Genomic DNA, 121,340 nt, shown 5'->3' on the forward strand with positions numbered 1-121,340 from the left:
AAATAAGCATATGAATTGTTATGAATTATTATTTTATGGTTGAACTCAATAAAAAACTTGAACTCTATTTTTCTTGTTGGATAGATATATGACTTGAACACACCGAATCCCCATATCTTGATTGAAGACTCACTTGTGAAGAAACAGTTGACCCGGCAACGACGCAGCCCCGATAGGTTTACTCCTTCCAAAAATGCGTTGCCATTTCTGAGGTTCACGAATGCTCCCGACGTGCTTCCTGATGACCTGCCGCTGTCGGAGGTAACCAAACGACCGGACCAGGATGACGTTGACGTCATGAAGTTGTGGATCCAAGTCGGCTTGAAGAGGGGCCACAAGAACATATCTCAGGGCAAACCAAAATATAAGCCGGAAGAAGAAACCATAGCGCCTTCAACGGAACTTGGACAGATGGCTATCAACCAGAAGACCTTCTTCTACAACATGTGGCACGAGGACGGTTGGTTGTCTAATCAGGTATTAATGTGTGTTAGTAATTTTTAAAATAAGTCTTGTTTTGCAGCTCACTTCGTGACAGATGTGTCACAGAGTCAATTCACTTCGTGACAAATGTGTCACGGAGTCAATTCACTCTGTGACACATGTGTCACGGACTGAGGTTTTTAGTGCTTATGTTTATCTTTTGTCGTGCAGCATGTGGACGTCGCGATGTACTACCTCCGGAAGAAGAAAAAAGCGGGTTTGTTATGTCACTCCTTCACCATCATGTCCACGGTCTTCTTTAAGTATCTCCGACATACTTACACTCAGTTCAATGCTTGCCAAGATACGGGTTTATTCTTAAAGAAGAAACTGAAAAAATGTGTCGTCGACCACATTACCGAAGAGTCTGGAGCAGAGCAACTGATGGACCCATGGGACGGGGTCGATGATGTCTTCATCCCTGTCATAGTGGCGGGCACTGGTATCTTCTTGTTGTCAACGTGCGTTCAAGGTGTATAACGGTGTACGACTCCGTGAGTTCCACCGGTGGACACCAAACGGTTGTGGACACGGAAGTCATAAACTTGGCCACCATTTTGCCATATGTTCTGCATGTCGCCGGCGTTCTACTCTCCAATGAAGAAATATTCAAGGTCGTCCACTACGATCAAATGCCACAACAAGACAATGGGTAAATATTTTAATTCTTAATTTTACATTCTTAATGACACATTTTAATTAAAGCATGCGTTTTTTGTTCCTTCAGAAATGATTGTGGCATGTTTATGATCAAGACTGCCGAGTTTTTGGCGCACGACCTTCCATTGTCTGATTTGAAACAGGATGACATGCTCATGTATCGACAGAAGATGACCACCGAATTATACCGACACGGAGCGCTAAAACTACACACGCGTGGAAATGTCAATGTTGAGGCTACTTAAAATTATGTGTTTATGATTGTACGTATGTGTTTATAACTGTATATATGTGTGTTTAAAACTTTATGTATTGTCTTGACATCAATTTCTTAGTTTAGAATTTTATGTATTGTTTCGAAATTAATTTATGTGTCACAAAGTGACCTCATTTCGTGACAGTTGTGTTTTATAAACCATTCTTAACAATAAACTCAATATCACGGACTGAGATCACTTCGTGACACATGAGGTGAAATATAACAATTCCAATATCACATTACACAGGCGAGTCCAACAAAAGTCAAACCAAATCAAATGTAATTTCATTTTTTAAACCATTAAATACATATTCGACTCATTTGAACAATAACACAATACCTATGTGTTGAATATTTCTTGAAACGTGCGGCTTCCGACGTGTTGACGAACTGCAATCACTCGACTCCATCGTGATTGTATCAACATTAATTGTTATTTAATTATGAAAGAATAGAATAAAAAACATCAACAGCATGGTAAAATTGTTATTTCCAGTTCGTGACACTAGTGTCACGAACTGGATTCACTTCGTGACACCCTGGAAAAATCGGGAATTCAACAAATTAAAAACACCATTTTGACAAACAAATCACACTCAAACACAATGGAACCTATTTCAACATGAATCAAAACAATTAAACATGTTCTTGTATGTTAAAGATAGGAAGAACTTACCAAAATTTGTTTGAAGAATTTTGGATCTATGATTTGAACGAAGATGAGCTTGGATCTTTAATATTGAACAACCACTTTTGATTTTCAGAAAACAAATTTCGAGCTTGGGTTTTAGATAATTTTATCATTATTACATTGAGAGTTGGGTTTCAAATGGGTCAGAGGAAGAAGAAGAGATTTCGGCGACAACGTGTGCAGATTCCGACGAGGAAGAAGAAGAAAAACGTTGGGTTTCAAATGGGTTTCAGAGGAAGAAGAAGGAAAAACAAAAAATATCATCTCAGTTTTGTTGGACATGATGAAGAAGAAGGAAAACAAATGGGTCTCAATTTTTTAACGTGAGAAATTGAGTTGAGAATATGGTTGGGGGTAGTTGGGTCAACATTTATTTCTCTCACTAAGCTTTGATATTACTTTTGTCAATTTTTTGGTTTTGGGCTAAATATGGTAAGTGACATTGAGATGGTATTATTTGTGTCAATTCCCCATTAATTTTTTGTAGGTAGAAATTTGGTCCCACTCTTTGACCATAATAATAAAACCTCAAGAGATATTAACACTCTCTCTCAATCTTTAAAAAAAAAAAAAAAAAAAAAAAAAAAAAAAAAAAAAAAAAAAAAAGCATCAGATATTTAGAACGTAAGGTAAGTAATAAAAAGATTACACCAGAGGTAAGTGAAAATATCCAAGTCCAAATTAGACTTGTATACGCTGATTAATTTAAAAAAAAAAAAAAAAAAAAAAAAAAAAAAAAAAACACACACACACACACACATTTAGAAATGAGAACGCTGATAATTAATTTCGCGTATACATATACTGTCCTTTTGTTTGTATTTTGTATAGTATGGTTCGACTATTATATATTATATAGTAATTGAAATATATACCCTTGCTCTCTCTTTGTTGCTAATGAAAACAATTATAATAGTGATCAATTTTAAGTTCACAAAGACAATAGAATAGGCAAAAGCTAAGGGCGTGTTTGGTACGTAATTGGGAACGTGTTTTCCACTTTTGTAATTTGCATTTTGTTTTACGATAAAGTAAAAGCGTGTTTGTTTTACAACTTAAAAAAATTATTTGAAAAACTTTTCAAGTTGTATTTCACTTTTGTGTATTATTTTCAAAAACAGCTTTTATCTGTTTTACGTTTTTTCCACTCACTTTTCTCTCTCTCTCTCTCTCTCTCTCTCTCTCTCTCTCTCTCTCTTCAGTGGAATATTTTACGTGTATTCAGAAATGAGCTGAGCTGTAAGAACATCATTTTCTTGATTCAAGTTTACAATAAATATATACATGAAAATGAAATAATAAATGTAAGAATTATATACTTATTTAATTCGCTATGTTAGAGATTTATTCTCGTTAATACGATTTCTCAAATAATACTTGCGAGACACATAGTGTAGTGAAGACTTATTATGTGTGTCGCTAGAAGTCCTCGGTGTCGCTTTTCCGCTAACTTCGAGTTCGTGGCTAATTGGGGAAAACCTAAATATCACTATCTCAATACGAAACTCAGATTGTAATGAGGATGGTGGGTTGTTTATGTCGACCATGAGAAGACCAGGAGAATTGGAGTTAGATTTAAAAAAACTGGGAAATGGGAGAAATTTTTTGGGCTTAAAAATCAGGATAAAAAAATAAAAATTTGGGGCTAAAAAATTTTTGGTCTGAAAAGTTGGGCCGGAGCAGGGCCAAGGCATCCTCAGGGATGCACCTGGGTCCGCCACCGGATGAGATCGTTTCTTGTGCTTCTTTATTACAGGGAGTTGGGTCTTCAGTCTTCGTCACTTAAACAAGACAAAGAAACTATGAACTATCGAGGCACGGAGAGTTTTCTTCTGACACTCAACATTAGCCCGAGTATTAATGTGAGGTGGAGAGTCTAGATTCTTTTCTTTGTATTTTATTGACTGATGAAGAGAGAATTTTGAGAAATTTTTTTTGTGGAATTTTTTCTTTGAAATTGTTTCCTCGTATGCAAGTGGTGTATTTATAGGAAGCTTTGGGTTTCGGGTCGTACGGAAAATTTGGGCCAACATGCTCTGAAGGGGTCTTGGTCACACAGATGGGTGTTTTCGTGGCCGAAAGGGCTGCCTTGTATAAGGTTTCGGCCACTTTGTGCATCATTTTGGCCACGTTGTGCATAATCTTGGGTACTTTGGAACCATAATTTGACTACTTCGAAACGAAATTTGGCTACTTATGGTTCATAATGCCCCGAGAGCACAAATTGGTTACTTCAAAGTTGTAGCTCAGCTAGTATGAGGCCAAGTTCGGCTACTTTGGAGCCGTAATTGTGATACTTTTAAGCGAAATTTAGCTATTTCAAGTCCATAATTTGGCTACATTAGAGGCATATATCGGCTATGAGAGCACAAATCTGCTACTTCGGGGCTCATTTCAGTTACTTTGAAGCCCTGACTCGACTACTACAAGACTAAATTTGGCTACTTTGGAGCCTAATTTAGTTACTTTAGAGCCTAATTTTGTTACTTTTGAGCCAAATTCGGCTTTGGGAGAACACATGGATTACCCATAATTCGGCTACTTCATAGTCAAATTCGGCAAGAGAACACATCAGCTACTTTAGAGCCGTAATTCGAGTACATCAAGGTCAAACTCGGCTACTTTAGAACATGATCCAACTAATTTGGGGTACAAATCAGCTACTCCAAAGGTGCAAATTGGCTACTTCGCACACAGCTCGACTACTTGAGACACGATTTGCCACTTCAGAAGCTCATTTCAACTTCCTTAGTATATCTGGTTCATGTGTTTTTTTCTTTTCAATGTCGTGTTGTCGCAAAAAAAAAATGATGACATAGCAATCATATCCCATTGAAATTTACTCGTTTCATCTTTTATTCATCATGTTTTTTTTCTCTAAGTTCTTCAATTTTAAATAAAAATAGTCAAAAAGATTTACTAAAATTAAGTTTATGTAAATACGCATTCCTTAAAAGTTAAAACTAGTATATATCTATTTCCGACAATGATTAACCATTACATATAGTTTTCTAGAAACAATATATAAAGAATACACGAAAATATAACATAATCAAAACCGAATTGACCAAGACCAAAATTTAATTAAACGAAGTAGTAGATACTACCTTATAGTATATTCCAAGGGAATGAATAGTAGGAGTAGGACGGAGAAAGGTAGATTTTGCACAAGGAAAAGAACCAAAAGATTACTTTAATACGTCTCTCTTCTCTCAGTCACACAATAATTGCAATAAAAGCTTGAAACGTTCTCTCTCTAAAAACCCTCCTCCAATGGACGACTCTGACTCTCCGACGAAGAAAAGACAAACTCCGAGAGTCCTCAAAGTCCTCGAAGCTCTCAAGCAAGCCTCTCGCGACCTCCGATTCCGCCCGAGTTTTCCTGACTCAGACGATCCCGACTCGTCCGCCATTAAAGCTCTGTTGGAGCTCGAGACCGGCTCAGAAACCTTCCTCTCAACCGACCCCAGCCTCTCTGTGCTCTCATCACTCCTCAGCCGCCTCAAGGACCTCGCTCACGCGCTCCAGAAGTCACGCGCCAAGTACGGACTCGTTCCGTTCCTGACTCGCCGAGTCTCGACTCGCTCGATCTCCATCGTCGCCGAGTCGATCGAGACCGAGCTTCAGGCGTGGATCGATCGCCAGACTATCGAAGGCCTGGTCGGAGAGTTAGGACTGGGATTGCGAGACGAGAAGCTCGAAAGCGAGGACGAGTTGATCGGTCTACTGACTCGGTTCGAGGACCGAGTCAACGACGGGTTCGATCGCGAGCTACAAGACCTGATTCTCAAATCGAAGATCTTCGCTCTGTTCGAGTCCGTCCTCTGCGATTCGAACCGCTCCGAGAGGATCAGAGAGCACTGCGCTTACGTCATCGGAGCTCTGATTCAGTTCAACAAGGACGTCTTCGTCGGAGAAGCTCTCATCGGACCGACGATCAATGTACTGGTGACAATGTCCACCAAGTGTTCGATGAAAGTCCTCTCCGATCTGATCCGCTCAATCAAGTCCCCGATCGTTGACCAGCTCGAATCCAACGGCGAGATCGCGAGGATCGCCGGGTTTCTGAACAGTCCGGACCTAGAAAAGCAGGTCCTAGGGTTCGAGTGCGCGCTCGATATAGGCTACTTCGGACGCAAGGAAGCCATCGACGCTCTGCTTGAGGAAGGTCTCGTCGAACGGCTCGTCGGACTCCAACGGTCGGATCTCGGCGGAGGCTTGGTCGTCGTCGACGATCAGAGGACGACGAAGAGTAGAGAGAATCTGCCGTTCGAGAGGTGTGTGGCGAGATTCGCGGTGAGCTTGGAGGTCGGAGAAGGATTGAGGAAGAGAGAGAAAAGGTCGTTTAAGCAACAGATTCTGGGGAGAGTGAGAGAGGCTTGTGACTCTGAAGCAGAATCTTCCACCATTGTAGCTGAGGTCTTGTGGGGTTCTTCGCCCTAGAAGAAACACATTTGGTGTATCAATTGTTTATTTGTCTGTTTTCATAATTTTGTTAGATGTATATTACAATAGAAAATTATAAGAAAATGCGTTATTCATGTAAATTATTCTTTTTTTTTTTCTTTTTTTTTTTTGCTGAGTGTAAATTATTGGGAAATTGCCGGATCTACTACTCATTTCAGTAGTTTGGACCAAAATATAGAGTTTCTTGTTTTGGACACTTTTAGTAGTTGCTTAAGTGAGCAAGTACATATTTGCCCTTCTTCTTCATTCTTCACGTTATCTTCTTCTTCTTCTCTCCTCACCCGCGCGACATTGGAGAGCAAACAGAGCAAGGAAAAAAAAAATTCCAGACCACATCATCCAAGCTCTCTTCCCGGTCGGCCACCCAAAATCATCACCGCCACCTTTCCTCGCCTTCCTTCTTCTTTTCCTATTCCCGCGCGCCACCACCGAGTCTCCTCCATCGCGCGACTCACAGCCACCGATCCTCCACCGCGCGCGCCGGCCGAGAGAAGGGAGAACGCTGCTGCCGCCGAGGCCCAGCTTGGACGCGCACCTCGACCACTCCGATCATCTTCTCCTTGCTTAGCTCTCTCGCGTGGATCGCTGCCAAGGAACGAGCCCAGGCGCGCGACCACCGAGTCTCCTCGAGCGCTTGACCGCCGTGAAGTGTGCGCCGCCGCGAGCTAGGAGAAACGCCGGGAGGGAGAGAGAGCTTGTAGAGGAGGCTGGATTTCAGGAACATAGAGAGGTGATGAGATTTCTTCAGATTGGAATACATGTTGATTAGGGTTAGGTTTTGATTTGGGGGTTTTGGTTGTGAACGTGTTTTGATGATTTTAGTTGAAGATTTGAATTGCCTTCGGTGATGATTCTTCTGGTTATGGGTCTGTTCTTGGTTTTGGACGAGTGTTGTTTTGGATTGGGTCTTGGCCGTGAGCTTGGTTTGCTTGTGTGTTTTTGGCCGTGAGCTAAGGTTGGCCGTGAGCTTGGTTTGCTTGTTTTTGGCCGTGTTTTACGTTTTGGCCGTGTGGTTCTTTTGGCTGGGAATTCTGAAATGTGTTGTTGTTGATGTTGTTGTTTAGTGTCTTGTGATAGAAAATCTGAGCCTCGGGAGTTCTTTGTGTTTTAGTTGATGAATCGCTTAGTTTGATTTGATGATTGATTAGGAAAATGGATTTGGGAGTTGATATTTTAATCGAGATTTGATATTTCGTTCGGGCTCGGGTTTCTGTTAGTTATATTTTTGTATGGGTCGTATGAGATTTCAACTATTGTCATTTATGTTTAGGAATCAAAGACGTAAAAAATACATAAATTACTGAAATTGTAACATATAATTAGTCATTCATCCATTATTGAAATACACTCCAAGTTTCAAAAAGACATATAATTAGTCATTAAACTATAATAACTGAAATTAGTTCCAAAAACACATACAACTATAAAAATTCATCCATTCTTCTCGGACAAAGGAACTGGACTGTTGCATGTAGTCCGATTGTGACCAACTTCTCCACATCGCGAACACTTCCTAAGAATAGGCTATTCCCCTTGAGAATGTATCCGTCTCTTCTTCGGTCTACCGACTACACGTGATCTGTATGTCGGAGGCTTGTCTCTCATTTATACAAAAAATATGTTCACTCTCATACCTGAATAAGAAAATTCAAAAATCAGAATAACTTTAGATTGATATGTATAATTGTAATAAAAACTGTGATAAATTGTAGACTTATAAGTCTACAGTTAACAACAATTGTAGATATCGACGTCTAGAGTTGTAGTAACTGTAGACTTATAATATCTACAATGAGACTATTTGTATATATGTATATCTACAATTACACCAATTGTAGATATACATGTCTACAATTCTTGTAATTGTAGACATATAGGTCTACACCTTCAGCTGTTGTAGACTTATAGTCTACAACTGTTGAAAGTGTAGACCTATATGTCTACAATTACAAGAATTGTAGACATGTATATCTACAATTACAATAACGACGTATGACGGGGACAATCTACAATTTTAGAGATTGTAGACATGTATATCTACAATTCAAGAACGCGAAAAAAACTCAAATGTCCAAAAACATGAAGAACAACACACAAACAAACCCAGCAACAAACAACACAGAGACGGCGGGTAATGGCACCAACAAACCCAGAACGACACAGACTCGAGAAGGATTCTCCAATTGGTTGAAATCGCTGAAGCTCTTGGTTCGAGATCGGTCGCCGGATCACCGGATCAACGCCGGATCGCCGCCATGAACAGCGTCGTGATTTAGAAACAAAGCCATGTGCTGAATCTCAACAAGGTTCATCCTCATGTGCTCACGCGCTCGAGCTCGTCGGTGGTGAGCGAGGACGACCAACATAAAAAGGTAAGCTTTTTTTGTATGTCAAAATGAACGAGAGAGAAAAACAGATGAGAGAGAGAGAGAGAGAGAGAGCTGTGAGAGGTGAGAGCTTTTTTGGCTTTATGAGCAAGTTTTGGATTAAAATGAACAAAATTAAAGGGCAAAGAGGGTAACAAAGATTTATCTCTCCTCAGATTGGTAGTATAATTGTCCAAAAACATGTACCACAACATTTTGGTCCAAACTTTCCAACTCACTACTAGTTGTGGCCATTTCCCTAAATTATTCATTTGTATCCGAATATTATGGGATCTATATATTTTGGATTCCTTTCAGCGAGACAAAGTTCTGAGCAGCAAAATTTGAGCGAGGCGAAATTAGACCTTTTAAATTTACTATTCATTATTTAATTAAAGGAAAAGAGGAGACTATAAATAATAATCAGAAATGTTACAGTTTTCTTCTTCTTTTTTTTTTCCACACAAAATGTTACAATTCAAGTGTAATGTATATATGAGTTTTGACACACACACAAAAAATAATAAATAAAGCGGGAGCTTTCCGAGGGAACCGGCCAGATTCCGGCCGGGATTCGCTGAATCGGAGCTCACCGGGACGAAACGTGAAGAAACCGTTATCGTGTCATGAACCCAATAGGAATCCGGCTGTTTTCCGTTTTCTTTTGCCTTCATTTGCTCAAATCTCCCCCTTGTATCGTGATTTCCGTCAACTTGACTGCACTTCCCGGTGGATTCCGGTCGTCACTGTCTACGTTTGTAAAAAAACCGAGGTTTTCGAGAGGTATGAGTCTAGGGTTTCGGAGATTTGGGGATTTTTTAATCCTAGATATGACGATGAATTGATTAATTTGATGAGAAATTCATGATTATTATCATGATTATGTTGAATTTAAATTAATTTGGTGATGATTGTGATGTTGATCATGTTTATGTTGAATTAAACTTAATTTGATGATGAATTGATGATTGTGATCATGTTTATGTTGAATTAAAATTAATTTGATTATGAATTATGGTGTTCGGTTCTTCATTCACAAGTGACGAGAGACACATCACGTATAATTAATTACTAAGTAGTGTGTTTTATATTTTGTCGTATGTGTTGTAATCAAGATTTGACTTTATGGTATTTTATGTTGAATTATATCTTAGTTTGAACTTTGTGTTTTATATTTTGTCGTACGTGTTGTAATCAAGGTTTGACTTTACGGTACTTTATGTTGAATTTTATCTTGGTTTGAATTTTGTGTTTTATATTTTTTTCGTACGTGTTTGTAATCTAAGTAATTTAATTTTGCAAAATATGAAAAAATGTTTATTATTGCCAAATATTTGTCTGAATACACATCGGGTTCCTACATTTTTGTCGATTTCTTTTACGGTAAACAGTTTCTTATCGGTACCGGTTTCTTTTTTTGTTTGAATCTCCATCGGTTTCCACTCGAATAAGCTGTTTTCCCCTAAAATTGAAGTCCGCTACGATAACGGTAACGGTAAAGTGATCCTTGTTTCTTGTTTCCGATCAATCATAGAAAAAATAAAAAGCTGTCTTAACTTTTGTAGAAAAAAAAAATTAATAATCATGTCTCACTTTTTTTTTTTAATAATAAATTGGCGGTAAGGTGACCAATGGTTTTTTATTTTAATTATTTATCGTTGTTTGTGCGCGTGTCAGTGTATCCGTGGCTGGAACCAAGTTGGTATATCTCTATATTCTCACGGCATGAAAAGTGGACACATATTTGTGCACCAAAAACGATAAAGTCGTTTGTGAAATGTCATACTCATACCAAGTGAGTGATAATGACTTACTCTCGAAAGCCTTACACGTAACTTACTCCCCAGTCAGTTAAGCCGCCAAGCCCTTGGTGAGCAAGTTTCGATTCGGCCGCCAAGCCCTTGGTGAGCAAGTTTCGATTCGGCTTTTCTTATTCATCAAACTTATATTGTGTTTGTCAACGAATCTGTGTTCCTTCCTACGATTAATCAATTTCTATTTGCTGCCAAGAAACTTTCACTAGAAACGAGACAACTCACTAATTCATTCGCCTCAAGAAACGTCATCTATTAATAATTTACCTTCACAAATACCATGTTGATTTCCTGAAAAAAAAAAAAAAAAAAAAAAAAAACAAAAAGAAGCTGATGAGCGAAACAATCAGAGCGCAAACAGAGAAACTTAAAGAGAGATTCATGCACGTACAAAAAATAAATATAAATTATTTTAAAATAATATATAATGAGAATATAGCAAACTAAAACTCGGGAAAAAAAAAATGAGTGCGTAATTCATGGATGAGAACGAACCAAAAATATTATGATATTCAAAATCGATCTTCAAACCTGATTTTGATATTATTCATATCGAAATTAAATTGGTAGATTTGAATTTCATGAGGGACTAGCTCTTCCTTAAGTCAAGGTGAAAGGGGCAAATAGAACGTCTCGAAGAAATTGCAATGTAATTCATCAAAGTGAAATGTACAAGGTTCGAGTTTCGAGGAACCGAGATCAATATGTATGACGAAGGTTGGCTCACCTGTTATTCAGGATCGAAAAGTGGCATAATATATTGCTCTCCCAGAAGGTCAATGGAACCTAGATCTTCTACATTCTTGCTTCCACAAAGACGATGTCAAACCCATTTGTAAAATTCAAATGGCACTTATACAGTGTCAAAGGGTTGTATTACACTAAAGACGGCGAGTATACAGCTAAAAGTGGTCAAGCCCGGCCTAACTCTAAAGCAAGTGAAGCAATTGTTTAGAGCCTCACAATTTTAAAAGAAGCTTTAAATTGGATCAAAGAAATAGTGAGGGAGGCAATGGAGGTTGAAACCGATTGTTTTGTCGTGGTATTTACCATATGAAGTGAAGGTCGAATGGTGTCTCTATTTAGTTATTACTCGTCATGGAGCCTAGAGTGATGACATCTGATTTTTTATTGTCTCTCTACTAGCTTTGTCAATTGGACTGCGAACTTCTCACGACATTTCTTCAGGTCTAGTCGATCAGTGGAACTCTTTGGCTGAGTTATCATTTTTATTATTAGCTGATTTAGCTTAAGCTAGATGCAATGATTTTTATTATAATAGTAAAATGTATACATTTCAAACCATGTTTTTTTCCCTTTTCCAAACAAACAAATTTCACTGTATGATATATAAATCGTTAGTAACTAAAACAAATGTCTCTCTAGAGTCGTACAGTTTATAACATGCATACAAGAGAATATCAAACATACGTATAAATTTATTAGCTGGAATTGCTTGCCACGGAAGATAGATCTTCAAAATTGTTAATTGATGTAAATAGTTCTTGTAATAAAAATTTATTTGCCTTTTAAAACATCGAGAATCTCAGAATATAGCCTTTACCTATTAAAAAAAGAAAACAAATGGACGGCAAGGCAAAATATTATGTTGATTGATAATGAGAGTACTACGGTAAACTTCGCTGCAAATATGACCACGCACAACAAATACATCTCAACAACTTCAATACCAAATTTCAACTCAACAATTTATTAGCACCAAATAGGATTTCTTGACCCTATTATCTATCCTAACTTCATGAAGCTTTTAGGAAGTATTGAACAATAACTAACACTTGTATTTTTAGGAGAGAAAAAAGAAAAAGAAAAAAAGATAGAGAGAGAAGTCTCACCGAGTCGCTGTACACTTAATTGCCTCATTTCATACAAAACCTCCAGCACAAAAAAAATGGTCAATTCTCATCTGGGTCCACAAAACTTGATCCGAAACTCCAAGATTAAGAAAACACATAAATTTCTTTTATTCGGGGTATAGATTATGCCTCTCATAAGCTCTCCTTCTCGTCGTCGTTCTCGTTTTTTCTTCTCCGAGAAAGGAATTTGAAGATTGTAAAAGCAGCGACCAGAGCAATGTGTAAGTGCTCGGAGCTACTCGTTTTCACGCTGATCTGGCCCATCTTCCGGGTGTTTATGTTCGCATTGACGGCCAATCTCCAGTTTCGGCTCAGTCGAAACTCGGACTGGAAATTTCCACCCAAAACCATCTCCTTGTTGAAGGACAAAAGGGTCATTGCCACGCTGACCGAGTCGTTCCTGACCGGATAGTCTCTTCCCCTCAAAGTAACTTCAAAGTTCCCACCATAAGCCACTTTCCCTTGACCCCCAACTCGACCGGCATTGACCATAAATTTCAGTCTTTTCCCGACCGAAACCGTGTCTTCGATCTGGGCACCAAAGAAACACTTGTTCCCGAGAGAGATCAACGAGACCCCATAGTCGGCAGTGTTGTGCCACAGATTCTTCAGCTTCGTGTCGCTGTGAAGTGTGCACATCAAGTCTTTTCCGGCGGACTGAACGTCGAGCCCGACGGAGTACGTGGCTTTTCCGGGTCCCGAATACAACGCGGAACACTCGGAGTTGATGGTGAAACCCTGTTTGTCTTTGCTCATCTGCCCGGTGATCGAGGCCGTGACGTCCTTGCTTATAGCCTTGGCCGTTTCGACGCTTATTCCGTCGAAACCAACGTCGTGATCCCATCCTTGAGGGTCGAGAGTCGGTCTCACGAGCCACTGATCGCTCAAAACCATGCCGCGGTATCTGTGGACTGGAAAATTCGAGTCGAAGCTCAGAGGGATTGCCATATCCGGTAGCGAAACATCTTCCGGAGATGGTTCTTCCTCGTTGTCGGGACCATCGCCGCCCGAATCGTCTTTTCCCTTGGAAAGCCTGATCTCGCTCTGCCTACGATACTCCTCCTTGAGCTGCTTCTTCAAGTAAAGAGTCTCTCTGTAGTCTAGCTCGTCGAGGTATTCGTTTCTCTGTGATTTAGAGAGTCTGCCGAACTGGGATTTCGAAAGAATCCGGATCGGAGGTAGTTGATCGTATTCTTCTTCTTCCTCTAATTCCGACTTCGAGAAGAAGCTTTCGTCGATTTCGTTGTCGGCACCGCCGGAATTCGTTGCTTGACGATGCCGAAGAAGGGTTGAGAGAAGGTGGGGAAGCGAAGGGAGCCGAGCCGCATTAGCGGGTCCCAGTTCAATGCTCTCTTGCAATTTCAAGAGGACATTGACATCACCGAGAACTTTAGTGCATATGCATAGCAGCAAGAATTGAGATTTCCAAACCTGTCCATTGGGAAGAATTTTATCTCCCGCGGAATTTCTCTTGCACTGAGGATGATTCTCGACTAAAAGCACGGGGTTTTCGAGCTTCGTGTCGGAGACTGCCTGGTGTATATGATGCTGCACTAAATCCGTGCAATGTGCCACGTAAGACTCGTAATTGACGGGAAGAGCCGAGGAAGAATGAGTCATGACGAGGATTGTGTTGAACCAAATGGCCGGACCGAATGTTTCGCTAACAAGTTTCAACAGAGGGGAGTCACTATAACCCACGCCAAAAAGGTCGAGACGGTCAAAGTACAAAACGATATCAGGCGGGGATTTTTTTATGAACTTCTTGACCGAGAGCAGAATCTTCTTATTTCTTTTGAGATTACGTGCGGATGGAGGCAAAAGACCGGGGGTATCGATGAAGGTTATCGTAAGCCCGTCGATAGATCCCACGATCTCCTGAACCCGATTTGTAGCTGGTCGAAATGCATTCGTCGTCGTTTTAGTCTGTTCGAAAACTGAATTTATCGTGGCACTTTTGCCGACCCCGGTTTTCCCGAGAACGAGTATTCTGATGGAGAATTCCGATTCGGGTGCGCTGGACGACTCTTGTTGTGCCATTGAAGCTCGGACTCTGTCGCTCCTACGCTTTATTCTTTTCAGATCAGATTCCTCGGCTCGTATCAGCGTAGCGAGGTGAATTCGATATGAAACTTTTGCAACCAGAAGGTTGTTCTCTGGTAGTCCAAGCCGCCGGAGGAGGCGCAAAAACTTTAATTGAAGCTCCTCAATCTTCACTAGCGGGTCTGTCTTTTTTCGGTTCGAATCCTGATGCGAATTGTCAGAATGATCATACAAAACCTGTTGCGCAGAGGTTTGTGGATCTTGTTCCTGATTATCATCGGGCGAGCATGATAATGCCTGATGAACAGGGACTGACACCAAAGCGGATCGGCCAGCTTCACCTGATATACACGAAAAATGATTATCCAGAGTTTCCTTCCTGGTTGCGTTGCGGACTTGAAGATCTTTTTATATATAAAGTTAATCTAATAGGTCAAACTCCTTATTGTCAATAAGAAACAGAAACAATTCTACTGAATGTTGCTTATGGAATGTTACAAGCATATCTTTCCTCATTTCAATAAAGAATCTAAATCTAATCATCGCAACCTAGTACAAAACAAAAAATAACTTGATAATGGAATTTGATTCCCAATCAAAGTTATTGGAATTAGAAAAGAAAACTGTTTCAATATAAACTCCTAATGTGACTTGGAATCTCTTACACTAATATATAACTTATAAAAAAAAATATTGAAAATATTAATTAAGGCACAGACTTTTGCTGAACATATCAAGTTTAATAAGAACCCTGTTGTAACTTGATCTCATATTCAATGCAATAATATCATAAGAAAGAAGATGTATCAAGTGTAGAGAATTAGTGCTCTAATGAATACACCAAAATATACATATTGATCTTAATATTTCGGGCATATGTCAAAACAGGTCAAAACCGGTGTCAATGCAAAACAAAGGGGGTTATTAGAAACGAAAAAAGTCGATACCTTGGTCATCGCAGTCTTCATCAAGAGGTTCCTCATTAAAAAAAGCTTCACCACCAGATAACGGTCGAGATGATACTACCGACTTGGATACGATCTGAGAAAAAACCCAATCTCTGATGCCCTTCATTCTTCTTCTGCCAAAACGCTTACAAATGAGAGCACTATTCCTGAACTACAAAACAAATGTACCTATTATCAAAGCACAAAAATATCAACAAGAAAGCTAATCTTTCTGTAGCTGAATTTCAAATAAGAGTTGGGAACCAAAAAAAAAAAAAATTGAAAGTTTCTCTGATAAGTAAAAGGGAATTCCATATTTCAATTATCGTAACAATCTAAATGCAAAAATCTGAAATAAAACCCTCAAATTATGCTCTAAAAATCTCAAATGTACAAATCAAATACGAATTACGTCCTAACCGCATTATAATTATACAATCTGAAACCGAAACATCAAATAACAAATGAATATTAAATAACGAAAGTACCATAAAAGCACAATTTTTTCACTAATTACGCTAAGAATAATCTTTTAGCATTAGTCCTATGCTATATCTTTCTGAATTTTAGTGTCTATATATACATATATAAATAAATTGCAGATACAAATACAAAATAGAGGAATTACCTAATGACGAAAGGACTAAGCGGGTTTAGCTCCAAAATTTCGACTATAACAAGCAGTGAAAGATACGAACTATCACTAAATCCTCCAAAGAAAGTAGACCACCTCCAAAACCCTAACACGGGAGATATTACTGGGAATCTGAAGAACACGGACTCTAATCCGAAACCCAAATCGTTAATTGAGAGAAACACGGTTCCAAGTCGTTCAGAAATTTGAGCACCGATGTGTAATCTAAGAGCGACGAAACTGTAATGTTCTCATATAGAGAGAGAGACGAAGAAGCAGAGAAGTGTAGACGAAGAAGAATGAGAAGAGATAAGACAGACGAGAAACACAACAAAAAATAGATATGTATATAAAAATTTAAAACTAAAAAAGGAAAATAAAATAAAGTAATAAAGAATCGTGCGTGTTTCTGAGTGGTATCTCGTGTATTGAAGACCACGGTAATCTTGGCGGTTGTCTTGCCACGTGGTGGAATGGGAGTGTGCGCTAAATACTTGTCGATCGGGAAATGAACATTATGGCCCTTTTTTTTTCTTTTTTTTTTTTTAGGAATAAACAGTTATGTTCTATTCTAAGTTTAGAACATAATACAGACCAATCAATACTCATCTAAAATCAATTTTGTAATAGTGTTCGCTACTACCTAAAAATATTGATTAAATATTTATATTTTGAGATTCAAAGAAATACATATTTTTCGTAACACTAATCTTGAAAGTTTAATGATCGAAAGAACTACGATCAATAAGTTTAAATTTTATGTAAACTGTGGTGGGTAGAGTGATAATCGGACCGGTGTTCGAGCAAAGATAATAAATAAAAGCGATGCAATATATTTGTAAGTTATTTGATAGCGCCTTTCTCATAATATATCAAACTGTTTATTTGATAAATAAATTTTTACCCTCCTTTTTCACTTTTCTTTTCTTTGTTTATCTACTTTTCTCTTACTACGGTTCCTTCCCATTAAACTTCCCATTCCCACTTTTTGTGAAAAAAACGCAGCCAACAAAAAATTAGGGATCTCCTTTGTCGTTCACAACCCACAGCAATGAACTCGTCTCCATCGTCGTGACTAGACATGAGGAGAATCCACTTCTCTCCCCTGACCTGGAATACGTTGAGTGGGGTTGAGGAGGATCCACCACGATCACTAACTTGTCTCCGATCACGGCGTAAAAGTTGGGAAGCTCCTCCGCTGAAATCTTCCCGTCGTGATCGGCGTCGAAGAACTGGAAGGCCTCTCTCAGCTCCGAGTCCTCTGTCGTCGAGGCAATCGATCCGGCGACTCAGCTCACCAATGCGCGACCCTGAAATCGCCCGCCACCACTATCGCCGACCTCGCTTAGCATCGCCACGACGAGGCCTACGTCGTCACAGCTGCTGAGCCAGCTGAGCAGCAACTCTAGATGTCGCTTTCTTCGTCCATGAGCCGAAATAGCTCGCGGGGTTTGACTGCAGGGGAGATGTCGGAGAGGTCCCCGAAGGTCTTTAGAAGGACGTTCTGCAGCATGACAGAACCGAGAACCGATCCCAGACTTGAGGTCGGACGTCAAAGAGGAGGACGATGACGTGCCAGAGTCGAACGACGGCGGATGGGATTTCGGCAGAGATTCCTCGGAGCCGTCTTTCTTTTTTCATTTGAAGAGACGTTTGGGGCTGAGAATTATGGATTTGGGGCTCATATTAACGAGCTTCATGTTGATAATTTTAGAGATAGAAATGGAATGAATAAAATAACTAAGAAGAAGAAGAAGAGGGGGATGTATTGTGAATTGTTGTGAGGAAGAAGATATGTAAAATTATATTTAGAGAGAAGACGTCGCACACAATGTAAATGCAATGTGTTCGACAACTTGGTCTGATGCAGATAATGGATAATAAAATAGACAGTGCGTAAAGTAAATGACACACAATATGTTTACCCAGTTCGGTGCAACATCACCTACATTGGAGGCTCTAAGTCAGTGAAAATGATTTCACTATCAAGTAGTCAATAGTACAAGCAATGGACTTATATGAACAACGCCGGAATCAATGCCCTAGAACTATTACTACAAGTGATAACCAAAACAGGGACTCCCCTGAATTTGAGACCCCTCTCAATTCCACTATTCAAGCACGCTCTAATGCTTGGTCATCTTCATTATCAACGCACGTGAAGACTTCAATCACGCAATCACAAATCTCAATCTCACAGACACTCGGACTTCTGGAATAGTGTTTGGAGAATTACACCACTCTTATCAAAACAAATAGTCTCCCAGTCCGTCAGTCGTGCACGTCTAGGGGGTAGCACTCAGTTTTATAGCAGTCATACAAGTCTGGAAGTCAATCTAGGTTTTCCTTGCCCATAAACGCGTGAAGATCATCAAGGAAAGTCTTCAGCGATAAGATCTGGCAAAACAGGAAACTTGATAGAATTACAGTCTGCGCACAAAGAGAAAGACGTCTCTACAAATCTTGAAGCATGTTGTCCGACATCTTTCCTTAACAACTTGCAGTAAAAAATAAGCCAACACATAACGTAACAACAATCTCCCCATTTGGCTATTTTTTTAGGCAAGCACTTCTAGAGCAGTTCTTAGTCAGATAAATTCTCAGTCAAAATAAATGACATGATAGACTACCTCTCCCCCTGATTGCCACAAAAACATACCAAAGGCAAGGATAAACCAAAACAAGGGAAGGAAAATATCTGAAAAAGCACACGAAAACTGAAGCAAACAGAAGATAATCACCACAATCAACATAGTCTGAATACACATACCGAAGAGGAGAGCAGAGGCTGATCACAAAGAGAAGCCAATGAGTGTATCAACTAGAGCATAAACAACTAAAGGTGACCAAATATTCAGATAGTACAGACCAAATAAAGAGAGCCTTTAGAAAGTATGAGTCCCGGCAGAACCTTCATCATCGTCATCTTCATCTTCCTCTACACCACTATCGACCACATCTTCATCCTCGTCCTCATCTTCATCTTCATTCTCTTCATCTTCTGGAGCAGGCTGAGCAGTCTATGCCGCCTGTGAGGTAAAAGCACCATCAGTACAAGGAAGTGTTAGGAATATTGCCCACTATAAGATGATGATTACTAAATAAGATAAAAAGTTACTTTATTAACATCATATGATTAGTGGGTTGAGGTCTGATAACATTCAGAATTAATAACAACTAACATCCATAGTCTCCGTATCAAACTGAATCGCATGCTGGGCATCCGAGATTGGGCGGTGAACTAAAACTTGGTCGATGACTGATATCTTCCTGGAAAGCCTTATCTAAAGTCATTTATGTGGGACACAAGTGAAGGTTGATCACTTAGTGGAAGCATTTTGCACTTGTGGTAAGTGTACGACCCGGAAAGACCTTGCTTGTAGATGTGTCGTTTAAGAACCGTTACGACACACTAGCCAGGGTCACAAATGATGGTCACAGTGACGCTTGATCTTAATCCTGAAGTGATCATGGACTTCTAGGTCGTGTTACCGGGTTCTTTAATTCATCACGTTAAAGGCCAATGAAGGTCTAATAAATGGATGTTTTGGGAACTCGGGATATGATTGTAGAAGAAAGTGGTTTACATATATAGAATCCAACCTTCCTGAAAGAAGGTTAATGTTCTCTCACGTAAGGGTTGATTCCAGAATCGATTGATTGTGCACACTTTCGAAGTTGGCTTGCGTTCGGTTGAATCTTACGCTGGGGAAGCAACGATGCGTAACGAGAAAGGTATAACGGAACAAATTGACCTATCTCGATACGGGCAAAACCTGGAGGGTCATGATCACGTACTTATAATCTCACTTGCTGTAATAGTGATTGACAGCATTAAATTCCAAAAAGGGTATTTTGGGAATTAAATAAATATTTATAGTAAAGCTGTTTATTTATTGCTAGATCAAGCAAATAAACTTATTATTTATTGTTGGACAAGTAAATAAGTGTTTAATGGGCTTAAATCTATTGGGCCTTGAAAAAGCAAAAAAAAATCGCCTACCCCTACGGTGTTGGACGTTTTTTGCACTAGTGTGGTAGCCAATATTTGTATGTTTTTCTGTTCCTAAAATATAAGAGAATAAATAGGAGATATATTTTCCTATATTCTCTTCTAATACTTAGGCTAAATATTAGGAGGATATTTAGGAGAATATCTAGGAGAATATAATTTCCTAGATTTTCTCAACAGAAAATATTTTATACTGTTGTATAAAATAAAATCCTAGATATTGATCTAATGGATGAGAAGAAAAATATGATTTACTTGTTGAGATCCAAGGGCTGAGATTTAATCCACTAGTGTGAACACAATAAAATGAAATAATATCTTTTAGAATATTCTGGATTATTCTATAAAGATACCTTTTAAATTGCTATAAATAGAGGCTGATGTGAAGCAAAATTGAACCTAGCCAAACAGCTAAAAACGCCCACACCTTCTCCCTTGTGACCGTGAGCTTTTTTCTCATTCCTCCCCTCGGAATTGCTTCAATTCCATTCTTAGAAATAAGAGAGAAAGATTGGAAACACCCCGTTTCCAAATCTAGTAAGATATAATGATGCCCCCTCTTTTGTCTTATCCTCCTCGGAGATTACGTTTCGCAAGACTTTGGTGTCATCACATCGAGTCCTTGAAGGATGAGTTCCAGATCTGATCGTGTGGAGGCTTGTACGTTCAAGACGAAGACGGATTGTGAAAGTTTTCGGTTCGTGAGCCAAAAACTGTAAGTTTTCTTAAACTCGTCTTTTATCTGATATGGTTGCTTGATGAAGTTTCTTATGATTAATTACTTAAGTAATCTAGATCTAGTTTAATAACCATGTTAATAATTAGCTCTTGTTAGCGTAATTATTCTTTTCCGCATTTAGTTGGTTATTTAAGGTGCATTAATCACCAACAGGAAGATGAGTCATCTCCTTAATAAGACCCTCACAAACAGCTTTCCGACGAGTAGAAGTCTCAATGATCTCCGTGAGAGCAGAGACTTCCTGAATAAGAGCCTTGAGAATGTCACTCTGCATAGTCTCGGAAAGAACATCAACCTTCAAAATTTCACCAGCAGCGAAAGATGTCACGACAGAAGGCCTGACAAGATCACGAGCATGTTTCCCTTCAACCAGCTTGTGATTGAAAGTCAGTTCACTCGGAGCCTTTCCAACAACATCATCAGTACGCATGACGTCCTTCTTTTGAGCCAAAAGAAAAAGAGCCAAAATAATTCCACAGATCAATGATGGGAAGCCAATGGGAAGCTTCACAGCAAAATACTTGGCTTGTTTGATGAAATGCTAAAAAAAATAAACACTCCAAAATCAAATGAAGCATGTGTACCTATCTGATAAATGAGACAAGCCAAATCAGCCTTGATGTTAGAGCCGTGAGAGGAAGGGGCCCAATTTGCAACACCAATCCTATATAGTACGGAGTACTTGGCAAAGAGATCAGAAGAAGGTAATGAACCTTTCTTTGGCCAAGTTTCCTTCTCGTCATTTGAGAGCCCTTTGGCCACAACATCCATGGAAGCTAGACGATCAGCATTAATAATCTTCCCACGACCCAAGAAGTCGTTGATCACCGAGGGAGAGACATCAAATTAGTGCCCACACACATGAACCTTTCTAAACTCTGGATAATGCAGTTGATCAATAGAGGCAGACAAGTTCACAATAAACTCCTTCACCAACTTGGGATAGTAAGGACCAATTCCTGTGACAATCTTGAGCAACTGTGCATCGTTCAGTAGCTCCATAATCACATCAAACTTCAGAGCCTCTTTGGAAAACTCTTTCTCAGGAAACACAGTCCTATGAAACACATACCTCCACTTCATCACACGATCTTCTTCGTGGAAGGAGACATTGTCCAGATGGGCAGGATGAACACCCTTAGGAAGCTTTTGGGCTCCAACAGTTTTTGAATTAGCCAAGGACAAGCTCTCAGGACGAGCTACCTCTTCTTCTTCCTCAATATCGTCCAGGATGTTAGCGACTTCTTCAACATTCCTTTGTCTCAGCTTCTTCTTGTTCAAACCCTTCTTCACATGCTTTCTTTTCTTCTTCTTCTCAGGATTCTTGGTCTTCACAAACTCATTCTCTGTCACATGACATCATCATCTTCTTCTTCTTCTTCTTCTTCTTCTTCTTCTTTCTTCTTCTTCTTCTTCTTCTTCTTCTTCTTCTTCTTCTTCTTCTTCTTCTTCTTCTTCTTCTTCTTCTTCTTTCCTTTTGGCATAAAGGATGCCAAAACTTCATCATCGCCAGCATCTTTCCTCTTTCCAGAGGTCTTTTAAGAAGGTCTCTCAGTCTTAGAGACAACCTTATCAGCAATACCGGCAACAAATTATTCTGCTATGTCCATAGCTGTATCACTAGGAGGCATACTCACTTCCTCGGTTTCCCTGACAGGCTCATTGATAGGCACGACAGATTCATGGACATCTTGTGCAACATCTTTCTCACCGACCGGATTGGAAGCAACAACATTATGAGATAGACCAAGAAATCCACTGATAGCATCAGCATGTAGGGGATCATAGGAAACAAGTAGAGATCCCAAGTTGTCAAAATCACTCTCTACACTATCTTCATTCATTGTACTAGGTTATGGGTTTTCATCAATCACATCAACATTCCTAACTTCCTTCTCTTTCTCAATCACCACGGGGAGTAGGGACATAACTAGAAATACCTTGAATCCACACATGAGGGGTTTCAATTGGAGAAACTGAATCTTGTTCTTTGGAAGGAACATCTTCATCGTTGTGATCAGAAACAGTGACTTCATCACTCTCTTCCTTTTCAGCAGACGATTCACTGGAAGATATAGACCCAAATGATATCTTGGATTGACAAGACAGCCTTCCTTGGAGCAATCATCACACTCTTCTTCTTGGCAAGAATATTTTCTCTTGTAGGGAGAGTCTTCTCAAGGCCAAGAGATTACTCAAGCCCAAACAATAGAGGCTAACTTACAGTGCGCTAAGCCTGAGAGAGATGGCTAACTTTAGGATTGGCTTGATACGGAGCGCACACACCAACAAAGTAAGCATTATCTGGACGATTGACAATGAGATATAAAAGGCTTCCAATAATACTTATGTATATGCTTTGATCAACAGATTCACAAAGATCATCTTTAGTACTTTTACCATGAGTGGCAGCGGGAGTGCGTTTGTGAGAAGATTTTTCAAGGCCAAACTTCTTCACAATGTTCTTGGGATACTTACTTTGAGATATAAAAATACCATCATCATCTGTTTGATCATTTCTCTGTAGTTGACTGGATTCTTCGTCCGAGTACGTATCCCATCTTCAACATCATCAATGACCTCTTGAACAGGATGATTTTTATGAATTCTTGTAGAAGGAGCACGTCTTTAAGGCAAAGCTTCAGTTTCCTTGTCAGGGCATGACTTATCAAAAGGAGAATCGTCTTCAGATACAATGTCGTTTGACTTATCAGCAACATCTATCCTGAAATCTGAGCTACTGGGTATAGCTTCATCATCATCATCATCATCAATACTCATGGAAACATCAAGGGAATCATTAACAACAACATTTATGGATTCCATCATAGATTTAGTGCGCTTATTATAGACACGATAAGCACAACTGTTTCTAGAGTAGCCAAAAAATATACCTTCGTCATTCTTTGGATCAAACTTCCGACGAGGATCACGATCAGCCAAAATATAGAAAACAGTGCCAAAGACATAAAAATATTTAACGTTTGGCTTCCTCCCCCTCCATATCTCATAATGAGTTACAGTAGTGCATGGGCGAATGGTAACGCGGTTGTGAATATGGCAAACGCTATTGAGATCTTCAACCCAAAAGTGTAGATGAATGTCTTTGGCAAGCATCATTACCCTCGCCATTTCCTAAAGAGTACGATTCTTTCTTTCTACAATCACATTCTGTTGTGGAGTAATAGGAGCAGAAAGTTCATGAGCAATGCCCTCTGGAGAAGTCATCTACACTAAAAAAACATATACTTCTTTTCACCGAGACTTTCAATCTACATAGGACCCATCAAGTCCATGTGTAAGAGCTCTAGGACACGTGAGGTGGTGAGATGTTGCACCATCTTGTGAGACTTCTTAACATGTTTTCCTATCTGACAGTCACCACATATTTTTCCTTCAACAATCTTAATGTCAGGGAGCCCAACAATAGCGCCTTTTCAGAAACAATCTTGTTCATGCTTCTAAGGTTTAGATGATCAAGCTTTTGGTGCCGTAGTTTAGCTTCATCAACTTGTGGATGAGACAGGTTGTGACAAATGATTCTTTGCTTGGAGACCACACGTAACAGTTGTCTTGAGATTTGATTCCTTTCATAAGTTCATCATGTTACTTGTTAATCACAACACACTTATCACGAGTAAAGTTAACAGACAGATTCATATCACAAATTTGACTAATACTTATGAGATTAGCAGTAAGACATTCAACCAACAAAGCTTCTGTCAAGCAAGATAAGCCAGGATAGTTAAGCTGACATTTACCAATAATCTTGGCCTTGACCCCATCACCAAAAGTGACATAACAATTTGAGTAAGGCTTTATGTGTTGGAATCGATCTAGGGTTTAAGAAAAAGTTTAACGCTTCGGTAAGCGGCGGAATTTTAAAAATTTTCTTTTACAAGTAAAAACAGTTTTTACTAACCTAGACAAGAGCAAGCACATGTAAATAAAAACTATTATGAGCATAGAAGTTTACTAACCTTTTTAGACGCTTGAACGTTGAGAAGCTTTTGGAAAAGGTTGCAACGGTCGTCTCCCCTCGCAGCACGTCTCTCTTCCTTCCTCGGCAACTCGAGCAACCACGAAAGTTTCTATCACTAAATCACTCGAGAGAAAAGGAATTAGTGTGTGGACACTTTTAAACACTACAACTTAAGAACGAGTCTTGAAGTCGCAGAGCTAAACTCTAGGTCAAGTGAGGACCTAGGTGCCAAAACAATAAAACGAATTTGAATAGAGAGAGAGAGAGAGGATCGGCCAAGTTCTAGAGAGAGAGTCTCTCAAATCTCTTAAACTTGGATGAATGAAATGTGAGGAATGAGGCTCCTATTTATAAGAGAGGTCTCACCTTCAATAAGGTAGTTTCCTCTTCTATAGAATATCACATATTCATGAGCAAATATTGCCTCATTCCCACTTAAGTCACACGGCCAAGGCAGCCTTCTAGAAGGCTTGGATTTGTTTCCTTTTTTGTTCCTTGCCTTGCCTTGACTCTACTTGGCCGAAATTCCTAATACCTTGTATAGGAAATTTGTTTCCTCTTTTTCTTTTGGCAAGTATCTTGATACATTTATGCACAAAAAATTCTCTCTTTCTCTTGGGTATTTGGGCGCCTATTTCACATCTAGAAGGAGCTTCTAGAAGCTTCTTCATTTGTTCATGACAACATGAAAAAGGCCTATTAAGAATTTTCAATAAAATTCTTATGAAATGAAATTAATCCACAAGGCCCAATAAATCTAATTTTGGCCGAGTGATGTATGTCATCAAATGACCATGTCAAAAAATTTATTGACATTCATTTCATCCTATGTCTCAAAAAAGACAAAAATACCCTTTTGACAATTTTCGTTCTTGTTTTGACTTAGCTTCTAGTTTAACTAATCGTACTCTAATGACTTGTGGTAGTGACCTCATGGATCCAAATGAACAAAGCTTGAGCTAGCATACTTGGACTAAAAATTTCACAAACCTTTTCCAAGTTCTAGCTTAATATCAACCGATTCCACTAAAGAGTTGACACTGAAATCTCTCGGTTCAAATGAATATATTTTCTACTCAAGAATTCAACTTAATTGTGATGAGTGGATCCACTGAATATTATCCGTGTTTACCCTTCATGAATATCATTAGCAAGATGGGATTTAGAAAATTACCATTTTACCCTTCTAGCTGTTATTTCCTCAACTCCTTTGTCGCTTGTGAATAAGTTAGAAACAATGTATTGACGAGGAGCTAAATAGTCACATTGATTCATCCAAAAGAGTCATGACTCAATTTGGATACTGGACAGTTCATTTATTCACATTCCAAGGAACAAAGCATGAGGTGATATACATTGCATTTCAGCAATCTTGTACATGAATTCCATATCTATGAGAACTTCACAAAGTTACTCATGACATTCTCACAACTTAGTATTTCACCAATAGGCCTTGTTCGGAATCACATAGTGAGTCCGAACTCTGACTTTCTCAAATGAGAATACGTAAGGTGTGAAATGGCATGTCTCATTTCAGGATTAAGGTAAGCACGATGCAATTCATACGTAGTGACTTCGAGACATAAGAGGTTAAATGGTTTGTTCTTATCTTGTCTCTAGAAGTGCACTGGTCAATTCAGTACATTCGGAAGATACCTAGAAGAACTATAGAGTCTCCAACTCTCAATTCCTCATAACCAGACATCATAGATTCTTCTAACAATCATACTGAGGTCAATAGTCATTTGACCCTTAGGTTGCGAATATATCGTTTTAAGCAAACTACGAAGAGTTTGTTCATGCAAATCTACATTTGTCTCTTCGTAAGTTGTTAAGTTTGTTTATGGACTAAAGACTAATGTTTTATCATAAAGCTTCAAACAAACAAGAAAGAATGAACGTTTCAACTTTATTAATGAATAAGCAATTACAACCAAGAGTCTTCATGAGACTTTATTACATCAAATGTACAAAATAAAGACTACAACTCTTCTTGTGGGCACCATTGACAATATTATGTTGGATAGAAAGCTCTTAACTCCTGTCATGTGTCGAGATCACCCACTATCAAAATACCAGTCATCTCCAGTAGAGGCATGAAGAGATGTGTAAGCAATGTTAGCCCTGTAAGAGGTCTTTACTCTCAAAACCTGTTATGGTTGAGATTTACGATGAATCTGTCTTTGGGAGAATTGATGCTGATGAAAACTCTTCCTATAAAGACGATAGAAAAAAGGACGTATATGGCCACGACATCCGCAATAGTGATAGACCCAACGAGGTCTATTGACGAGAGACCTCGTTGATCTATTATGCTGCTGCTGAAACTCATTTTGATGTTTGTCAGAGACAGATGTCTGAGTCATGTTGTGAGACATCTGGGAAGCCTTCTTCTGAGGAATGAAAGTAGTCTTGAAATGGATGCACCATGAGTATACCCTAGGCCCTTCATATTCTTGGTGGGTTTGCTAGCAGTGAGAATTTTGTCCAAGCAATCGGTGCTTGAATTCAACATTTTGACAGATTTGGTCATCTATTCAAGCTCACTATTTAGCCGGCTCACTTCGTGCTTTAGCTCAACAATGGTCTCCAAGAGCCTAGTTTTATCCTCAGTGAGAGTAAGAATTAGATCATTTTACTTATCCAGTACCTGAGATTCTTCAACCTACTTAGTATACGACACACTATAAGCATCATTAAGAGTATCATCAGAGAGTTCATAATTATTAAGAGTAGAAGTATGAATCATAGAAGAACCAGCAGCATCAGTATGAACATCAGGAGTATGATTAGAAATAGAGGCAGTAAAGCAACAAAATTGCTTATCTGGTCCAAGTCACTCTCATCAGCTTCATCATCGGAAAGAGTGACATTGTACCCTCTCTTTTGTTTCTTCAAGAAATTTGTGTTGGAATAGATCTAGGGTTAAGAAAAGTTTAACGCTTCTTCAAGCAGCGGAATTTAAAAATTTCTTTAAACAAGTAAAAACGATTTTTTACTAACCTAGACAAAGAGCAATTACATGTTATTTTAAATTAAAACTATTGAAGAGCAATTACTCGTTTACTAACATTTACGTAGCTTGATCATTGAGAAGCTTGTGGAGGTTGAATCGCTCGTCTCCTCACGTAGCTCGCCTTTCTTCGTTCTTCGGGAATTCGAGTAACCACGAAAGTTTTTATCACAAGAATCACTCGAGGTAAGAAGGATTTAGTGTGTGGGCACTTTTAAACACGACGACTCAAGAACAAGTCTTAGAGTCGAAGAGCTAAAACAAAACGCTAGGTCAAATGTGGACCTAGGTGTCAAAAACAAAAATGAAAAGGGTTAGGGAGAGAGAGAGATGGGCGGCCACAAAATCTAGAGAGAGAAGCTCTCAATCTCTCAAATTGTGTGTTGTGACTTGTGAATGAGGTGGGGTATTTATAGGAGGAGCATTACCTTCAAAAGGTAGTTTCCTCTTTTCTACAGAATATCACATATTCATGAGCAAATCTTCATTTCTTCTTTCTATACCTTATGGACGTCCAACTCAATGCCATCAAGGCCTTGGATTTGTTTCCTCATTTGATTGCTTCTCTCTTGGCCGAAATCCCCTTACTTCTAGAAGAAAATTTGTTTCCTTTTTTCTTTTGGAAAGTATCTTCATACATTAATGCACAAAATAAACTCTCTTTCTTCTATGATGGTGCAAGAAATTAAGGGTTCTAGAACATGTTTCTAGATGCTTCTTCATTTGTTCATGACAACATAAGAAAAGCCCATTAAGAATTTTCAAGTAAAATTCCATGAAATGAAATTAATCCTCAAGGCCCAAATTCTTTAAGTTGGCCGTGTGGATCAATTCATTGTCATCATATGACAATGTCAAAAAACTTATTTATTGACATTCATACCATCCCATGTCCAAAAGGACAAAATTACCCTTTAGACAATTTTCGTAAAACTTGTCTTGTTCTTGTTCTGACTTAGCTTCTAGTTTAACTAATCGTACTCTAATGACTTGTGGTAGTGACCTCATGGATCCAAATGAACAAAGCTTGAGCTAGCATACTTGGACTAAAAAGTTCACAAACCTTTTCCAAGTTCTAGCTTAATGTCAACCGATTCCACTAAAGAGTTGACTCTGAAATCTCTCGGTTCAAATGAATATATTTTCTACTCAAGAATTCAACTTAATTGTGATGAGTGGATCCACTGAATATTATCTGTGTTTACCCTTCATGAATATCATTAGCAAGATGGGATTTAGAAAATTACCATTTTACCCTTCTAGCTGTTATTTCATCAACTCCTTTGTCGCTTATGAATAAGTTAGAAACAATTTATTGACGAGGAGCTAAATAGTCACATTGATTCATCCAAAAGAGTCATGACTCAATTTGGATACTGGACAGTTCATTTATTCACATTCCAAGGAACAAAGCATGATGTGATATACATTGCATTTCAGCAATCTTGTACATGAATTCCATATATATGAGATCTTCACAAAGTTACTCATGACATCTTCATAACTTAGTACTTCACCAATAGGTCTTGTCTATATCACATAGTGAATCTAGAACTCTGACTTTCTCAAATGAGAATACGTAAGCTATGAAATGACATGTCTCATTTCAGGATTGAGGTAAGCACGATGCAATTCATACGTAGTGACTTCGAGACATAAGAGGTTAAATGGTTTGTTCTTATTATGTCTCTGGAAGTGCACTGGTCAATTCAGTACCTTCAAATGATACCTAGAAGAACTATAGAGTCTCCAACTCTCAATGTCTCATAACCAGACATCATAGATTCTCATGACAATCATATTGGGATCAATAGCCCTTTGACTCTTAGATTGCGAATATACAGTTTTAAGCAAACCATGAAGAGTTTGTTCATGCAAATCTATATTTCTCTCTTCATATGTTGTTAGGTTTGTTTAAGGACTAAAGACTATAGTTTATCATAAAGCTTCAAACAGACAAGGAGGAATGAATGAACGTTTAAACTTTTATTAATGATTCAGCAGTTACAAGCAAGAGTCTTCGTGAGACTTTATTACATCAAATGTACATAAGTAAAGACTACTACTCTTCTTGCGGGCACCATTGACAACAATTTGGACATTCTTTCTGAACATGCCCATAGCCTTCACATTCGGGACACTGAATACATTTGCCTCTGCTAATATTATTGTATGTTCTGTCTTCGCCTTTGCCATTTTTATGAAGATTTCCGCTCTTCTAAAATTTCAGTTGAAAGTTGTCTTTAACATCTTGTGAGACATTCTTCCCAGTCATTTAGTTGAACCTCTTCATAACCCTGTTGTAATTCTTGTTGGCATTGGTGCCCACATGAAGAGTAGTAGTCATTACTTATTAACATCTGATGTAATAAAGTCTCACGAATACTCTTGCTTGTAACTGCTGAATAATTAATAAAAGTTGAAACTTTTATTTATTCTTCCTTCTTTATTTGAAGCTTTATGATAAACCATAGTCTTTAGTCTTTAAACAAACCTAACAACAAATGAAGAGTCAAATATAGATTTCCATGAACAAACTCTTCATGCTATGCTTAAAACAGCATATTCACAATCTAAAGAGCAAAGGTCTATTGATCTCAGTATGATTGTTAGGAGAATCTACGATGTCTGGTTATGAGACATAGAGAGTTGGAGACTCTATAGTTATTCCTATGTATCTTCTGAAGATACTGAATTGACCAGTGCACTTCTAGAGACATTGTAAGAACAAACCATTTAACATATTCTGTCTCAAAGTCACTATGTATGAATTGCATCATGTTTACCTCAATCCTGAAATGAGACATGACATTTCATAGCTTACGTATTCTCATTTGAAAAAGTCAGAGTTCTAGATTCACTATGTGACATAGACAAGACTTATTGGTGAAGTACTAAATTATGAAGATGTCATGAACAACTTTGTGAAGATCTCATAGATATGAAATTCATGTACAAGATTGCTGAAATGCAATGTATATCACCTCATGCTTTGTTCCTTGGAATGTGAATAAATGAACTGGCCAGTGTCCAAATTGAGTCATGACTCTTTTGGATGAATCAATGTGACTTGTTAGCTCCTCGTCAACACATTATTTCTAACTTATTCACAAGCGACAAAGGAGTTGAGGAAATAACAACTAGAAGGGTAAAATGGTAATTTTGTAAATCCCATCTAGTTGATGATATTCATGAAGGGAAAACATAGATAATATTCAATGGATCCACTCATCACAATTAAGAAGAATTCTTGAGTAGAAAATATATTCATTTGAACCGAGAGATTTCAATGTCAACTCTTAAGTGGAGTCAGTTGACATTAAACTAGAACTTGGAAAAGGTTTGTGAACTTTTGAGTCCAAGTATGCTAGCTCAAGCTTTGTTCATTTAGATCCATGAGGTCACTACCACAAGTCATTAGAGTAGGATTAGTTAAACAAGAAAGCTAAGTTAAAACAAGTTCAAATGTTGAACTAGACAAGTTTTACGAAAATTGTCTAAAGGGTAATTTTGTCCATTAGGACATAAGATGGTATGAATGTCAATAAATAAGTTTTTTGACATTGTCATATGATGACAATGAATTTAGTTCACACGGCCAACTTGAAGGAATTTGGGCCTTGAGGATTGAATTTCATTTCATGGAATTTTATGTGAAAATTCTACATGGGCTTTTCTTGTATTGTCATGAACAAATAAAGAAACATCTAGAAGCATGTTCTAGAAGCCTCAAAAACTGTCCACCTAGCATAGAAGAGAAGGGGAATTTATTTTGTGCATTGGTGTATGAAGATACTTGCCAAAAGAAAGAAGAGAAAACAAATTTGCTCTATGAAGCATTAAGATGGGCAGCCAACTAGGAGTAAAGAGGAAACAATTTTCAACCTTGGTATTTTGATAGGAATGAGAAATAAAGATTATGCTCATGAATATGTGATATTCAATAGAAAAGAGGAAACTACATCTTCAAGGCAATCCCTCCTGCTATAAATACCACACCTCATTCACAATATGCAACACACAAGTTTTAGAGATTGAGAGCTTCTCTCTCTAACCCTTGCGCCTCTCTCTCTCTCTCTCTCTCTCTCTCTCTCTCTCTCTCTCTCTCTCTCTCTCTTCTTGTTCTTTTGTTTTGGCACCTAGGTCCTCATTAGACCTAGTGTTTTGTTTTAGCTCTTTGGCTCCAAGACAAGTTCTTGAGTCATAGTGTTTAAAAGTGCCCACACACTAAATCCTAACCATACTCGAAAGAGTCTAGTGGTAGAATAACTAATGCCCAATTAGTTACACATTAGTGACTACTACAACACTGTCACTAAACCTATAACTTTGGATAATAGATCTAGTGACTCAAGAACTAAATCCATCAAACATAGATTCAAGACGATTAAAGTCGGAAAAATAGCTAGCTGTGAATTTTGATGGTACATTCATCAACTTCACATCTTTTTTTAGCTCATTTTCTATGCTGTGATAATTTTTGTTTTTTACGAACCAAATATTTATGTCCCGAAGCAAAAGAGGCTATAGAGGTGGACGATGGGCGTGATATTATCATCGATTTTTTAGGGACTTTTGCCGAAGGAGTGAATCTTTAAGGAAGACTGACCATCGTTCATAGGAGAGAGTGTTTAGGGTGCGATCATACTGTAATTGAATTCTTTTTAGGGATTTTATTTAGGTAATTTGCCAATTTTGACCAAATATATTATAAAAAAATCCAAAAATAAAACGATATTTTATTTTAAAGAATGTTAGGATAAGTTCAAACTCAGTTTGCTAGGTCCATTAAGCAATTCAGGTCAGATAATGCACATGAATTGGTATTCAAAGATTTCTTCTCCAACCAAGGGATTTTGCACTAGTTCTCTTGCGTTGAGACTCCACAACATACTCAATCATCGAGAGGAAGCATTAGCAACTTCTCAACGTGCGAGAGCCTTGTATTTCCATTCTCACGTGCCAATTCGCTTCTGGTCTCAGTGTGGCTTAACTGAGGCATTTCTTATCAACCGTTCACCAACTCATTTTCTTTCAGATAAGTGACCTTTTGAGTGTCTTTATACCAAAATCTCTGACTATTCATCTATTCGAGTTTTTGGATGTTTAGTGTTTGTCTCCACTCTTAGAGCACATATGACAAAATTTGAGCCTCGCGCTATGAAGTATGTTAAACTGGGCTATCCCCAAGGTGTTAAGGGTTAAAGACACTATGATCTTCATAAACAAGAGTTATTCATCTATAGGGATATTGTGTTTCACGAGCACATTTTTCCTTTTCTTGACAAATCTGTTGTTGTTGATAGTGATGTTGATCCTTTTCCTGATTTGGTTTTACCTAACCCTCAACCAAACAGTCCTTTTCCATATGATGATCACCATACACAATCCACTATTGACCATTATACAAGCCATATTGATGCTAGTGAACCACATATTTCCACTCCTAACCCTGAATCAATACTAGATATGCCTACACACGACCAACTCATAGTCACTATACCAGCCAGGCGAGCCACATGTCCTACTCAACCTCCTAACACCTAAAAGACTATCACTGCAACATTGTTGTTACGACCACACCTAAAATCACCTCACCGCACACTTTGTCCAAATATCTGAGTTATGATAATTGTCTGAGTCTTTTAAGGCTTTTCTCATGGCAGTGTCTATTGAGTTAGAACTACAGTTCTATTACCAGGTCGCAAAGCATTTGCATTGGAGGCAAGCCATGGATGAGGAGATCACTGCTATGCACGAGAATAAGAACAAGTTCAGTGCCAATGGGACTCTAGCCAGACATAAGACTCGTCTCGTTGCCAAGGGTTATAACCAACAAGAAGGCATCGACTACATCGATACTTTTTCTCCTGTGGCGAAGTTGGTTCTTGTCAAAATTCTATTGGCACTTGCAGCTTCTCATCTTTAGGTGTTAGCTCAACTTGACATCAATAATGCCTTTTTGAATGTCAATTTGTTTGAGGAGGTGTACATGGATTTAGCGCTTGGATACAAGACTCGGGGAGTGTCTAGCTCTAGCAAATTGGTTTGCATACTTCACAAATCCATATATGGTTTGAAACAGGCTTCTTGCCAATGGAACATCATATTCACTCAGTCCATTCTGCGGTTTGGATTTTCTCAATCCGAATCAAACTATTCCCTTTTCACAAGAGGTTCTAGTGATTACTTTGTAACAGTACTACTATATGTTGATGATATCATCGTCACTGGTCCAAACTCTTCCATCATCTCTCAGGTCAAACTCCTATTGAGCTCCCAATTCAATATCAAGGATTTAGGGGACTTGAGGTTCTTTCTTGGCCTTGTAATAGCTCTCTCGGATTCTAGTATGTCTATGCGCCAATACACCTTACAATTGCTCGAGGATTTTGAATTCCTTTATGCTAAGCCAGTCGCCACTCCCACGAATCCGCGCATCATCTTGACCACTGATACTGGTACAGAGTTGGCTGCCACTCATTATCGTCGCCTCATTGGTAAATTGATTCACTTGACAATCAGTAAACCCGACATCACCTTCTCGGTTCACCATCTGAGCCAATTTTTAGTTTCGTCTCGAGACTATCACTAACAAGCCGTTCATCATTTGCTTCTTTTTATCAAGGGTCAGCCTGGCCTGAGCTTGTTTTATCTGGCTTTCTCGGACACTCTTCTTAGAGGATTTTCTTATGCTGATTGGGCGACTTGTCCGTCTACTCGCTATCACCGGTTTTTGCGTCTTCCTTGACAAGTCACTGTCTCTTGTTCTTCTGCAGAGTGAATATCGAGCGTTAGCTCTAGCCACGAGTGAGCTTGTTTGGTTACAACAACTCCTCACTAGTTTTGGTTTTCCAGTTTCTTCTCCGACGACCCTTTTCTGCGATAACCAGGCCGCGGTATATATTGCTTCTCACCATGTGTTTCACGAACACACGAAACACGTTGAGATTGACTGCCATTTCGTGTGCACCGAATTCGCTACGGCGCCTTGAAGCTACTTCTGATTCGAACGCGTCATCAACTTGCTGATATTTTCACCAAACCCTTGTATGCGCCAATACTCACCGTTTTGACAAGCAAGATGTCCCTCAAATATCTTTTTCATCCACCTTGAGGGTATGTATTAGCACGTATGGCATGGCATCATGCTATTGGTCTGTTTATTAATTCTTTAATCCTACGTGTACAATTAAGCCAGTGTGGATAGTGTAACAAACTTTCGTACTATTTTGACACACTTGTACTCGAGCTTATACGCTCTGCACTTGTGAATAATTCCTTAATGAGAAATCCTTCTCTAATTTGAGAAGCTCCCAAACACTCTCTCTCGACAGTTGATTATGATATAAATCAATAGGGCTTTGTCGGCTGGTAATGTTTAGGTAGGTCAACGATAGGATAAGATAATATTGTGGCTCAACCGTAAACTTAGCGAATCATATCTCACCAAAATCACCCAACCCTCACATGATTTCGCTCTACTCGTTACTCTCCCAACCTAACGCATCACGTTTCAAATTTGTAAAAGGAGTTTTGGCGATGGAGATTTTACTCGTTACTCACCATTTTCTTGAAACTTAAAAGATGTATGTGGCAAGAATAATGTTACTTTTGAAATTATAATCCTCATAGAACGCAAAAAAAAAAAATGAATAAAAGGATAGACGGGGCTTTTGTTTAGCCTAATTTCATCTATGGAAATGTGTTGTATTTTGGCAGCATGAAAAATGAATTTTTGTTTGAAGTTGAAAAGTATATATGCTAGATAATAGTCCCACATGGAAAATGAATTGTAGTTTTAGAGAAAATGGTAGCTATAAATAGCAAAGGTAATTTACATGTAGAAACTGAACGATCAGTCTAAAATTGTTTCAGAGCCTTGTTTTGGGAGTTCTCATATAGAAATTAGAAAGTAGATGCAAAAATGAAGCTGGATATGAGAATGAGACCCAGCCCAGATCCTGATTCTAAGGTATATTATTGTTAGGAATATTATTCATAACAACTTCATGTGAATCCTGTTGAAGTTGAAGGTGAAATTCATCTCCCACTTAAAATTAATGTTGAAAGTTAATGTTTATGTACATTTCTCATTGTAGCTTGTGAGCGAATCAAAGTCAAGGAAGAGAAGGAGGGAAGAGTTCTCAGAGAAGACATTGCAGATTACCTCGGTAAGTGCAATGTTCTGACTAAAGATTACAACAACTTGCAGATTTAAAAAAAAATATATATGACATTCACACATTATAAGTTTGTAACTGGGTTCGGTTCTTCATTCAAAGTTATGATTCAAGTAGCGAACATCACTATAATTTGTAGTAAATCAGGCATGAATAATCATAACAAAAAGCAGTAGACAACTCCGATATTGTTATTTAAATTCCATTAGGTATATTTACAAAAATTCCAAATTACATGTGGTCATGACTAGCCAAAGTCCGTAGCAAAGAAAGCTTATAACAGAAAATTAGACAAAGGACATGGTTAAAAAGAACACTATTTTAGAATCTAAAATATAAAATAAATTTATAAGATTATGTTATGATTGTAAAAATATGGGCGGACCGTAGATATATAACTAGGCATGCTGCTGCCATTTTAAGTTTGAGCTAACGTCTCGAGGGTTGTCAAAGTGAGAAAGTTAGTAGAAAAAAATCTACCAAGCATAATCGAAAATTTTGAAAAAAAGAAAATAAAAAGAGATGACGGTTATGAGAGAGAGAAGAGTATTTTAAACTTGGTAAAATAGGTGCGGCGCGGATGAATGTTTTAAAACATTAACACATGTCCACTCACTTATATGTAGTTGAATTTGTCCCGGATATGAATTTGCTTCGGGACAGTCAGCCTCATCGACACCAGCGCCACCGCTGTCGAGGGATACACCTTCCTCAGCGACATGTCGCGTTTGATATTATTAATTTAGTTCGTCATGTTTTGTATATCCATGTTAAAAAGGCATATATATATACACACACACAAGCAATAGGCCCCGGCATTGCCCGGGAGGCTTGATAAATTTTAATTTAGATAATAATGCGAACGGTTTGCAATTGTTGGTTGTCACTTGTCATACGTAAAAGTTAACATTTTTTTTACCACTTTTTAATATATATTTAAAACCATTTTAATTAAATAATAACTCAGATATAAAAAAAAAATTAGAAATAGTAAGTTGTAATTATGAACACAATTTTTTTTTAGCAACACAAAAATTATGATTAACCAACATCATTACTTATATGTTCATTAATTTTCAATAATTGTACTGATCATAAGTAATTTAAATTAAAAAACTATTAATCGGCTAAAAATTGTTATCGTTTTAGAGTTAGATTAGGGAATTTTCATTTTTAGAGTCGTTTATGTAATTTTCGTTTTTTAGAGTTGTTTCTGAAATTTTCGTTTTTTAAAGTCATCTCTGGAATTTTGTAAGTTTATTTTTTTAAAGTCGTTTCTGGAATTTTGTAAGTTTTAAAGGTTATTTATGCGATTTTCAAAAAAAATAAGCGGTACTGTGAATAGTGAAAAACGGTTTGCTATATATAATACCATAGTATAAACACAAAAAACTTTTAACAAGAAAATTAGCACCTCAAGTCTAAAAAAACTACGCTTGAATGAAATGATAGCGCAACATGGTCTTCCAAGCGGATCCCGCAGACAGTAGTCTTGTTGAATTGAGTACAAAAAACATTTCATGTGTTGGAGAAAAACAAGGATAGACTCGATTTTTTTGGCACGTTCGGCCATATAAGAAAGGAAGTGATGATTTGATTAGCAATTTAGCATACGCCAGTAGAAAACCAGACTCCTAATAAGCAAGAATTCAGTAGAAAAAATATAAAAGACAAAAAAAAAAAAATAGAGAACCAAATTAAACCCCATGATAAAGGCTTGCAAATGCCATAACCCATAACTAATCAGAGAGCAAAACAAAATTCTGAAAGATATATCCATTTCCCAAGAATCCCTTAAAAAAATACCAAAACCTTCCCAAATGCAAGACTGCCTCAAAAATTTAGCACTTCATGCTGAAACATGGAAACAAGTGACAAATAATTTAATACCCTTCCTGGTATTGTCTTTTGACCATTTGACATTCTCATTTCTTTTTTTTCTTTCCCTTTTTTTGCAATGTCTCCACAAAACTGGCCAATTAATTTTTTTTTTTTTGTCAGTCTTTCAAATAATTATTTCAAAATTAGTATAAACTATTTTTTTCCCTATCAGCAAAATATTACCCAGCAACCTGTTTCTCGCTTGCTTTGTAGTATAGCATCTTCTGTACATAGAACATCATGTATCCCTGAGCAGCCCGAACGATGCTCTCGTTGACCTCGGTGATCCAAGCATCGTCGCACTTGTACCATCGCTCACACAGCCTCAGGTACGTCACATAGTGACCCGCGTCGAGTTTTCCCGTGTGGGTCACCACGGCGAATAGCTCAAACTCCGATGAAAGCTCGTCCGGAGATTCCGGGTCTGACCCGTCAAAGGGGAAGATCCGGTTCCCGAACCGGCTCCTCAAGATGGACGAAGAGAGGTACGGAGACATGTCGAGCGAGACCGGGAATTGCAAGTACCGGTCGACTTTCCTCGACATTTTCCGGACCGAAGAGTGCTCGAATCTCTTGATGTGGAAGCAAGAGACCAGAGGGAGTTTCCTTATGGACATCTGCTTCAGAGACTCTTGCCTCACTTGGCACTGCTGGCAGAAGAATTTCTGGTCGGACCCGAGCTTCTCGGGCCTCGTGAACCGGTCCAGGCAACCCGTCAGTGTCGACGTAGCGGGGCTTTTTTGCATCGGATTTCCGTGATTCGATTCGCTGTTGTTGGAAGTGTGGTTTGACTTTGACTTTGCGGAGCTTCCCTGGTTCGGCTCCAAATCCAGAGAGAAGTCAACGCAAGGGTCGTACGTCGTAGACGTGAAACCGCACGCCATGCACATCACGTCGGATCGCAAGACGCCGGAGAATACTCTGTGAGCGATACAGCAATCTCCGCTCCCTGAAATACAGCAAGGAAATAATAAAAGTGTTACAATAACAGTCATCTTTGATCAAGCATTGACAATCCACCCACTAATATCCGTTATTACGGCAAGACAAAATCAAGAACTGACAATTAGAACCGACCCCCTCTGACTTTTTAAATATATTGGTTAAGTTAAGAATCTAGGCTTTGTTTGACTGGGATCAACTGTGCCACAAGACCGAAAAAGGGGAGTTATCATTAGAAGCTAGGCAACACCAGAACTAAACCCAATGGGCTATGATAATTTTTTATTTTTTTTTACTTACTGGAGTGGAGTGAAGAACCATCCAGCCACTGGGTTGAGGTTGAGATTTTAGCCCTAAGTCTGTGAGCACTCTTTGTCAACTCCTAAGGTACCTAGACCCAAGCCCTGCAGTTAAAGGTTACAATTACTTCTTAATCTCAGCAATTAATCGCCTCGACTGAAAGAAATACTAAAAAATTTAAGATAGGCAAACAAAACGGCCCATGATTTGCCAACAAGTTCTGTTTGATGCATATCGTGGTTGTTTAACTGTCCCCTCTACTAACTGACTTAATGAAATGACTATATCACTCTTCAAACACATCTAAAGGTAACAACCATATTGATTACTGTTGGTCATAATCAATAGAAGAGCATACTCAATGTAACTGAAAGTGGGTGACTTGTGGCTTTGCTTCCTCTACTAGCTATTGGGTATACGAACTAGTTGATTGAACCAGTTTTGAAGACAAAGTTTATCAAAGATACAATCCCAAAGAAGGCAATCTCAAGAAGATACAACTACTGCACAAAAGGGAAAATAACAAACATGATATCTTGAGGTTTGGCCAAAATTTATTTGTTATCTTGAGGTTGGCCAAAATTTACTAGTATCAGTGTGATTTACAAAATTGTCTGTCAAACTGATACAAATTTATCCATAGATTTGTGTTTTTTTTTTTATAAATAAAATAGCGATTATAAATTTCTAACTAATAAGCCACAATAGTTTTGGGAAACCTCGTAAAGTAACGAATAAATATATTATTATTTAAAAAAATTTGTAGTTCAGTAAAGTTTTTTTGTGTCTAAAAATATGAAGAAAAGAAATATATGAAAGATGCATGTTTGAATATATGGATACCTACATATGCAATTTGAAAAATACTAAAACACAAGGACAGAAAGTAATTTTTGTCACACAAATTCTATTTGATATTTTACCCGGCAAAAGATAAGGAAAAAAGAAAAAAAATAAAAGACTTGATTAAATCAAATTTAAGCGTTTATTGACTCGAAAGATGAAGTCAAAATATAACCTTGACTCTGTGGTTTCCTCCGATCCTTCTCCTTATCGACCTTCTCGTGAATTCCGTCAAGCATCGATATGAAAAACTCATGGGCGTCTTGTTGCTCGTAGCTCGCCAGATTCGCAGCGTGTTGCCACCAACTAACAAGTCATAATAAAGCAACTATAACAACCATTACACAGAAATTAAAATGTACAATAAAGAAAAAAATTACACGCTTTGAAGCACGAAAATGAACCTAAACAGGAATTTGGCGGGACTGTACGGCCTTCGATCACCAGCGAAGACAGAGGAGAATATATCATCCAAATCGCAAGCCAAACAGCTCCGAACGGCCTTCCCATTGGCCGTGGAAACAACGCCGTTCCTCTCCTGGCAGAAGTACCGGTTATGGCGATCGCTGAGGAAGTAGTTCCTCAGCGGAGGAGTGTGAAGGAGAGCCTGAAGAACAGAGTTCATGAAGCACGTATTGCCTAGGTTATTAAGCCCCCGGAGACCCCTCGGAAACTCGGTAGACGCGAGAGGAACCGATCCATTCGCGACGGCCATCTGCTCGAGAGGATCCGGCAGCCAGGGACGGTAATCCACGCGGCGGCGCTTCCGGAGATTCTCCGGCCGCGGATCGGGAGTCTCCGGCGCGACGGCGGAGGCGGAAGAAGAGGACGAAGTGTGAGCGAGGACCACGGCGGCGTCGAAATCGCGATCGTAGACCTGATCGCGGCAAGCGCAGCAGAAAAGCTCGGCGCGATCGACGTCGACGGCGATCTCGTGTCCCGGCGGCATTTCCTCCGCGTGCGCCGCGGCGTGCGAAGATTCCGGCGGCGCGTTGTGGCACGACACCGCGGCGCAGGTCACGCAAGCGTAGAGCCTCGCGCGCGCCGACGGCGGTGAGGCGCACGCGCCGCAGCGCGGAACCTCGTCGATTTCCCGGCGGATCGCCGCTCGGCCGCCAGGAGGCTTTACTCGGAGACACTCCTGAAGAGCTCGGAACGGCTTCGCTCCGCCGTTGCGGGCTCGGAACTCCAGGAGATGAGGACACGAGATCTGACCGTTGATCTTCGACATCGTCGGCGATGGTGGCGGCGGGGTTGAAGGTGGTGGTGAAGCTCGATCGGAGATGGATCGGCGTTCGAAACCCTAGCAACCATCAAGCTTCTTCATCGATTGACGGTTAGGATTTTGCGGCGGGAGAGAAAACCTAATCGGAGATTGAGTGAGATTAACGGCTGAGATTGAAGTAATGAGAGTGATAGTGTAATACAGACTATCAGATCCTTCTCTCTCTGCTGTTTGTTACTTTGTTTAGCTTCTCGGGATTCAGATCTCTAAAATCTTTTTTTGTAAAGCTGGGAAATTTATTTATCAATAAATAAATAAAATCAATAATGAAATTTCTTTTCTCTCAATCAAAAATCCAAATTCAAGGGAGAAAAAGAGGGAGAGAGATCTATTTATATTTATATTTATTTCTTTTCGTTTTTTTCTAGGAAAATATGGATCCCTTCCTCTCTTCCCTTCCTCTCTCTCAGTCTAGTCTATACTCTAGCTACTCTCTCTCTCCCGCTTTCCATTTTATTTATTTTTTCTTCTTTTCGATAACTGAGAAATAATAAAAAGTATTTTTTAATATTAGCTGTAGGATTGGGTAATTAGATGAGTATAAATGAAAAATTAATACATTTGACGGTTGAGATTGGGCTTTGATCAAGAGAAATCTCTTTTTGCATTCCTTTGAAGAAAATAATTTGAGTCGAGGAATTCATATGCATTTATGCCTCGACGTCTTTATCCTCCCACCCGCGCAATTCCACTGATTAGTTGTCGGATAATATTTACGGAATAGGGCTGTATATTTTAAGCCGACGCAAAAAACAGTAAAAATCATAAATCAGACCAAGTGATTATTAAACCGCCGGTCCAATTTAAAATAATTTTTTTATTCGGTCCGGTCCGGTTCGGTTTATTCATTATAGATGATCCGGTCCGAATTTTTTTTAAATACGGTTAAACCGTACTGGTTTATTTTAAAAAAAAATTAATGTACAACTAGTCAAATTAGGCATTTGTGCATGTGTTTCCCTCTCGTACATGATTATATGTTTTTTATTTTTGTGAAAAATTAATGGTTTTTTCTTTTTAATTGTGTAAAACGGTTGAAAACGGTCCAAACGGTTCAAAGCGGTCTAGAACGATCCGGTCTAAACGGTTCAAAACAGTCCAAACGGTTCAAAACGATCCGGTCCGGTCCGATTTTCACAGTTTTTTTGTTCGATGTGGTTTGAATATTTTCGGACCGTTTTGAGGAGCAGCACGACTATTATAAGTCAGATCACCGTCCCATCCGGCTCTGCCTTGAACCTATCGAGGAGCGGCACGACCCCCGTCCGAAACGTCGATTCTTTTTCGAGGAAAAATGGATCTATGAGGCTGATTTCAAGAGTACGATGGAGGCGTCCTATGGGAGGCTCGGTGCGGGGGATTTCGTGTGCTTTCCAAGGAATGAGGCGATACCTTTGAAGGTAGAGACGAGACAGATTTGGGAAGTTTCCAAGGCAAATTTTCGAGCTAAGGAAATAGATTAAATCAGTAAGGCGGGATGATTTCCACGGGGATAATATTCCCACGGATTGCTCTGCTCAACGCGAGGCTCGAGAAGCTTCTATCTGCGGAAGAGATCCATTGGAAACAGCGGGCCAGAGTCACTTGGGTCACCCACGATGACAAGAATACGAAGCTTTTTCATGCCTACGCCACACAACGCCGGAAGACGAACATGATAGCTTATATCTCCGACGACTCAGGTGGCTTGCTATAAAAAGACGTGGATAAAGGGAATGCCTTTGCGAAGCATTACCAATCTCATTTTGAGTCCTCCAAGCCGAGCGAAGCGGAGATCTCGGTTGGAATCTCGCCAATGATCCCTGCTCTCTCGGATGGATGGACGCTTGAAGATGACTTTTTGGGGGAGAAGATTGAAAATGCGCTATTTGGCATGCACCCCGCTAAGGCACCGGGACTAGATGGGTGGTCGGCGTGTTTCTTCCAAAATTGTTGGAAAATCATTGGTGATGGCGTGGTGGACAACTGCCTAAATATCTTAAACGGTGGAGAAAGTGTTGCTACTTGAAACAACACCCTTTTCTCGCTGATCTCGAAGGTCAAAAAGCCGGCTCATATCAAGGATTTTCGCCCCATTTCGTTATGTAATATTCTTTACAAGATTGTGGCGAAAGCTTTGGAAAACTGATTGAAATTGGCGCTTGGGAGGGTGGTGGACGACAACCAGAGTGCGTTCATTGCCGGTCGAAATATCGGCGACAACATCATGTTGGGTTTCGAGTGCAACCATTAGCTCCGATCTCGGTCCTGAGGCCGAGTAGACTACGCAGCGCTAAAACTAGACATGAGTAAAGCCTACAATAGGATTCAATGGCCATATCTTCAGGTGCATCTCGCGAGTCATGAACTACGTATCCACCACTAGCTTCTCGGTTCTCGTTAGCGGCCTCATCTTTGAAAATTTCACAGCTTCCTGTGGCCATCAGCAAGGTGACCCTCTCTCACCATACATTTTCCTCTTATGTGCTCAGAGCTTCTTGTCCTTGATCCATTCATAGGTGCAACGTAGATTGACTCACGAGGCCCAAATATAGAGGCGGAGCCAATCGGTGTCACACTTTTCTTTGCCGACGACAGCCTCATCTTTTTCCGGGCTGAAGCAGGCGAGTGTAGAGCCCTAATTGAGTGCATCAACATCTACTCAAGGGCCTCTGGACAAGTCGTGAACATGGAGAAGTCGACCATCTCTTTCTCCTCGAACACAACCCCGACCCATATCGAGGAGGTCAAGTCAATACTCGGAGTTCAACACACGGAGGGAATCGATCTTTATCTGGGGCTGCCCACATTCTCGATGCGTCCCAAGAATATTCAGTTTGGCTATCCCCGGACGAGAGCGATAAAGAGGATCAACGACTGGAAGGGAAAACTTTTTTTGATGGGTGGGAGAGAGACGTTTATCAAGTCGGTGATCCAATCTATCCCCAGTTTGTTGGAATAGATCTAGGATTAAGAAAAGATTATCACTTCTAGCAAGCGGTGGAATATAAAAATTTCTTTAGAATCAAGTAAAACAATTTTACTACCTAGACAAAGTGCATGAGCGTATAATTTAAAATTTAAAAACTATTATGAGTTTTCACTCGGTACCAACCTTGATTGAAGCTTGAGCGTTGAGAAGCTTTCAGAAAGGTTGAATCGTTCGTCTCCCCACTAAGCTTGCCCCCCTCGAATCTTCTTGAACATGTGAGTAACCACGAACGTTTCTACCACTAGAGTCTTTCGAGTTTGGTTAGGATTTAGTGTGTGGGCACTTTTAAACACTATGACTCAAGAACTTGTGTTTGAGTCAAAGAGCTAAAACAAAATGCTAGGTCTAATTAGGACCTAGGTGCCAAAACAAAAGAGCAAGAAGATTGAGAGAGAGAGGGGGGCGGCAAGGTTAAAGAGAGAAGCTCTCAATCTCTAAAGCTTGTGTGTTGCATATTGTGAATGAGGTGTGGTATTTATAGGAGGAAGGATTGCTTTGAAAAGATAGTTTCCTCTTTTCTATTGAATATCACATATTCATGAGAAACTCTTAGTTTCCTTTTTCTACCTTGGGCGTGCAACTCATTGCGAAAATGCCCTTGGATTTGTTTCCTCATTTGTTTTATCCTTACTTGGCCGCCCATTACATAGCATCATGCTATGGATTTGTTTCTTCTTTTTCTTTTGACAAGTATCTTCATACATCAACGCACAAAATAAACTCTCTTTCTCTCTACATGTTGGACGATTTTTGAGCTTCTAGAACATGCTTCTAGATGTTTCTTTATTTGTTCATAACAATACAAGAAAAACCCATGTAGAATTTTCACATAAAATTCCATGAAATGAAATTCAATCCTCAAGGCCCAATATTCCCATGTTGGCCGTGTGAACTATTTTATTGTCATCATATGACAACGTCAAAAAACTTATTTATTGACATTCATACCATCTTGTGTCCTAATGGACAAAATTACCATTTAGACAATTTTCGTAAAACTTGTCTAGTTCAACATTTTAACTTGTTTTGACTTAGCTTGTAGTTTAACTAATCCTACTTTAATGACTTGTGGTAGTGACCTCATGGATCCAAATGAACAAAGCTTAAGCTAGCATACTTGGACTCAAAAGTTCACAAACCTTTTCCAAGTTCTAGTTTAATGTCAACTAACTCCACTAAAGAGTTAACACTGAAATCTCTCGGTTCAAATGAATATATTTTCTACTCAAGAATTCTACTTAATTGTGATGAGTGGATCCATCGAATATTATCTATGTTTACCCTTCATGAATATCATCAACTAGATAGGATTTATAAAATTACCATTTTACCCTTCTAGTTGTTATTTCCTCAACTCATTTGTCGCTTGTGAATAAGTTAGAAACAATGTATTGACGATGAGCTAACAAGTCACATCGATTCATCCAAAAGAGTCATGACTCTGTTTGGACACTGCCCAATTCATTTATTCACATTCAAAGGAACAAAGCATGATGTGATATACATTGCATTTCAGCAATCTTGTACATGAATTCCATATCTATGAGATCTTCACAAAGTTGTTCATGACATCTTCATAACTTAGTACTTCACCAACAAGTCTTGTCTATATCACATAGTGAATCTAGAACTCTGACTTTCTCAAATGAGAATACGTAAGCTATGAAATGTCATGTCTTATTTCAAGATTGAGGTAAGCATGATGCAATTCATACACAGTGACTCTGAAACAGAAGAGGTTAAATAGTTTGTTCTTACAATGTCTCTAGAAGTGCACTGGTCAATTCAGTATCTTTAGAAGATACCTAGGAAGAACTATAGAGTCTTCAACTCTCTATGTCTCATAACCAGACATTATCGATTCTCCTAACAATCATACTGAGATCAATAGCTCTGTGATCCTTGTTGGAATTGATCTAGGGTTTAAGAAAACATTTAACCCTTCGGGCAAGCGGCGGAATTTAAAAAATTTCTTTTTGACAAGTAAAACGATTTTACTAACCTAGACAAATAGGAAGTACATATAAATAAAAACTATTATGAGCATAATAAATTTACTAACCTTTTTAGAAGCTTGAACGTTGAGAAGCTTTTGGAAAGTTGCAACGTTCGTCTCCCCTCGCAGCACGTCTCTCTTCCTTCCTCGGCAACTCGAACAACCACGATAGTTTCTATCACTAGAATCACTCGAGAAAAAAGGAATTAGTGTGTGGGCACTTTTAAACACGACGACTCGAGAACAAGTCTCAAAGTCGAAGAGCTAAAACACTAGATCAAATGTGGACCTAGGTGCCAAAACAAAAACAAAAAGAAAACTAGAGAGATAGAGGAAGGAGGCGGCAACCACAAGTTCTAGAGAGAGAAGCTCTCAATCTCTAACTTATGTGGGATGAGAAACAATGAGAATGAGGTGGGGTATTTATAGAAGGAGGATTACCTTCAAAAGGTAGTTTCCTCTTTTCTATAGAATATCACATATTCATGAGAAAGTGTTATTTCCTCTTTTCCCATCATGTTGCACGTCCAAGATGTTCACATGACACCTTGGATTTGTTTCCTCATTTACTCGTTCCTTAGTTGGCCAAAATACTACTTGATCCTAGATGCAAATTTGTTTCCTCTTTTTCTTTTGGCAAGTATCTTCATACATTAATGCACAAAATAAACTCTCGTTCACACTATGGCATGAACGAAATTCAGCCTTATTTTCCTTAGATTGGACGTGCAAGGCTTCTAGAATGAGCTTCTAGATTTTTCTTCATTTGTTCATGACAACATAAGAAAAGCCCATTTAGAATTTTCAAGTAAAATCCCATGAAATGAAATTAATCCTCATGGTCCAAATAACTTATTATGGCCGAGTGGTTTTAAGTTTCATTTGTCATCATATGACAATGTCAAAAAATTTATTGACATTCATTTCGTCCTATGTCTAAAAAGACAAAAATACCCTTTAGACAATTTTCGCAAAACTTGTCTCGTTCTTGTTTTGTCTTAGCTTTTAGTTTAACTATTCCTACTCGATGTGATTTGTGAAAGTGACCTCATGGATCCAAATGAACAAAGCTTGAGCTAAATACTTGGACTCAAAAGTTCACAAACATTTTCCAAGTTTAGCTTAATGTCAACTGACTCCACTAAAGAGTTGACACTGAAATCTCTCGGTTCAAATGAATATATTTTCTGCTCAAGAATTCTACTTAATTGTAATGAGTGGATCCACTGAATATTATCTATGTTTACCCTTCATGAATATCATCAGCTAGTCGGGATTTACAAAATTACCATTTTACCCTTCTAGCTGTTATTTCCTCAACTCCTTTGTCGCTTGTGAATAAATTAGAAACAATGTATTGACGAGTAGCTAACAAGTCACATTGTTTCATCCAAAAGAGTCAAGACTCAATTTGGACACTGGCCAGTTCATTTATTCACATTCCAAGGAACAAAGCATGAGGTGATATACATTGCATTTAAGCAATCTTGTACGTGAATTCCATATCTATGAGAACTTCACAAAGTTACTCATGATTTCTTCACAACTTAGTACTTCACTAATAGGTCCTGTTCAGAATCACATAGTGAGTCCGAACTCTGACTTTCTCAAATGAGAATACGTAAGCTTAAAATGACATGTCTCATTTCAAGATTAAGGTAAGCACGATGCAATTCATACATAGTGATTTCGAGACATAAGAGGTTAAATGGTTTGTACTTATTTTGTCTCTAGAAGTGCACTGGTCAATTCAGTACCTTCGGAAGATACCTAGAAGAACTATAGAATCTCCAACTCTCAATGCCCCATAAGCAAACATCATAGATTCTCCTAACAATCGTACTGAGGTCAATAGTCTTTTGACCCTTAGATTGCGAATATATCGTTTTAAGCAAACTACGAAGAGTTTGTTCATGCAAATCTACATTTGTCTCTTCGTAAGTTGTCAAGTTTGTTTATGGACTAAAGACTAATGTTTTATCATAAAGCTTCAAACAGACAAAGAAGAATGAATGAACGTTTCAACTTTTTATTAATGAATAAGCAATTACAAGCAAGAGTCTTCGTGGGACTTTATTACATCAAATGTACAAAGTAAAGACTACAACTCTTCTTGTGGGCACCATTGACAACAATCCTTAGATTGTGAATATGCTGTTTTAAGCAAACCATAAAGAGTTTGTTCATGCAAATCTATATTTGACTCTTCAATTGTTGTTAGGTTTGTTTAAGGACTAAAGACTATGGTTTATCATAAAGCTTCAAACAGACAACGAAGAATGAATGAAAGTTTCAAATTTTATTAATTATTCAGCAGTTACAAGCAAGAGTCTTCGTGAGACTTTATTACATCAAATGCAAATAAGTAATAACTACTACTCTTCTTGTGGGCACCAATGCCAACAAACTCCCACTTGACTCAAAGAAGATGTGAGTAATCCTTCATGCCTAATCCCTCCCAATGCTGGTCGAAGACCTTGTTGGCTAAAGCTTTGGTGAATGGATCTGCCAGGTTGTCCACCGTCAAGATCTTCTTCACCACCACGTCTCCGCGTTGCACGATCTCTCGAATCAAATGGTATTTCCTCTCAATATGCATAGAGCGCTTATGGCTTCGAGGTTCCTTTGAGTTAGCGACAACTCCAATATTATCACAATAAAGTGTCACGGGCTCATATACTTTTGGAACGACTTCAAATACTTAAGGAATTTTCTAAGCCATACAGCATCTTTGGATGCTTCACAAGAAGCCACATATTCCGCTTCCATTGTGGAGTCGGCAATGTAAGATTGCTTGATACTCCTCTAAACAACAGATCCACCATTTAGGATGAACACAGATCCTGAAGTGGATTTCCTGGAATCCTTATCCGCTTGAAAATCGGAGTCGGTATATCCCGTCATAGTCAGGTCAGTACCTAAATATGTAAGCATCAAGTTCCTAGTTCTCCGAAGATACTTAAGAACATGCTTAACATCAATCCAGTGCTCGGGTCCAAGGTTGGACTGAAAACGGCTTACTACGCCAACTGCAAAGCAGAAATCTGTTCTAGTACAAAGCATAGCATACATGAGACTTCCCATGGCTTAGGCGTAAGGAATTTTTCTCATGTCCTCAATATCTTGTGTAGTCTTGGGAGACTGATCCTTAGAGAGTGAGACTCCATGCCTAAAGGGTGTTTGGCCCTTCTTGGAGTCTTGCATCGAGAAGCAATCCATCACCTTATCAATATAAGATGCTTGAGAGAGCGATAAAGTCCAGTTCTTCCGATCTCGAAAGATCTGAATCCCCAGAATGTACGCGTCTTCTCCTACATCCTTCATATCGAACTGCTTTGCTAGCCAGATTTTAACATCAGATAATTTACCCACATCATTACCTATGAGTAATATATCATCGACATACAATACCAGAAACACAACTTTGCCCTCGAGTATTAACTTGTAAACACAAGGCTCATTTATTGACTGCTCAAAATCGAAGCTCTTCACAGTTTCATCGAATCTAATATTTCATGACCTAGATGCTTGCTTTAATTCATAAATGGACTTAAGCAACTTACAAACCTTGGTCACTTGACCTTCTTCCACGAGCCATCTGGTTGAGCCATTTAAATGCGCTCGTCAAGATTGCCGTTCAGAAAGACAGTCTTAACATCCATTTGCCAGATCTCAAAGTCGAGAGCTGCATCACTAGGTATTAATAAAACCTCCTGGTTTTCTTTTTTAAAAAATAATATTCTAGGTCTTCACATTTGTAAGAAAAAAACAAAGTTAGACCTCTTTAGAGATTTAACCTCTAATAATAGAGGTCTGAAATGGCAGCTAAATCTCTAACCGGAAACATATGAAATATGTGTTATATTTTCTTTTCTTTTATTGTAAAATATGATGGAATACCTATTTTTAAATAAATTTGTAACTAACTAAGCCATTATAAACTTAACGTTTGTGATATATCTAACGTTTCGAAATTTTAGGAAAATAGCCAAACCGATGAGGTGACACTTGAATAACCCATTTTAATTTTCCATTTTGTCCTTTATTTAAAATAGTTTTTTGTTCTTCAAAACTTCAAAAATGAATATTCCTCATATGAACTTGAAATTGAGTGATTCCAAATTCTACGGATTCGTGGCGAGGAGAGCTTCAAAAATAAACTCATTGTCATTAATTTTCGATTTTTAAAATTATTTACATTTTTATGTTAATTATAGCATGTTTAATGAGGATATTTAAGTCAATATAGTTGTCATTGACTATTTTCTTAAATGTTTGTAAACGTTGGTTACATTCCAATTTTATAACTTATTTTTTGCTACAACTCTATAACGCCCATTTTTAAACTATGTATGAATTTCAATCAAATCAGTATAACCTCATTGATCATTGGCAAAAAAAATCATTTATATATAAATAATTTCTATAAGAAATCATAGACAAGAAATGAAACATTAGATCATCTACCCTTTAACTTGTTTTAAAAACAAAAAAATTAGCCAAATAAGCCACCAAAAGTCTAAGAATTGGTAAATAGCCAACCTTTTGTAAATTTTTTGTAAATAGCCACATCAACTTATTTACGGCACTCAAAAAGATTAAAATACCCAAAATTATTCTCGCCTATTATGGGTTTTTTTGTTTTTTTTATTAATGTAAATAAGTTGAGGTGGCTATTTACAGAAAATTTACAAAAGATTGGCTATTATACAAAGAGAAATTTCATTAATTGGGCTTAATAATACATTAAATATCAAGATTAGACCCTAATGTTTAAAAATATCTAAAAATGGACTTTTGGACCCAAAACAGACAAATATACCCCTTAAACAAAATCTCACTCGACATCTCTCTCTCTCTCTCCTCTATCTCACTCGACATTCTCTCACTCTTCATTTTTATCATTTCAATCACACTCAATTTCTCTCACTCTTTCTCTAAAAAAAATTATCTACTATTCAATACGACCTTGTACGAGTCGGTACGATTCAATACGACCTTGTACGACGTGATACAATCTGGTACGATGGCATACGATGGAAAAGGTTCGAACTCCGGCGGCGGTGGAGGTCAGAAATCTCAAGCTCTTAAAACAACGAAAAAGGTAAGTTTTTCATCTAATTTCTTGTTAAACTTCATTGAAAATAGTTAGAATAGGGTTTAGGACTTAGTTATTATCTGATTTGAGTTGATTTGAGCTGATTTGGGTCGGATTTAGAATATTAGGGTTTGAAATTAGGGCCAGTGTACGATGAGGTTGATGCATCGTACGATGTCAAACGATGAAATTCATAGAGTTGTACGATGCGATACGATGGTGTACGATGGGTTTAAGTTTTTTTAAAAAAAAATTGGCATACGATACCATACGATGTCGTACGATGCCATACGATGTCGTACGATGCCATACGATGTCGTACGATGATGTACAATGCTGTACGATAGTTTAAAAAAAAAATTACGATGCTATACGAGTCTCTACGATGCCATACGATGAATTATGATTCTGACCTAATTTTTTTGTCGTTTTTTTAGGACAATTTGAACTACATATACAATTTCCCATTCCCGGGTCGTATCACCTACGGTGGGACGGGGATCTTGAAGCTCGTACGAAGGAGATTCGATGAGCTTGGGATAAAAGATCGAATCCACGAGACTCCGTTCGAGCAATTTTTTTCAGAGAGCGAGCTCGGTTTCTCACCGGTGCTCGTACATACTTTCCTTCAGAAGAAGATCGAGGCGACCGTATGGGGGGAGATACATTTTGGTATCGGAGGCAAACGAGTAAGATTTGGACGCCTCGAGTACGCACTCGTCTCGGGGATGAGCTATGAAGACGGTCTGACTAAAGCCGAACAAGACGAGCGAAACAGCGACCGATTGATCACAGACTACTTGAACGGCGTCGTCGGAAGCAAGTTGAGCGTGTTGATCAACGCGTTCACCATATGTCAGAGCCATGACGACGCATTCAAGCTCGGGCTGCTCGTATTTGTGTATGGGTATCTTCTGGGACAACCGGCCAACAAATTCATCGAGGAAAGGTGGCAGAAATTTGTATACATCGTAGAAGACCTCCCCTTCTTCTTGAAGATGCCTTGGGGAAATTTGAGTTGGGCGGAGACGTATTCCAGCCTCTCGGTGAACCTAAGGCATTATCACGAGATGCTGCAGAAGAAGTTGAAGGACAAGCCGGACGTGGCACAGAAAGAGGCCAAGTACACATTGACGGGTAATCTTCATACCCTTCATTACTGGGCGTACGAGGCTATCCCAGAGATCGGGATGAGGTTCGGGTCGAACCAGGGGATGCGTGTGCCCAGAATGCACTTATGGTCTAGTAACGTGGTCATCATGGGCAAAGACATCGAGGCCGTCCTGAATAAAAAAAACGGTAACTTTTTATTATTTTAACTTTTATTGAATGTATGTTACATTATTTTGGAATATTAATAATTGTTTTTGGTTTTGTAGGTGGGTGTTCTTCAAATGTTGAGACCAAGGGCAGCAGAGAAAGAATTTTTCACTCTCCTTGAGACACAGACGAGCAAATGTCTGTATCCCATAGACGTCGAGGGAGAAGACGCGATAGAGCCACGAGATATCGATGAAGAAATAGATCGAGTCACGACTGTTGCAGAAGATGTCATCATCGGAGACTCCGACGACGAACACGTGTCAGACACTCCACGTGACTCCGACGATGAACACGTGTCAGACACTCCATGACGTGTTCGTCTTGGTAGTCCGACCATTCCGCAATGGGATCGAGGCCCACACCGACCACTCCCGTAATGGGATCGAGGCCTACACCGACCCCTCGCGCCGACATTCCCGAGCCCTTTGTCCTAACACGGGAAATGTGGGAAGAAATGCGAGCCTCCCAAGAACAACTGTTGCAATCACAAGGGATAGTCTAACACGCTCTTAGCACGAGCGGGCGTAGAATCGCGCGCATCAGGCGAGACCAGGTTAGATTTAAATCAAGTTATGTTTAAGTTTAATCAGACATAGTGTCCTGGGCTAGGGTTTTCTAATGCACATGTAGAGCTCTCATTGGACGATCGGAAAAATGCGAAAGCTAAAGAGACAAAAAAAGACTGTCAGCAAAAACCACGTCACAACTTTGACGTGTAAAGCAGGTAGAGAACTTTCTACAAGATGTTCCCATCATCCGAGAGAACATCAGTTTTTCCATGTCAAGAACAGCCAACACAAGAATATCAACAAACTCCATCTTTGGCTTTTTGAAGGACAAACACTACGTCTAATGACCACTGAAACTTTCACTGCAAACTGAATCTCACATGAGGAAGACTAGAAGACACACTGCCACACTCTACATGTCACAATGACTTACAGAGAGACAAACACAACAACTAATCAGGCAGAAACTCAACTTCACAACAAGATTCATATCCAGAGAGGCAGACAAGAGTCTTCATCAGCAAAAGAGAAGAGTTTCAAGCAACACACAAAATACTCCCCCTATTCGCCTCAAGAAAGAAAAATTGAGTCTAAGGAGATAACAACATACCAGATAATAAATTGGTCTTAGAAATGGACTTAGAGGAGACATATTACATACCAAAGAAAAGATTTGTGCATAAGGTACAAAGAGAGGCAGTAACCAATACTAGTTGGTAGTGGTTTGAACATCATCTGGCACAGATGCAGACGAAGTAGATGCAGTAGTTGAGGGAATCATCATCTTCAATCTATCTTTTCTTCTAAGAGGCACTGGAAATCACTTCCTCTAGATGCTTGAGTTCGCGAATCAAAGTCCAAGCCATATGGGACCTGAGATTAGCAGACATGGAAAGACTGAGGCCTATTGAGGGAGATCTCTTAATGTCAGCAACGGTGAGACTCAAAGAGCTTGTAGCTGAATGAAATCTTGGCAGTAGCAGTGCAGGAAGATTTCACTTCATCCTCAATAAGAATACCAAGGTGTTTTCGAAGCATGATTCCACACATAAAGGAAGGATAGGCTATATGGATCTTGATGGCCTCAGACCCAACATGTCTCATAACTTGTTTATATACAAATTTCCCATGGTCCATAGCTCCACATGTGCCAACCTAGTAGAGATACTAAGCGAGAGTGAGGGACCCACTCGGACCAAGACATAACTTTTACTTGTTCAAATAACAATTAAGGTGAAGCAGGGTCCCTAAGGAACCCCCGAAAGGGCTGCCGATGGGTACACGAAAGTGACGAAGTTCACTTTATACCCTAGTAGAATGACATGTACGGACCCAGTTCTTGACTTATATCTCGTGGAGGAGATAGTACCTTGAGCTCATAAGAGGCATGGTAGAGACCTTGAAAGGCCAACCTTTCTTTTCTTTCCCACATGTGATCTCTTCCACTATAGCAGGCTTGGAAGGATTAGGATCTTCAGTTGAGGGAGGGACTCTTCCAATGAAGTCATTGATGACTATAGGAGAGAAATCTATGCATTTTCCATGAACATGCACCTTATGAAAGTGTAGAGAGCTGGGATCATCCATCTTGGCAGGAAGATTGACAATGAATTCCCTCACTAGTTGCACGTTGTAGGGACCAACTAAGGTTACCGTCCTCAACAGATCAGAATCCTTGATATATTAAATAATTTCAGTACAATTCAAGGCTTGTTCAGAGAGCACATGCATGGGGGCAATGCTCCTGAAAATCACAAACTTCCATCTACTAGCATTCTGAATTGTGTGGAAGGAGATCTCATCTAGGGGAACATCGGGGACGTTACTCCTAGGATTCTTCTTCTTCTTTTTCTGAGTTACGTTCATTTTCTTCATCTTCCTCAAGGATGTTAGTCACAAAATCAGAAACATCATCAGGAGCATAATGATCTTCAGCATCTTCTATCCATTTCTTAAGAGCAACCTTTTTCTTCTTAGACACATGAGCCTCTTCTGACTATACTTTTCTCTTCTTTTTCTCAATAGGCTTGGATTTCTTCTTCTTCGGGGTGCTTTTATTCTTCTTGACATCCTTCTTGTCCTTAGGATCAGTGAGAGGTCAGAAGGTTTTTCAAAGGCAAGAGTTTCACTGTTTATGACAGACAAGAGTTCTTCTTCGTTCCTAAATTTTGTAACGATGCCCACATTAGTTGTCTTGTGGACACCTTGGGCCACTTCTTCATAATTGTATCCACATTCCTTAAGATCTCTGGCCATCTAAGCAAGAGTGGGGTCTTCATTCGTGCTAGTCTCTTGGGGAACCTGTTCGGTGGCCTCAACATCACGAGGGATATCTGAGGAGGGTCTCTCTGTGTCATCAGGGACCATTTCTTTAGGGAGACCAGTATGTCTAGTTTCCTTGGGATCGACTAGGTTTCTACGAATTTCCAGAATCTGATATCAGAGAAGGATTAGGATTACCTTGTCCTTCGACGGTTGCATCACCGGAGACGGGATCTTCACCCTGAGCCACATGCAATGAGGGCTCGGAGAAAAGAATAGTCTCAATGTTCTTTAGGATCAGGCCTCTAACTGTAGGATCGAGAGGGAGATCACTTCGAAGATCTAGGGTAGGTTCACCAGTAGAGGAATCTCTGGCCTGACCATCGAATCTTTAGGAACCTTCCCCCTGAAGATCTTGACACCATGCTTTTGTGCTTTCATCATTCTCCTTAGAACACCAGCCACAAACTCCTTAGAACCCCCGGCGACTCCATCCATCTTCTTCGTGCTTTCTTTCGGCGCACCTGAAGTAGAGAAACCTCGACGAGTGGACACCACTTTCACGATGACGACAAACTTAAGAGAAATTAGGGCATAAGAGAGAATTGTACTGGGAGAATGAAATGAATTTTTGAAAGGTTTGCAGCAAAACTAACGATTCTTATCGGCAGTTTCACTCGACTTGCACTTTCTCAAGAAATAAACCATTGCAATGATTTCTGTGTCAGAACACGTGTGTACCCAAGTTTGAAAAAAATAACTCCCATCTTCTGAAGCGATTGGGCCCACATCGATAAAAATTTTGGCCCACTTGATTTTTGACTGGCCCATTAATTTCTATTAATCTAGAGAACAAACATTCAGAACAACTTTGAGTAATTCAAATTGAGCAGCATCGAGAGCCTTTGTGAAGATATCTATGTGCTTGGTCTTGCTATGTTTAACTGGGTCCTTAGCGAAACTGATGGCACTCATGTTATAATAGTATAGTGTCATGACATCTTGAAGAATACCATACTTCTTCAGCATCGATTTCATATACACTTGTTGGGAACAAGAACTTCCTGCAACAATATACTAAGATTCTGCAGTAGATAAGGACACACAGTTCTGTTTCTTACTAACCAGGAGATCAAATTATTGCCAAGAAAGAAACTTCCCCTAGAAGTACCTCTTCTGCCATCAATGTTACCAGCCCAGTCAGCATCACGGTACAGTACTAGCGAGGAGCTTGTGTCCTGAGAATAGAGAATTCCATAATCCGCAGTACCATGAATGTACTTGATGATTCTCTAGACGTAGCTCAAATTACTAGTTTTGGGATTAGCTTGATACCTGACATAAACACCTATTGAGAAGGCAATATCAGGCATGCTTGTTGTGAAATAGAGAAGACTACTTATCATACTCATGTATAGGCTGGAATCCCACTAGTACAAAAAAGATCTTTGGGTGCGACTTATTTCGCACCCAAAAGTCAATTTTCGCACCCAAAGATATCTTTAGGTGCGACTTTTCCGCACCCGAAAGTCCGCACCTAAAAGTCTTGGGTGGGAAAAGTCGCACCCAAAAGTCTTGACTTTCGGGTGCGATATTTAGGTGTGACTTTCCGCACCTAAAGTCGCACCTAAAAAGTCACCAAAAATAAAAAAAAATGGCGACCAAATCCCTCGGCCAAATAACCAAATCCCTCGGCCGAAACACAACCCAATCTAAATATCCAGAATTCACAAAAAAAAATCATTACAGCCTCAACACATCATCAAGCAGAATTCCTCAATTCATAAAATACATCCAAAACTGCTTCTTCATCTTCATCTTCTGATATTTTCACATGAGTAGCAGCAGGGGTTTCCTTGGATTTTCCATTTTCCAGATCAAATTTCTTCACTATATTCTTAGCATACTTACTCTGAGAGAGAAAGCTGCCATCCTTCATCTGTTTGATTTGGAATCCCAAAAGAAGAAGAGTTCTCCTACCATGCTCATCTTAAACTCAGACTGCATATGTTGAACAAATTTATCTACCATCACTTGAGACATCCCTCCAAATACTATATCATCCATATAGATCTGAACAATCATCAAACTATCTCATGATTTCTTGATGAATACAGTTTTGCCAGACACTCCTCGAGTGTAGCCGTTCTGAGTGAGATAATTAGCAAGACGTTCATACCAGGCACGAGTAGCTTGTTTCAACCCATATAGGGCTTTGTTAAGCTTGTAAACACGATTAGGGAATTTAAGATCAACAAACCCTTTAGGTTGCTCCACATACACTTCCTCATTGATGAAGCCATTCAAGAATGTGCTTTTGATATCCATCTGAAATAGTTTGAACTTCAACAAACAAGAGATCCCTATCAGCAAGCAAATGGCTTCGAGTCTTGCCACATGAGTAAAGGTCTCTTCATAGTCAACTCCCTCGACTTGAGTGTAGCCTTGAGCCACAAGTTTGGCCTTGTTGCGAGTGACCTGACCAAGTTCATCTGACTTGTTCTTATAGATCCACTTTGTCCCAATTACATTTACTTACTCGGGCCTAGGGACAAGCTTCTGCACCTCATTCATCTCAAACTGAACCAACTCCTCTTGCATAGCAGTCATCCAGAACTCATCACTAAGAACCTTAGTGACATTCTTTGGTTCGATCTTGGACATAAAGCACACAATTCCGATCATCTTCAAGTAGTTTACCGGATCTTTTATGTGAGTGGTAACACTTTCATTTATATCTCCAATAACAAAGTCCGAAGGGTGGTTTTTCTTGACCCTACTAGAGAGCTTCTTAACAGGAACAACCTCCTCATTTTCTTCTTCACTAAAGTCAAAATTTGCATCAATTTTGTTGCTGATGTTAGAGACACCTTGTGGGGCACCATTTGTCAGGGAACTAGAAGTAACTTCATCATCTTCATCTCTAGTTAACATATCCCTTTCTTCATCCTCAATGATCACATTTATGAACTCCATAACTACATTGGTGCGCTTGTTGAAGACTCTAGAAGCACGACTGTTGATAGAGTGTCCTAGAAAAATACATTCATCGCTCTTAGCATCCTATTTCTTTCTTGGATCACGATCCGCCAGGATATAACAGGTGCTTCCAAAAACATGAAAATATTTGACACTAGGCTTCCTCCCCCTCCAAATTTCCTATTTTGTGGAAGATAATCCAGGGCGAATGGAGACCCTATTATGGATATAGCAGGCAGTATTTACAGCCTCAGTCCAGAGCCTGTAGGAGATCTTCTTGGCATGAAGCAGGACGCGCGCCATTTCTTGAATATTCATGTTCTTTCTCTCCACAATACATTCTGCCGAGGAGTTATAGGAGAAGAAAACTCGTGAGCAATTCCTTCTGAGTTGTAGAACTCTGTGAACATGTCGTTTTCAAATTCTCTACCATGATCACTCCTTATGCACATTATCCTTCTTATGGAGGATTCTTTCTTCCTAAGCTCTCTACCTACATAGGACCCATTATGTCCATATGAAAGAGCTCAATGACTCTGCTGGTAGTGAGGTGATCTACATTCTTGTGAGAAGCTCTGCTATGTTTTCCAACTTGACATTCTCCACATATCTTTCCTTCTTTTATCTTCAGAGCAGGAAGCCCACAGACTGCCTCCTTAGAGACGATCTTAGCCAAACCTCTCAGATTTAGGTGACCAAGCCTCATGCGCCATAAGTCTGTGATATCTTCTCTACTTACTAGACAAGCATTAGAAGGAATGATAGAGGGAGCATTCCATAGATTGAAATTATCAGGAGACCTTGGCCTGTTCATGAAGACGAAATCATCTTTACAGATCACCGAGCAATCTTTTTTTAGTGAAAGTCACAATCATGTCTTGATCACATAGTTGTCTGATGCTAATTAGATTAGATTTAGGACCTTCTACCAAAAGAATGTTGTCAAGAACAAGCAAACTAGAGACATTCAATTTCCCATTTCCAACAACGGTAACTGTTGTTCCACCGCCAAACGTGACATGTCCTTTTGTACATGACTTCACATTGTTCAGGTAGGACTCTAACGTGTCATATGGCTCGAGCAACCACTATCCAAGTACAAATCCTGTCTAGTTGTGGCTCTTAGAGAGGTGTAAACCACCATAGCTCTGTAGTTTGACTTGATTCTCCACTCCCTATTAACCACCATGAGAGGGTTATTGATGGTCTTCTTCTTCAGATCAATCTTCTTTTGGGGAAACCTGCTTTGAACAAACGAGATTTTGTTTCTCCATCCTGCATCTTGTGGCTTTCTCTTCAAATGCATGCCATAGTAGGAGTAGCATAATGGACGTATATGACCCAATCTCCCGCAATAGTGACATCTCCAGTTCCTTTTAGAGTAGACATGAGAGATACCTTTTACCTGATGTTTTCCTAAGAGCTGGAGACATCAGGTCACTGGTTTTGGAAGGAGACACAAACACTATTTTTAGAAGAGTTTGAGGATGACTGATATCCAAGACCTCTGTGACTTAAAGAGGGCTATCTCATCTTCAGAATGTCATTCGAGTTGGATGTTCCTTAGTTGAGCATTTGGACAGACTTTGTCATGGTTGAGAGATCACTTGATAGCTTTGCAATTTGTTTCTTCAACTCATAATTCACCTCTAAGAGGTTTGTCTTTTTGGTAAGCAGGGACTCAACCCTTTCTTTTAGGGAGTCAAGAGAGTCCTTCTTTAACTCAGCAGTAGTCTTCAGCAAATTGAGCTCAATAGCTTATATCTCTTCAATTTTCTTCTTCTGCTTAAAAAATACAACTTGTCTTCCCATTTAACTAAAAGAGTCTTGTAAGCCCCAGGAAGTACTTCATCACTCAGTTCTTAATTTTTTCATAAGGGGGAACCAATAGAGAGACACTGAGGAACTGACTTAAGAGACATTAGACAACACCTTATTCTCAGATACAAGATCAGGAGATTCATAAATCTTAGAGGTAAAGGAGACAAAGTTATTCACTCCATTCTCATCTTCACCATTGTCAGAATCAATGTCCTTGTCAGTAAGAGTGGAGTTAAAATTCTTCCGATGTCTTCATGAATGTCATCTCCACTGTTGAATGGACCAGAAGAGGGACTAATGCTATTGTTGAGACGTTTCTCATACCTCTTCAAGACTGCCAAAATTCTTGGCCATCATGGCTATAGATTATTCACATGACTCGTTGGGACCATCAGACTTTTGAGTGAGAGGATCTGAGTTGGTAGCTTTGAACGCTATCCCTTTAGATTTCTTCTCTAGTTTATCTTCAAGAGATATCTCATAAGTAAGAAGAGATCCAATCAATTCATCAACCTTCATCTTTGAGGTATCATGAACCTCATTAATGGTGGTAACTTTGATCTTGAATCTCTGAGGAAGTGAGCATAGGATCTTCTTCACGAGCTTGACATCAGATATAGGTTCACCAAGATAGTAGGATTCATTCAAAAGATCTTTCACTCGAACATAGAATTCACTAATAGTTTCTTCTTCCATCATCTTAAGATTTCCAAACTTAGTAGTTACAGTTGGAGACGTAAATTCGTCACTTTGTCTGTCCCTTCATAGGAGGTTTCTAGAATCTCTCAAGCTTCTTTGGCACTCACATAGGTGTTGATGAGTCTAAAGACGTTCTTATCGACTCCATTATAGATGGAATTAAGAGCCTTCGAGTTAGCAAGAATAGCTTCATCTTTAGCTATAGTCCACTCTATTTCAGTCTTAAACACTAAAGTGACCTCATCTTCAAGAAGATTGGTCGGGGGACTCCAACCATTCACAACAGCCTTCCAAGTCTTGTGGTCAATAGACTTGACGAAGACGCTCATCCGAGTTTTCCAATAAGCATAGTTCACACCATCGAGAAGAGGGGCTCGACTAACTTAACCACCTTCTTGAAAACGTCCATACTCACAAAAATAGTAAAAAAATACCAAGAGTGACATCTTTGAGGCGCAAGGTGACTCGCTCAGATACCAATTGAAAAAGTAGATCTACTGTTTAGGAGATGTATTTACAGATGTTTTAGTACATTAAGAAACACCTTATCAGTTTAGCAAAGTGGCACAAAAATATAAACTTAAAATAAATGAACACAAGAGATGGTAACCTAGTTCGATCAATTGTGCCTACTTTTGGGGAGTTGATACTCCCACAGGAAAGAGAAACTTCACTAGACGGTAGAGTAAGTACAACTTCGGACGGCCATGGATGATCACCTTCCAGATCTGCTCAACTTCAAACTACCCTAGTAATTTCTAACTTAGGCTCCCCCTAAGTTTGAGCTCTCATCACTTTTCACTCACACTCTCCCAGTGTTTCAACAACATTTAAGATAATATGTATTTGGAATAACCTGAATCAACCATACAACAACTCAGTGACCAGCTCTAGTAATGACAATCAATCAAACAAAGTCACACAGACACATTCTGAAAAACCGAGTATCGACAATCGCGATTGCACAAGGATACCAGAATGTAACCTTACCCAAAAAAGAAAGCGATCCTTTTATAAGAAAAAATCAGGCATGGTGTCCTAGGCTAGAGTTTCCCAATGCACATGTAGATCTCTCATTGGACAATAAAAAACACGAGAAAGCGAAAAAGACAAAAAAGACTATCAGCAAAAACCACATCACAGGTCTGACGTGTAAAACAAACAGAGAACATTCTACAAGATGTTTCCAACATCCGAGAGGACACTAGTTTTTCCATATAAAAAACACCCAACACAAGAGTATCAACAAGAGTGATTCACATAATAAACTTCTGTATGAAAAGTGTTACATAACATACAACAGTTCCAATCGACGAACATGGAAAGCTTGCTACAGATCGCCGTTGATTCCACGGATAGTTACCTCTGCCTCAATGATACAAGAGTCCTCCTGTAAGAAACCGAAGTATAAAAACGTGCCATATTCCATAAAGGAAGCCCAACCATGTTCCTCGCCTTTAGTGCTAAACCAATTGCTAGCTCCAAGAACCGAAAAATAGCAACGTTTAAGTTAGAATGGCCAAGGATCATGTATTCAAATTTGTAAGTTAGTTTTTACCTTTACGAGCTACATGGCCTGAATGAACTTGATTAATGACGCGTAATGTGTATTCCACGTATATTTTACCACCCGGAGATAGGTTTGCAAGGTCAACTAGAGTCAAATAAACTGAAATACATCTACGCGCTTCTGGTCCTTTTCCATATAGCCAGAATCTTATCGCCCTGAAGAAACCACATAACACTATGTTTAATCCTATAATCGATTAATGATAAAGTTTTCAGCTTTTTTTTTTCTTACCAAATCTGATCTCCGGAGAAGAAATTGTCCGAGCAAGTAGATTTAAGGGTTAACTTGGACTGGTACTTTTCGACATGAAAAACTTTTTTTGTACTTGACCGGATAGTTTATCATCCTCAGACACTCACCTCAATCTTTGGCTCTCTCTTTGCAAACAAACACCTCTGCACCTAAAACACAAGTCTCGTTCACGTGAAACCCGTTATTGGCATCGTTGAGAGCTTTCAACGAGACGAATTGATCAAAGTCCAACTCGCGCTTCAATCCATGGAATCGTCTTTCTTTTCCCGCGACATCTAAAGAACAAGAACAACCATGTCAATAAATTATTTAAAAATTGATTCAAGCAGTCTTCTTTAGATTGCAAGTCAATGAAAAACCAGAAAAAAAAATGTAACAAAAAAAATCACCTTTCATTTGAAGAGGCTTCATAACAAAACCTAGAATGGCAAACGGAAGCATCAAAACGGCCTCCCCTAAGAATGCCACACGCCAACTTGTATAATCTCCAACCTATATTTACAGAGGCGTCGATAGTATTAATATACATATATATTTTTGGAAAAAGAAATTATCGGATTCGGAAGCAGTTTGAGTACATATAGAGACTTACCAATCCATCGTAAACATAGCCAAGTGCATAGCCCATCGGAATACACATGTAGAAAATCGAAAGCCACGGTGTTTTCTGGAGTAAATTATATAAATAATTAAAACTACTGATGTGCAAAGTGTAAAATAAATCAAGACAAGAAAAAGTAACAAAAACAGTAATAAATTAATAAAAATAAACCTGTGAAGTTGGGGCGTTATCATCGAATTTGAATTTAGTGAAAAGAATATCTAATGAAGGAAAAAATTTCCAAATAATGAGGCAAATTCCTTACATGCGACAAATCACGATGAGCAAAAATTAAACGAGGCACTGCAACCAATCAAACGAGAGTCCAAACCGATAGTCCAACTCCGATAAGCCTAAAAGGATTTAGATTGTAAGAAAATATTGAAATGAACTATATTCTTGATAGGGTTTTCCCTATAGTTTATCGGCCCAACTTATAATAAATGGCTACCAAGAAATACATTACCTTTTCGCTAGTCCGGTGAATATCGGAGAAGCGATGAGAAGTCCGACCATAAAAGCAGATAAAAGAATTCCACCTTTGAAATTGTGTAGGTTAAACTCTCCACTAAAAACCATAAAACAAACATTTTTACAAAATATATATCTTCCACCGCAACTCTTGGAAAATCGAGACAGTCTCAATGGATTATAAAATGCTAACAAAGACATAGAATCCGGTAAATGAATTAATTCTTACTGAATTTCAGTACCGGAAGAGCAAGTGTCGTTTGATGAGCAAGTTCCGAGGCTGCCATTCACACCGTTGCTTGCGATCGTGCCTCGATCCACGTAGTTCAACATTTTAATCACACAAAATATAACAAGCCTGAAAAAAAATTAAATCGACTAAGCGAAACCTTTTGGAAGTGAACCAAGAAGGTCCAGACGGAGAAGGAGCTGAGATCGCCATTGCCGTCTCCGTTGAAGGTTTGGGAACCTGAGATGGCTTTTCTGGCTCTTCCTCTCCCACCATGGTCGCACGTCGATGTGCTTTTATATTATATTATTAAATGAATTACAATTAATTTAGAAAATAATTAAAAAGCAGAGAAGAATGAGAGATGGAATCTTTATAGTCAATTGTGCGTTACTTTAAAAAAATGGGTTCTGGCTCTTCCTCTGGATGCAGTTTGGTCCTCGATCTTTTTTTTCTTCGGGTAAAATACTTAACGTTACATAAGTGTTTCGCCGTTACTCCTTTTGAGAGTTACATTTAACGGTTTGCCACGTGTCAAAATCGTATGCAACAAAATTAAAAGAATAAAATGTAATATGTATTTTATACATTTAAATATGGGAATTCTTATTCGATGGAATTCGATTGAAGAAAAAAAAAGCCCCAAAATGAAACCTAGTTTTCCCAAAAAGGCAATCCGGCGCAGAAGAACGTTGGAGAAGATCACCTCAAGAAGCATCTTCAGGGGCTCCTTCCACACCTCTCTTACTTCAACAGACAGCCCACCAAGGCCGGCGCTCTCAAAGACTCTGCGGACAGGTCGGTCCGCCTCGGAATGAGCTCGCATCAGTTCGACCGCGGACTCAGGAAACCCACTCACGGCCCTGCCTCATCCAAGCTCTCCAAGGGCAGGCACGGCCACGACTGATTGCCTCCACCGGGAAACAAGCCGGCCGCTTCGAACCGGAATCAGCACCCTGAATTCGGCAGCAGAATCTTGAACCTCAGACAAGAGTTCTCGACCATGCGGAGGAGTCGCAGCGAGGGCACTTTGGGAGGAGCTCTGTGATGAGAGTGTCTTTAATTTTTTTTTATTGCGCATTGAGATTTCTTACGACTTTGATCTCATCTTATTTGCGTCCCTTACCCATTCAACAACTAAGCAAATAAATGATATTGTCATCTTATCCTCTAGATGCAGTTTGGTCCTCTACTAGGTTTCATTTTGGGGCTTTTTTTTTCCTTCAATCGAATTCCATCGAATAAGAATTCCCATATTTAAATGTATAAAATACATATTACATTTGATTCTTTTAATTTTGTTGCACACGATTTTGACACGTGGCAAACCGTTAAATGTAACTCTTAAAAGGAGTAACGGCGAAACACTTATGTAACGTTAGGGATTTTACCCGACGAAAAAAAAAGATTGAGGACCAAACTGCATCCAGAGGATAAGTTTAGGGATGTTTTCCGCCAATAACCCTAAAAAAATAGTCAATTGTGCGTTAAAACTTTATTTTGAAAGGCACACAGCGAGAAGAGGCTGCATATACTTTAATGTTTCGTTTTTTCAAGTCTTAAATCATATAATTTTGATTTACCACTTCTCATTTCAGGCTTGCTCGAGGGTCTATTGTGGATAGAAGAAATTTATTTCTTTAATGCTTAGCGCACCAAAAAGATTGGTTAGGAATCTTTATCTTAATGACGTGTCGACTTAATATTGGTTAAAAATAAAAAGGAATAGTCTATGAATAGTAAATAAGCATTCTTGCTTATTATATTATATATATATATATATATATATATATATATATATATATATATAGATATAGATATGTGAAATTTGTTGTCACAAGCCTATTTTACACTTCTTATTAGGGGAATAGTCCAAGTTTCATTTAATTAAGGAAATAGCCTATTTTTTCTTAGCAGACAGTTATACCCTTCGCGAATCAGTTAATTAATTAATAGACTGAATTGAGTTAGGTTAATTAATTAACTGAATGTTTGGATTGGAAATTCACAAAAAAAATTACAAAAAATCATAACTTAGTCAATTCCTTTCAATTAATTAACCTAATTCCTAATTCAGACAGTAGTAAATTAACTTTATTCACAAAAATAAAATCAGAACCTAAGCTAATTCTTAATTCAACCAATCAGTTAATTAATTAATCTAACTCAATTCAGTCAGTTAAATAATTAACTGATTCGCGAATTAGAACTGAATCAACAAACAAAGGAAAAATACACCGAATCAACAAACAAAAAGAAATTGTAGAACGAATCAAAAACACGAACGAGCAGAGGTATGTATAAGTTGATCGAAACTGCAAAGAGCGAGAAGAAGAACGCGAATGTGTCCAACACCACAAATCCCTCGAACGCACGCTTATTCAACAGTACCATCGTCCTCGTTTACTCCGCCGCCAATCCATCGTCGGAGACCCCGATACGCACCGCCGCGAACCTCGTCTACTCCGAAAACCCCTCCAACATCGTTGCCGAGAAGCTCAAAGGCTCGCTCATCAACGTCGTCGTGTTCGTCGTCCTCGTCGCCGCCGTGACGTTCTTGATCCTTTTAGTGTTTTGGGTTATGAGGGTAATTTTGGAATGAAATTTCATTTGGGCTATTCTCTTAATTAATTCAAATTCGGGCTATTCTCTTAACAAAGATGGGTTGGTTGGATTAGTAGGCTAATTCACCCTATATATATATATATATATATATATATCTACTTTATACTTAAAAATCAAAATGATGGTTTACTGTTCATTTATTGTTCATAACATAAACCAATTATAATTTTACACGTATATAAGTTTTATCCTTACCACGTTCTCAATTGCTTCCTCAATTTCTTCTTCTCCATTCTTCCTCACCTCACCTCACCGCTCTCTTTCTCTTCCTTCTTCTCTCACTGATTCTCGCCCCCTCTCTCCTGAACAACGCCACCACCCTTTCCCCGTCTTCCTCTCTCTCACCCGCTCCCTCTTCTTCGTCCTCTCTTCCTCTCTCCCGCGCGAGCGCCAACCCCGACTGCGCGCGCGCCTCTGCCGATCGCGCGACCAGTGACCAGGCGCCGCCATCTCTATCTCTCGCCTGTTGTCTCTCTGTCCCCGCGCTCACCCGATACGCGCTTCCGACGTGAGCACAGCGCGAGTGCCGACGAGCTCCGACTCTTCTGCGCGACTTGACAGGACTCTTCCTCCTCCGCTGCGCCGACCTCTGCTCTTTCCTCGCTGGCAACGACGCTTCCGAAGAATCTCGGTCGCCCGATTCCGCTCTCTTCGTCGTCGGCCTCCAGAGTTTTAGGTTTGTAAATTAGGGTTTTTTTAATTGTTATTTCTAAGGTTTGAAATTGGCATCTGATTTGGGGATTCCGAAATCGTGCTTGTTTCGATTGATTTCGTTGTATATTATTGATTGAATTTAAATTGAAGCTTGTAAGTCTGATTTTGTGAGGATTGTTAGTGGTCATTCAATTGCTTTTGTCTATTGTTGCTTTAACTTAAAATAAATTCCCACAGATTGATTTAACAAATGGTTAATGCTTTTAGTATCCAATTGTGTTTTAGCAGTTCTAGATTTCTTTAATGATTATGCCAGGTCTAAGTATGTGGCTTCGTGTGTAGCTCTGTGACGTTTCGTTTGTGCTTTTGTTCAGGACCATCAGAGAAGGCGTTTACGCACTTTTGGACCACAGATTCATGCCCTGTTACGGTCAAGGAATTGGCTAACAGAGCTCCGTTCGAAGAGACGAGCTGACGTGATGATGGTGAGACGAGCTGACGAACTGATGGTGAGATGAGCTGACGAACTGATGGTGAGATGAGTTGACGAACTGATGATGAGACGAGCTGACGTGATGATGGTGAGACGAGCTGACGAACTGAGGGTGAGATGAGCTGACGAACTGATGATAAGACGAGCTGACGTGATGATGGTGAGACGAGCTGACGAACTGATGGTGAGACGAGCTGACGTGATGATGGTGAGACGAGCTGACGCACTGATGGTGAGATGAGCTGACGAACTGATGGTGAGATGAGTTGACGAACTGATGATGAGACGAGCTGACGTGATGATGGTGAGACGAGCTGACGAACTGAGACGAAACAAAAAAATAAAATTATGAGAGCTTCTCAATTGTTGCTTTTTGCACAGTGCGTGATTGACATACCTTGGCAGTGAAGGTACTCCAGTGCAACAAGTACCTCATAAGCATAAAATCTACAATAACATCATCCACAAATTGTGATAGATTTCATAAATGAATAATAAATCAATCAAAACATTTTAATTTAATTAGGGATTATTATCTCTATTACCTCACAGCATCTTCCTTGAGGACTTTTGTTGGTTGTCGGTCAAGAAGCAAGAACAGCTCTCCGTCCGGGCAGTAATCGGTTATCAGACAGATATGCGTTTTCGTCTATGAATTTTTCAAAATGAATTAAATATCTTTTAAACTTGAAATCAGAACTCAATACATATAAATTAATACTTAGTTAAACACGTGCGTTAGCACGTGGTACAAGCTAGTATATATATATATATATATATATATATATATATATATATATATATATATATAGAGAGAGAGAGAGAGAGAGAGAGAGAGAGAGATTATTTATATCGCAGCCTAAAACATTCATTTCATATTAGCAAAATAACTTCTTAAATCTATTTCGATTGATTTTTTTTTTTTACTGAAAAAGGGTAACTTTTTATTGAATTATAATTATTTATTAGTTATTGTAATAAAAACTTCAAATTTGATTCGGTCGTTCTAAAGAATATCCCCCATTTATTTTCTTCCACAATGTAGTTCCTATTTTCTTCTTCGAGGCTTTTCTTGTCTATTGGACAGACAGAGAAGTATACTCAACCGATGAAATCATAGTCTCCAATATGTGGCTAGCGACGTTTATGTTATTTAACAACAAAATTTCCTCGATTAATGCTTTCTCTTTTATTAATTGCCCCTATATATTCTAAAAAAGTTGACGATGTTGTGAATTACATGTACGAATACGAGAATAAACATCACATACTATTTATTAACATATCATAAAACTTTCATGAGACAATTTAAAACTAGTAAAAAGGTTTCACTTATTGTAGCGCAGACCGTAAAACCTTTTTCCAGAGCAACGTGTATGATGAAAACTCACAATTCTATGCCTAAAATTATATATTTTTCAGAGAGAATACACACAGCAAAAATTGCTAGTTTCTTAATAGCATCTAGCTCATATTCGTAGGTTTCTAAAACCCCAAAAAGAACCAACCACCCACTCTTATCTTATACACCCAACAGAGAACCCCATTCCATGGGATATTCTCTCAAACAAATGTTTTCACAAGTTAGTTAGTTAAGAAATGTGCACATTAACTTGAACAAATATATCATAAACGAGGACAATTTATATAGTTGTGGTCGATGAAAGGAGATGAATCATTTGCGAGTTTTTTTTTTTTTTTTTGGTATTTTCAAATTAGTGTATTTTCCAAACAAGTTAATATTCTTCGCATAACCGCCTCATGGTTATTCGAAACTTCGTTAGTAATTTTTTACCTTCAAATCTTCACATCTAATCCAAAATCTCGTCTTCACGCGATTATCTCCTAACAAAAAGTGATTTATCATGATCTATACCTAAAGGGATGAGCAACTTTAACCGTTGTAAAATCATAACCAAGAGAGAGAAACAAGATTTGAATATCGGCGAGGGGTACTCTTACAATAAATAGAGTCAAAAAGGGTAATTCTGAGTTCAACAAAAATAGCAAAAAAACCAGAGATTAAAGATTTTCGTTTCAAAAACTCATGGACAACTAATAAAACCACTGAATCTAAGACCTAGGCTTCTCCTTCTTCTCCTTGAAGAGAGCCAAGAGAGAGACTCCAGAGACCTTCACGACCTTGAACCTCACTCCGGGAATATCTCCCACGGCGTGTCCCTTTCGCCCAAATCCAGCAATCAACACCTCATCCTGAAATACACCAAAAACCAATCAATCAGCCTTCGCTACGGTGAAATGTGTACTTTGATTTTTGGGTCATTCTTAGATTTTCTAAACTTGATAGCTAGTTATAAACAGGTGTTTGATCAAAGAGATAATCGAAAAAACATGACCAATCACTAACATCCAAATTATAGAGTTATTACACTCCAATGTTCCGAGATTAAGCATGCTAAAAAATTGCAATCTCTGCAGCAACTTTTGGGCTAAAGCTGAATTTGGTCGTATACGAAGGATCAAAACAATGAGAGATTTGGGGTCTTACGTTCTCCTCAATGTAGTTTAAGCAACCATCATTGGGGACGAAAGCAGCGATCTTCTTTCCGTTCTTGATCAGCTGAACCCTAGCACACTTTCTGATGGCAGAGTTAGGCTGCTTGGCCTCAATTCCACTGCATATCATCACCAAACCATCGTTATCATCATCATCAATCGTATATCTAACAGTAAAACAAAATGGGTTTCGGAATCACAAAAAAAAAAGTGAAACTCACATCTTCTCGAGAACGATGCCCTTGGCGTGGGAAGAGCCGGCGAACGGCTTCTTCCACTCGTTTCCGAGATGAGACTTTTTGTAAGACTTGTCAGCCCATCTTTGCCTTCTGCGGTGGGACTTCAGCTTCCGCCCAGCTCCCATACCATGCGTCTTCCTACAAGAACCCAGCATTCACATCTCATTATATATATATATAAAACAATATCTATGAACAAAATAGTTTCTTTCAACTATAAACTTTCACAGATTCAACATCTAGACCAGTACGCGTGTTCTGTGGAATGTAATTACATTAACAAAAATGAACCAAACAGCCATGAAACAGAGCAAATTTTCTACAAACCATTGGAAAATTAACTGCAATCTTAAAGTAATCCGCGTTAATTCAACACAGAAAATTAAAAAGTGGAATCTACAACTTTGGACCGAATTACAAAGATTTTCAACATGTAGAGAAGAGTGAATATCTTATGTGGGATGTAGAAACCCTAGATACAGTCAAAAACTAATTATACAAACCAAGCGAGATCATTCTGTAGCACTAGAACTCTCTAGCTGGAAAGTTGTTTGAAAATTTAATATCAACTCGTAGCGAATACAGAGATTTCAACTGTTACTGATCGAGCTACAAAACTAAACAAAGGTTTAGGAAAATTTGAATCAGATGAAAGTTCGTACCCCATGATTGTAGGTTGAAAGAGAGTCGGGAGATTTCGAACTACGGCGAGGACGATTAGGCGCAGTGAAGATAAACCCCGGACAAAAAATGAGATCTGATATATACGCTGTGGGTTTGGGTATTTATCGGCCCATTTTGTTGCTTTGAGTTTCAACCCGATGGCTTTAGGCCCAAAGAGCTTTATTTTCTATTTATGTGTGGGGAAAAATTAATTTAATATATTTCGTTATTATTTTATTGAAAAGAGATATATTAAAAAGAATAAGAATATTGCAAAAAATTGATAACATATATAGTAAACGTGAGAGGTTTATTTTCTCTACTCCTTGTAAGTGGAAATTTGTGGTGGAATAAAGTAGGTTAAAAAACCAAATTATCTTTCTCAAGTTTCTTTTTTTTCCTCAATTTACTTTTTGTGAATATAATATAATAAAATTAACAGTAAAATAGTTTTTAAATTTTTTTATATTTTATTTATAAATTAAAACTATGTGTCTAAAATATATTTTTCTCTAATTATTTTTTAACCGTAATTTGTTATAGAAGAAAAAAAATTAATTTTCTCTTTCTTAACTTACTTAAATTTTTTATATGTAAAAATAATATGAATACTTCTCATAAAAAATAATTTCTGGAAGATTTTTTCTATTTTATTTATAAACTAAATAAATACGTAATTGTATATTGTATGTCTAACTATTTTGCAATAGATATTTGATAGTTTGTTGGATATTGATTTATAATATAATTAATAACAAATAGAATTATGAGATTTGTAAACAAGTAGCCAATGAATGAAGGGTCTTTTAAAATAATAGCCAAAGTTTGTATTTTATTCAGAAATTAGCCAAAAAAATGTTGTACCTAAAATACCATTTTCACCCTTCCCAGCCATTGAAGAAGATCTAGACCCTTCCTCTATCTCAATCCCGACTCTCCACATTCGAATCCTTCAAACCCTAGCCCTTTTAACCTCCGACTACATATGGCAGCACGAGCCGTTCTCTCTCCCCCCGCCGCCGCCGCAGTCCTTCACCTTCGCGCGGCAAGCTCCGATTCGGCGACAACCTCGTCGACGAGTGGTTCGTCGTGTTCCTCCTCCTCGAAGCCTCTCGCGACTTCCTAGAGATCTCCGCCAAAGTCTGGGACTATGACGGTGAAGACCAACCCCGACGATCGGAAGCCCTCCGCCGCCGGTGTACTGCAACGGCCAACGGTGCAGCTATGTAGTCGCGAGGGAGTGTTCGGAGGCCGACACTCGACTCCAATCGACCGGTGAGGGAATCCAGGTCGCTCTGCATCATTAGCTTGTCTTCGACTCTTTCGAGATTTGGTTCGAATTTGGCGGCGATTTCAGATTCTAAGGTTTTTTGTTCGACAGTTAATCTGATTAACTGTCTGTCAGAGTTAATCTGATTAACTTTGACGAACTTCTTCCAAAAACGATTTCGAACATCGGCGAGTCTTGCGATTGCGCCGATTTGGCCATTCGAAGGTTGCATTCAGTTTTGCACATTAACTGTGATAGTTAATCAGATTTATTGTGAAGGTTAATTCGATTAACCGTGACGATCCTCCTCCGGAAACGGTCTCGAACATCAGCGAGCCATACGGCTGCACAGAGCCGACAGTTTGAAGGTAGGGTTGAGATTTCGCCATTTGAAACTTTGATGAAAACTCGGATTTCGGCGCCGGAGATAGTGGAAATGAAAGTTAATAAGATTTATTGTTTTTCTTGTTACTAGTTAATAAGATTTACTGTTGTTCTTGTTATGAGTAATGAGACTTTCTATTTTTCTTGTTACCGTTAATATTATTTACTCTTATAGTTAATAATAACAACTCTTAAGGGTATTATTGGAATGTTATTATAACAAATTGGCTACTTTCCTAATTATGTTAATAGTTGGGCTATAATTTTAAAATAGGGGCTGTTTGAGCTAGATACCTAACTCGCCCTAGAATTATTTAAAATCATTCATATGGTGTGTGTTGGTGAAAGAAGTCCATTATTCTTGAAGTGTTAGCATTAGACATCCATTTTAAATAAAATAATTTTGGGCCTCGAGTACTTCAGGTTATGACCCAAGCTCATCGAACTAGGCTTGATCGGCCTAGTCTGCTCGTGGCGAATGAGTAAGGCCTCTTTATAGGTTGAGCCATTGAATGATTGAGCTCGGCCATCCGAGCTTAGCTTTGTGCTTAGCTCGAAGGGCAAGCGCAAGCCTCATGGGCTACTCGATTCTTGAAAGATGAAGACAAATCAAACACCATTACTTTAACCGCCTCATTCTTTTTAGATCATGGGTAAGCACATATTATGAGATGGCTCGAGAAGACTAATTCAACCGTATTGTGTCCTCCATAATATATAGAGCTCGGAGAAGAAACCTAGATGCATAAATATGCATAAATGGAGCAATTGCTATTATTATCATTTATGCGTCATTCTTCTTATTATTCTCATTGTATTGAGCTTAGAGGTCCACTCCAAGTTTATTTTCAAAAACATTCACTTTTTTGCATCTACATATTTTGATATATTTAGTTGCACATGCAATTATTCATTTAATATTTACTCTTCTTCTTCATTATCAAATGACTCGAACAATATCAAATTAAAATCGAGTTCTTATTTTAAAAAATTCGAGACGCTTTGAGGTGAATTCTTAGGTCAACATGGAACATGCTACTACTAGTTTTCTTATAATATTGAAAATTATTCATAACTCCAAAGAAGCAATTTATAAGAGATGAGGTCTTTTACATTTTTAATTGGGACATTGTCTTATATGTGACTCGAACCTTTGACCTTAAACTGTGGTGAGTGAATGTGCTCACAGCTTGAGCTACGCGACCATGTGACTTTTTACATGAAGTGAGTGATTTTTTTTTTATCTCTTTTCATTTTCATCTACATTGTCGATCAGGGACGGAGCCAGAGATTTCGACAAGAAGGGGCTAATAATATAATATTCCAAAATATATTTCATAAATCAAAAATATATATTACAGTTTTCCTCTACGAGTTTTCATCCTTTGGAAGTATTGCATAATAACTTCATTGTCAAGACTATCGAATATTTTTTTTTTCAATGTATACAATTAAAACATCATTTAACACCTCGTCTCCAAGTCTGTTGCGTAGCCTGTTCTTCACAAAATGCATCGCAGAAAATGTTCTTTCAACTTCGGTAGTAGCCACGGGTAAAATTAAGGCTAATGTCAAAAGTCGGTAAACCAGAGGATATACACTATTTTTTCCCGTCCGAATCATTTTCCGAGTAAGTTCACCAATGCATTTTAATCATATGAACTCAACATTGGAACTTACATCTAAACAGTAAGTCTCAAGTTGATCCTCAAGTCTCATAAGCTCCGAAGTAGAGAAATCACATGGAAATAATTTGGCATATTGGATGAGCTTTCTATGATTACAAGCCGAAAATGAATCCCTTGGACTCAAGCATGCTAGACAAAGAACCAACTCAGTGTTTACCTCATTAAAGCGGTCATTCAATTCTAGGAGTTGCATATCAATGATCGCGTAGAATAACTCCACTTGAAAGTGATGTAAATTTATGGATTTTTGAGCTTTGCGTCGCAATCGGCCTCGAGCTATGAATGATTCCTTCATTTTTGGGACACATATGTTGTGTTTTAAACAAAAAAAATGGAAACTTGATCGAATTATTAATCTCATCCATTGTCCCTCATTTTTTGTAGTCGTTGCTTGCATATTTTCACCAAGCTCATGACGTTGACAATATCTTGATCTTTCCTTTGGAGAGATTTTGACAACTCGTTTGTAGCCCCGAGCAAACTTCTCATCAGATACAAGTTGAACACAAATTTAAATGTCAACATCACATCTAATAAGTTATCCGCTTCTAATCTTTGTTTCGAGCTTGTACCATCATTTGCCATAATTTCAAGAACCTCGATTATAGATGACAACATGATGATCAAGTTAACTAATGTACCGTAATGTGATCCCCACCGAGTATCACCGGGGCACTTGAGACAAGTTTATTGATTAAGACCTCGACCATTTGGGATCTCGCCATTCTTGATTGCTTCATTAATTATTGATCTTTGTTTTTCCCGAATAATATCGCAACGTTTTGATGAAGACCCAACAATATTTACTATGCTCGTGACCGAAATGAAGAATGAAGTCTCCTCAACATGTTTCTTTGCAAGAGCAACAAGCGCGAGTTGTAGTTGATGAGCAAAACAATGAACATAAAAAGCACTTTGATTTTCTTTCAAAATTAGTGCCTTTAGACCTTTAAATTCTCCTTGCATATTACTGCTCCATCACAGCCTTGTCCTCGTAATCTCGACACACTCAATCCATATCTACTAAATAACTTGTCAATTGTGGCCTTCAGTGACAAAGCGGTAGTACTAGCGACGTGATCAGTCCCGAAAAAACGTTCAATGACTTCGCCTTCCTTATTCACATAGCGCAATACAACTTCCATCTGCTCTTTCATTGAAATATCATGCGACTCGTCAACTGAAATTGAGAACAATGAACTACCAAGATCTTCCATAATGACCTTTATTGTTTGAGCCACTGCAGAACTAATAATATCTCTTTGGATATCAGGCAATGTTAGTTTTAGATTATCAGGAGTCTTATCCAATACAATAGATTTGATGTCGGAATCATGGTTAGCAAGAAATTGTAGAAGCTCAATAGAATGACCTCGATTGTTTGAATTCTCATATTCATCATCACCACGAAATGGAACTCTTGTCTTAACAGAAATCGAACACAATCAACCGAAGCTTCCAATCTCCGTCGATATTCATTGTGAATATTTTCAGTTTGCCTAGCAAACATTCCTTCAAGATGTTGCTTTTCATTCTTCAAGACTTCATACTTCATCCATGCTTGATTGTGAGAACTTGATGGACCTCCAACGTGTTCTTGAATTTTTTTCCTTTTTTTTTTTTTGAAATTTTGAAACCCTTTTCCAACAAATGCATCACCACCCGCTTGGCCTCCAACATTTGGCTTGAATAAGTAGCAACAAAGACAAAATATAGCATTTTTATCTTTACTATATTCTATCCAATTATAGTATTCATCAAACCAAGCCACATTGAACCGTCTTCACTGTTTCCCAAAATTCAATAAAGAAAACGAATGGTCTCAAGGCTGACAAGGGCCTATTTGAGTGTATGCTCGACGAACTTGATCACGTATATTAGGATGACACTCAAAAATCAGAGTACGCAATCCAGGATCAGTTTGTAATTCGGCCGGATTAAAATCCACTTTACTAGATTTATTCCCTCTGACATTTGGCATAGAAGAGTCTTCAGCCTTGCGCTTGAAATACTTCAACAAACTTGTCTCAACTACGACATAAAAAAAATTATAAAGTATATCTGAGTAACACAATCAATTAAAAAAAATAACACACAAAAATTTCAAAGAAACAACAAATTTGATGTGGAGACATAAAAGAATGTCAGCAGAAATGGACAAAAATAATGATAAGCCAATACCCATTTGATACTTTTAAAGAAGGGTGAAGTAGCTAAATAGCCAATTTAGAATTATGAATTTGCAAAATAGCCAAGGTTTGTCTTAATTTAGTGAAATAGCTAAAATGTGCAGCAATCTGGTTTCAAAAAAAATTTTGACCCCAAGATTAATTTTTTTAAAGTGATAAATTGCTTATAATAATCGTAAAAAATTTAATCTTGGTTGTCAAAAAAATTCGGGAAACGTAAATTTGGTTACTTTGTTGAAAAGTTGAAACTTTGACTAATCAATAAGTTTCAAATGACTATTTTGTACAATTTTTCCTTTAAAGAAAATGATAAACAATGACTAACATACAATAAATTAAGTCCATACCTTAATCTCCAACATTTTTTTGTTGGCTACTGTCCCTTTTTTCTAATGCCTCCAGAAAGAACCAGACGCAGAGAGAGAAGAGAAATCCTTCTGAAAACTTGTTAAAGACGTTGTTGATATGTTGTATTATAATTGGGCTTTATTTGTTTTGTTTTGTTTCTTTTTTTTTTCCAGTTTATACTTATGAAAATTAAAGCCCAAAGTCAAAAGTGAGGTAATTGAGCTTTATTAGTTTTTTTTTTTTTTTTTTTTTTTTTCAGTTTATACTTCTGAAAATTAAAGCCCAAAATCAAAAGTGAGGAGGGGCTTAAGCCCCCTCTGGGCCCAAAGCAGCTCCGTCAATGTTGTCGATGCATCTACATCACCAATTGTATCGTATGTTAATACCATATAAAGCTGGCCATATGGGATCCCACGGGACCTCATTTTCCGTATTATTTGTACCATGTAAAAAATGGGAAAACATAATATTATGAAATGTGGTACCGAGATTTTTGTCCCTGTACGATATGGGAAATGGGACAGAATCGGGATCCCCGTTTAGCACCATTTAAAACCATTTTTTTATGTTGTTTTTTTAAATTGTAGATACGGTAAACAAAAAATTAATTGCATTCACGATTAAAGTAAAAGAAAAAAAAAATCATACGAGAATCTCGGAACCGTGAAATATGGTATCGAGAATTTCCGGTACCGTAAAAATGGTTATGGGATTTTCTTACCGTTTTTTATAGTTATTGGAGTCTCATTTCCCACAAAATGTGAGACACCGCTAGAAGATCTCATTTTTCAAGTTTCACATTACCAGCTTTAATACCATATGAAATGGATTTCATTTGTATCACTTACTCGTATTGTTCTCCAATTGGTCTTCTCTCAAGCAATAACTGAATAAAATTAAACCAAATTTTCATGTTAAATGAAAGGAGTTAGCGAAGGGGCACATAACAGAGGTAGTACACAAAGACTGTAGTCATTGTCCTCTTTGAAATCACAATTTCTCTAATATTAAACTAAAAATCATGCTTTTTAATTTTATCTTCGATTTATCCAAATGACTTCCCAAATGTGGAAAATAACATTCCATTCCATGTGAAACAAAGACGTCGTTAGTAAACTTGGGCTTGTGAAACGGAACATAACATTCCATTGTGGAAAATACGGGAATGGATTCAGGTTATATATATTTACATATACATTTTAAAATTTTCTTTTTAAAAATAAAATTCAATTTTCCAACCACAGAATTCCGGTTGTGTTGATCGGAATATTCTGTCCATTCCCAAGCAAAATATTCGCCGGATCAAAACAGAAATTCTGTTCCATCCAATAAGGGCGGATTTATCTGTAACTAATCAACCATTCCACCGTATTTTTGCTAATCAAATTAAAATGCATAATATGATAGCTTGACATAGAGACAAGCTACACATTTGACTTGTAGTTTTTATCGTCTAATGTAGAGCTTTACAAAATGTTCAGACATGGACACAACATAAACAGGAAAAAAAAAATCACAGAGAATCATTATAGACCCTTCAAGCGAAGAAAAAAAAAACACACAAATTTCATAAAAAAATAATTGACCTTGATTTCTCTCGTGATTTGAAATCTTGTATCCGTGCAAACAAACTGTTTGCAGCAGGGAATTATCATATACTAATCGAATGCCTAAACCTTACATTTTAGACTCGGGTATGAACTTTACAACAAAAGAACAAATTTTTTTAAGGCACAATGATGTTCATAAATTTCCTTTTGGCAAATGCCAACCACCATTTGTTTGGAGTCCCATTTGGTCTATAAGCGACACTCAATAATCTGCCACTGGTTTCCTCTCTTATCTGCTTCAAATAGTTCCGGAGTAGCTCTGCTCAATAAAATACCCGAGAAGCTCAGTCGTAAATAAAAAAAATGATCGAAGTATGAAAATGCAATAATTCGGTATATAATTGACTACATGATGACAAAATCACAATTATTTAACATGGACCCGAATTCACCAGAAAGAGATACAGAGAACGATAATTAAAAAAATTATAGATCAATAAAAAATAATTCAAAACGCTTATTCTGAAATAAATCGGAATAAAATGTTAGCCTCAGAAACAATGATAAGCATTTCAATCACCAATCCAGATCAATACAAGAACTTGGATCGGCCCACCTAAAAGTGACATTCAACGAAACTGTCCGCTAGTATTTAACGAATTTGACACTACATTTTGATTAACTTCATTACAGCTCAAAATAAAAGTCCGGGTGTTCAAATTAATCCTTGAGATACGTCTATCACAGCACTTTTTTTATTTTCAGCATTGTTCCTAAAGTAAAGGGTGTCAGTAAAATAACTAGTGGATTGTTTTGGGGTTAAAGATAGTGTTATTAGGAGTTCTTAGTCTCTAAATAGAGGTGTGGAAGAATAATTTAGCTTTGCGCAAGACTTAGCCTAGAGTCTCTCATACCAAAGGTATTGTCCGCTAGTGTTTAACGAATTTGACACTACATTTTGATTAACTTCATTATAGCTCAAAATAAAGTCCGGGTGTTCAAATTGATCCTCGAAATACGTCTACCACAGCACTATTTTATTTTCAGCATTGTTCCTAAAGTAAAGGGTGTCAGTAAAATAACTAGCGGATTGTTTTGGGGTTAAAGATAGCGTTATTAGGAGTTCTTAGTCTCTAAATAGAGGTGTGGAAAAATAATTTAGCTTAGCGCAAGGCTTAGCATAGAGTCTCTCACACCAAAGGTAAAGAGAAAAAAAAAAAAAAAAGGTTTTTACCTGCTTCCTTCTGCGATTGTGGAAGTGGAAAAAGACCCGGAAAAGGAAATCCAGGCTCTCCGGGCACGGGAACTTTCTCGAGGCCCAAGTTGATGATCGCCTTCGTTCCTTCGGCCAATGTTCTACAGCCTTCGAGCCGCTTCAGAGCCACGTTGATGTAGAATGTCAAGTAGATTAGAAGCTTGTCGGCCGAGCTCTTAACGTCGAAGTTTCTGAAGAAAACATTTGCCCGAAAAAATGTAATCGCTTCGTCCACAATATCAGTTCGATCTGGAAAAAAAATAAACACCCATCCTTCAAACACTGATTCAATCTGATTATTATTGACGTAGAGTTTTCAAGCCAGACCTTGATTAGAAACCGGAGCCGGGCCTTTTATATGACTTTTTAAAGGAAGCAAAGGACACCCACAAGCCTTGGTAACTCCTTCCTCGTCCACAAAGCTCGAGTGGTAAACCTAATAATATCAAATCAAATCCACTGAGTTTTTCCGTGGGACGAAACTGAGATTAAGCTGATTTCATGTCCCTGATTAACAGCCCAAAACCGACTGTATGTTGATTAGACACATTCATCAATTTTTTTTTTTATTTCCAATCATAAAAAAGTTCATACCTTTTTGTCTTTGCAGAAACAATAAATTAATCACTGCAAACCAATTAGCAAACTCACACAGAAACAACCAATTTTTTATTTTTGTTTTTTTTGCAGGAAAGAGCATTATATGTGTGCATTTCAGTCTCAGCAAGCATATGAATTTGAGTTAGGTATTCAGATTTATAGCCATTTTTTCGTCTCAAATGATCATTGCAACAAGAAGAAACTAGACTCGTAACTTAATTACAGAACTGCAAAGCTATAAGAGGAACTAGAAAAAGAAATTTGCCTACCACTTACCATAATTTCTTTACGATCGAATCCAGTAATTCCCAAATGAGATAGAAAAAAATATATTCCTGAAACAGAAAAAAGAAAAAAAGATAAATGCATTAAGAGAAAGATCTATCAGAACTTAATTAGCAAAACGATAGCCGTAAAAAAGTTGTGAAAATTCACCTTGAAACTCGATTCGCGATGGCCGAGAAAGCGAAATGAGTCAGAGAGAGAGAGAGGAGGACGATGACGAAGTGAGCTTTTCTTTATTTACAATTTAGTCCTTGAGCTTATAATTATACTAGCAGTTTGCTCCAGTTTTTCCTTATTTATTATTTAGTCCTTGAGCTTGAGAAATTTCATTTTACAGACCTAAAAGTTAACAAAATATCAAGATTAGACCACATACTTTAAAAATATCTAAAAATAAACTTTTGTCCCAATTTCGGACACAAATACTATTTTCAACAAATACACTCATTTCACTTTCACTCTCTATCTTTTCAATCCCTCATTCGATTTTTCACCCTCGATTCCGACGAGATATAACTAAATTTGATGTGATACGAGGGAATCCGACGAGCTATGATAACCTAGATTGACAAAGTTTCATGTTAATTTGACTTTTTCCACTTAAAATGCCCAAAAAGTATGAATTTTATCGTATAACATCGTACGGTATCGTCCACTATCGTATATTATCGTACATTATAACGCAATTTCATTTGTATGAATTTTATCGTACATTATAATTATAAGGATAAATTACATAAATGCCCCCTGAACTTTTGACCATTTAACAACGTGGTCTCTACTTTTATTTTTCTTACAGCGTCGCCCTTAAACTTTCATATTCTTACAAACTTAGTCATTCCGTCAAATTTTGGGAGTATATTCCGTCTATTTTGACTGTAATAACTTGAATATTTAAAATTACATATATATCCTTTATTTAATTATTTTATATTTAAAATTAATAAATTAAAATTAAAAAATTTCATTTTTCATTTTGTTTGTTGTCTTTTTTTAATACTTTTTTTTATACATTTCCATTATATTTTTTTTTCACGATAATAGAAAATTAATAATAAATAATAATTCATTTTTACAATTCATTTTTATTAAAAATTCATATTTTACATAATTATTTTATTTTTATTTATTTTTTTATATAATAAATAATAATTTTTAATAATATTAAATAATTATAAAATCAATATTTTTTTGTTATTTTACAATTTTGTCACTGTTTAAATAGTCACATGCCAATCACATGGGCAAAAATGGATGGATTGTTGAGAAAAATAGACGGAAGGACTAAGTTTGTAAGATTGTCAAAGTTCAAGGGTGACGCTGTAAGAAAAATAAAAGTAAGGACCACGTTGTTAAATGGTCAAAGGTTCAGGGGGCATTTATGTAATTTATCCTAATTATAATGTATCGTATGTCATCGTATTATATCGTACACTATCGTACGACATCATATATTATCGTACTATAATGTACATTATAATTTGTATGAATTTTACCATACATTATAATTATAATGTATCGTAAACTATCGTACGACATCTTATTATATCGTACACTATCGTACGACATCGTATTATATCGTACACTATCGTACGACATCGTATATTATCGTATGTTAGATAGTGTACGATATAATACGATGAGATACGATACATTATAATTATAATGTACGATAAAATTCATGCAAATGAAATTGTGTTATAATGTACGATAATATACGATAGTGTACGATACCGTACAATAATGTACGATGTTGTACGATAAAATTCATACTTTTTGGGCATTTTAAGTGGAAAAAAGTCAAATTAACGTGAAACTTTGTCATTCTAGGTTATCATAGCTCGTCGAATTCCCTCGTATCTCATCAAATTTAGTTATATCTCGTCGGAATCAAGAGTGAAAGATCGAATGAGGGATTGAGAAGATAGAGAGTGAAAGTGAAATGAGTGTATTTGTGTCCGAAATTGAGACAAAAGTCCATTTTTAGATATTTTTAAAGTATGATGTCTAATCTCGATATTTTGTTAACTTTTAAGTCTATAAAATGAAATTTCTCTTGAGCTTCTACTAGAAGTGTAATAATTTTTCTTTATAATTTAGTCTGGATTTTCAGATCTTAACAATATTAGTCCCTGCAGCTGAATTCATATATTTCAGGCCCCAATATACATATGGTGTTTTCCCCTTGGAGATACACCCAATATTTTTGAATGTTGGATACCTATAGGTTCGACCTTGATTTCTAATTCATGTATTGTCCCGTTTGGCATAACTTTGTATAAAAAAAAAAAAAAGTTTTTTTTCTCAAAAACTGACAAGTGTTTGGTAAACTGTTTATAAAACAGTTATTGCTGATAACAAAAGTTGATTTAGTGTTTAGTAAAATAAATATATTATAGTAAAATGATTAAATTAGACATGTTCTTAAAAATTAAATAATAATTATTAATATGTTTATTTATATGCATATATATGAAAAATATTTTTTTCTAAAAAAAATCAAAGAGAAAAAAAAGATAACGTAATAAGACAAACTACTATTGGACTCCAACGGCCAACGACATTCCAATAAAATGCACAAATCATTTTTAAATAAGTTTCACTTTTAGATAGAAACATTTTGTGCGAGGATATTACGGTAATTTGTATAACAAACTTAAAAACACTTTATTCAAAAGCTAAGAATCCTTTTTCCATCTTATGTACAAAATTTAAAATCGCTTTTAAAGTTTTTTGTAAAAACAGTTTTGCCAAACACCAGATAAGCAGTTTAGTTTTTTTGTTTTTTTTTTTTCTAAAAACAAAAACAGGACATGTTAATAATCGAATGCTGTCTTTTGTGTTTCCAATCAAAGGCAATATGGATTTCTAGTTCTGATATCATTTATATATGTTAATATTTAGTCGATTGAAATTATGTGATAAGATAATAAGATTATAAATTTTATTTCACATTCATGTGTTATGTATGCATTATGCATATGTTAGTATCATGAATCATTAATTTATAAGAGACAATCTATAAAATTATCTCCCAATAATTATATAGTAAGATAAATCTAGGAGAAATTCATGTTATATGAAACTAAATATGAATATCAAAATATTTGACATATATATACATATACATATAAATGACTTTTTCTACATATATGACTTTTGTGTATATATAATCAAATATATTTATTACTTATAACTTTATTATACAAATATATATATATATATATTATTACTCATTTACGATATATTAAGAATATATAGGTGTATATATAGGTCTGCCCAATCATAAGGAGCTAAAGCAATTGCTTTAGGTCTTATGTTGAGGAAGGCCTCTAATGTTAATAACAGTATAAAAAATATAATAGCAAAAAGCTACCATATATATTACTCATTTACGATAAATTAAAGATATATATATGTGTGTGCGTGTGTGTGTGTATATACAGGTCAGACCAATCATAACGAGGTAAAGCAATTGCTTTAGGTCTTATGTTGAGGAAGACCCCTAATGTTAATAACAATGTAAAAAATAAAATAGTAAAAAGCTACCTAAAAACTTAAACAAAGCAAGTGTTTATTTTAAGTTTTATTTTTTTTACTTTATTTTTTATTTTTTTTATTCACGATTACATGGTATATGAGTTTGTTTTTTTTATTCATGATTACATGGTATACGAGTTTGGTTACCCGCGCGCGTCGTCACGGGTTGTAATTACCTCACACATCATATATAAAGAAAATAAAAGAGTCTGATTTAGAAAAGAAAAAAAGAAACCCCATAAGTTTATTGTGAACTGTAAAATTTGCAAATGTATGTAACACTATACCATAATGTTGCACAATCAATATAATTATATACCATAATGTTGTATATATAGAGAGGAAAAGTTAGAATATATTGTTTAGACACCTCCTTGTTTTGTTTTACTGCTTTATTTATTTTACTCTTTAGTTTATTTGAAAGTTACAAATATATATATTCTTCTACTTCATTTTATTTATATTAAAACTTCATATAACGTATCATATATTTAAAGGTGACCGTCAACATTAAATTCTTGTAAAAATAAATACCAAACAACAATGTAAAATATTTTTTCGCAAGATATAAGCGGCATTATATGTCATCACGAATGCACAACTTATTTAATAGTAATTACATGTCAAAATAATGCACAACTTATTCAGTAGTTTATTTCATTATACAATAGAAAGATACTATATACCTTACCATATACTAAATATTTATGTATTTCTTGATTACATATTCTTGTGAGTTTAATTATTTAGCTTGTGACGCTGTGTAAACAAATCTTCAGGAAAAAATATAGAAAAGTACAAATATAAAAGATTGAGTAAATGGTGCATCACCGCTATAGTAAGATCTAGAAACTTAAACTCACTTCTGTTTTGCCTTCGAAACATAAGGAAAATGTTAGATGCACGTTAGGATTTGTCTAGATAATATTGATGATATGAATAAAATTTACACAATTATATATATGTTGTCACCAATAGAATTAGTCTTTAAATTTTAGTTTAACACACAATCATATATGTTGTCGGCCATATAATTGGTCTTTAATTTTAGTCTCAAATAAGGTAGCAGTTATTTCATGTGATCCTAACCTCAGTTATACTATTAAATTTAATAAAAACTACGATTGTAGTTTTTCAAGTTATACCATGCTAAGTCAATAAGAAAAAGTATTCAATGATTATACATACACAAATTTATAGAAAAAACGTACGCTAAGAAAAACCGGAAATAAAAGCCGTGGTTGTTTCCTAATCAACCGCGACAAATATCTTGGTTGTTTCGTTGCTATTTAGCAACATCCACGACTTGTCGCTGCTGTTGTCAATTTATAATAATAAAAAAATTATTTTGTGGGAGACTCCCGCTTTGTGGCTGGAATATTTTTTTTCTTGCCTCATCACCCCAGTGTTCTGAGCAAACTTCTTTGCCTCGTCATGAATCTGTCCATAAACCTAGCCCCAAAATTTACTCATTAGTGTATCATAATATCAAAATATGTTCACTCTTGGTACAAATACATGTTCAGTTCATTATAGAAATAAATAAATTAATTAAAGCAAACTAATTACATCCAAAAGAACAAGATATATACCTATCAACTATCACCAAATAATCATAAACAAACACTCCAATACCACAAACACATATATTTGAGCTAATCAGTAACAAAAATTCAACAAGAATAATCAAACAGAAAATCCATGAATGATACTCCAATACCATAAACACAACAAGTGTATCAAACAGAAAAACCAGCACCAAGAACAATCAGTAATCAAGCACACAAAATACTCACACACACACACACATAGAATCACAAACACACACACACAAACACACACACACACATACAATCACAGTCAATCATATATTACCAATTCAACAATCCTTCTAATTATTCTAACACCCACATAAGTGAGGCAAATCAAAGAGTCAACATACTAATACTTAGACGTATACTTAGACGTCTTTTGAAGAAGTTCAAACGACTTTGAACCCAACACAAGTACGGGAGCAATTGCCCGAGAACTTGGTCCACCAATACCATTAAGGTGCAAAATACAAAAAAAAAACATACAAAATCCTCAAGTACACTACCTCAGAACCAACAAATGAGCGAAAACAAAAATCCGACAGGATCGAGATAACGGGCCATTGCATTTCCATAAGCAACACCATATAGTACAACATAAGTAGAACAATTCGGCACAAGCACCATACTCATAATCCTCAATAATGCATCCTGATTTATTCTAAAAAAATTAGTACTCAATTCTACAAAAAAAAAAAAAAAACACACATAATCGTGTTAGCCTTGTAAAAGTCTATAAAATCGGTATAGGAACTCAAAAGCTGAACCTCAGGACCCTCCAACTGAACAGCAACATGATAACTTGAAACATGAATGAGAGTTCCATTTTTGAACCGCTTTAATAGAGACCTCGAACCCCTTGCCCTGGACCAAAATTATATTAAAAAAACATAACTTTGAAACTGCAGAAGGTAGCAAGAGAGCTCTTTATGAACTTTGAATTTACCAGACTCACCTATCGTGGCTCAATGATCCACACACAGGCACAATCATGGACAACGACCTGAAATTAAACAAACAAACACACACACACACACACACACACACACACACACACACACACACACACACACACACAGTCAGTGAGACACGACACAATAAAACACAAACACGACACAACATACCATACACATACAAACTCACCGGAGATTTCAGAGAGTGTGTGACTGAGATGAAAGAGGGAGAGAAAGAGTGAGTGAAACTAAATGACTGGTGGTGGTGATCTGAGCGTACGGTGGTCGGAGCGGCAGCAGTGGTCGGAGTTCTTCGATTTGGGGTGGTCAAATTTCTAGGGCTTTGCAAAATTTGGGGCTTTTGACACTTGTGGTGTGTTTAGCGGTGGTCGGACTGATTTGGGTGGTTTTCACGGTGGTTTTCGCGGCGGTGGTGGTCTGGTGATTTGGGTTTCGGGATGGTGGTGTTGGTCAGGTGGTGGTGCGAGGTCGTGTCGGTGCAAGGTCGTGGCGGTGCAAGGTAGCAGTGGTGGTGTGTGGTCGCGGTGGTGTTGGTTGTGCTGATTTGAGAGAGAGAGAGAGAGAGAGAGAGAGTGTGAGTGAGAAGCCTCGAGAATTTGAGAAAAAAGGAAGCCATAAGAAATATATTGAAATCCTCAAATAATGAGCACCAAGAGTTAGCCGTGTGAATGGAAAAATGAAATTAGAATTAGCCACGACAAGTCGCGATTGTGACGACCCGACTTTCCGGACCGTCTTACTTATCTTACTTTTTAAACTTTATAAAATTCTTTAGAAAACTTGGAGGAATTGTTTTTTAAAAACACATCGAATAAAAAAAAAAACTTAAGTTTTAAGAATTTAAAAAAGAACACAAAAAATAAAAGAAATATATGAAGATTGCATATCGAACATTTCATGAGAAGTACTTAACCAAAATTGAAAATACGAATTTAAAACTAAACATAGCGGCAAAATATACTAAAACATAATCCATATTCTAAGTCTCAACTAAATTAGAAAACTCTTTGAAACTTCATAACTTTGAAATAATTGAAAATAAAAACTTTAAAACTTATTTCTTAAAGACTTGTAGCGGAATACTTATTCTGTAAATGAAAACCATAACTCAACCCTCTCGCTATCGACGCCGCTAGTCCGCCCTGCTCAGTTCCTTGCACGTTGTTTACCTACAACACAGACGTGTGTATATATATATATATATATATATATATATATATATATATATATTTTAAGAGATGAGCTTACGCTCAACGAGAATAATATAAAGCTCACAAAAAAGATAATGCAATGCATGAACCGGTTATTATTATTTTAAAACTAATTGATGACTTGATCTTTCTTTTCTTAATTCTATCAACTTTTAGTTCAGGGTGCCCCTAGGATAGTCGTACCTATTTCAGTGCGCACTTTAGAGACGAAAATATGGGGTTGCAAGGTCTCACACTTCGCTCTATCTAATAAACATATTAGGGTCTCGGCCCGAGAAATTTCCCCATTTAAGCCTCGGCCTGGGAAACTTCTCATTGATACCTTTCGAGGCGGTACAACTCTCTTACTTATCTTTATCTTTTCACTTTGAGAATTACGTTACATACAAATATGACATGCAAATAAAACTTTCATGCATATGCTCATACAAAAAATCACTAAATAATAAAACATGTACATTCTCAAATCTACTTTAACTTAACACCACATAGCGTACCAGACATAAATCACTACTTTAAATTACATCTAATAAATAACATCAACACATAACTTGCAAATCATAGCTCACTCAAATATCAAACCACAAAAGAACAAACACGCCATCAGATAGTAAAACGCATACTTAAGTATATTAAACTACATATAAGACATGTCATGAATAATATGTTCATCAAATTTATTTTTTAACTAATCTGTGTTGCAGTGAGATTATTCTCACCTAGATATCGGAGGTTACGATCGTAGATCGTCGAAGGAATTGGACGCTCAAAACGACTCGGAACCTAAAAGGGATAAAATGCTACATTGGTTTGCTAAGGAAAAGATTCAAGACATACTTTAGGTTCTGGAAATTTTCCGAACGAGATTCGACGTGAAATTACGAAAATACCCTTGGCTATTAGGGTTTCGGGGAAAAACTAAAACTCTGATAAAACTTTTGTAAAAATTCAAGTAACTATAAAACGTGATTTTGAGAACTTTTTGTGAAGTCACCACGGCCAAAAGAAAACCGGAACTGTTTATTAATAATAAAACAAGTATAATATCTTACTTTAAAAACTAGTGAAAAACTGGTTTGCGGATCGATCGTAAAATAATCAGAAAATATTACGTATAGCATGAAAATATTTTTTGATTACATTTTTTTATTAAAAATAATACATATAAAACTAGCGTTTCCAAAAAGAATCAACGCAAAATAATAATTTTTGAATCCACCGTAAACGTTTTAAAGTCTGAAAATCGGAAATAAGCCAGACCAACGAATCAGGTCTGCGCACTGATTTGAAAATAATAAGAAAATATTATGCATTTCATAAAATTATTTTTCGATTAAGGATTTAGATAGAAGACATTTAAATCTAGTTTTTCCAAAAAGAATCGAGGCAAAATAATTATTTTTGGAACCACGACAAGCGTTTTAAGAAACAATTGTTTATTGAATCCGAACCACATAGAAGAAATACATACTTTTTTCCTTCAAAGATTGAGTTGTCTTTCTAGGGTTACGAATTTTCAAGGAAAAAGAGAAACGGAAGAGAGATGACTGAGAGAAAGCGAAAAAAAAAGGATTTGATATATATATATATATATATATATATGTATGACTTGATTAAACCCTAAAAGCCCAAAACTAATCATACTTCTATGAATATCACGTAAGCCACGACTCGTCGAAACCAACCTCACGTATCGGGAGCATGTCATCAAATGAATAATGAAATGTAAATAAAAAAAATACTTAAAAAGTAAATATAAAATCTATTAGCATAATATAAATGAAATACAATATAATTTAAAGTGCGGAAACGTTTAATACAAAAGTGGTTATAAAAAATCTCGGAAAATTTTTCGTTTTTCGTCTAGAACTTAGAAGTCGTATACCGACCCTTATATATATATATATGTGTACATAGAAGCTCCCGACCTTACTTATACACTTGATAATATTTTAGGAAGAGTTGATATTACACAAGATATTATATAGAAGAACTTCCCGAGTCAGAACCCATAGCCCGTAGGTCAAGTGATACTCGTCCTGTCTCGGTTTTCCTTCTCGCTGCTTACATTGCCGCCTTGCACTTATCTACATTACCAAGGGACATAAAACTATTAGTCGAATGAATCAGCAAGCGGGAGTCTAACTTAGGAAAGAAAACAAGCTAATGCAAAACATATGACGTGCGAACAAGCGAACAAGAATGCAGGATGCAGCTATCACCTAAAAGTGACTAATGAGTACGCATCCTAGAAAACACTTGCCGTCTCGTAAGGTTATACACTCCTCACTGCTATAACTCCCGGTCCGACCAGAGACTAGCTTCAGACTTCGAGCAACAATCGTCAGCTAATCTAAGTTTTAACACTTGTCTGGGATCCACCAGTGGCACTTTCTTCATCATGACGTCAGCGCCGCTGGTCTCTCGCATAGTGAGCTCGCGAACTGCGACCTTCACCCACTACGCCCCGGGGCGCTCAAGGCAGTTCCCGATGAGTCTTCCAGCTAGCAATGAGCTCGCGATGCGTGACCTTCACCCATTTCTTTGAGTACTCGGCGCACGGACCGGCATGACCTACTAAGCACAAGTCATTGACTTGTGAGTACCACCGACACGAGTTTAATTAAAGTTTGGGTGCTCTGCAGCTAGCAGTGTACACGTTAAACTTATATACGGAAGGACGTAACAGGATAAAGCCCAAAAGAACTTATTGTTTCCCTTTGAAGCTCGTAAAGTGTTTTAAGCTGAAAGCTCGAAATGTGACTTTCGAACCCTCTACCCCCGATTGAATTCGAGTCTATCACTCTTCCGTCCTCTCGATTCTAACATACTTCCTAAAGTTAAAAGAGAAGTCTAACTATACACATAGTAAACGTGGCTGGTTCAAGTTAGCGTTTGAACCTAACGGGCGTACCCGAACTACGTTTTCAAGCAAGAGTGGCCGAAGCCTTAACTTTCAAGTTTATTCATTTTAGGGCTTTCACTTACTCTTGTTTAATAACAAATAAATGCACAAAAAAACAGGATTATCCCCTTGGTAAGTAGTTGACTTATGTCTCCTCACTTATCCAGAATAGTTCGATAGAAAGCTCGACGATTCCCGAAGATGTTTTGCTTTTCACGTTCTTCGAGACATTTGATACTTGTCGAAACGTTGAAAGAACTAGCATCCAGAGTTGAATATCCATTGGTTATTGGATTCGAGATTACTTGAACAAGATAGGGTTCGTTGTCGAGATTAGATCCGAGTCGGTTTGAAATTCGAGAATTTAATTTATTATTCTCCGATTTTTCGAAAGTTAAACTTATTTAAGACCCGCGTACTTTCGTATCGAAAATGATACGAAATAAAATTCAACGATATATTTCTAGGTCTTAACAAATTAATCAATCCGAAATCAAAATAACCGAGAATTCCAAAACAAATAATTAAATTAAATTCTTAACGTTGTCAAATAAATAATTATAAATTATTTATTTAAATAAAGGAAATACATTTCATAATCAAATCTAAGAGTATTTAAACGCTATAAGCGATTAAAAGACTCACGAGTTGATCGAGCTTTAATTTCGATAACTCTCGAAAACTTCAAAACTCGGCTTCGTCGCCTTTGACTCGTCCGGTTCCCGCTCGTCCGTCTAGGTCTATAATTAAATCGCGGAATCCGATAATAAGTCATTTCATGATTCCCAAAACATAACAAAATCTTGAAATCCGAATCCCGACACTTAAATCCGAAACCGAACCCAATCCAAATCGAATCCACACTAACCAAAATAATCTCAACAAAGTTGATCACAAACAAATCTCGAGGATCAGATTAAACATTACGAAGCATAACGGCCAAAAACACATCACACGGCCAAAACATGCCAAGCAACCAAATCACTCGGCCAAGCTACAGTACAACCCAAAATTCACAAACTCAAATCAAACATCACAGCCTCACTGATAACCTTCAGAAATCAGAATCCACAATTCAAACACAAGGGTTCATATTATGAGTCACACGGCCAAAACAACATATTACTCAAAATTCGTCCAAAAAATAAAACAACACCCAATCAACCATTTCTAATCGATACCCAAGCATCAAACAGGTTCACAATTGTCTCAACTTCATCAATCCATCCTCAAAAAGTAAAATCCCAAAAAATTCGGGTTCTCAAACCCTAGATATTCAAATTCAGCCAAATCCATACCAAACAAAAGAAATTCGGAGTTCAATGAACAAAATCAAGCCATAACTAACAATAACCAAGCTCATAAAACATATAAAACCAACCAATTTCACAGATTTCAGTCGAAAATCAAAAACCCTCAATTTCGAATCTATGAACCCTAACCATAAATCAATCCGAGGAAGAGAAATTCTCACCTCGACTCACGAAATTTCTCGTTCCCACAGCTTCCTCGTCCTTTCCCCGATGATTTCTCTTCGGTCCGGCGTCTCGGCGGTTCACGGTGGCGTTTTCTCTCCTCAGTTGGCGCGCGCGGTGGTGAAGACTCGGGCGACAGTGATGGCGCGCGATGATGAAGGAAAGAAGAAGAAGGGGAGAAGAGTATGGTGGTGATGGTAAAGCTCGGTGATGATTGAAGGAGATGGCCGAATTTTTTTTTTGTCTGTAGATGGAGCTCGCGCGGGACAGGAAAAAGAAGAGAAGAAAGAAAAGAAAAGGAGAAGAAAGAAAGAAAAGAAGAGAGAGAGAAAGATGGTGAGGTGGCTGAAAATGAGAGGAAAAGAGAGAAAAATATGAGCTACGTGGCACACTCTCCTTGAGCCACACGTACACAGGTGGCCCCCCACATTTTGGACACGTCTCTCACAAAACAACCCCTCTTCATTTTTTTCTTTTCAATCTCAACCCTTATTTGTTGCACATAAGTCCTTTTTAAATAAAACCTCGCAATCTTGTCCTTAATTAATTAATAAAAATAATCTTGAAAAATAACCGAGAAATTCTCATTAATTCCTGTCACCTTGAAGGGATTCCGGAATTTAATTTTACTCTCGAGATTTTTAAATCTCCGAGTATGTTCCGAATAATTTTATTCGTAAAGTAATATCGAGTTTACTCGAATATTCTTATTCCGAAATATCGTCGACCTTAAATATTATTATTATTTCCTAAGATATTTAAAATTTAAGGACGTCTCATATGCAACAAGAATTTGAAATAAAACTTGTCTATTTTATTCAAATTCACAAGTCGAGCATTTACAAAAGTTCATACATTACAAACAACAATGCAACAACAATTCATTTTAATCAAGCTCACCAAGCTTAGTTCTATCGACGAAGGATTTAAAAAAAAATAATAACACACTACTAAGCTGGAAAATACGTCAACACAACTCGAAGATCAAGACCAACAAGACGCACCCCAAAAGAAAGATGATCATTACTCCTCTGCAACATTCACCTCCAACCTAAAACCAAGAGTTTGAGTAAACTTGTCTTTTAAAATAGGACTTTTGAACTCTTTGTATGTAAATATTTCCCATGTCTTTTGATATATCAAGAAAACAAACATTGGGCCTTTATATACTATGAATATGTTTATAATGTCTTATTGAAAAGCCTAACTAGAATGTCTAGCGACTGAAAAACCGATTACAAAACAGAGTTTTAAAACAATTGTTGTGGCTAACAAAAATATTAGTTTAAGTTGATTCTTTTTACACGAGCTAGTTTTACATGTTTTTTGTTTGAGAGTCAAATTTTAAAACTTTTATCTAATAAATAATATCTTTCAATAATAAGGATATTATTCTAAATGCATATTTATCAAAAGCTGCCACTGACAAAGTTAAAAATGATGGTTAAATACCAATTCACATCTTTCAATTGCATATTTAGTATAATGTTGCCATTTTAAAAGTAGGAAAAATTGTACAAAATAGCAATTTGAAACTTATTAATCAACAAACTAGCAAAGGTTTCAACTTTTCAGCAAAGTAATCAAATTTACGTTTTCAAAATTTTTTTGACAGTCAAGATTAAATTTTTTGACAATTATTATAAGCAATTTATCACTTAAAAAAAAAATTAATCTCGGGTTCAAATTTTTTTTTAAACCAACTTACTGCACATTTTGGCTATTTCACTCAATTAAGACAAACCTTGGTTATTTTGCAAATTCATAACTTTAAATTGGTTATTTAGCTACATTACCCTTAAAAGTAATAACAATTGTTAACGTCGTTTTTGGGTCAACCCTGGTTTGATTTAGGGCCGGAATCTATGACCGCACGCAGGTTAAGTGTGTAGTGAAATATTCTCTTCTCATCGTCTTTACTTCGTCGGAAAGAGGTTTTCTCTTTCCCATTACTTCGTCAATAGTTCGTCTTTGTGTTTGTCACGTTCGTTGAGCCTTTTACGTTCTTCACGATCTTTGGATTTTTCGCGATCTTCGGGTCCTTCGTGTTCTTTGCATTCTTCGTGATCCTTGGGTTCTTCGTGATCTTTGGGTATTTCGTTTCGTCGCATTCTTTGCCTGAAAATATAAGAAACGTGAACTAGAGAGACCTTGAGGAATTTTCCCTGGCGCGCGCTCCGCACTCAACAGTAATCGAATTGGGGGGCTAACATCTCGTCTCGAGTGTCGTGAGAGGAAGAAAATATAGTGAGTCAGGAGTAAAGAAAAGTTTTCAGAACGAACACGAAGAACCCGAAAGACGCAAAGAATCCGAAGGACCCAAAGATCGCGAAGAACCCAACGATCACGAAGGACGTAACAGGCTCGACGAACGTGACAAACACGAAGAATACAGAGACAAACTATTGAAAAAGTTCTCTTTCCAGCAATATAAAGACGATGAGAAGAAGATTTAACCATACACCTAACTTACGTGTGGTCATAGGGTTCGACCCTAGATCGAATCACGTACGATTTTAAGTGTTGATCCAAAAATGAAGTTAACACCAAATATGTTATGAATTTAATAAATACTTAGTATTAAATGAAAAGACACATCACACATGAGCAATGTAAATTAATTAATCAATAATTATTTACTTTTTTTTATTGCTACTAACACGTGGTACCCATGGAATAAAATTTACAATCTGTACTTGCTTGAATTTTCCATTTGACACCCATAAAATTGACAACATGGAATTTTCCCAATAAGAATAAATCCTTTAATTAATTTTTTTTTTTGCAAAAAAAAAAGAAGAAAAAAATGGCCTAATAATGTGTAAATTAGACCATTATTGAAGCTTAAATTCTTTCATAGTCCATGGCAAACTTAGATGGCTGTCTTGACAGTTGGTTGAGTAATAAGCATCCACACACCCAATTTGGCCTCTTCTAACTTTAGATTGAAGTAAGGTACCATTATCAAAACAAGAAGATAACTTAACATTCAAGTGTTTCTCTATTTGTCTTAATATGTAATATATTCATTTGGGAACATATCTATAAATTTGACTAAATTCTAAACTTCAAACTTTGTTTGTGGGAGTCAATAGCTAACAGTCTTCAATATGCTCCAACAATCATTCAAAGCAATTAAAATAGAATGGAATTTCCAAAAGTCCTTGGGTTGTGATTTCATTGCAATACTCTTACAAGCTCTTGGAATTTAATTAATAAAATGAAATCTGATAAGCTAACTCTAAAACCATAGTTTTGACTAAACAATAAACTTGTGGAGGATAACTACATTTTTTCCCCCCAAATATACCTCACTTATCTTACAAAAACACCCTACAAATCTCAATCAATACAATCAATCATAGGACAATAAAGAAAATTACAAACTATATAGCTTCCTACACATAATATCCTAATTTTCGACACCTAGCAAATAATACGCTTTCATAATAAAGAAAATAAATTCAAATAAAGTCAAATCAAATCTGTGAAAGACGAAGTAAGCATGTAAGGGATGTTCCCTAGAGGCCCTCGTTGCTCGGCGAGGTCGTGAATGTCACGAACAATGTCAAAAACCGCCTCCGGTTGGGCAAGCTTAAGCGCATTCTCAGACATTCTTTTGAGATCATCGGTTTTCTTGCTAAACCAGTCAGATACGATCTTCGCCGTCTCTTTCGGGCTCCTCACGAAAACCCCAGCTCCATTGTCAACCACATAAGGCACATTTCCCTTTTCCTAGTGCAACCAACACGAAATATAAAAATATAAAATTAGAAAGCCTAATAATAATAAGAACATTATTAGAGTTAAATAAAAAATTTGGTCACTAACTTGTCCTGGAATGTAGTCATTTAAAATTATAGGAAGTCCTCTTATCAATGCTTCGGCTATCGTCCCGGGTCCAGCCTATAAACACAAAATCATAAAATTAATATACAAGAAAATTATATAGCGTGTGTAGTTAAAATGACATGTAATCTCATTAATTAGCCAATAATAAATTACATTATTATTATTATTATTATTATTGTTATTATTATTATACCTTTGTAATTATGCAATCACAAGCTCCCATCCATTTCTCCATTTGATTCTCAAATCCTCGGACCTAAAAACGAAGAGGTTATATATACACATAGTTTGTAGTAATTATGTATTAGTAAATGATGATAACTTTGATTATATTACCTTAACAGGTATTTTCCATTCTTCAGCCTCTAGAGTAGATACAAGGGCTTTATTTCTGCCACAAATGATGATTAATTGACCAGTTGGTTTTCCGAGCTCTTCGCAAAACAACGATTCTCCGAGAGCCTTTGCGGTTTTCTTGACCGGTCCCATTCCTTCCCCGCCTCCCATCAGTAGAACTGCCGGTAAATTGGGGTCCATTTCGAGCTCTTCCCTCAATTGATCCTATTTAAATAAATAAAATTATATGTCATCAAAATATAACTGTAGTGGGAAAATTCATATAATGTCCTTTTTTGAAAATTAGGTGAAATTTGATCTTAGGTGCACCAATTAGTAAGCGCTACTATAAGTAACACTTTTTAAATACAAATTTACGGTAAAAATTATTTTTTCGGAACGTCACTAAAAACCTTTGAAAGAATTGCCCGGGCAAACGACGGCCTAATTGGCAACCCAAAAACGCGTGTTTGAGATTCTTCAAGGCCGTCTAGTAAAGCCCTTTTCGCTACTTCTTCCGAGGGGCAGTAACATCTATTTACCCCTGGGTGAAACCTAGTCATAATCATTTCAAACAATTAGAAAAAGCTAAAAATAAATCATAATAAAAAATAGTATATTCCAATGAGAATAAAAGCAAACGATCTAGATATTATTATGGCATATTAGCCTTTTCTTTGAAATAAATAATTAAATAAATGGATGCACTAACCATGTAGGGTGGCAAGAGTTGAGGTCAGTGATAACAGTGACAAAAATGACTTTCTTTTGAAGTCCTTGCCATTTGAGGACCCATAAAGGAATGTGTTGCATCAATGGATGAACACTGATTATGATATCTGGTTTGTACTCCATTAGACCTGCCTCAACCTCTCTTTTTATGATTTTATCACATAACCAAATAAATAGATATTAGTATTAGAATTTGAACTACATATTCATAATTGAAAATCCCCTACTCTGAAATCTCATAATGTTAATGGATTTTCAGAGACATTATTTGTGGTTCCTAATTTTGTCCGGTAGTGATTTCAGTTTTGAGTTTCAATTCCTACCACGTCCAATTTCGGATTATATTTATGATTTATTTTTATTTTTATTTTTTATTTTATTTTTTGCAGTGATCCAAAATTCAGTGTATGGCCGTACCATCACAATCATCAATTAATTAGCAACAAAATAATAAACGAAAAAGCAATTAAAATCTTGAAAGTTGGACACAACATCTCTTCTTACCACATATACTCAACATGAAATTTGACCAAGTATAATAATAAAAACTAGGATATATCCTTATCATGTTGAGTTTGTTTCCGGTTACTTGAATTGCAAGCAAAGAGAAAGAAGGAAAATATCAACTATAAACTATCGTACCCTTAATCATATAAAATATCCCTCATGTTCTATTAAAGTTAAAACAAACTAATCCCCTAGTTAATTTTTTCAAATTGATGTTTCGCGTCCCGATTTTGAGTTTGTGTGAGGTTGCTTGAATCGCAAGCAAGGAGAAGAGAGAGAGAGAGGGGGTCGATAATTACTTGGCGTAATAAGCAGCAATGGCAGCGAGATAGGAAGAGTGAATCCAACGAGGAGAAGTGCTGTGAAAAGCAACTTTCCAAAGCTGAACATGTTTCACCATGAACTTGTACGATCTCTCCATGTCGTTTAACGGCCATCCCGTGTACTCTTTCCACACATCCTTCACAAATATCTGCCGCACAAAACACAAACAAAAATTAATTATTCAATTCAACCCGTCGTGGAAACAAAAAAGCAAATAAAGAAACTTCTTTGATTGAGAATTGACAAAAACTTGTGGGAGTGGTGACTAGTGAGAGTGAATGAGACATCTTTTTGACCATGGCAACAAAACCCTCGTGACGTCATTTTTTTTTGGGTGGTTTTGTTTCAAGACAATTTCAAGAAATTATCCACTTAAATAACTCATTCTATGTTTTTGTCATTGATCTACAAAACAAAACTACATAAACTTATCGCGAAAGGTGAAAACTCTTAAAATATAAAAATAATAAAACCAAAATAACATGTTTTAGACCCCTCCTTTTAAAAAGAAAAAGTACAAGGAGACTAAAACCACTTCAAGATCCCACATCCAAAAATGAAAAAAAAAAAAAAATCAAACAAAAATCACGAGTTACTCGTCTCATCAACAAATAATTTAGAGACGAAATCCTATACAAAGACAAAGGGAGTATAGGCCTAGGTGGAGCTAAAACCCCCTCAATTTTTTTTTTTTTTTTTTTTTACACTTTTTGCTAATGTTTATTTTTAGCTTTAAAATATACTAATCAGCTCCTTATAAAATTTTTCTTGCATATACGCCTCTAATTTATATTTCTGACTCCGTCCTTGACCCTATCATATTTAAAAAAAAAAAGGATGAGAATTATACCCGATACTCATCGCCAAACTCGGTGATGAAAGCGTCACGGATAGCCTCAGCAGAGGCTCGGTGGCCTCCGCCGGTGTCGCTCATGAGGATGAGCACGTTTTTCGTCCTTTCTGCTCCGATTTGGGCCAATTCCATCGTCTCGTCTTCATGTCCAAACCTCTCGTTGTTGCTTCTTCTTCTGCTTCGGCCTTGGCCCAGATAGTTTCCCGAGTAGCTTCCAAAGCTTTGGAATATTGACTTCCTCGGCGACGCCACCGACATCACCATCGCAAATATCCCCTCCGGAAAATTTAGGTTATTTTCCGAGGAAAGAAAAACAAAAAAGAAGGGTTTTTTTGTTAGTTTAATTTTTTGTAATTATTGTTTTTTTCTTGCTTTTCTTTTTGGTGTTTGTGCAGAAAAAGAAAAAAAAAAAAAAAGAAGAAGAAGAAGAATAGGAGATTCTGTGAAGAATATATATATATATTAGATTATTAGCAATCAACGCAGAAGCAAAGAATTCAGAAAAAAGAATTAATTTGGGATGTGTAAGAAAATCCAAGATGAGATTGACCGTTGGATTTGGTTCCCGCCACGGGAAATGGTATTTTTTTCCCGGGAGATACAATGATCGTACAATCACAACAACACATAGATATGAGAAATTAGGAAGAGCAAATGAACTATGAAGGAAAGATTCCAAACAGTCCAACGGTTGAATAATGTTTGTCACTGCCTGGGTGTGTGCGTATATATATATATATATATATACTGGTATATATAGACACGCACAGCAATGAGGAAGAAAGAGAAAACAGAGAGTCGGTTTTTTGGTGGCTCTGGTTTAGGACAGAGCAGAGAGAGAGAGAGATGGAAATATAACGTGACGTTGAATTTGTTATGTCCTTTATTAAAGTTTTTGGTTATAGAGAGAGAGAGGGTTTAAAAAAAGGTTCATTGTTAAACAAAACACAAAATTTGCTGAGATATTCGAGCTGGCAAAGAACGTGGTTGTGTTGTGTTTTATAATTATTATAAATATATATATATATATATATATATATATATATATATATATATATATATATATTGGTTATATGGGAGTTTTTGGATACGGGAATTATGCCGTGGAATTTTTGGGTGAATGATTTAAAAGTGTTTTTTTTTTTTTTTTTTTTTTTTTTTTTTTTTTTTTTGGGTTTAAGATCCGCATTTGTTGTGGAATGTTCGAGTACCTAGATTCGAATCTTTCTGTATAAAATGCCTCTGAGAGAGAGAGAGAGAGTACAGTTAGTTTTCTTTCCTTTTCTTTGTCCAAAAGAACAATCATATGTTGATAGTTGATTTATTGCCCTTTGAGTACGAATTATTTAGCTTTTCCTGAGGGGTAATGATGGAATAACAGATATTAGCAAGGTGGGTGAGCTGAAATGACAAATATACCATTGTATTGTTACGAGCTTTTGGTTTTGTTTGAACTTGAAGAGGTTGGGAAAAAAAGGCTTAAAATTAGGTTTGGCAAATTCGTGTTCGTATCGTAATCGTGTCGTGTTTATCGTGTTTTTGAAAATATGAGATAGAACCAAATCCGACCATTTATTAATCGTGTTTGAAACTTAGATCCAAATCCGACCATTTATTTTTTTACAAAACCATATCCATTTAAATTAAACCATTTATTAATCGTGTTAAATGGTTAATTTAATCGTGTTTTAATCGGTTTTACTCATTTAGACATTAATTACATCTACATTAATTATATCGAAAAAATGCGTTCTTCATTGCTCAACTCGAAGGAGAATCGTCACTCCTTCCATGGCATTTTGATGGAAGGGTAAACACCTACCATTGACACCATTAAAAATACAAATTTCAACAAATATAGGCTAACAAAATAGAAAAACACAATATATATATATATATATGACCATAAAAATTGAAAAATAATTCAACTATGCTTAACACACAACCTAGCACATAATTCAATTAAAAATGCCTACACATATTCTAATTTCAAAGATAACCAAAAAAACAAAATTCTATTATGTCCAATTTGTTGAACGATGTCGATTCCCACACAGAAAAAGCAAAAAACAAAAATTAAATGATAATAAAAACAAGTTGCTATCATGGTCAACATTGATAAAAATTCGTTGTTCGTAAATGAAAATCCATTTATGCAATTATATTTACAAGTGATTAATAAGAATCTAAATAAACAAAGAAATTTGTATCCAATGCCAAACTCAACTCGTTCTCTACCTCCCTAACTAAGTTCTACCAATATTTTTGAAGCTCAACAGCTCTAACTTGGATTTCCAGCACCCAAAAATCATAACACTTTGTCAACTGATTCAAAATTAAAATTCATTTGAAATTTGTCAATTATATTCCATAAAAAAGTTAGCAAACAAAAAGTTACTTTACCAAACAAAAAAAGAACCGGGTACTCGAGAGACAAGTGTGTGCTTGAAAATGTACTTCTATCAATAAATGTGTATCTTCATAGAATAAAAAAAAGAGAGATATTCAATGTGAGTGCTTGAAAACAAGTGAAGGAATATATACCTCAGTTGTGAGTTGTGACTTCATGAACGGCAACATAATAAACCAACACTTAGTATATCGCACTTACAGAATCCAAGTCTGTCAGCCCAGCGAGCTCTATATGTTCCATTTATGTGCAACACTAGATTAACTGTTCTTGCAACATGTGGGAGAGCAGGACTTTAGAATTACATTATTAACAGGAAATAAACACTTCAGTTTTCACTTTTCACCCAAAAAAGACAAATCCTAAAGCAAGCAAAGAACCTCAATCGGCGAAACAGGACCAGCCCAGCCACACAAAGTTGCTCCCCAAATCTGTATATGAGAATGTGTTGTAAACAAAGGAGGGTGAATATCTGAAACGAACTGAAGATAGAATAACTAAAGAAATACCCGAAGCTTCTGCCCCACAAACAACTTTCCTGAAGCGAGCTGCTTTGAAAGAAAAACATCCAGAAGAGCGTCCACTGAATACCTGCAAAACCCATTCTTAACATATTCTTATGCACCAAATAACAATAATCATGTTCTGAGCATGTAAGTTTGTGCTCATTTCCTTACCATCCATTAGTAAGCTCAACTCTGGCAGCAGTAGCACTTTGATTCTCAGGATCCCCTTCAAGAATTCTCTTAATCGCGGATCGGTGGCCATGATTTACTTCTCTTTCGTACATGTACAAACTCATTTTACATTCAATTTTGCTGCTTGAATAACTCAATGCCAGCACAAATTTGTATCAAGCAGTTCTATACCTATACTTCGAAAACCCAATTTTTGGTTTTTAAATCATCATGGAACTCAAATCAATTTTCGGACTTTAAACCAAAACCCTAAAAAAATTCCTTACCTCGTGCAAAAGACGAGGAACACCCCAAGCTCAATCTTTTCTCTTCCTTGGACTCACGCCAAACACTTCGAGAAGAAGAAAACCGTGCCAAAAAAGATGTTTGAAACCTACAAGAAATTCAAAGAGAAGACAAGGAAAAGAAGACGTGCGACGTACCTCACTTGAGCATCGACGACGTGAAGAAGCTCCTTTGGCCACTCTCTCTCTCTCTCTCTCTCTCTCTACCCTGATCTTTTTTTTTTTGCTCTGACCATGATCTCTCTCTAGCGCTTTCTTTATGCTCCATGTTTTTTCTTTTGTATTTGTATTAGGCGGTGCTTAGACGAACAAGGAGGATATGGAATTTATTATTCTAAAATTTTAATGATTCTACCACCCAAATGAAAAACGAAATTTCCCTCTTTTTTTATATACCCAATGAAATTTTTATGCCCAAACGAAAGAGAAAGAGGGGGAAAATATACCTAAATTAAATATTTAGTGACCTTTTTTTTTAGGTTTAAACTATTTTTTTATTGATAGTATTGGATATAAAGTTAAAAACTACAATTTTAAATTTATATCTAATCTCAAATTAATTTAAAAAATTAATATTTATATGAAATCTAAAAACTACATTGGTAAGGTAAAGTGAATTAATGATATTCTTTTAGGAGAATTTGATAATCTTAAGTTTGGTGTTTTTGTTTTTGATAAAAATTAGATATTGAATTCGAAAATAAATGGAGATAATAAGTCATTTTACTATAATTTGAATCAAATAAAATTGAATATGATACGTTATTATGTGGCTATTGTTATTGTGATTATAAATTGTGAATTGTGATTGTTCGATATTAATTGAATTGAAATAAAATAAAATTACATACGATACGTTATTACGAGACTATATATATATGATTCTTATTAATTATGAAGTCAATTGGTTATGGCTCCTTGAATTAGATTAAATTGAATATCGTTCTTTAAAATTAAATAAAATTAATTATCTTTTTAAAGTTATATAACATTTGATGCAATATGAATTGAATTGAAATCCAATAAAATTGAATATGATACGTTATTATGAGATGATAGTTATTGTCAATTAAAATTGTTCGATATGAATTGAATTGAATTAAAATAAAACAAAATTGAATATGATACGTTATTATGAGAATCTAGTTCTTGTTATTGTCAATTTTAAGATATATTTTTCAATATGAATTGAATTGAAATTCAATAAAATTGAATACGATACATTATTATGAAACTATAGTGTTATTGTTATTGTGAATTGTGATCGTTCGATATGAATTGAATAAAAATTGAAATAAAATAAAATTGAATTTAATACGTTATTATGAGACTATAGTAATTGTGATTGCTCGATATGAATTGTGATTCTTATTGCTCCCGTTAAGTCAATTGGTATACTATTGACTATATGTTATCATACATGAATTGATATTTATACGAATATACTTTATTTTATTACATCATATTTTCTAATATCAATTTTATGTTTATAATTATAATTTTATTTTTATAGTTATAAATTTATAATTTTACATATATGATATTAATCGTGTTTAAATGGATCGTAATCGTGCTACTACTCGTAATCGTGTTAATTGGATCATATTCGTGCGGGTCGTAATCGTGTTTCTTGTCGACCATTTAATAATCGTGTTAATCGGCTTTTTATCGTGTTACCGTAATCGTGTCGTTTTGAACCATTATTTAATCGTGTTAGCGTGTTCGATCCAATTAAGAGCCGACCTGTTTATTGAGATCCAAATCCGCTTTAAATCGTGTCGTAACCGTTTCATGTTTTGTGTCCGGACCAAATTGCCACCCCTACTTAAAAGTTTATACTATCATATTTTGTAGTTTTTATTATTGAGAAATACACAACAACATTGGGTAACAAAGCTTAATGTCAAAAAGTATATATCACTAGCTTATCTCATTACATATACACATTTGATTGCAAAATTAATTGCGACATTATATTTTGTAGAAACCTACGTGTCCAAACTTGAATAATTACTAAGAGAAACTTATGTTGCAATCGATCAATTTAATATAAACTAGTTCTGAGGCCGTGCCCATGGCACGGCATATATGCAATATGATCATTGAGTATTCTATTTTTTTTCTTTTATGTATGTTATGTTATGAAACGAGATAGTAGTAGATAATTGGTTCAACAAAAAAAGTAACAGTTAAGTTTATTTACATAAGCATAGGCAGATAGAGTTTGTAGGAGCATAATAATTTACCTGGGTAGATATGGTTGCTAATAACACGTAAACAATAAAGAGAATTTATAACTCAGGGCTTTGTTTTTTTTTGTTTTTTTTTTTTCTGTCAATTATTGGTAGAAGTGTATGGGTTTATCGAACTAACCTTGAAATATCCATTGTTGTTTTTTTTTTGAAGAGGAAGAACATAAATGTGCAGAAATGGGAGTATGAAGATGTGGTTATCTATTCAAAATCAAGGGAATTGGAGATAAAGTTAATTTTATTAAGTAAAGAGATAGATAGACATGTGGCAACATGTGTCAATAGTTTAAATAAATTTGGTGTCTAACAGAGTATTAGCAATGGTGAATGTACTTATAGTAGCTATTGAGATGTTGATAAATAATTAGTGGACGTAAACTATGTGTACCTATGACTTCTAGTGTTGTAAAACAGTTACATATATATTAAATTTCTTTATTTTAAAAGTTAAAGTTATCTATTCATTTATTCACATCAAAGTTATATATTTGAGGTGCTGATTTAATTTTTTGGTGTATGGTTAACTGTTTTTTTTTTTTTTTTTACTTTTCTTGCAGTCTTTAAGAGAGTATATGCACCACTGATTTCTTGTGTATGAGGTTAAACCTGGACACGCCAGTTCTGAGGCTCTTCATGCTTGGCAACCCATAATGCAGGATCGTCTATTGTAACAGATGAAGAAGGATTAAGGATCCACGATATGCGTTCCAACTTTATCAAATAATTGTCGTGCCAATGAGATACCTTCTTTAACTTTTGCCCCAATTCCGACCGTTTCATGGCTCTTTTTCCACCGCTGCTCGAAAATAGTGGGCACGTCATACGCAGCAGGGCCTTCGATTTTGCAGTGCAAGTCATGCCATAGCTGCCTCGGTCCCTTCGTTCCGCTCTGTTTTTTGACACCGCCAAGTAAAACACATTATAACCTGTTCATCAATTCTTTGGTATTTACAAAAAGGGGACATAGAAATTGACACTCACAGAAAAAGTTGGGTTCTGAAAATCTCCGTCAAACACAGTGTCTAGATCACGAAACAGCCGGTGCTGAGGTGTGTCGTAACGGCCATCATAGAGGTCTAAACCTCCTAGAAATGAAGTTATCTTCCGATTATTACCCCAAGCTTGTGTGTCCACAATTACGCATTTTTGATGATGCGTAAACAGAGTTCCTACAAGCTGAAAACGAACTTTTCACCTCAGCACCACATAAGAAAATAAGAGTCAATTTAGAAGAAAATAAAACATAAAAGGAATATTTATAAAGGTGAAAATGTTACTGGAACATGATAAATTCATGCCTGATGCTTAAAAATGCTGAGCATACTGCTAGCATACCGCGGCGACAACATGCAAGTCACCGACGAGTGCTTGAAGAACTTCTTCGTTTCTTCATCGTGCATTTCGATCACTCATTTCTGTCATCAAATTAAGCAACGCTGTTATATGTATGTTGAGTTAACACTTACTGTACCAAAAAGAGCAAGTCGCTCAAATAATAATGAAGACAATGATTAATTAGTACCGTCTTTAGAAAGAAGTGGTGGTGAGAGGTCTTATCATCCCAAACGAGCATAAGAAGTCTGATGCCTTCCTGAGACTTGAATTTAAGCAAATCTCCGAGGCTCAAATCCCCGCCGTTTGGCAAAGGCCTTGTCGGTTTTCTAACCACTTTCACTTTGTGAAATATGGACCAACCAACAATGTATATCAGATGATGAGCCTCCAATATCGCGTGGCATATATCTTCCCAGCAATTCTCTTGATCGTACGATTTTCCGTTCTCCAATTCGATTTCTTCAGGTGTTGGATCCGGGGAGTGAGCATCCTGGTATAGAGTCACCGAACCGGCTTTCCGAGCCGGAAAATAGAGCAGCTTCCCGAACGGATTCTGTGAGTTTGGAATCACACGCGTGTGAGCAACGCGCGCCCCGGCGAGGCACATTGTGACGTGGGTTGCTGGTGATGATTTTCCCGTAGTTAAATGAATTTACCTTGAAACGCACCAGCAATAAATAAGTTGTCCCATGGTGTTTCTATAACAAAAAGCTAGATCAGTCTAGAAACTTCAGTTTTCTTCCGTCTTAACGAAGACCACTGTATGATATGGTTTGATGTATACGAGACCAGCATTTTCAACTGCAGATGAAAAGGAAAACAATTAAAAGAGGAATGTGAAGCATGAATGAAAACAAAGTTATTTATAAGCAAACAACAATTTAGTAAATAATAAATGTGCAAATCACAATAGGTGATCAAGTTAATAGAAAGCATTTTTAACTTTCGACAATAACAGTTAACGTAAAGATGTGATGCAAAATATTCAAATTCATTCACTAATGTATTGCTAAAACAATAAAATATTACCTGTAAATAGAGTGTTGTCTATTTTACAAGTCTGTTGTTTCGTCAATAAGTGTAATACGAGCCTGTTTTTTAGGTTATGTTGCATTCCTACCTAGAAAAGAAAGAAACTTTTGGTGAGAGTGGGTGAGAGTGACAACTTTACTGGAAAATAAAAATAAAAGCAAGATAATATGGCAATAACTATTCTGCTAGCACTTTAAATAAATTCTAAGAGCAGTATATCTATTACCTTGGCTGAAGCACCAAATTTATATTTTGTTCTAAACGATTAGCTAAGAACAGAATCTCGTCGTAGACCAGCGACTCTGAATCCTTTACGGCGAGATTCGATCGATCCTCGTTGAGCTTTGTCTCGCGCTTTCTCTTCGTCGTCAAACCTTCCAGTCTCTCTCTCTCTCTCTCTCTCTCTCTCTCTCCCGCTGAATATCTCTGTCTCTGTTTCGCCCTCTCACTCTCGCTATCTCTCTCTCGCTCAATCCCTCTCACACAAACAAAACAGGAAAAGAAAAAAGAAAGAACAATCTGAAAAGGGGAAACGGGAAAACCAAGAGCTCTCAGCAAGAACAAAAACACACTGATGCATTAATTGTTTCAGCCCATTAAAAAAACTTAGAATGTGCCACGTGGCGATTGAGGAGAGTGACGAAACGTTTTTTTGCTTAAGATTTTTGGGTCTTTTAATGAGAGTAAGTAGAGATTTTTGGGTCTTTTAATGAGAGTAAGTAGAGGGTTTCAAAAAGAAAAACACAGCAGCCGCTCCTCCCCTGGGGCTAGGTACGGGCAGTGGCCTCCGCCGCTCGCCGTCGTGCCTTCGGCTCTGGGGGTGGAGATATAAATAATGAAACGCCTCCGGTGTGAGAGAGACCTATCCAAGCTTGACAGAGGAGAGGCGGCGGGAGCTTGGCGAGGCGTCGTCGATCGCGGATCCTCGGTGGCGATGCCATGGCCGGCGGCGCCCATGCGTGGTGGGTTGTTGGCGTTCATGGTGTGGCGTTTCTCTTCGGTGACGGAGCGGCGACAATCTTCGGTGGCGGAGCTGCGGTGTGTCTCCCCGGAGGCGGTGCGGCGACGGGCGGAGCTGAGGTGTGTCTCCCCGGAGGCGGTGCGGCGACGGGCGGAGCTGCGGTGTGTCTCTCCGGAGGCGTTGCGGCGATGGGCGGAGCTGCGGTGTGTCTCCCCGGAGGCGGTGCGGCGACGGGCGGAGCTGCGGTGTGTCTCCCCGGAGGCGGTGCGGCGACGGGCGGAGCTGCGTTGTGTCTCCCCGGAGGCGGTGCGGCGACGGGCGGAGCTGCGGTGTGTCTCCCCGGAGGCGGTGCGGCGACGATCCTTGGTGACGGAGCTGTGGCGTGTCTCCCCGGAGGCGGTGCGGCGACGATCCTCGGTGACGGAGCTGCGGCGTGTCTCCCCGGAGGCGGTGCGGCGACGATCCTCGGTGACGGAGCTGTGGCGTGTCTCCCTGGAGCCGGTGACGATGCGGCGCGGTTCCTCGACGACGGTTTCTGCGAGGCTCTTCGGTGTAGGCTATCGATCTCTAGTGGCGGTTTTAAATTTTATTTTGTTTTTTTTTCGATTTAAAAATATTTGAGACTCGTTTATTTTGTTACAGCGTTTTGTCTGTTTTGGTTTGTTTTGGGAGCGGATTAGCCGTCGTCCACTATCCCGATGTGGATTTCCTGTTAGGTTTTAATCTATGCAGGTTGAAGAGCCACCTTTTCGTGGTTACCGGACCAAGTTTGGTTGGATTTTTCCATCGCCAATCTTTGGGTTTTTTAACGAGTCTCTTGTGTGCTCTATTGGTGCTTGTTATTCTTCCCGTTGTCGGAAGTTTGCACATATCGTACTCTTACCGGATTTTAGTGTTAGATTCACCTCGACTTAGGTCTTGGTAATCCATGTACTATGGTGTTTTTCTCCTGTATTGATGGGTTTTTACCCAATTTTAATGGAATATCCTTACTATTCAAAAAAAAAAAATGAGAGTAAGTAGATTTCCAGTTATATCATAATTTCTAGTATTTATTAAAAATATTTTAGCTGAATAGTCAATTAAAATGAGCTAAAATTTATTGTAATTATCCAAATTTGCCATTCTTATTAAGGGAATAACTCAAGTTTAATTTTATTAAGCAAATAGCCCATATATTCGACTCAGACCATAATGCCCTCACTTCTTTCGTGAATATGTTAATTTAATTAACGTATGGGAGTGAGTTAGGTTAATTAATTAACTTATTGGTTAAATATTAGCTTATGTTCTGATTTTTTTGTGAGTAAAGTTAGTTTACTAAATGATTGAATTAGGAATTAAGTTAATTAATTGAATGCTTTGAATATCAATTTACTTAAGTTCTTATTTTTTTATTTTTTTTTGTGAATTTCAAATCCTTCACGAATTAGTTAATTAATTAACCTAACTCACTCCAGTATGTTAATCAAATTACCCTATTCGTGAATTTACAGTGAATCAACAAAATCATCGAATCCCTCGCCGAAATCCTTTCTTCCCCGCCGGAAACTCGACTCTGACCTCGCGGCCGTGGAGGACTGCGATTTTTCTCTCCTTGATCGTCGCCGTCACTCCGACGCCAGGCTTCGCTTCGTCGGAGACGGAGGCGGCGATAACGACGATCTCGTTGGAGACGAGAAGGATTGATCCGGAGCTGTGCTTCACCCTGGAGGACTGCGATATTCCTCTCCTGGATCATCGCCGTCGCTCCGGCGCCTGACTTCGTGTCGTCGGAGACGAAGGCGGCGATTCCGGCGATCCGGAGCTGTGCTTCACCCTGGATTTACGGCTCCGAGAGCGAGCGCAGAGGAGAAATACTAGAGCTAGGGCTCCAATGAGGGAGAGAGAGAGGATCATGATTACCACGTAGAGACCCGAGGTTCACCGGGAGAGAAAGAACGAAGGTGAAGAACAAGTTTTTTTGTTTTTGTTTTTTTTTAGCGAATTGAACGAGTTTTAGTTAGGGGTAGTTTAGCAAGTGTCTAAATGTTGGGCTATTTACTTAATAAATTGAAACTTGGACTAGTCTCTTAATTTTGATGGATCAATTAGGCTATTGAGCAAAATAGCCCTAAAATGAGTGCATTTATAAAATAGTTAAAGTTTGTCTAATATTAGTAAAATAGTTATAATTTAAAAAATAAAAATATATCCAAGTACTTGATTTCAAATTTTTTTTAATCTAGTGATTAAATGTCTTAAACTGACAAATTTCGTATGTATATAATTAAAATTTTAAATGACAGTCCAAAAAAATTTGACAATGTAACTCTAACTATTTTAATAAACAGTTTAACTTTTGACTATTTTATTAATTAATTAGTTTCAAATGACTATTTTATATAATTATTTCTTTGTTAAAAGTGTAAAATAAATTCAACACACTTCAAAAGTTCAACTAATAAAGCTATTATTCAAGCAAAAAGAAAAAAGAAAAAAACTAATAAAGCTATTAAAAAAATATTACGGCTTAAAAGTAAACTTCCTGAAAGCAATTGAAATTGAGCCATAATATTGTTATAGGGATGGTATGACACTAGGGGTGACAATTTGGTCCGGACACGAAATACGAAACGGTTACGACACGATTTAAAGCGGATTTGGATCTCAATAAATGGGTCGGTTCTTAATTGGATCGAACACGCTAATACAATTAAATAATGGTTCAAAACGACACGATTATGGTAACACGATAAAAAGCCGATTAACACGATTATTAAATGGTCGACACGAAACACGATTACGACCCGCACGAATATGATCCAATTAACACGATTACGAGTAATAGCACGATTACGATCCATTTAAACACGATTAATATTATATATGTAAAATTATAAATTTATAACTATGAACATAAAATTATAATTATAAACATAAAATTGATATTAGAAAACATGATGTAATAACTAAAGTATATTCGTATAAATATCAATTCACGTATGATAACATATAGTCAATAGTATACCAATTGACTTAACGGGAGCAATAAAAATCTCAATTCATTTCAAACAATCACAATTACTATAGTCTCATAATAATATATCATATTCAATTTTGTTTTATTTCAATTCATATCAAACAATTTTCATTCACAATCACAATAACTATCATCTCATAATAACGTATCATATTCAATTTTATTGGATTTCAATTAAATTCATATTGAAAAATCACAATTTGAAATTGAAAGTACGTATCACATTCAATTTTATTTTATTTCAATTCAATTCAATTCATATCGAACAATTACAATTTACAATCACAATAACTATCATCTCATAATAACGTATCATATTCAATTTTATGTGATTTTAATTCAATTCAATTCACAATCACAATAACTATCGTCTCATAATAACGTATCATATTCAATTTTGTTTGATTTCAATTCAATTAAATTCATATTGCAAAATCATAATTTATAATTGACAGTCACAATAATTATAGTCTCATTACAACGTATCATATTCAGTTTCTTTGAATCATTTGAGTATTGGTTAGAGAGTCACTCATAGTGTATTTGTTGAATATGTGAATGTGAATTTGGGTATTGATTATGTACTTGTTGAACTTTTGATTTTCGGTATTGTTGAACTTCTGGTCTTGGGCATTGTTGAACTTCTGATTTTGGCTTGAGTTTAAAGTGTGTTTGTTTTTGGTGTAAGTGTTTTATTTTTATTTTTTTTACAGGCTATAAATGGATTGTGATTCTAAATCAGTTGAATAAACAATGTCGATGTATCGGAAGTTAGTACAAAAAGAAAGATGACAATTCTGATCTTATGAATGTTATGTTTTTTTTATAATTATATCGCAACTAATTGAGTCCAAATGTCTAAACACGGTTAAATACCCATTTAACACGACTATTAAACGGTTTACTTTAAACGGTTATGGATCTGTAAAAAAAATAAACGGTAGGATTTGGATCTAGATTTCAAACACGATTAATAAATGGTCGGATTTGGTTCTAGCAATTATTTATACAAACACGATTAACACGACACGAACACGAAATTGCCATCCCTACGTTATACTCTTGTAAAAGCATAAGGGTCGTTTTGAGGGGCCTGTTTGGTAGTTAACTCAAAAAGTTTTTGTTTTCTATTTTCTAATTTTTGTAGTTGTACTGAAAAATTATTTTGCAGTTGTTTTCAAAAAGCTGTTTGGTACAGTTTTCATTTTTGTTTTTGAGAAATTGAAAAAACTGAAAAAACTGTTTGGTACAGTTTTCATTTTTGTTTTTGAAAAAATGAAAAGAGAAGATGAGGAGAAGGAGGAGAGAAGAGAAGAATTTTTTTTTACAAAACACATTTTATTTGTTTTCAGTTTTCTTTACTCTTTTACAAAAAAACTTCAAAAGTTTTTGAAATTTTTTTCCGAAAAATTAAAACAAACACCATTTTCACTTTTTGTTTTCAATTTTTTCCACTAAAAAAGTGAAATATAGTTTTTGGAATGAAAACCAAACACATCCAATTTTTCATTTTTTTTTTCATTTTATGTATAAAGCATATCCACATTCAAAATGTATTTAGGAGTACCAAAGTTATGAATATTTAATTAAACTTTTTACAAATAGATGAATTGATTTTAATTCTAAAACTATGACTATATTTATTGATAAATTTGTCAATAAAACTGTGTTTATTGATAGACAATCATGTCAATAAACACCTATGTTTAACGACAAACTTGATCATAGTTTTGGAATTAGAAGCAATTTTTAAATTTGATCAATTGTTTTTTAAATAGTCATAATTTTAGAATTATGTAAAAAAAAAAAAAAATTTGCGTTGTATTTTATTTTATTTGATTGATTCTTTTAGATATGTTTGCTAAATTTACGCGCCCTTTCAAAAAATTTATATGTAAGTGCACGTAGTCGCTCAAATAGTAAAATTGTAAAAACGAGTCAATCCCACGAGAGCTAAGTTTAACCGAAAATAATACTAAAGATAATAAATGGGGGTTTTATGGTTATGGGAAGGCGAGGGAAACATCTTCACTATTCTCTCCTATGGCCGAGACTCTTAGAACTAAATCCGAAAGAAGCCCGTAGTAGAATATTTGGAGTTAGATCGAAAGAGTGACACCATGATGTCGGCATTTGCTCAACATCTTTTTGAAGCATGCCCACGCTTCATAGTAATGACTCGCTATCTCATTGACCAAAACTATGGATCTCGTTTCGTAAACGGGCTGTCTTCTCGAAAGGGAAGAACTTGGCGAAGAAAGCATTGTAGAGATCGTCCTATGTTTTGATGGAGTCCACATGCAGTGACTTTAGCCAACTCTTTGCTCGGTCGCGTAGAGAGAAAGGGAATAATCGAAGACAAATAGCATCGGCAACGATATTATGGATCTGAAAAGTATCATATAATTCGTTGAAATTTGCGATGGGCTCATTCGGGTCTTCGTTGGGGGCTCCAGATTACTGATTTTGTTGAATCATGTTAATTGTCCTCGTCTTTATTTTGAAGCTTTGATTCCCTTCGATGGTTGGATTTTTGATTGCCGAGCGATACCCTTGGGTCGTGGGTAGCACATAATCCAAGAGTGGTCTTTCAAGTTCGCCCATGGTTTATTGTTTCTTCTTTTATTTTTGATTATTTTTGCACGTTTTCTCAATTTCAAGGTCGATCGGAATAAGACTTGAATCACCTTCTTTATGTATGCATGCACCTTCACAAGAGCCAAAGAGAACACGAAAATAGGTGAATACAAATAAATAATAGAAGGTACAAATAGAAAACTATAGTTGATTGAATTTTAATTAAAACAAAATTCCCGGAAACGGCGCCAAACACTTGTTGCAAATTTTACACACATGCAAGCGCACGTGTTGCCCAAGTAGTAGAGTATACATGAAATACATGTATCGATCCCATGAAGAAAACGTTTAACTAATGAAAAGACTAACTAGCATGAATTGAACCCAAGATTTATGATGATGATTTTGACAAATTAAAATAGCAAAATTGACAAAGAAGTTAAAGATGATTTTTTACGCTAATGAAAATGACAGAACTATGGCTTCACAACTTTCATATGGTTTGGATTCTAAAAAATAAAGTACGAAACACACGCACCTAGTTTGCTAATCATGTTCACGATAATTGTAATCCTAGATCTCTCTTGAGCATCTAACAATCTCAACCTATGCCGGGATATCTTCTCTCGATCTCAACCCCTAAAAACAATGGCTAGCATTAATAACAAGAACGTTCTCCAGAGTCCGTAACAGCCTAGCTATGTCTAACCTAGGAATGTATCACGGTAAATTAACTCTTTTGCACAACTAACTTAATCTCTTCCGGGCATCAAATCAATCATAATATCATGAACACGGTCGCGAGTCGAAAATAAGAATCAAACATAGAATTAATTTAAACAAAATATGATAGCTCATATGACTTCAATTGATGAATATAAACGAATCCATAACCATAATCCTAACTTGCTATACCATAATCTATAATGGACTTAGTGCATGATGAGATGGAAAAAAACAACGAAGATGAAATTGAAGAACTCGTGAAATTGAAATCAAATTCAAATATTATAGAAGAGAATAAAAACTGTGAATAATGGTGGTGATACGGTGGTGGTGATGATCTTCTCTGAATACTTCTTCTCTGCCGAGCTTTTTCAACCAAACAAGAATGATTAAACTCTCTATGTTCACTGAACCACTTTTTGTGAGTTTCGGGTGTCGGAAAAGTGTTCCGAAAAATTCTCTATGCTCCCTGAGGTTGCCCCATTCTACTCGTGTGCTCCGATTTCTGCTGTTAGCTCCCAAACTATGAAAATATAGGAAAAACTCAAAAACACCATCAAAATCCTCTAAAACTCATGACGTTTCATCGTTGAGTGTACTAACAAACGCGTGTAAACTTGAATTGTTATTTGGCCTCGAGTGATAAAACAAAATAAAATCACACAAAGATGTTATACTAAAACAATGGTAAAATTTGTTGGAATCGATCTAGGGTTTGAGAAAATAATTAACGCTTCGATAAGCGGCGGAATTTTAAAAATTTTCTTTTACAAGTAAAACAGTTTTTACTAACCTAGACAAGTGCAAGTACATGTAATTAAAAACCAATATGAGCTAGAAGTTTACTAACCTTTCTTGAAGCTTGAACTTTGAAGAAGCTTTTTGGAAAGTTTGCAACGCTCGTCTCCCCTCGCAGCACGTCTCTCTTTCTTTCCTCGGCACCTCGAGCAACCACGAAAGTTTCTATCACTAAATCACTCGAAAAGAAGGAATCAGTGAGTGGGCACTTTTAAACGCTACGACTTAAGAACGAGTCTCGAAGTCGCAGAGCTAAACACTAGGTCGAGTGAGGACCTAGGTGCCAAGACAAGAAAAAATCGAAAATAAACTAGAGAGAGAGAGAGAGGATTTTCGGCCAACAATGTCTAGAGAGAGAGTCTCTCAATCTCTAACTTGTGTTGAATGAGAAAACAATGAGAATGAAGGCCCTATTTATAGGAGAGGGGTTGGCCTTGGAAAGAAGTAGTTTCCTCTTATTTTCCAAGCCTTTATGAGCAATCTTTTATTACCCATACCTATCAATATAGGCGCCCATCTCATACAATCCACAAGGGATTAGTTTCCTCTTTTGTTTCCCTTCTTGGTGCCTTGGCCGATTCTCCTTGTTTCCTCATAGAGGAAATTTGTTTCCTCTTTTTCTTTTGGCAAGTATCTTGATACATTTATGCACAAAATATTCTCTTTCTCTTGGGTATTTTGGGCGCCCATCTCTCATCTAGAAGGAGCTTCTAGAAGCTTCTTCATTTGTTCATGACAACATGAGAAAAACCCATTAAGAATTTTCAATAAAATTCTTATGAAACGGAATTAATTCACAAGGCCCAATAATCAAGTTATGGCCGAGTGACATTAAGTCATCAAATGAACTTGTCAAAAAATTTATTGACATTCATTTCATCCTTTGTCTCAAAAGACAAAAATACCCTTTTAACTATTTTCGTTCTTGTTTTGACTTAGCTTCCAGTTTAACTATTCCTATCGATGTGATTCGTGACAGTGACCTCATGGACCCAAATGAACAAAGCTTGAGCTAAACACTTGGACTCAAAAGTTCACAAACCTTTTCCAAGTTTAGCTTAATGCCAACTGACTCCACTAAAGAGCTGACAGTGAAAATCTCTCGGTTCAAATGAATTTATTTTCTACTCAAGAATTCGACCTAATTATGATGAGCGGATCCACTGAATATTATCTATGTTTACCCTTCATGAATGTCATCAGCTAGTCGGGATTTACTAAATCACCATTTTACCCTTCTAGCTGTTATTTCCTCAACTCCTTTGTCGCTTGTGAATAAGTTAGAAACAATGTATTGACGAGGAGCTAACAAGTCACATTGTTTCATCCAAAAGAGTCAGGACTCAATTTGGACACTGGCCAGTTCATTTATTCACACTCCAAGGAACAAAGCATGAGGTGACATACATTGCATTTCAGCAATCTTGTACATGAATTCCATATCTATGAGAACTTCACAAAGTTACTCATGACAGACTCACAACTTAGTACTTCACCAATAGGCCTTGTTCGGAATCACATAGTGAGTCCGAACTTTGACTTTCTCAAATGAGAATACTAAGGTGTGAAATGGCATGTCTCATTTCAGGATTAAGGTAAGCATGATGCAATTCATACATAGTGACTTCGAGACATAAGAGGTTAAATGGTTTGTTCTTATATTGTCTCTAGAAGTGCACTGGTCAATTCAGTACCTTCAGAAGATACCTAGAAGAACTATAGAGTCCCCAACTCTCAATGCCTCATAACCAGACATCATAGATTCTTCTAACAATCATACTGAGGTCAATAGTCCTTTGACCCTAAGATTGCGAATATATCGTTTTAAGCAAACTACGAAGAGTTCGTTCATGCAAATCTACATTTGTCTCTTCGTAAGTTGTTAAGTTTGTTTATGGACTAAAAGACTAAGGTTTTATCATTAAGCTTCAAACAAAGAAAGAATGAATGAACGTTTCAACTTTATTAATGAATGAATAGGCAATTACAAGCAAGAGTCTTCGTAAGACTATATGACATCAAATGTACATAAATAGACACTACTACTCTTCTTGTGGGCACCATTGACAACAAACTCCCACTTGACTCAAAGAAGGTGTGTGTAGTCCTTCATGCCTAATCCCTCACGATGTTGGTCGAAGACCTTGTTCGCTAGGGCCTTGGTGAATGGATCTGCCAGAGATGTACTTCACCTCCACGTCTCTGCGCTGCGGGATCTCTCGAATCAAATGGTATTTCCTGTCAATATGCTTAGAGCGCTTACGGCTTCGAGGTTCCTTTGAGTTAGCGACAGCCCCACTATTATCACAATAAGGGGTCATGGGCTCGTCGACGTTTGGAACAACTTCCAAATACTTAAGGAATTTTCTAAGCCATACAGCCTCTTTGGATGCTTCACAAGCAGCCACATATTCTGCTTCCATTGTGGAGTCAGCAATGCAAGATTGCTTAATACTTCTCCACACAACAGCTCCACCATTAAGGATGAACACAGATCCCGAAGTGGATTTCCTGGCATCCTTATCCGCTCGAAAATCAGAGTCGGTATATCCCGTCATAGTCAGGTCAGTACCTGAGTATGTAAGCATCAAGTTCCTAGTTCTTCGAAGATACTTAAGAACATGCTTAACAGCAATCCAGTGCTCGGGTCCAGGGTTGGATTGGAAACGGCTAACTACGCCAACGGCGAAACAGATGGCAGGTCTAGTGCAAAGCATAGCATACATGAGGCTTCCTACGGCAGAGGCGTAAGGAATCTTCCTCATGTCTTCAATCTCTTGTGCAGTCTTGGGAGACTGGTCCTTAGAGAGTGAAACTCCATGCCTAAAGGGTGTTTGACCCTTCTTGCAGTCTTGCATCGAGAAGCGATCCATCACCTTATCAATATAAGATGCTTGAGAGAGCGACAGGGTCCGGTTTTTCCTATCTCGAAAGATTTGGATTCCCAGAATGTATGCGGCTTCTCCTAGATCCTTCATATCGAATTGCTTTGCCAGCCAGACCTTAACCTCAGATAACTTACCCACGTCATTACCAATGTGTAGTATATCATCGACATATAGTACCAGAAACACAACTTTGCCTTCGTGTATTAACTTGTAAACACAAGGCTCATCTATTGACTGTTCAAAGCCGAAGCTCTTTACAGTTTCATCGAATCTAATATTCCATGACCTAGATGCTTGCTTTAGTCCATAAATGGATTTAAGCAACTCACAAACCTTGGTCTCTTGACCTTTATCCACGAAACCGTCTGGTTGAGCCATGTAAATGCGCTCGTCAAGATTGCCATTCAGAAAGGCTGTCTTGACATCCATTTGCCAGATCTCATAGTCGAGAGCTGCAGCTATGGATAGGAGTATGCGGATGGATTTAAGCATTGCGACTGGCGAGAAGGTTTCTTCATAGTCAATCCCTTCTTGTTGGGTATAACCCTTTGCCACAAGTCGTGCTTTGAACGTCTCGACGTTCCCATCAGGACCCCTTTTCTTCTTGTATATCCACTTACACCCTACGGGTTTAATCCCTTCAGGAAGGTCTACAAGTTTCCAGACTTTGTTGACATACATCGAGTGCATTTCAACTTTCATGGCGTCAAGCCAAATGTTTGATTCAGAACAAGCCATCGCTTGGCTATAGGAAACAGGGTCATCCATGTCGGAGACGGCTACAAGAGAGTCTCCATAAGACATGTACCTGTCAGGCTGTTGAACAGCCCTCCCACTACGTCGAAGTACTACTTGACGAGATTCTGATGAGTTAGGTTGTGTTTCAGTTGGGGCAAGAACAGTTCTTACAGATTAGGTAGAAGCTTCCTCACCCAACTTTTCTTCAAGCACAATTTTGCTACTAGGTTTCGCATCCTTCATAAAGTCCTCCTCGAGGAAACGAGCATTCGTGCTAACGAAAGTCTTATCGTCCTCGGGACTATAGAAAATGAAACCTTTAGTTTCCTTTGGATATCCCACAAACAGGCACAATTCTGACCTACTGGCCAACTTGCTAGTCTTTTGCCTTAGCACATGTGCATGGCAACCCCAAATTCGGATGTGGCCCAAACTTACTTTACGGCCAGTCCATCTTTCATAAGGAGTACCAGGAACCGTTTTAGACGAAACTTGGTTCAGAATGTAAGCGGCTGTTTCGAGGGCATATCCCCAAAAGGAAAGCGGGAGTGATGAGTAACTCATCATCGATCTAACCATCTCCATAAGAGTTCGGTTTCTTCTCTCTGACACTCCGTTTTGTTGAGGTGTGCCAGGTGCGGTAAGCTGAGAAGCGATACCTTCTTCTTTAAGAAAGTCATCAAACTCTCCAGACATATACTCACCACCTCGATCGGATCGAAGGGTTTTGATCACTTTGCCAGTTTGCTTTTCCACTAAAGCCCTAAAGACCTTAAATACGTTAAAGGTCTCGGATTTGTGTTTAAGCAAATAGACAAACCCATATCTTGAGTAATCATCAGTGAAGGTAACGAAGTATTCGTATCCTCCACGTGCCTGTTGGTTGAGCGGACCACATACATCAGAATGTATTAGTTCCAGCAACTCAGTGGCTCTTCGACCCTTATCGGAGAAAGGTCGCTTAGTCATTTTACCTTCTATACAGGATTCACAAGTAGGTAGTGAACCTATTGCAGAGGCTTGGAGTGGACCATCCCTCACAAGTCTCTTAATCCTTTCTAGACTGATATGACCAAGTCTTAAGTGCCATAGGTGTGTTGATTTTGTTAGATCGGAGGATTCAAAAAGTTTGATCCTCTTTGGCTCCCTAATTAGATCATTATCTATTTCGGTGTCTAAAAGAGAAGGTTGAGTGGGATAGATGTAGAAAAGAGCATTCTTCATACATACATCAGTGACAAAAGAATTATCAGGAAACGAAATACGAATTCCATTCTTAATGAACTTTTAACAATAATCTTGCTCACGAAGACGAGCAACGGATATTAAGTTCTTCCCAAAGGTAGGAACAAAATAAACATTATTCAAGTTTAAAGTACGGTCTTCAAAAGACAGCGTCACGGATCCCACAGCCTTTGCAGACACCAGGCTCCCATCACCCCATTTGAAACAGAACTCGCCTTCCTCTAAGCTTTTGGTTTTCTTGAAACCATTCAAGGAACAACAAATATGGTTAGTAGCAGCGGAGTCGAGAATCCACGTTGATACATTATCAGCTACTAAGCATGCTTCGGTAACTAGTGCAATACTATTGTCCTTTGCTTTGAGATTGGCAGGACAGTTCTTTTTATCGGCCTTGTGAGGTCTCTTCTTAGTTCTAGAGGCGGAGGCTTTTTGCTCAGCAGCATGTGCCTCTCCTTGATTCCTCTTTCTCTTAGTGAGACCTACAACAGCGTGAAGTTCCTCCATAAGCTTGGTAACAGTGTACTCTAGCTTGTTAATGGAGTAGTTCATCTTGAAGGTATCAAGAGATGCGGGGAGAGTTTCTAAGATCATATCTATGACATTCTTCCCTTCAGTCTCAGATCCTAGGATTTCCATTTTATTTAGAAAACCAATGATCAGTATCATAAAGTCTCTAACAGAAGTCCTAGCACTCATGTGACAGTTCATAAACTGTCGGACTGCTTGTTGCCTTGTTTGACGCCCTTGCCCTCCAAACATCTCAAGGAGATTGTAGAGCATTTCGGCGGCAGTCTCGATGTCACGATGTTGCTCTTTCAGCATATTGTTCATAGATGCCAAGATATAGCACCTCACAATCTCATCGGATCGAAGCCTGGCCGCTAAGGCGTCATTGTCCTCTTGAGTTGAATCATCATTCGTCAGAGGAGGACACAGGGTGGTGAGTACCCATTTGTGCTTGTTAACGGAAGGTATTATGTCGAGGTTACGTTTCGAATCTACGTAGTTTTCGTTTTCGAGTTTGTTCGAGGAAAGGATGAACGAGAGAAGGTTGAGAGACATATTGCCTATATAAGTTGAAACAAGTTTATGATTAGTCTTTGGTTTAGGATTT

General features: G+C 37.3%; 6 protein-coding genes, 4 long non-coding RNA genes and 2 pseudogenes across 12 annotated transcripts; 1 reads left to right on the plus strand and 11 right to left on the minus strand.

The window, feature by feature from the left end:
• The first annotated feature begins 5,223 nt into the window (after window positions 1-5,223).
• Window positions 5,224-6,662, plus strand: LOC149397823 (uncharacterized). Its single transcript, XM_089614921.1, has one exon. The coding sequence runs from the start codon at window positions 5,367-5,369 to the stop codon at window positions 6,534-6,536; it is 1,170 nt and encodes a 389-aa protein (XP_089471047.1). The 5' UTR covers window positions 5,224-5,366; the 3' UTR covers window positions 6,537-6,662.
• Window positions 6,663-12,159: 5,497 nt separating this feature from the next.
• Window positions 12,160-15,773, minus strand: TOC90 (Avirulence induced gene (AIG1) family protein). 2 transcript variants are annotated; one of them, XR_016297044.1, is made up of 3 exons: window positions 15,605-15,773; window positions 12,594-14,998; window positions 12,160-12,304 (listed from the first exon to the last, which is right to left on the minus strand). XR_016297044.1 is itself a non-coding variant. In XM_089614919.1 (2 exons), the coding sequence occupies exons 1-2, from the start codon at window positions 15,729-15,731 to the stop codon at window positions 12,747-12,749; spliced, it is 2,379 nt and encodes a 792-aa protein (XP_089471045.1). In that variant the 5' UTR covers window positions 15,732-15,773; the 3' UTR covers window positions 12,326-12,746. The 2 variants fall into 2 exon arrangements, 1 of the variants encoding a protein (XP_089471045.1); XM_089614919.1 differs by lacking the exon at window positions 12,160-12,304 and having other exon boundaries at window positions 12,326-14,998.
• A 1,481-nt stretch (window positions 15,774-17,254) lies between these two features.
• Window positions 17,255-17,938, minus strand: LOC149397825 (putative calcium-binding protein CML35; annotated as a pseudogene).
• A 19,941-nt stretch (window positions 17,939-37,879) lies between these two features.
• Window positions 37,880-41,894, minus strand: UBP22 (ubiquitin-specific protease 22). The gene is made up of 3 exons (XM_089615467.1): window positions 40,538-41,894; window positions 40,309-40,439; window positions 37,880-38,997 (listed from the first exon to the last, which is right to left on the minus strand). Exons 1-3 carry the CDS (start codon window positions 41,362-41,364, stop codon window positions 38,228-38,230), a joined length of 1,728 nt encoding a protein of 575 aa, XP_089471593.1. The 5' UTR covers window positions 41,365-41,894; the 3' UTR covers window positions 37,880-38,227.
• Window positions 41,895-69,892: 27,998 nt separating this feature from the next.
• Window positions 69,893-71,548, minus strand: LOC149397827 (small ribosomal subunit protein uS12). The gene is made up of 4 exons (XM_089616107.1): window positions 71,390-71,548; window positions 70,710-70,865; window positions 70,481-70,607; window positions 69,893-70,185 (listed from the first exon to the last, which is right to left on the minus strand). Exons 1-4 carry the CDS (start codon window positions 71,392-71,394, stop codon window positions 70,045-70,047), a joined length of 429 nt encoding a protein of 142 aa, XP_089472233.1. The 5' UTR covers window positions 71,395-71,548; the 3' UTR covers window positions 69,893-70,044.
• A 2,851-nt stretch (window positions 71,549-74,399) lies between these two features.
• Window positions 74,400-75,877, minus strand: LOC149397828 (uncharacterized; annotated as a pseudogene).
• Window positions 75,878-78,640: 2,763 nt separating this feature from the next.
• ARPC3 (actin-related protein C3) lies at window positions 78,641-81,188 on the minus strand. Its single transcript, XM_089615328.1, has 5 exons — window positions 81,110-81,188; window positions 80,951-81,009; window positions 80,402-80,510; window positions 80,054-80,323; window positions 78,641-79,138 (listed from the first exon to the last, which is right to left on the minus strand). The coding sequence occupies exons 2-5, from the start codon at window positions 80,951-80,953 to the stop codon at window positions 78,996-78,998; spliced, it is 525 nt and encodes a 174-aa protein (XP_089471454.1). The 5' UTR covers window positions 80,954-81,009; window positions 81,110-81,188; the 3' UTR covers window positions 78,641-78,995.
• An 8,872-nt stretch (window positions 81,189-90,060) lies between these two features.
• Window positions 90,061-92,979, minus strand: LOC149397830 (uncharacterized). 2 transcript variants are annotated; one of them, XR_016297221.1, is made up of 3 exons: window positions 92,656-92,979; window positions 91,827-91,921; window positions 90,061-90,363 (listed from the first exon to the last, which is right to left on the minus strand). It is a non-coding gene; the product is annotated as an uncharacterized LOC149397830 (long non-coding RNA). The 2 variants fall into 2 exon arrangements; XR_016297222.1 differs by lacking the exon at window positions 90,061-90,363 and adding an exon at window positions 90,741-90,850.
• A 2,880-nt stretch (window positions 92,980-95,859) lies between these two features.
• On the minus strand, window positions 95,860-99,650 carry LOC149397831 (monogalactosyldiacylglycerol synthase 2, chloroplastic-like). Its single transcript, XM_089615150.1, has 8 exons — window positions 99,258-99,650; window positions 98,383-98,555; window positions 97,557-97,718; window positions 97,258-97,399; window positions 96,845-97,069; window positions 96,702-96,764; window positions 96,488-96,562; window positions 95,860-96,391 (listed from the first exon to the last, which is right to left on the minus strand). The coding sequence occupies exons 1-8, from the start codon at window positions 99,522-99,524 to the stop codon at window positions 96,131-96,133; spliced, it is 1,368 nt and encodes a 455-aa protein (XP_089471276.1). The 5' UTR covers window positions 99,525-99,650; the 3' UTR covers window positions 95,860-96,130.
• A 1,202-nt stretch (window positions 99,651-100,852) lies between these two features.
• LOC149397832 (uncharacterized) lies at window positions 100,853-102,029 on the minus strand. Its single transcript, XR_016297215.1, has 2 exons — window positions 101,805-102,029; window positions 100,853-101,078 (listed from the first exon to the last, which is right to left on the minus strand). It is a non-coding gene; the product is annotated as an uncharacterized LOC149397832 (long non-coding RNA).
• Window positions 102,030-105,746: 3,717 nt separating this feature from the next.
• LOC149397833 (uncharacterized) lies at window positions 105,747-106,705 on the minus strand. Its single transcript, XR_016297304.1, has 4 exons — window positions 106,427-106,705; window positions 106,203-106,319; window positions 105,886-106,080; window positions 105,747-105,793 (listed from the first exon to the last, which is right to left on the minus strand). It is a non-coding gene; the product is annotated as an uncharacterized LOC149397833 (long non-coding RNA).
• A 226-nt stretch (window positions 106,706-106,931) lies between these two features.
• LOC149397834 (uncharacterized) lies at window positions 106,932-107,837 on the minus strand. Its single transcript, XR_016297299.1, has 3 exons — window positions 107,498-107,837; window positions 107,269-107,359; window positions 106,932-107,040 (listed from the first exon to the last, which is right to left on the minus strand). It is a non-coding gene; the product is annotated as an uncharacterized LOC149397834 (long non-coding RNA).
• Window positions 107,838-121,340: the final 13,503 nt, after the last annotated feature.

This window comes from Urtica dioica, chromosome 5 (genome assembly GCF_054948205.1).
Source record: "Urtica dioica subsp. dioica isolate 48M chromosome 5, U.dioica_male_clone48M_v1_H2, whole genome shotgun sequence".
NCBI lineage: Eukaryota > Viridiplantae > Streptophyta > Magnoliopsida > Rosales > Urticaceae > Urtica > Urtica dioica.

Coding starts and splice junctions, on each gene's coding strand:
- LOC149397823 (XM_089614921.1), top strand. CDS start 5,367: ATGGACGACTCTGACTCTCCGACGAAGAAAAGACAAACTCCGAGAGTC.
- TOC90 (XM_089614919.1), bottom strand. CDS start 15,731: ATGAAGGGCATCAGAGATTGGGTTTTTTCTCAGATCGTATCCAAGTCG. Junction 14,999..15,604: donor TGAAGACTGCGATGACCAAG/GTATCGACTTTT, acceptor CGTGTATATCAG/GTGAAGCTGGCCGATCCGCT.
- UBP22 (XM_089615467.1), bottom strand. CDS start 41,364: ATGTCGAAGATCAACGGTCAGATCTCGTGTCCTCATCTCCTGGAGTTC. Junction 40,440..40,537: donor CCCGCCAAATTCCTGTTTAG/GTTCATTTTCGT, acceptor ATGACTTGTTAG/TTGGTGGCAACACGCTGCGA. Junction 38,998..40,308: donor GAGGAAACCACAGAGTCAAG/GTTATATTTTGA, acceptor GCTGTATTTCAG/GGAGCGGAGATTGCTGTATC.
- LOC149397827 (XM_089616107.1), bottom strand. Junction 70,608..70,709: donor GGCATCGTTCTCGAGAAGAT/GTGAGTTTCACT, acceptor GATGATATGCAG/TGGAATTGAGGCCAAGCAGC. Junction 70,186..70,480: donor TAAACTACATTGAGGAGAAC/GTAAGACCCCAA, acceptor GGTGTATTTCAG/GATGAGGTGTTGATTGCTGG.
- ARPC3 (XM_089615328.1), bottom strand. Junction 80,324..80,401: donor GGCTCCGGTTTCTAATCAAG/GTCTGGCTTGAA, acceptor TTTTTTTTCCAG/ATCGAACTGATATTGTGGAC. Junction 79,139..80,053: donor ACAATCGCAGAAGGAAGCAG/GTAAAAACCTTT, acceptor TTTATTGAGCAG/AGCTACTCCGGAACTATTTG.
- LOC149397831 (XM_089615150.1), bottom strand. CDS start 99,524: ATGGTGATGTCGGTGGCGTCGCCGAGGAAGTCAATATTCCAAAGCTTT. Junction 98,556..99,257: donor AGTTTGGCGATGAGTATCGG/GTATAATTCTCA, acceptor TTTGTGCGGCAG/ATATTTGTGAAGGATGTGTG. Junction 97,719..98,382: donor ATTGCTGCTTATTACGCCAA/GTAATTATCGAC, acceptor AATCATAAAAAG/AGAGGTTGAGGCAGGTCTAA.